The sequence below is a fragment of the Pinus tabuliformis genome, chromosome 9 (assembly GCF_031772625.1).
Source record: "Pinus tabuliformis cultivar Carrire ecotype Pingquan chromosome 9, CPIR1, whole genome shotgun sequence".
Taxonomy (NCBI): Eukaryota; Viridiplantae; Streptophyta; class Pinopsida; order Pinales; family Pinaceae; genus Pinus; species Pinus tabuliformis.
In genome coordinates this window covers 1379517674-1379661852 of record NC_142307.1, presented here as the reverse complement: position 1 = coordinate 1379661852, position 144179 = coordinate 1379517674, and the positions used below count along the sequence as shown (strand labels likewise).

The following is a 144179-nucleotide window of genomic DNA, read 5'->3' as shown; positions in this document are numbered from 1 at the left end:
ATGTAATTATACCAGGAATGGGTCCTAGAAATGTTACCCACTGAACATGCCTCTCCAATTAAGTTCACACTGGAATGCAACATGCATAAGAAATCCATCATTCCCATAGTAGAGATAAATTCAAACATCATTAAATCGAGGCTCCAATGGTTTTTATCTCTCAACAAGTAATGATAAACACATACCATGCTAATGGATTTCACTTAATTACAAGGTAATCATCATTAAATCTATTAAGACATAAGCATATACTATTCATCATGCATTCTCATGGTGAATAAAATTAAGAACTCTTCTCATGAACAACTGGACTATAGCACAGAGAGAGTAAAAATCTTCATACACACATTCCATGCATGTGACATCAATCAAGCTTCACTTATTTTCGAATTGTAATAATCTTAAGTCCAATTCAATTAATGCATATAAGTTCTATGGGTTAGTCATACAACACTAACCAATCTCAACTACCAATCATCTTCATGCATCCATGACAAGACTGAATCCAAAGTTAGTTATGACAATCAAGTCTCACTGCTTGACTCATTGCATGTTTTCAATATCTAAAGGGGTTCTTTTAATGTCCTTTTTAAAACAATTTTTTCATCCTATTCAAGGATGTTCCCCTAATTTATATTCATGCATTGGCTCATTAAGTTTCGTTCATTGTAATTTCAATCTAGTTCAATAAATGCATTATCGTTATTGCCATATGTGCAAAGTAAAAGTTGGTAGTTGATTGTCACTTTCCTCAATGAGTGTTCAATATTGTTCTAGGTGTGACAAAAGTTTCATTGTCTTTTATCCTCATCAGGAATCTAACGTTATGAACGTAGTTATGCAACAACTTATTACGTACTACTTAAGCAGTTATAAACATGAATCACACCTATCATGCCAAAAGTAGTGTACTACATAAATGAATATGTGAATGATTAAACTCGTACCTGAGTTAATTCCAACTGATGGCGTACCTCAATATCCTTTCCGCTTACCAATTCCCAAAGGTGCTAGTACTGCAACCTTTAGCTCTGATACCACTTGTCACATACCCCGGTAACCTCGCATGTAAAAGGTAGGGAGTTAGAATTTTTCATACAAATTACCACAAGTAATTAACCAATTCACAACTCCACAATTCATCATTAACCATTAAATATAATATTCATTAGTGCATCAAGTAAATTGCAATAACAGTCAGTAAGTTACATAACCATTAACCACCACTGTGGTAGTGTAATAATATAATATATCTCATGAATCCTTGCATCTATTTCATGATTTCCACAACCATATTAATTAATCTATTTCATGATTTCCACAACCATATTAATTAATCTCATGCTTGAACATTATAATCATGCCATCAAATAAAGAGCCATCTACATCAAGGATTCAACGTCATCCAACTGACACAAAAAGGCAATCACATCAATCACACCATGGAACACTGATATACCCTGGAAACCCCGTAGGGTGAAAACCAGCAAACGTTTAATTGCTCGTGAGGGTTTTCACCCCTCACTCAATGGCTTATAAGGGATTCCATCCCTTAACCATTGTATTAAAATCTTTACAATGAATTATCATTAAGCTGTCACATAACTAGCTAAAAGCTAATACAATTTTCATGTAATCTTTTATTTACATACCGCCACATGCAACATTTCTTGTGGCAGAATTGTTCTAGCAATGGACAATATTGTAGCTTGAACTCATCTGCATGGACGAATAATCCTTTTCCTTCCAATATTAAACATTACTTTCCTTTGGCACCAACCGCCATCTTTCCTGCCAATGCTGTTGACAACAATCTTGGCAACAAGATTAGTTACAATATCAATAATCCATTAAACAACCTCTAAAAATGATCTTTTATCATCTACTCATCTGCATGAGCAAGCATCACATACTACTAACTAGTACATCTATTCAAGTAAAATCTTATTCTACTTTTCACAATGCTTATTCGCATATCTCTCTCTCAGAGATCTAACCATTAGTTTACAAGTCCATGTTTCTTCCTAAGACATATAACACAATGGTCAAGATTTATCATAGTTTTGCTAACATACAAAGAACACATCTCCCTAACACGATGACTGTTCTTTGAGCCATTAACTTATCCTAATATCCCTTCTTTAGTATATGCAGTGGACATAGTCTTTTAATGATACAAGCATGGACTCATTAAGTACTTCTTTAAACAAGAAAAGAGATAAATCAATCAACCTTTTACCATATACATTACCACATGCATTAACCTATTCTCTTTACAAAGAGAACATATAAAATCAATCATTCTTCTAATGCATGCACTAAAATTCTCTCTATAAGAATGCAGTTACTGAAGATACACTAAAGTTCTCTCTATAAAGAGTGCAGTTACTTATCTTCAGATCTGGGCGTGAGTATTAAGAACTGTTGATCTCTTCATATTCGCTTTCAGATCCACCTTGAAAAAACAAAGGATGAGCCACCAGATTGCTGCAGAAAACAAATTTGTACCGCTCCACTAGATACTGTATTGCGAATATCGGGATCTTCACAAAACTCTTTGACCACGGTTTCGAACAATTTTGCATCGCGACGCCGAATGACGCTCAGTAGCCAATGCAAGTCAGGACTTTCATCAGGTTTAAATTTAATGGCTTTAGCCTTTAACATCTGCCTTAAACTGCTCCAAAATGGCATGTAGGCACGCATCTTTAATAGCTGGTGACGTATTTAACATACAATAGTCAAATACATGTTTCTGCACAGTGCTGCAAAGCTCTTTTTAATGGTAAGCCATCTGCAGCAATTCTTGTAAAGACTCTGTCACCATCTTTAAATGCTCGCAATCTGACTTGCTTTGGCTCATACCAAGTTTAGCAGCTAAATCAGGCAAAGTATTTATGTTCAAAGATGACAACAGGACGCGAAGCTGGGCTTGTTGCTCACGACTCCAGCGCACAGTAGCTAAATATCACATACATGACTCCATGCAATCACGAAACATCATTTCAGAAGCAACTGGTGAAATAGTCAATACTTCATCTACATTGGAGAAATTAAAGCGTTGCTCTGTATCCTAAGAATACATTAGCTGAATGCATTTGATGTAGCTCTCCGGACAGAGAATTCATCCGATCGACGTCCATTCCGAACTTTGCTGGAGGAAAACGTTGTCCCTTTTAGAGAAAACCCACCATTTTTATCCAGCCCCTTCTCCTTGCATCGTTTCCGCCTTTCGTTCCAAAATACCATGAATCAGTTCCGAATCCAAGAAAACAGTTCCGCATATTAACTGTTAACTATTCACAACTGTTGGTTTACGTTGAGTTACTGCGGACCTTCAGTTACAACCAACCCGTAAATGTCTCATACGGTTTATTATGACGCGGTAGGGATGTTACATACTCCCCCCCTTAACAGGAACACCGTCCTCGATGTTCATCTTTCATTGAGAACTTGAGATTTTACTCATGGTACTACCATCGAATCCACACCAAATAGTAATGATATATTCATAAGAAATATCATTAGTTATAAGCATCAATAAACATAAGCATTCGTAATTGCAAAAATATGCAACTTCTAATCGCCACCAGTTGGCCCTTATTCATTCACGATCACAACTCTCTGTGTCAACTTACCATTACTTACCATCTATTTTGAAAACCATGAATACTTTCATGTAAGTATTTTAATAGTGGTTGGAAACTCTTCATTCCTCCACGGTAAGTAATTCCTGTAATATATGACTAACAATTTCAATCACATTAGTCACTATATTTTGAGTCAAATGAGATACTTTTGACTAGCATTCAATTGTGCAACGCTGGATGATTTCTAAATCACAGTACTTTTACAAGTACTTAAAGAGCACTAACACTAATCATCAAATGATAATCACTGCTCACGTGCACACTAAATGAATTCTCACTAAAGACATCCGCAAAGTGCTTCTAGATGCACCAAAAGAGCACCTAGCTCTCTAATCATCAAAATAGTCAATCACTGCATCAAGCAAAAACTGCCTTAGCTCCCACTAAGATGTTCACAAAATTAATAATACAATAAAGGAATTAAAATTTCCAATTACTCCTTATTGAGCACTAAGCTCATTTCTTGTTAAATGTGCATAACATATTTTACACAACTATATGTAAAATTCATTTTTAACATAACATATAGCTGATTAGTTAATTCCTTTAACCATGAGACCACAATGGACTAAAGAATTCCCAACCCATGGGAACTGGTTTCCACAACCAAACCGAGTCATTTTCACATCCAGGCAGTTTCTTTGATAGAGACCTTACCAGGTCTAACATGGAATTCCACTGGCCAACCAGCTCAAGAATTCCAGGGAGAGTAAATCTGGGCAGACAAGTACCATCAACCCCTCCGGGCAGGTAGCTGCCATCAACCCAAGGCATTCCAGCCTTTCACAATCCGGACAGACAAGTACCATCAACCCCTCCGGGCAGGTAACTGTCATCAACCCAAGGCATTCAAGCCTTTCACAATCCGGGCAGACAAGTACCATCAACCCCTCCGGGCAGGTAACTGTCATCAACCCAACTATCCACAACTGTCTCGCATGTTAAATTTCTCTTTTATTACTCTTTCTCAAAGTAATTTACACAATGAACCATATAATCATTATCATTAACAAAATAAACATGCATGTACACCATGCATTTACACTTATCCCTCATCATGGGTCCACAACATCTAGATTGATGGGAAACATATCTATCATACATGTTGTATGCATGCAAATTTCCCAAATAACATAATTCATGCATATCATATAAGATCATTCTTTCTCATTTATGATTGCAATTCTCATTGCAGCAATTTACGTGATGAGTTTTCTTGTTGCAATTAAGCTACCACTGCTTAATCCCATCAGCAACGTTAGTTATAAATATGCATCAGTTAACATGTATTCAATTTCCAAGAATGTGCATGCATACAATATTGTCATGTATAAAAGCATATGCGAATACTCATTAATGTATAAATGTCAACAACAGTTGAGTTAATACTCTCAGCATTCCCAATTTTGCCATAGTCTGTTGTTCCAATTCAAATCATCGTTAATGGAGTATTATCTTACGTTTACTATGGCTAGCTTTAGTCATGCATCGTTAGTGTAATTAAACATAATTTCTCTAACATACAAGAACATAACTCTTATGTCACAATGACTAATCTTTGTGCATACCATTGCTTATCATATAAGCCCTTCTTTAATGTATGCAACACTTATTCCCTTCACTAGAAGACTACCATCATTTCATACAACAAACCACATACCTCTTTCTTAAAGGAAGTCATTTTAACCTCATTCTTCCATCTTCCTATATGAGGGTTTCTCAAGATTCCCTTTCAAGGAATCATTAAAGATATGCATCTTTACGCATAAAAATCAAGATACAAAAACAAGGTTTACTTATCCTTTATGCATCAAAATCAAGCAATCAACACAGCTCATCCAACAAGACAATCTCTCCAAGAGATTATTATTTCCAAGGAAGCTAACATGACCACTTTCTCTAAGTACACACAGACTCATAATTCCAAAGTCACAATAGCTACCAATATGCAACATGTGTTCTCCTAACACAATTACTTTACATCAATGCTCATAGTTCTTTTCATGAAACAAGTAAGGATTTTGTTTCTTGTATGAACACTATTCTATTGTGTCTTTAAAGTAAAGAACCTCTATTTTTATTTTCAAGAAAAATTCTCATAAAATTCTTCATCTTCATACATGAAGTATGCATACTCTTAGGATGAGACTATATTTATGTATATATGTAATATACTCTTTCTTCAAAAAGTTAGAAATGAATATCTATGTGCCTAGAAGCACATCCTTAGCTATCTTTTATCATGCATGTAATGCATAATCTTTTCACTAGAACTAACTAGAATCATAATGCAATTAGCATACATATATTTTCCAAGAACTTTATCAAATAAAAATACATATTTGAATTCAAGAAAACTTGACCACCTTCCATGCTATGTCCTTAGGACATTTATATGCCTCATCCTTTTTTCTCAAGAAGATACTCTGGCTATATTTAGCAAGGATTTTATAGACAAGAGACAAGCATTTCACACACAAGACTTCACGTGGAGTCTTTCTAATATGAACTACCTATTTTTTTTTTTTTTACCAAGGAAACATACCAAATAATCAATTTTTAACTGCATGCCTTAACACATTTCCTTTACCAAGAAAATCTATAAAAGAACCATTCTTTTATTGCATGCATTCAAATACTTTCTCTACTAAGAAATCATATAAAACATTCATACATGTTCTTCAAGAAAGTGAGCAAGATACTTATCTTATCCTTGGTTCAACATGCATAACTAACAAATTAAACCACCCTTACCGGAAGCAATTGCTCTACTTATGCAATTAGAAGCATAATCTCCTAAGTGTCACATATGCACCCGAGTTCCCACTTGATGCTAGATGCAACAACTATCATAACACTACTATGCGACCCTTTTCAGAATAATGACTTCAAGGAGACATTACGAAAATCATTAACATCAACACACTATAGTTATCATTTTCCAACTCTTTAAGCATGGTCAAGGGAATACTCACATGCACATCGAGCGCTTATCTAGTCGTCCCCAGACTTAGAGTTTTCTGCAAGATTCTGATACTCAAAACTTGCTCCATCTGGTCATCACCAGACTTAGCGATTTCTTTCTCCCATCTCCGTCTGTCCCTACAGCACGGTCTTCTTCCCTCTCCTTGCTTCCATTTCCTTTGGAAGCAACTATAGTTGGGGAAGTTAGTTAGAGTTTACTGACAACTGTATTAACACAGGTAGTCTATTCATGAATAATTATCACATGTAATTATACCAGGAATGGGTCCTAGAAATGTTACCCACTGAACATGCCTCTCCAATTAAGTTCACACTGGAATGCAACATGCATAAGAAATCCATCATTCCCATAGTAGAGATAAATTCAACCATCATTAAATCGAGGCTCCAATGGTTTTTATCTCTCAACAAGTAATGATAAACACATACCATGCTAACGGATTTCACTTAATTACAGGGTAATCATCATTAAATCTATTAAGACATAAGCATATACTATTCATCATGCATTCGCATGGTGAATAAAATTAAGAACTCTTCTCATGAACAACTGGACTATAGCACAGAGAGAGTAAAAATCTTCATACACACATTCCATGCATGTGACATCAATCAAGCTTCACTTATTTTCGAATTGTAATAATCTTAAGTCCAATTCAATTAATGCATATAAGTTCTATGGGTTAGTCATACAACACTAACCAATCTCAACTACCAATCGTCTTCATGCATCCATGACAAGGCTGAATCCAAAGTTAGTTATGACAATCAAGTCTCACTGCTTGACTCATTGCATGTTTTCAATATCTAAAGGGGTTCTTTTAATGTCCTTTTTAAAACAATTTTTTCATCCTATTCAAGGATGTTCCCCTAATTTATATTCATGCATTGGCTCATTAAGTTTCGTTCATTGTAATTTCAATCTAGTTCAATAAATGCATTATCGTTATTGCCATATGTGCAAAGTAAAAGTTGGTAGTTGATTGTCACTTTCCTCAATGAGTGTTCAATATTGTTCTAGGTGTGACAAAAGTTTCATTGTCTTTTATCCTCATCAGGAATCTAACGTTATGAACGTAGTTATGCAACAACTTATTACTTACTACTTAAGCAGTTATAAACATGAATCACACCTATCATGACAAAAGTAGTGTACTACATAAATGAATATGTGAATGATTAAACTCGTACCTGAGTTAATGCCAATTGATGGCGTACCTCAATATCCTTTCCGCTTACCAATTCCCAAAGGCGCCAGTACTGCAACCTTTAGCTCTGATACCACTTGTCACATACCCCGGTAACCTCGCATGTAAAAGGTAGGGAGTTAGAATTTTTCATACAAATTACCACAAGTAATTAACCAATTCACAACTCCACAATCCATCATTAACCATTAAATTTAATATTCATTAGTGCATCAAGTAAATTGCAATAACAGTCAGTAAGTTACATAACCATTAACCACCACTGTGGTAGTGTAATAATATAATATATCTCATGAATCCTTGCATCTATTTCATGATTTCCACAACCATATTAATTAATCTATTTCATGATTTCCACAACCATATTAATTAATCTCATGCTTGAACATTATAATCATGTAATCAAATAAAGAGACATCTACATCAAGGATTCAACGTCATCCAACTGACACAAAAAGGCAATCACATCAATCACACCATGGAACACTGATATACCCTAGAAACCCCGTAGGGTGAAAACCAGCAAATGTTTAATCGCTCGTGAGGGTTTTCACCCCTCACTCAATGGCTTATAAGGGATTCCATCCCTTAACCATTGTATTAAAATCTTTACAATGAATTATCATTAAGCTGTCACATAACTAGCTAAAAGCTAATATAATTTTCATGTAATCTTTTATTTACATACCGCCACATGCAACATTCCTTGTGGCATAATTGTTCTAGCAATGGAAAATACTGCAGCTTGAACTCATCTGCATGGACGAATAATCCTTTTCCTGCCAATATTAAACATTACTTTCCTTTGGCACCAACCGCCATCTTTTCCTGTCAATGCTGTTGACAACAATCTTGGCAACAAGATTAGTTACAATATCAATAATCCATTAAACAACCTCTAAAAATGATCTTTTATCATCTACTCATCTGCATGAGCAAGCATCACATACTACTAACTAGTACATCTATTCAAGTAAAATCTTATTCTACTTTTCACAATGCTTATTCGCATATCTCTCTCTCAGAGATCTAACCATTAGTTTACAAGTCCATGTTTCTTCCTAAAACATATAACACAATGGTCAAGATTTATCATAGTTTTGCTAACATACAAAGAACACATCTCCCTAACACGATGACTGTTCTTTGAGCCATTAGCTTATCCTAATATCCCTTCTTTAGTATATGCAATGGACATAGTCTTTTAATGATACAAGCATGGACTCATTAAGTACTTCTTTAAGCAAGAAAAGAGATAAATTAATCAACCTTTTACCATATACATTACCACATGCATTAACCTATTCTCTTTACAAAGAGAACATATAAAATCAATCATTCTTCTAATGCATGCACTAAAATTCTCTCTATAAGAATGCAGTTACTGAAGATACACTAAATTTCTCTCTATAAAGAGTGCAGTTACTTATCTTCAGATCTGGGCGTGAGTATTAAGAACTGTTGATCTCTTCATATTCGCTTTCAGATCCACCTTGAAAAAACAAAGGATGAGCCACCAGATTGCTGCAAAAAACAAATTTGTACCGCTCCACTAGATACTGCATTGCGAATATCGGGATCTTCACAAAACTCTTTGACCACGGTTTCGAACAATTTTGCATCGCGACGCCGAATGACGCTCAGTAGCCAATGCAAGTCAGGACTTTCATCAGGTTTAAATTTAATGGCTTTAGCCTTTAACAGCTGCCTTAAACTGCTCCAAAATGGCATGTAGGCACGCATCTTTAATAGTTGGTGACGTATTTAACGTACAATAGTCAAATACATGTTTCTGTACAGTGCTGCAAAGCTCTTTTTAATGGTAAGCCATCTGCAGCAATTCTTGTAAAGACTTTGTCACCATCTTTAAATGCTCGCAATCTGACTTGCTTTGGCTCATACCAAGTTTAGCAGCTAAATCAGGCAAAGTATTTATGTTCAAAGATGACAACAGGACGCGAAGCTGGGCTTGTTGCTCACGACTCCAGCGCACAGCAGCTAAATATCGCATACATGACTCCATGCAATCACGAAACATCATTTCAGAAGCAACTGGTGAAATAGTCAATACTTCATCTACATTGGAGAAATTAAAGCGTTGCTCTGTATCCTAAGAATACATTAGCTGAATGCATTTGATGTAGCTCTCCGGAGAGAGAATTCATCCGATCGACGTCCATTCCGAACTCTGCTGGAGGAAAACGCTGTCCCTTTCAGAGAAAACCCACCATTTTTATCCAGCCCCTTCTTCGTGCATCGTTTCCGCCTTTCGTTCCAAAATACCATGAATCAGTTCTGAATCCAAGAAAACAGTTCCGCATATTAACTATTAACTATTCACAACTGTTGGTTTACGTTGAGTTACTGCAGACCTTCAGTTACAACCAACCCGTAAATGTCTCATACGGTTTATTATGACGCGGTAGGGATGTTACACCATTTTACTAAATTCCATTATAATTATAATATTCTTAACATACCATTTACAGTTTATCATAATTGTAATATTCTTAACATACCATTTTACTAAATTCCATCATAACTGTAATATTCCTGACATAGAATTTACAGTTTATTATATTATTTTTCAATATAAAATTTTTTATTTACCAAATTCCATCCATCATCATTGTAATAAGTTAATAAGTTTAACTTATCATTTAAAGTTTATTATAAAAAAATTAATATAAAAATTTTATTTAAAAAAAAACGTACCGAATTCCAATTTCCGAATTTACTACCGAATCGAATCATATTGTCGTATTCCAAATTTTTCTGGCCAGTACGACCGAACTTGGTAGCTATGGTTTAACTCACAAGAAAAGAATGAGGGGATCAATTTATTTTCACAGTCCAATGATTTCCGAGCTGGTTCACAGTTTAGTGCTATGTATATATATAATGTTTTGAGTACCAAACAATCTCAAAACAAGACTAGAGTAGATTGTGATAAGTGGAAGGATGGTAGAAGTGGAAAAAAGAATTATAGAAGAGAAGGAAGCTGTAGTGAGTATGAAGGAGTGCGTTGAACACGTTAAAAATATTGGCACTACACTTTTAGCGGATGTGGAAGAACCACTGGTGATTAAGGAGGAGTGGGTGGTACAATTTCAAAAGATGCTTGACGTTAAGAATTACGAGGTTGCTCTTCCGCGTGTGGCCGCAGCTCTAAAAAACGTCAATCCTGAGGCATACATTCCGCGGTTTATATCGCTTGGGCCTTAACACCTTTGGAAGCTCAAGAGGGATATTGCCTCTTCTGCAAGAGGTACGTTTCAGAGTGGCAGTCTCAGGATCTCAATCTCGGAGGCGTACAAAGTCAAGTCCGCGGCTGTACTGTCTCAGAGGCTGCTCAATCATGGCAAAAGTTTCTAGTTCGTAATTGCAGCAATCGAAAGAAAACGGTCGGATATTGAGCGGTTCTATGACTGGAAAATAGAAGAAGACGAGAACTATACGAGCTTCGCTCTGATGATGGCCGTAGATTCAACATTTCTCTTATGTTTCTTGTTCAGCTTGTTTACATCAGGCTATCCTCAGTCGGAGACAGTTCCTGCCCGCAATTCCCGTTCAGATGAGGACATGAATAATTTCAGTGCGCTTCGAGTATGTATAAAGTGCGACATTCTCAAGCTGGAGAATCAGATCCCGTTCTCTCCGTTGAAAGAAGTTTTCGAGAACGTTAAAGAAGCTTTAAGTGATGCAAATCACGAGCGACAATTCCCTTACCTGTTGAAGAAGACGTACACGGTATTGTCTCCTTTTGATGTAACCGACCTAGACAGTTTAGATACTGACCTAATTAATGATGCATTAGCAAAGAAGACGCATTTTCTGGATTGCATGCAGGGAATGGTTTCGCCCTTTGTGGATGTGAAAGCCGGCATAAAGGGCGAGGAGCCAGATCTGCCCCTCTTTCAAAAAATGAAACTCTTTCTTGAAGACATTGTTGCAACAGTTTGTGGTATTTTTATCAGTCACCCAAGCAAGACAGGTCATCATGATTTTCTACATGCGTATAGCGCAGGGCAGTTGGACAGGGCCGGGATTAAGTTCCAGTCCTTTTCTGATCCGCAGCAAGACATCCGATTCGACAAATATTCGGAGACTCTATACCTTCCGCGGATCACAGTATCCCATATCCACACAGAAGTGTTCTTGAAGAACATGGTTGCCCTGGAGTTCAACGACCTTGCTCGTCGCAACTCTGTGACGCGCTACGTTGGGCTCATGGACTGCCTCATCGACACACCCGAGGATGTTAGCCTGCTCAGGGACTCTGATGTGATTCGTCGCCCGAGCCTCATGTTGACGGATGAATATGTGGCCAAGATGTGGGATGGTATATGTCAGCCCTTCTTTACAGGTCACTTGGAGCCTCCCGAGGAGATCAAAGAGACACTTGGTGAACAGTGTTTAAATTTGAACACATCACAGCCCTTCCGAAGCCCTCTAGCACATCAGAGAAGTGTGTTTAGCCAAATTTAGTCGTTAAAAGAAATTTAAATTTTGATTTTTACAAGTTTAAAAATATATATATATATATATATATTATAAAATGCTATATGAAGGGTTGCCCATCCATAGGACATTTCAAAAAATCTCACTTCTCTGACTGATGTAACACTATAAAGTCTGTAGGAGGTTCTAGCAATACTCAAGAAAGTGCAATGGGAGGTAATGCAGGTTGTTCATCCATTCCCGGGCCATCAATCATAATGGAAGCACTGATAGAGTTAGGAGGCATGATATGAGGTTTATGTTTGGATAAGAGAGGTTTCTTTTCGCATTCATTGATAGCAAAGGAGAAGTAGCTACGTATTGGTATCCATGAATAGGGCATATTTGGAAGGTATCAGAGATTTAGAAGAAACAAATGACAAAAGACAGAATTAACGATGACTGAGGTAGATTATTCTGAGCCTGTGAATCTTGCCTGCATTGATTTTTCCAATCCCAACCTTACCGTGAGTGCAGCAGAAGTTCATAAGGTATTTTTAACTCTCAGTTTTAATTTTCAACTTTCATTTCCCTGGCCTTTCATTCAGTTCATTGATTTAGGTGGAACCGATTAAAATTATTATGTATGGAATGGTTGATTGATCTTTATATAGTCATGTGTAGGAATGAGAACCTTCAAGGTTACACTTTGTATCAAGCAGAATCTCTTAATCTTTCCATTCAATTGAAGGTTTGATGTGGATTTGTGTATTCTTATATTTATTTCTGCTTGTAATTACGTCTTACTCTGCTCAACTCTGAAAATCAATCCATTGAAGTATTTCACTTCATATTTTTTCATATATTCGTTTTTCAAGGGATTGGAAAGGGAGTTATGAAGTCTCTAAAGCGCCAATAAAGGAAAGCGATTTTACGGTCCCAATCAATGGCCTTTAAAAAGTATGCAATTTGAAATGATATTTTTCATATTTGTCAAGCGCTTAAAAATAGATTAAAGTGACAGTATTGACATTTTTATATCATAACCACATACTACATTTTCTGTGGTATTTCCATTTTCCTTAATTTGTAAAATTTTATTCTTTCTTGTCAACCCACTATTAACACAAGATTTTTCAATTATGAGATTACCCCATTAGATGGTGATAACTACGCTTACTGATTGACAATTTTTTTTTCATCTTGTAAATAACTACTACCATCTACTACATTTTCAAGGATGCCAAATATATTCGAGTATTGATCATCCTACCGCTATGAAAACATCTTCCATCCTACCTTAATTATGAGGACATATTCATGACATTACTTTGATGTTCCACATATATATCCTGACATAGTATAATAAGGCTAATAGGGTTCCTTACATTTTCCATGAAGACATCATTACTTTGAAACTCTCATGTTCGACATGGAAATCTTGAGATAACATAATAAGATCCATAGGGTTATTTATTTAGGGTTTCTTTTAGAAAACATCGGTACATAGACAGAGTAATCTCTTTATTAATTTGAATTCTTATTTTATAGTAATAAATTAATACATTCTCATTTTATAGTAATAAATGAATAATTTTTCATTTTATAGTAATAAATGAAATAAATTAGTTAAAGATGTAATTTTATCGTGTTTAAAAATAGATTAAAGTGATAATATTGACATTTTTACACCATAACCAAATTTTTTGTTGTATCTTCATTTTCTTTCGTAATTTGTAAAATTTTCTTTCTTTCTTATCAACCAACCATTCACACAAGCTTATTCAATTTTGACAACCATTCAAACAAGATTGTTCAATTATGAAATTACCCATTAGATGGTGGTAACTACGCTTAGTGATTCTAATGTTTTTTATGTTCTTGTAAATAACTACTACCATCTCTTTTCTATTTTTAGATGATTCTGTGAATGACAACCATAATAGTTTCAAAATCCTAGCATTGCTGCCATTTGAACTTACTGTAATCAAGCCTACTATTAAGCCTAGCATTTGTAAAATTAAACTTTATTTAAAACCCCATATTTCTTCTCTTATCTTAAAAAGCCTTTTTCTTTATTAAATCTCTAGTTTTTGAAAACATAGAAATTAATGCTATAAAAAAAATTGAGAAATAATAAGTGTGTTTCCCATAAAATTATGTAGAGTTTTGAACCAGGGAGAAGTGTTAAAATGAAACTCTAGGGCTCTATTAATAACCACACAACTGAAGATTGGTCTGCCTACAGGGCTACAACTTATTTTTCTTTTTCCGGTTGGTCTTCCCAAAAGATATAGAATGCCAATAGCTATCCATACAACTACTATTGTGTCTCCCGCTTCATTCTCTCCATTCAACATCTAGGAAATAAATTGTGCATGTGGGTGTTGTCCATGTAGCTACTGCTGTGAAGGGTTTTTAAGGAGATGTTGAAATCATAGAAAAATTAAACGACATTGTTAATGAAAAGAAACCATATTATTAGAAAAAGACATCAACGAAAAGAAAGGACATTATTAGAAAAAGATATCAACCAAACTTGAATTCATTGTAAGGACCAAATTTGAAAACCATTCTTAAATAAAAAAAGCTACCAACCAAGCCATACAACAACAACACTGCATATGTGTATTACATATTACAATATTTCCCTATTAGATATAGAAAAATTCATTTTAATTACATAAATTTTTGAATCTATAAAGCTTGAAGTTTTTAATGTTGATGAAAGTCTATAGATAGTGTTCTTTGATTGAGCAATGTTAAGAGAAAATTTCAATTCCCTTGGTTGTTGAAGGTATATATTTATTTTTTTGGTTTGCTTTAAATTGTTTCAAGCTCAACAAAACATATAGTATAACTTAGAAACAAATGAAAACTAAAAAAAAAAAATCCATTGTGCAAATAAATTTATATTTTCAATGATGTAAATTCAAATACTTTTGAAGATTATCTAATGAATAGAAGAAACATATGTTTACCTTTTTTTAATAGAATTTGAGAAAAATGTTTGCCTATTTACTAAATTTTATTGAGATTTTATAGTGTTTTAATGTATCCACTTTTTAAATTTTAAAGATTTAGAAAGACACCATTTCATTTTGGCATTTTTTTATAAAAAAATTTATTTAATAAACACTTGTTAATAGAAGTACAATTTTTTTTTATAACTTTTCATCTTTGAAAGGTCAAATAAATATATGCCCTTCCAAATAAAATTAAGACTTCGCCTTCAAATTTGATCACTGGGAAGCGCTGATCAAAAAGTATTATAAGAGCAAAATCAAAAGCATTCTAAGGGAATTCTACGAGGAGTATCTGTCGAGGCCGTGGAAAGTTATAGCTCTTTTCATTGGATTTTGTGTTCTCGTTATTACTGTTTTAGGAGAATATTGTACCTTCACTGAATGGACACGCCAATCAGAAAACGCTAAACGCCTGTGGGGCAGAGCTGCCTAGCCCACCAGAGATTCATCTCGATCTGTTTTTGGTTGTGCAAACTGCCAAGTTCAGCATTTTATATGTTACTTTTTCCTTTATTCCATCACTCACATCATTGCTTTTTTTTGTCGATAGGATGTTTCTTTTTTCCATGAATGAATATGGATATGGATTTGTATTTTATCATGATCATTTTGATTTGCAATTAATTTTTATTTTAATTAATTGTTAATCATGTTTTGAAGGGATTTTTACAAATTTTTAAATTTATTTGGTCAATTTTTTTAATATATTCATTATATATATTTTTAAATATTTTAATATATTCATTATATATAGTTTTAAATAATTTATATATTGTTATAGGAATATGGTTTTTTTATAAACATTTTTAACTTTATATTAAAATAAAAGCAAAATTATTATTATTTTTCCTTTTCTTAAAAAAATAAGTATATATTATTAATGTGATGGATGGTTTAAAAGTTAAAAGATATGTTTTTTCTGTAAGATATTATTATGAAAATTTAGGTGAAATTGTAATTTTTTTATTATTTCAAATACATTTCTAAATATATAAATTAATATAGATCTATGTTAACTTTGGATATACAAGGGAAGAGAGGGATCAAATTTCTCAAGATGCAAACCACTTTTTGAGTGATCTTGAATAAAGATTTGTACCTCAAGAGATTTGATTCCTCTCAACTCTTGGTAGATCTAGATTAAGATATATCTATGCTAGTTTTGAGCAAAACACTAATAAAGTATTTGACCAATAAAAAAATGTTTTATTTTCACTAATTTTATATAATATATACATACTTAGACATTACAATATTTTATTTGTGATTAACATTCTTTACATTAAAATGTTATTAAATATCCCCTCATATTCCTAAGTAGAAAACATATATTCATAGCATAATCTGATCTCTCTCATTCTCTCTCTACATGCAAACATTGAATTATTTTTGATCTTGAAGGTATAATCATATAAGATCAATATATTATTTTTATATGCCATTTGTCAACTCCAGGTTAAGTAGTAAATAATTACACGTATCCCTCATACTAAAAAGCTAATTAATTTTATTTTACTTTTAATTACCTTATCTCTATATAAAGTTGATGTAATATCAAGAAGGAAATTGAAGTATAACATTTATTGTGGACGTGGACATTGATTTTTTTATTATTACTATTTTTTTATTTTTTATTATTTTATTATTTTTAAATGTAAGATAACATAGCTCCAAAACATCTCTTGCTAGAATGAATTACACATTTTCTAATATCAATAATATTATTTTTACATGTGATACTCCATATTAAGTCCATGTTAAGTACTAAAGGAATTACATATCTCCCTCATATTAAAAAGTAAATTAAATTCTTTTAATTTCAACAAATATATCTTTCTAAATAAATTTTATGTAAAATTAACATGAAAATTGAAGTGTTTTATTTGTGCTTGAAATTGATCAATTTTGTCAAATTATTATTATTTTAATTTTTTAATATAAGTATTATTTTATTATACTTTTCAAGCTTCCTTTTTCCTTCAAGTTATCTTGGACATCCATTGAGATAGCTTAATTCCCCTAAAGATGGATCTCAACCTCAACTTCTCCTTATGAAATTTGAACCTCATACCTAGTAAAGATTAAACCCCACATAAACTAACTAAAATACACCTATAAATTACTTGAAATATGTGAATGAATATATAACAAAATATATAGTTTAATGGTTAATAGTTTTATGAATCCAATAGGATTATATCCGATGTAGAGCATCTTAGACTTATGTAATCATGCATCAATCATTCTTAGCTTACAAGGAGTTTATGGTTGTTATGAAAGTGAAGACTGCACATTTCTTTTCTTTAAAGAAACACTTGCTATGTACTACCTTTGGGAATTCATAGAAATTGCATAGTTGAAGGTGAATTTCTTCAAATACTATTGGATTTCTACGTGATTTAAATAGAGAGGAAATACTATAAATTTAGAAATTAGCTAGAAGAGAGTTTGACTGTACAAAAATAGAAAAAAAAAAAACAAAAACAAAAGATACAAACCAAATCTTAATAACCAAATCTTAATTCATGGTTAAAATTTTTTAAGACCATTTGGTTGTCAAACTATTCCATTTTGCAAATAGTACGAATTATGTAAAAACTATGACTTCCATATTGTAATCCAAAGGCCAAAATTGGTGTATTAACCCATAAATAGTTTGATTTTGTCCTTTTCGTTTTGCTTCTTATTGTTTACATGGGTAATTATGTCCATATTTAGTTCTACATATTGTGATTCATATGTATTCTACTTCCATGGTACACGTTGGTAGTGTTGATCAACTTTTGTGGTAATTTTAGGGTCTTGCAAAACCAACGCATGTATCAAGTGGTATTAGAGAAATTTCAACTCCAATTGAGAATTTGTAGAATTATTTAAACCAATAACCTTTTAAAGGGTGGATTCCTTAAGACTAATTCTTATGTAATTATGGTAGAAAAGAGAACTGAGAGAGAATTATTTGAGCTTGGGTCTACTAGGAGAAGAGTGATGGAATTCAATGTTAGAAGAAAAGCTTGTGAATGGTAGTTTAATTGAAGATGATGAAACAAATTTCAAGGATGTCGCTATGAAGAGGATCAAGTCAAGTAGTGGAAGGAATTGGGAAATGGAGGAATTGAGAAGGAGAGATGAATATTTTGAGAATAAAGGTACTGGAGAGTGATGGAGGCAAATTTAAAGTTAAAGAAAATATGAAGAATTAAATTTGATGAAAATGACCTAATCAAGCATTTGAACTCATTTTTAGTGGATAAAGTTAATGCAAGGTTAAAAGTTTCTTGCTATGATGACAGCCTAAAAGTAGATGCTCTCATGGATTAGCTGAAAGATATCGAGAGATAAATTGAGTATGAGAATGTCCGAGAGATAAATTCAGTATGAGAATGTCCGACCCCAATAGGGTTCATTTTTCAACAACAAATTTGAAAGGATGCAGTACAATATAATGAAATGTTGTATAGAAAGAAAAGGTAGAGAAGTAGGAGGAAAAGATACAAACCTAGATGAAATGGTGAGTAAGACAAAGGAGAAGTTCTTGCTCATTAATTATCATTAAATATTATTAAAACAAGTATAAAATTTTAAACAAAAGGAAAATTGTATTTAACATTATACTCAAGAATTCTTCATATTATTACTCATATCAGGGTTTATGCATGGAATTGGGTTACACTTTTTGGTAAAGGGAGGGCACATTTAGGAGAAAAAAGGAGCTTGATCAAGCCACATTAAGCACTCAATCAAGCCTCTTTTAAGCTCTTGGTCGAGCATTTTAAAAAACCCACGATTCAGCTCGTGTTTAACTCTAGATACAAGAGCTCAATCAAGCTTTAGGGCTAGATCAAGCTCTAGGGTTTGATCGAGCTGTTAATTCCTATTAAAATTTGGTTGCCATCTATGCAACCCATTTTTTGCATAGACCGCTAGGAGACACGAGCTTGGCCAAGATATCTAAGGCTCGAATGAGGGATTTAACACTCGACTAAGGGATTTAAAGATCAACAAAGATGGAGGAGCTCGATCCAACTACCCAATGTCTCATAGAGTCAAGCCAAGTTGGGTTTTATATCTTTTTTGTCTCTTTTATTTGATTTTTTTTGGAAAAATAAAATAAATTAATTTGAAATAAAAACATACCATACAAAAAACACAAAAAAAAAACTAAAAAATCACCATGAAAACCACAACAAAAAATTACAAAGAAAACCCTTGAAATCCAGAAACAACTACAAAAAAAACCAAAAAACCACGAATAAAACCCTTGAAAACCACCCAAAAAAACCGATAATTTAGGTTTTTGTTTTTTGTTTTTGTTTTTGTTTTTGTTTTTGTTTTTTTTTTTTTCAATTTATAAGGTTTTCAATAATTGTAATGGGATCATTTTTATTATATTTTTTTCTCATTTTGAATGGTAAAAAAATTATTTTCTAATTATTTTAGATTTTAAAGTTTTTTTAGGAATTTAGTAAAATAAATTTTCAAAAAAGTTGATTTTTTGTTACGGAAATTGCATTATAAATTTGGAACAAATTTGACCAAAAATTTGCCCAAGAAAATTCCAAAACAGAAAACAACCAAACTATAACCAATAAATAAACAAATTAGGAGGTTGAGATTGACATCATAAATATGGTTTTTCAGAGTGAACCTCTATTTATAAAATAAAAATAAAAAATATTTCATTTATTTTTAAATTTAAATTTTACATATTCTCGTAATAATAAAATGTAATAATTTGTTTTAAAAAATTGATTGTACTTAAATAAAATATTAACTAAATTAGAAGCGCAAAACAAGAAATTTTTGTTATATATATATATATATATATATGACATAAAATAACTATATATACATTTATCATAACTCTAGATTAACTACTATGATACATAACTAGATATATATATAATATAACTATATAATTATAACTAGATATAATTATAATATAATTGTATATAATATCAAATATATGTAACATAAATAACTATACTTATATATATTTAACTATAACATCAACATCTCATTTATATATATATATATATATATATAAAACATAATGTGTTTTTCAATTTTATCTTTAAACTGTAATATTTGTAAAATAATTTTAATTTAATGATATAACAATTATATCTCTTATTTCCTACTCTTATTAAATGTATTAGTTGAGTAATGATTTCGTAACTTACACTTCCTATAATAACAATAATTTTGTTTAATTCAACCCTATATCAAAATAATCATGAATAAGGTAATATAACTAATCATGAGCTATAAGTAATTATGGTGAACACTAATAAGACAATTGGAGTAACAATTCCAAAGAAAAAATTGTAATCAAAAGTTATATCCAGTTATGTTAACTAAAGTTTATATATATATATATATATATATATATATATATATAAACATAACTAAAGTTAACAGATATACATATATCTATATATATATATATATATAGGTAAATGGGAAGTGGCATGATATGCACTAGCATTCACAATGCACATTCAGTTTGAGTAGTAAGTAGGTTTCTTGCAAACATGGAGAAGGAACATTAGAATGTTGTTAAGGGGATCTTAAGATATATTTAAGGATCAATTGACTATTGTTTGTGCTTTTAAGGTACTAATACTTTGTTGGAAGGATTCGCATGTGACATGGACTCTAGAAGATCTACAACAAGTTACACCTATACTTTTGTGGTGGTTGTAGTATGATGGGTATCTAGACTGCAAAAGGTTGTGGCTCTTTCTACCACAAAAGATGAGTATATGGTAGCAAATGATGCATGCAAGGTAATTATTTGGAGCTAGAAAAGTATGTATTGAATGGCGATAGCCAAAGTGCACTCCATCTTGCCAAAAACCTTGCTTTTCACTACAAAACAAAGCATATTGATGTTAGATACCATTGGATCCGTGAAGTGTTAGATGATGGGCTACTACAGTTGAAGAAAATACACATAGAGGACAATCCAACTGATATGTTGACAATTTTTTTTGGATAAGCAGGATATTTGTAGAACCTTGGCTGGCTTGTTGCAAAGATGATAAAGGAGGCTTGGGAAAGATCTCTAACTAAGAGATAACAATTTATTTTTGTATAAGTGGGAGAGTGTTGTGTGTGAGACCAAATAAATAAATAAATAAATAAAATAAAAGCATAATGTAATATTATGACTTCTTTAACCTTGTCGAAAAATTTTAGAGCCTTGTGGTTTTGGGTCCGTGGTTTTGGACCAATGGTTTTCATAACACATGGTATTATGCCAATAATATTTCTCTATATTATTCGATGAGAGATTATTTATATGTAATATTGGTTAGGCATTGTGTGGGGGTGAGAAGCAAGAACATTGAAGTTGAGAAAATGGTTATAAGTTTTTATTTAATGGAAAAGTTACATATCTTTAGCCGTGGTTTTTCCTTGTATGGTTTTCCACATAAGTGGTTGTGTGAATGTTTTATATTATTTATTTTAGATCTAAGTTTTTTGAATTAACATTCTTTTATAGATCTATTGCATTATTTACATATTTGAGCAACATTATTCACAGATCTCATATTTATGTTATAGATCTATCTCATTTTACACAAATCAACATTATTCATAGATCTCATATTTATGTTATAAATCTATCTCATTTTACACAGGTCCAATATTTATATTGGTAAATAATTAGTTGGTTGTTTTAACACCTAAAAAAGTCATTTTGGACATAATACCCTTATTTTCCATACAATACCAAAGTGAAGGCCAAAACACTCATCCTTTGAGTAAAAAACCTTATATTGATACCCATATCTAGCTCAAGTGGGGTTGTGTGGTGGTTTAACATTTTATTCATGCACGATGAACCATAAATTCTTATTTTAGAGCTTGATTATCTTGTTTTCCTTCCTAGACCATGTTCAAGGCCCTAAAATACATCCTTGGTGGCACACAACTATATCACACTTGTTAGCAAAATATTTCTTCAAAAATATGTATGTGGTGGTTCAACGCCTACTTCATGTAAGACCCCTAAATGTTCTTGTTTAAAGCTAGTATCCATTTTTCCTCATTTGATCATATCTTATTATCCTATTCATTCTTAACTCTTTTTAGTATTTTTGTTATTTGTTTAATGGACGTTAGCACCATATTTTATTGCTGACCCTATTTTAATTATTAATTATTTTTTTGTATATATATATATATATATATATATATATATATATATAGATATATTCTTTTTGACTTTTATATAGATATATATATATATATAATTTTTCATTAATTGCTTTTTAGTTTATTTTATTTATTTTTCATTAATTATTTTTGTTTTAGTTTATTTTATTTCTATTAATTATTTTTATCTATTAAATATGTTGTTGACTTCCTTTTTGTTTGGAGTTTGACTTTGATTTTTTTGGAGTAATATTTTTTTTAATAATATTTGATTTTGATAAATTAATTTAAATATTATCTTTCAAAAACTAGTGGTTTAATATAAATGTTACTTAATAATATTTTTTTAATATATTAATAAATTAATATCATAATTTAAATATTATTATTCAAATATAACCGTTACTATATTGCTCTCTATTTAAGCCTTTACCATGGCCTGCGTTTTCATCTTGCCTCTTCATCTCGTGTGGTCCTCATGATGAACCACACTTCTTGTTTCGCCTTGGCCAAAAATTTCCATTATATAATTTCTACCAAAAAAAATTATTAATTCGTATCACACTTTTCAACTAAATATTCTTTAATAATTTATACCTCTTCATATATAATCTCTAAACATTCTTTTTCAAATACAATATTCATATTTTTTCTCTTTAATTATAGTCAAATATCCAAAAACTCATCCGTGAAGCATAAAACCACTTAATAGTTTGAACTCTTTTCTAAACCAAATATCCCTCGTAGGAAACATATGCCATTAAGTATATTTCTCGCCCAAGAAATATATATATATATATATATATATATATATATATATATATATATATATATATATATATATATATATATACTATAAACTTATATATATATATATATATATAATATTAACCAATGGAATATGAAATGACTAGAACATTATTTAAAAACATCTTCTTTATCCGTACAAAGAGAAGAATACTTGATTTAATGACATCTTTTCAATCGTTCATGAAGAAAACCGGGAAAAACAGACATAGATTTTGGCGAATCCTTCTCAATAACATAAAAAGTACAAAGAAAATTGATAATGCAGAATAATGCCGACCGATATTAATACAGTCCCCACTTTGGTACTAATTCTCTCTGGCTTTGGATGTTTTTTTGAAAAGGAAAAGCACCACTTTAATTATCTGTTGTGATGCAATATTTTCCGAAAGGGAAAAACAAGCACTCTGGAAATCTCTCTGATATTTTGGCTACCATTTCTATTGCATACTTCACTGGATGTCCTTGAAAAGAAAGATTTGCTCGGTTTCTACTTTACCAATTCTGTTGTTCTACTTCAGTACAGTAAGAATAATAATAAAAGGGAAGGCAATTATCGAGATCCGGCCGGGTCAATTCCAGTTGCATATTTTCTGAAAACAAAATTGGAGATTCTATTCGAATGCTTGTTATGTGCTTGGCAATTCTTCTTTCTTTATTTTAACTCACAAGAAAAGAATGATTAGATCAATTTATTTTCACCGTCGAATGATTAATTCCGAGCTGGTGTCCAGCTTAGTGCTATATATAGTCTTTGAGTACTAAACAATCTGAAAACAAGAGAGTGGATTAATACAGTATCAGTGCAGTAGATTGTAGAAAAGATGGCAGAAGTTGAAAAGAAAATTAAAGTGGAAGAGGAGGAAGCGGTGGTGAGTATGAAGGAGTGCATTGAAGAAGTTAAACAGATTGCCACTACACTGTTGGCAGATGTGGAAGAACCGCTGGTGATTAAGGAGGAATGGGTGTTACAAGTCCAAAAGATGCTTCATGATAAGAACTACGATGTTGCTCTTCCGCGTGTGGCGACAGCGCTCAAGAATGTCAATCCTGAGGCGTACATTCCGCGGTTTATATCGCTGGGGCCTTACCACCATTGGAAGCTCAAGAGAGATATTGCCTCTTCTGCAAGAGGTACTTTTCAGAGTGGCAGTCTCAAGATCTCAACCGCGGAGGCGTACAAAGTCAAGTCCGCGGCTGCACTGTCGCAGAGACTCCTCAATCATGGCAAGAGTTTCCAGTCCATAATTGCAGCGATCGAAAGAAAACGGTTGGACATTGAGCAGTTCTATGACTGGAAAATAAAAGAAGGTGAGAGCTATTCGAACTTTGCTCTGATGATGGCCGTAGATTCAAGCTTTCTGCTATGTTTCTTGTTCAGCTTGTTTAGATCAGAGACCGGGGGTACTTTTCCTTCCGGCAGTTCCCGTCGCAGTTACCGTCCAGATGATGACATGAGCAATTTCAGTGCGCTTCAAGTATGCATAAAATGCGACATTCTGAAGCTGGAGAATCAGGTCCCGTTCTCTGTGCTGAAAGAAATTTTCGAGAACGTTAAAGAAGCTTTAAGTGATGCAGATCACGAGCAACAATTCCCTTACCTGTTGAAGAAGACATATACGGTATTGTCTCCTTTTGATGCAACCGACCTAGACAGTTTAGATACTGACCTAATTAATGATGCAGTAGCAAAGAAAACGCATCTGTTGGATTGCATGCAGGCAATGGTTTCGCCCTTCCTAGATATGAAAGCCGACAGAAAGGGCGAGGATCCAGATCTGCCCCTCTTTCAAAAGATGAAACTCTTTCTTGAAGACATTGCTGCAACAGTTTGTGGTATTTTCATCAGTCATCCAAGCAAGACAGGTCATCATGATTTTCTGAATGCTTATAACGCGGGGCAGTTGGACAAGGCCGGCATTAAATTCCAGTCCTTCTCCGACCCGCAGCAAGACATCCGATTCGACAAATACTCAGAGACCCTGTACCTTCCGCGGATCACTGTATCCCATATCCACACAGAAGTGTTCTTGAGGAACATGATTGCCTTGGAGTTCAACGACCCTGCATGTCGCAACTCCGTGACGCGCTACGTTGGGCTCATGGACTGCCTCATCGACACACCGGATGACGTTAGGCTGCTGAGGGATTCTGATGTTATTCGTCGGCCGAGCCTCATGTTGACGGACGAATATGTGGCCAAGATGTGGAACGGGATGTGCCAGCCTTTCTTCACTGGCCACTTGGAGCCTCCGGAGGAGATCAAAGAGACACTTCGGGAAGTGCTGATCAAGAAGTATTATAAGAGCAAAATCAAAAGCGTTCTGCGGGAATTCTATGAGGAGTATCTGTCGAGGCCATGGAAAGTTATAGCTCTTTTCATTGGAATATGTGTTCTCGTCATTACTGTTCTGGAAGGATACTGTACATTCTATGAATGCACACGCCAATCTGAAAACCCTAAACGCCTATGGGGCAATGCTGCCTAGTCCACCGCAGATTCATACGGTTTTATCTTTAAACTTTTTATATTTTATTCGATGAGTCATCTCAATCTGAAAACCCTAAACGCCTATGGGGCAATGCTGCCTAGTCCACCGCAGATTCATACGGTTTTATCTTTAAACTTTTTATATTTTATTCGATGAGTCATCTCATTGTTCGTCAGGGTTTGATAACTAGGTATCCCACCCCATAGGATGTTTCTTTGGAAACAATAAATGTTCCATCGATGGATATGGATTTATATTTCATCATATTTTGTAAGGTTTTTTTTAATAAACTTTAATTTTAATTAGTCAAAGTTATTGCTCTATTTTGCTCACCATGTTTTGTAGTGATCATATTTCATCTGTAACATAATACGGTTTATTAAAATATTATTCAGTATCTTTATTTTTTAAAATATTATGTTAATTAGTATATTTATTTTGTAGAAAACCTTTTTGATATATCTATTATATATGTTTTTAAATAATTTGTGAGTTTGTCGCTTTTTAAATATTTTCAATTTTATATTAAAATTAAAGTTTTGATTTCTTTTTCTTTAAAAATAAGAATATTATAAATGTGAAGTATGATTTAATAAAAAAATAAATATTTTTTTTTTTATCAAAAATATTCTTATCTAATTTTAATTAAAATTGTAATTATTAATTATTTAAAATATATTTTTAAATATATAAATAAATTTATATCTTAATTTTTTTATAGCAAATTTGTAATTAAATTAAATAAATAAATAAAACTTATAAATTTAAATAAACTTAACATAATATCATGAATGACATGGGTTTGGCGTCTGAGATTTCTTAAATCTCATCTCAACCTGTTATACTTAAACCAGGTCAAAAATTAACATATTATATGAAATCCATAAATTAACTTTACAAGGGAAAGAGATTCCTTGGTAATAAAAAAAATACACTCTATGTCAAGTGAATATATATAATATATCGACTAGCTTGGTTATGTGTTCAAAGATTAAACATCTCATCTGATTCCATGAGATTCATATGGCTTTGTCTTTCACCATTTTATATTTTATTCCATCAATCATTCCATTGTTTGTATGGGTTTGATAACTAGTAATCTCATAGTAATCTAAGGCTCATAGGATGTTTCTTTCGAAACAATAGATGTTTGGATGGATATGATTTATATTTCATCATATTTTTGAAGGTTTTTTTCAATAAAGTTAAAGTAATAATTGCTTTATTTTGTTTACTCTGTTTTGGAATAGTTAAATAAGTTATATTTTAAATAGGTTATGCCATACATGAATATACTGGATTAATATATCATTGATTTTTAAAATCATAGGTTAGTATTATGGGTTATTTTTTAATTCAATTTTAATTTTGTTATTTTTATTTTATTTTTACCAAATTAAAATGTTTTTATTTTATTTTTACCAAATTAAAATGTTTATATTACGTTACATATTTCTAGCATATTATAGGCAATAAATCTTGAGTCAATAAAAGAATTATATATATTTTTCATATTAAAAAGTAATTATTATTTTTTAATTTCAATTATTTTTTTCGTTAGATAAAATTTGATGTAAAATAAAAGTGAAAAGTGAAATATTTTATTTATAGGCCACATTGATTTTTAAAGTAAAGTTTTTATTTATTTTTAAATAACTTCTCTTTCATGTATTGGGCTCTAGAGCACCTTTAGGTACAATAAAATAAAAAATAAAAAATAAATAATTAATTAAACCAACCTAGATCCATCTCAATGCTGAAATTTACCAATTATAGAGAGGGATCAAATTTCTTGAGATCCAAAGCTCTATTAAAGTGAAAACAAAAATTGATTCCTCTACACGTTGAGTAGATCTAAAGTTTAAATGAATCTAGGTTAGTGTAACATTAATACAATGTATTAAAATATTATTTACTGCATTTTTTTTTAAATATTATGTTATTCAGTAATTTATTTTGTTGAAAAACTTTTTGATATATCTATTATATATTCTTAAATAATTTGTGCAATATTAAATGAGTTAAAAAGTAATAACTTTTTAAGAAATTTTCAATTTTGTATTAAATGAGTAAATCACTTTTTAAAGAAATTTTCAATTTTGTATTAAAAGTAAAATTATGATTATTATTATTTTTAAATAAACATATTATAAATATGAAGCATAGTTTAATAACTAAATTTTGATTTTTTTATATAATTTTGAGTAAATTTGTAATTTTAAAATGTATAAATAAATTTATATCTTACAAAATTTTATTAAAATTTTGACGAAATTAATTAAAAAAACAAAAACCTTTAATAATAAGTCTACAAGGCTTAACACCATGATCATCATAGAGATTGAATGGAATGGGCATGGCTTTTGATATTTCTTAAATTTCATCTCCACATGTCATATTAAAAGATAGTTATGATATGAAATTATGTGTTTAAAGATTATACATCTAATATGATTCCATGACTTGCTTGATAACATGCAAAATTTTCTTACATATTTTTCAAGCTTTCCTTTTCCTTCATCTTCTTCGAGTTGAATTTGGTAGGATGTTATCATCAAGATTTTGCTATCACCAAGATATCGATGAAGAGATTGTGATGTTTGGACATCCCCTGGGATAGTTTAATTCGAGCTTGGATATCCCATGGGATAGTTTAATTCCCCCAAATGTGGCTCTCAACCTCATGCCCTCCCTAGGAGGTTTGAACCTCAAACCCAGTGTGGACTAAACCCCATACAAACCAACTAATCTACACCTCATAGAATACTCAAGATATGTGAATGAAGATATAAAAGAATGGATATGTTAATGGTTAATACTTTTATGAATCATATAGAAATATATCAGACGCAAACCATCCTTAGCCTTATGTAATCATGTGTTAATCATTTTTGGTTATGAAAGAAGTGTCTTGTTGTTATAAAAGTGAAGACTAAAAAACTCATTTCCCTTTTTTATGGATCTACATGTTGCTACAAAATTCTTGATAAACCACTCAAAATCTTGTTGGGTTGACAAATTATTGGCCAGGATGAGACACTCAAGTACTAGCTAGTACTGATAAACACTCAATGTAGCCTTGGCACTGATAACACTAGTGCTAGCACCTACTGATAAACTACATGGAGAAGAGGACTGTTTACTCCTATAATGATTAATCCAGTTGATAAACCTGTAATTATACATATAGAATCCTTCTCCTAAAATTAATCTAAAATTCCTTGTTCCTTGCTTGAACCCTTGTTGTTGTTATATACTAGTTTGGGAGTTCCGGACTACAACATAGTTAACCAATGATTGGGAAGAGAGTTGAAGTTCCTTCCTTAGTTGCTAGTAATTAGGTTATATATATAAATGTATCTACTTGTGTTCTATTGTATTATGAATAATTAAATGTTATTGTTATGAGTTATAACAATGTATCCATTAGTATTTCCTATGGAGGAATTATTTTATTCCTGGTTCCTGTGAAGATATTCATGTGTGATCTCTTATGGTTTGGAAAGCGTTGCAGATCCACTGCTGGTAAACTCCTAAATGCATGGTCAATTTATATGAATAGTTAAATTGTTAAGTTGAACTCACTGTCACTCTGTGTGATTTCTACTGTTGGTGCACATAAGAATACGAATACTTGTTATGTATAGGGTAGTGGAAGTCTATGGTTGAGGTGTGTATAATGGAGACGTAGTCTCCATGCGTTAGAGTCACCTAGATTAGAGGAGTGACTTCTACTGTTGGTGCACATAAGAATACGAATACTTGTTATGTAGAGGGTAGTGGAAGTCTATGGTTGAGGTGTGTATAATGGAGACGTAGTCTCCATGCGTTAGAGTCACCTAGATTAGAGGTTAGGCTATTGCCCACAACACAAGGGATAATCCCTTCAGAAATTTGCTAAGTTACTTAAAGTAAATAACGGGAAATACTCCTGTAATTTGGCGGACAAATTTACGTCACCTTGTGCCCTCATAGGGGAGTGCCTTGTTGGTTGGATTGGTACATAACGGGAGGCAAAATGCAGGAAGTTTTCCTGTTATATGATGGAAAATTTTCTGTCACACCATGCCCTATTTGGTGGCGGCCTTTCCCCATGTCCCAGTGCGAAAGTAGGGCACGGTGATGTGGAGGTTTCGTAGGACGGGTCCACGACAAAACATTAAAGAATTTTGCAATGGCAAAAGTGCCACAAAGCACAAAGGGACGAGCCAAATGCAGGACTCATAACTGAGCCCAAGTGGCTAGTGCCATGTGGGTCGAGGTTGGCCATGTGGAATGACACGTGTGTATTGGATGACATGGATTGTTGACATGGAAAGGATGTTAATGTGGCATGTGGTTGGTCCAACACGTGGCAGGCAAAAGTGGCCTTTTTGGGTGATCACGTGGCTTGTTTTCTATATGACATGTCGCACTTTTATAAGGGGCCACGTGGGTGTGTGATGCCAGCATGATTTTAATATAACATCATCGCAAACTGCAGACATTGGAAGGTTTAAATAACAAGTCATGTGGCGTTGGCGGAAGGTGGACGACAAGAATTTGTTCCAGTCACTTGATGGAGAAATTGTTGTCGCGCTGCAGGACTTATTCACAATTAGAGTGGCTTTTTTGATGGAGGTCTAAGCTACGAACAAAAATCTTCACGACACTTAACGTTAAAATTTATTGTCATGTCGCGGGGTCTGTGGGTATTTTCCGAAGGAATGGTGCAAAGGCATGGTGGCGTAGTAACGTGGCGAGAGTCACGATGGAGGTTGTGGGTGATGTGGTAGCACCACATATGCCCTTGGAATTCTACGTAGCAGTGTTTTTAGTGTTTTTACTGATGTGGTAGGGCTAATTGGCCAAAACTCTAAATGGCTATACCATTTGACATATAGTCATATTTTGATAAAACTTATCAAAACTTATATTGTCATAAAAATGTCGACGAGTTGAATGTAATGTTGTAGTCTAAGGTTAATTTCGTTAACTTTGGGAAAAAGAGAAATGCGGTAACCCCATTTCCATAATGAAACTATGGAGGTTGTCAATTTAGAGCAAAGTAACACTTCCACTTCCCATTCAGTTTGGGAAGTTTAAGGGAGGGGAGAGAGTGTTACAATATCCAATTTCTATAAAAAAAAAAATACCTTCAAGTGGGATTGTGTGGTTGTTAAGGTTTTTATTCATGTTTCATGGAAAATACTAGCTAATTTTAGAGCCTAATTCTCTTGTTTTCTTTCCTAGACCATGGTCAAGAACCTAGAAAAAATCCATGGTGGCTCAAAACTTCCTTACCTCATGAGGACTTATGTGGTGGTTGTAGACTTCTTTTATGTGGATTTCTAGATGTTCTTTTCAAAGCTAATGTCCATATTTTTTTTCCCTTTAACCATAATCAAAACTCTAATCACCATCTATGGTGCATAAAACTTCCTAATCATTTTATCTCTTTTATAAACCAAATATCATTTCTAAACAACCTATATGATGGTGTAAAACATTATTTTATTATACAAGTTCCAATTATAATGTTATCTCTATAATGACTTTTGTATTTCCCGTACACCTTTTTTCTTCATGAGATACTTAAAAAGATGGAAATTAAACTATAAAATATAAGATGGGAAATTCATGAAAAATTCATGAAAAAGCTATTTTCCTTTAATGTAAATTACATTCATTGTGCACACTCTAAAATAAAAAATATCATTTTTGACAAAATATCATATACATTTGTTCCATTTCAATTTATAATAATTCAATATATATATTTAATTTATATTTAAAAAGTAATATAATAAAATAATAATATTTTTTTTTGTTAAGATTGGCAGGACCCTTTATATTCTATTTATAAACGGAAAATTTGCACCACATATATGAGCTAGGTGGCCTCAACTTGCCCAATGGGAAACCAAGTCTGTTGGCCACCTATCCTCGTTATAAGCCATCCAAAAAAAATAAAGTTTCAGTGTTTTTAACCAAGATAAATATGTCTCAGTTTCATGAAGAGACGTTATATATCTATCTATAATAAGCATGCATAATGTAAAGTAAATGCTACCCACATAAAGACAAAAAAAAACAGATTAACTACCTATTTATGCTGAGCTTTCGATGCCCATTCCACCGGTGCCAAATCCTTGATAGTTTCCCCAGGCATCTCAGTTAATTCAATGATGTATGGGATGTGCCTTTGAATTCTATCTAGTCGTATGTCCTACTTGTGGAGCTAGAATTGGATTCGTTGCAAATGCTGTTTGTAGTTGGGCATGTCTTGGAGGGACAGAGCCATCCCCACCGATATTTGTTCCATGGCCTTCCCTAACAGGATTTTCATAAGCCAGTAGAGATATAAGGTTTGTTGAATTGGGTTATCCTTCCTTTGGTACTCCCAATATCTCGGACTAATTTCCTTCAGTTCTCTATCTCCTCCTTTCTCTCATTGTTTTTCTTAATTTCTTCCTCCCATTCTTCCAACAGATTATATATTCCTACATTCGTTCCCTCCCGGTATGTCACGACGACTTCACTAATGAGATGTTCAACATACTTCCTTCCTCTTTGCGGTTCCGATGTGCTCGGATCTTTGGCCTTTGTAGGCTCCCTCCCACATCTGTCGCAACCCCTTCCTCTCGCTGGATGAGCCATCTCCACTCTGTTCGAAACTTGTTCATAGAAAAGAGGTGTTAACCTCTCTCTTTAGTTCTTATTGCTGGCGTTCTCCCTATTCCTTGTCCTAACCCAATTAATCTCGAAACAAGTCGCAGGTTGGGTGACAGCCCAGTATAATAAAATAATAATATTGCTCATATATATTAATGGTAATTTCTTTTGTATATCTAAATTATAATAAACAAATTAACTTAATAAAATAATAACATATTATTTATATATATAAAACACCCAAAAGCCTTATAGACGTTTTGTAAGAAGAAATGTGAAAATAATATTAACAAATGAAATATGTATTGACATGAACCTTAGTTAAAGACATATTCTTTATCCATTCCATCTCACACAAAGAAGAATAGTGGAAAATATTGGCTTGAAGATAATGTAAAGCGATGTCTATTTGATTTAATGATATCTTTTCAATCATTCATGAAGAAAGAACCAAAACTTGAAAACATTTTCATTGTCATATATAAATGTTGGTGAATCTTTCTTACTAACATAAAAGACACATGGAATTGATAATGAAAAATAATGCTGACCAATATTCAAACAGTCGCCACTTTGCTAGTAATACTATCACTACTACATAAAGGGGGGTTTTAAGACAATATTTGAGACAATTTTTGGGTAAATTTTCTTAACTTGAGACAAAAAAAAACTTGTGTATTGTCTTAAATATTGTCTTTAAACGGGTGTCTAAAAAATTATTGTCTTACAGATTATTTTCTTAAAAAGTATTGTCTTAAAGATTATTGTCTTAAAAATTGTCTCTATAAAGATAATGTATAACACAAGCATTATTGTCTCTTAGGAGACAATTTCATTTTTGTCTCTCTTGAGATAATTTAATTTTTGTCTCTCTAGATACAACACTGGGATTAGAGACAATGTGTCTTTAATACTAGCTATTGTCTCTCTAGAGACAATAAAATTTTTATTTAAAGATCACTTTTGCCTCTCTAAAGACAATATAAAACAATGAATCTAGAAATATCTCACCATTGAAATTAATCGATATAAAAAACATTGAATTAAAAATAAACTACAAAATCGTTGATTAATTCATGTTATAGCACGGTGGAATCGAACCACCAACCTCCTGCTTGTAAGGCAGACGCTCTTCCATTAAGCTAGCACACTTTAAAGAATTACATGGAGAGTTATGGAAATCCTGAAAATTACATCTATAGCCATTGATTTAAGCAAAAAAACATGATCTATAATCTTTATAAAAACTATAATCATGTAGACCATATTTTTAACTTACTAAAACTAGCAATTGCCCCAAAAGGTGCAAAGAGTGGCAGATTATATCTTTACCAAAAAATTTCAAAATCTTATATTAGTATACAGTTAAATGTTCATGTAGAAACACACAATGGCTAAGTCATCTTTAGACAAATCTGTATGAAATTGGCCACAAGAAACAACAAAATAATGTTTTATATTCATTGCTAAGAGAATTCAGATGTCAAAAATAGGCCTTCTGCTCCTTACCAGTACTCAATGAATTCTCTTAATGACTCATTGCCATAGAAGAAGTTTACAACAACATTTCAAATGAAATCCTATGTGTAGACATCAACCTGAATTTGATGTAAAACAAGTGTGATTGAGCCAATCTTTAACCAATTATTCAAGCGTTGTAGTTCTTAATGAAAAGTGAGATTTCTAACGAGTTGTCTTTGAGTGAGACTTTTTGGAAGCTTTTCTGTTGGGTTTTTCCGATCTAATTTCTCTAAAATCTGGCAGATGGGTAACCCCTACACAATCTAAGTGCCCTAGGGGATTTTCAGGGTGCTGAATCCATATATACAGTCAAAAAACCAGTTTAAATACACAAATCAAGATTTCACCTCAAATTTTTCCAAAGGATTCCAACACTGAAAAGTCCAAAAAGTCTCACTAAAGACAACTCTGATTTCTAAATGCTTTGTTAGCTTTTAAGTTTTAAGCCATCAAACTTGACTAACTTTATTTTTGAATAACTTGTAAGGGGATAGTACAATGGACCTCCTAAGCATCCAAATTCATTTAAAAAATGTAAAAAATGTGTGTGAAGGCTGGTTTGTCTTTTATCAAGAAACTTTAAGTACATTTGATAGTTCTCCAAGACAACCAGTTACCCAACTCTATGTCTTGGAAATATTTCCATGTGAAAAAATGTGGTAGACCTCTTCCCCTGAAAAAAAAAAAAAAGAACACTATCTACCAATTCTGTTGGGGTTACAATATTAAAAATTTCTATAGTTTTTCGCACTGTTTCCTAGACATTTTCAACAGAATTTTGGCACAGACTTCAAGTGCAGATTGTTGTTATTAACAACATAATTCTGCACGAGATTTAAAGTGATTTTTGGCACTTTTATGCACAAAAATCAAGGTTGTTATCTAAAGTTGTTTAAGCATGGAAATTTTGGCAGAAATTTTTTGTCATTCTTGGACAAAATTCAAGACTTATTGTTCTATAATTTTGTTTTCAGATTTCTCTATCAAGACTGAATAAGAAAAACACTCTAGCTGGTTTTTCCCTTCGGGGTTTCCAGGGTACATTCCGTGTCATTTTTGCATGACATGGGGTTCTATTAAATTTCGTTGTAAATCTAGTTAAAGGTTTTGTGTATTTAATTTTCTAAATACATGCATAGGTGAAAACTTAATGAAAATTAAATCAACTGCAAAACCTTCAAGAAATCAACACATAATAGCTTCTGAAGTAAGATCTGTCCAACAAAACTCGATACACGTTAAGAAAATTAATGACAGATTGAATAACGTCATCTAACACTTTCTCCTGTGAGCCACAGTACAAATTTTCAATGCCAAATGGCTCACTCTGATCTATATTAGCTTGGTCTTTTATGGCAAAATAAATGTGATTATTGTTGTGCATCCTTTATGTTCTTGTCCTTGAAGATTTGTTTATGAACTCGTTGTTTATCAAATTTCTGAATCAACAGAAAGATTGTAAGAAAAATATGTTAGTGTCGTGCATATCAACTGATTTTCCTTCTCTTATTTGTATGAGGATTAGGAGAAAAAGACCTGAACAGGAAAGTGAATAAGTCCAACATGACAACCAATAGTGGGATAGATCCATGTAATGGAAGAGGTATAGTCCAAGAACAAGTTGAGAAGAACCAGATTTAGAATCCTATGAATGCCCAACATTGGTTTTCCCAATGTTAATTTGCTTGCCAAAGCCGCTCAACCTTTCCCTCTAAAGCCTCTGCTCCCAATACTCCTGACAGTTGAGAGACACAAAACACATTCATAACTGTTCATATACCAAATTGATATATTATACGTTTAAATATAAATCCACCAAATAGAGATATTTTCCTGTGGAAACAATATATTCCCTTTGCTTTTGTCTTGGGAAGAAGTGAACAATGGGAAAGTTTCTGTGAGTACCTTTTTCTTAATAAAACACTCAAATCTCCTAAACACACAACATCGCCAAAAACCCTCATCTGGAATCAATTCAGGTTTTAGATTGAATGAAAAGGAGAGATAATATATATATTAAAAGATAAAGTGAAGGTACAAGTGAAAAAGTTAATAATAAACACAATTAACCTGCACCAGAATTCTCACATGTCTGCATAGAGGACATTTAGAGTTAGGGTTTGCATTGTACAAACCATCCACAATTGTAACTGCAACAATAGAACAAGCACAACTGAAGCAGAAGATGTGCCCTCATTTCAAAGAGACTGGATCAAACAATGTTTCCTAACCAATGAAAGAGAATGGGAAGAATTTTAGGACACTTCTATAAATCATTTATTGCACTATGCCCACATTTAAGGATTCTACCAATAAAAACACTATGCACTCTAGATTTACTCAAATCTCTGAAGTGAAAATTGTTCATTTTGATGTATAAACATTGGTAATTTGAGTTTGATTTTAAGTTTGAACTTATACCAATAAAAACATGATACTTTCCCAATTTACTCAAATCTCTAAGATTACATGTAGATGTATAAACTTGGATAATTTGATTTTGAGTTTGAGTTTGAATTGATAGGGATTATAGGTAAAACTCTATGCACCTATGTTTTAATTGTGATTTAGGAAAATCTGAAATGGCCTAGTCGATTTAGGAAAATCTGAAATGGCCTAGTCTCTATTGATACAATCTCAAGACCCCAAAGTGGCTACTTGTAAAAACCTGTTGGTGCTTTGTTAGGGGGCAAACTTCCACTCACACCTCTAGGTCTTGGGTCATACACCTATTTCCTTATATTTGAGAAAGATAAGTTCTTTGACAATAAAAAACAATTTATAGTTTTACAAAAAAACCAAAAAGACAGTTTCAACATAGGTAGTATCTACAAATAAACTAGTACCCTTTGTAGATATATATTTAATGGGGTTCCTACATCTAAACTTAGGAAACTTAAAATATTAATGGGTATTAATATAAAACTGGGTGAGAATGTTCTAAATGACATGAGTTAAGCCAAATCTAATCTTAGCCATTGATTAGGGACTTAATATTGGTCGTTGAAGACTCAACAGGAAAAGTATAAGAGGAGGCTTGAGGGTCAGTTGGAGATACACCATATTGATCAATCGGTTTGATTCTCTGGAGCGGGGTTTGCTAAGAGAATATAACCAATGATCTATTGCAGCAAGGAGCAATTCAGCACAAGGCCAGGAATACATAGTAGAGAGGCAGATATAGTGCCAGAGAGACAATGCAAAGCTTGGGAAGGCTGACGTAGAGGAAACTGGGAGTTACACAGAGGCTGAAGAGGCCAGCCTAGGTGACACAGAGGGTCTAAGGGTTGACACAGAGAGCCAAGGGGCTGATGCAAAGGCTTCAGTAGTTGCACAGAGGTTAGTAGAGCTAACATAGGGCCAAGAGGCAATGTTGTGTGATTTTCATGGGGCAGAATGAGTGCTAGGAGATGGGAAGGGTGACGCAGTCCCTGCAAAGTGACAAAGAGCAATAGATAAGCTTGGAGTAGATTTCGTTGTCCAACTAAGGAGTTTCCATTATTGCTTTAAGATCATTAATTTGGTGATTGATTAGTCGGAATAGATGTCTCCGAGGAGAGGTACTACTGCCAAGGGAATTCTCTGTTGGGTGAACCATTTATGGCACCCTATTTGTACTCAGAAACTGCATAATAATAAAACCCTCATATTTGTTGCACCGATTTTCCTGCATTGGGGTTTTCTGGACACAATTTTCCAAAAATAATGGTGTCCCTTATGTGTTTGTCTTAGTTATTTCAGTTGTTGATCTATATATTTGTTAAGGTTGCATTTGTGTTTATTTTCAGTATTTATATTTATAAATAACTTGTTAATGAAAATAACAATTAGGAGAAAATAAACCAGATAATGCTCAGTTTCTTCAGTTGTCGAGGCTTGGGGAGCTGTGGGCAGATTGTGATTGAGAAGTTGGTGGTGTGTTGTTTTTGTCAGTACAAAACAATATCTAAGGAGACAGAACCAAGTAGACGGAGTCACTACCTTGATGGATTTATAGCCAATAAATCTAGATCTGAGTTGTAGTTGCAAGGACGATTGGAGAGGAGCAATTCAACAGTTAGCTAGAGGATTTCCAACAAGGAAATTAGAACTTAGAGGGAGATTTCTAGGAGGGAAGTCGAAACTCAGAGGGAGTCCAGAAGAGGAGTTGAAATGGCAGTGAACAGACTGAGGGATCAGGACAGGTTGGATGGGGCTTCCAACTTTTTCATCTGGAAGACCAGGATCCTAGTAGTCCTGGATCGACATTGCATTAAGGACTTTTCCTTGATAACCATGGCTATCCCAGTTGACCCAGTTGAGAATGAGAAGTATGAGGATGCAATGGCGAGGGCGAAATGCATGATCCTAGATGAGGTCAAAGATCATGTCATACCACATGTTACTAAAAAGAATACAACAAAGGAGATGTGAGATACTTTGAAGACCTTGTATCAAGGCACTTTCGTGCAATGGAAGATACTATTGGAGAATCGGTTGTGATCGTATCAGATGAAGAAGGGAGAACATATAGATCGATTCCTTCTTAGGTTGTAAGAGATTCGCAGCCATCTCACTTCTATGGGGTCTACACCAGATCCAAAATTCATGGTTACGACTGCCCTGAATGCAGTCTCCGAGGAGTGGGAGACATTTGTCCAAAGTATTTTGGGCAGGGATACTCTTCCAGGATGGGAGGAGATGTGGGAAACTCTTTGCCAAGAAGAGATCATATGGATGACCAAGGCAGGGAGTATTGGAAAGGGAGGTCGAATCAAGAAAGAGGAGGATGAGGATGTGGCTCTAGCATCTACGGGACAACAGGGGAAGAGGAAGAAGAAGGACATCTCCAAGGTGAAGTACTTCCATTGTGGGGAGCTAGGACATTAAGGATCCCAGTGTCACAGGAAGAAAAACAAGGTAGAGGCTTTTGATTCTAAGGAAGCTCCAACTAATACGGAGAAAGAGGTCGAGACTCATGATGATTGTGCCATGAGTGCTCATGCACCTCTAGAGAAGAGGTGGGGAGACATCAAGTTGTAGTCATGAGGGCTACATACTAGGGGCATGATCCTTGAGTTACCCAAACTCTTGGATCATATCCAGTTATAGGAGCCCTTAACAAAAGTAGGAGGATGAAAGGGGTTGAGTGGAGCAAAGTGTAGTGGATCAGCAAGGTAGTGCTTGAGTGAAGAAATTTGAGGCACCCGAATGGAGGTTGCAGCAATGCGAGAGGCACAGAGGTGTATGCAGCAGCGCAATGGTAGCATAGGGAGCACAGGAAGCACAGGATAGCAACAAAGGAAAATTCAACATCACGAGGCTTCCTGATTGACCGGGATGTCAGTATTTTGGTAGATCAGTTACTTCTCGGTAACTAAGTTGCAGTGCAGCAGTTAGCAATGGCAGTGTTAGGGGCAACATCGGCAACATATTGAGAGGGAGATGAAGTACAGATGTAGCAGTGGCAGTGGTAGTGTCATGGGCAATAGTACATGAAGCAGTAATGTAGATGATGAAAGGCATCAGGCCAAACATCAACACAGGTACCGGTGCGGAGGATCAATGTGATGTTTCCATGGTGAAGCATTACTAGAGCACATTCCTCGCTAAGAGGGCGTGTTGATTTGTGGTAGCATCGGATATGATCTAGCCATGAAAATTGGTGGAGAGGCTAAGGTATATAAGATCTCCAAGACCCATAAACAGTTTGGGGAAATTCCACCCGGTTGAAGAGATATTAAAATAATTAATATTTTTAATGGGGTTCCTAAGTCTAAACTTAGGAAAATTAAAATATAAATGGGTATTAATATAAATCTGGGTCAGAATGTTCTAAATGACATGGATCAAGCCAAATATAATCGTATCCATTGATTAGGGTCTTAATCTTGGCCGTTGAAGACTCAACAGGAAAAGTATAAGAGGAGGCTTGAGGGTCAGTTGGAGATACACCATATTGATCAGTCAGTTCGATTTTCTGGAGTGGGGTTTACTGAGAGAATCAAACCAATGATCTGTTACAGAGAGGGGAAGTTTGGCACGAGGTCGAGAATACATAGGAGAGACAACGCAGAGCTTGGGAAGGTTGATGCAAAGGCAGCTGGGAGCTATGGAGAGGCTGAAGAGGCCTATGTGGGTGACACAGAGGGTCTAAGGCCTCACAAAGAGAGACAAGGGGCTAACGAAGAGGCTTTAATAGCTACACAGAGGTTAGCAAAGCTGACGCAGGGCCAAGAGGCAATGTTGGGTGATTTTTGTGGGGAAAACTGATTGTTGGTGAGCTGGGAAGGGTGACGTGGTCCCTGCAGAGTGACGCAGTCCCTGCAGAGTGATGCAGAGCAGTAGAGAATCTTGGAGCAACTTTCTTTGTCCAGATAAGGAGCTGCCAGTGTTGCTTTGAGATTGTTCATCCGGTGACTGATCAACTAGAATATCTGTCTCCTAGAAGAGGTACTAATGCCGAGGGAATTCTTTGTTAGGTGAGCCATTTATGGCACACTAGTTGTATTTAGAAACTGCATAATAATAAAACCCTCATATCTGCTGCACCAGCTTTCTCGCATTGGATTTTTCGGGGATGATTGTCCAAAAATAACGGTGTCCCTTGTGTGTTTGTCTTAGTTATTTTAGTTGTTGATCTGTATATTTGTTAAGGTTGAATTTGTGTTTATTTTCAGTATTTGTATTTATAAATAACTTGTTCATGAAAATAACAAGTAGGAGAAAATAAACCAGATAATGCAGTATGGATTTTTAACGTGTCAGACTTAGAAATTTCAACAACATCCGGTAATGCACCCCTCATTATGCTTAGATATGCTTATTTTTCTTAGCTCTGTAAGTAATGTAGCTTGTGACTACACTCATCATAAGTGATTTCTAGTTTGACCCTATCCTATTCATAAACTAAGATGGGTAAGAGAATTTACATTAAACTCAAATGGACAAAAGAATTTACATTTTAAATTCATTCTTAGAAGGCCCAGCTTCACTACCTTTTTAAAAGATATGCTTATATAGTTATTAAGATAGATCCGAGAACCATTTAAAGACATACTCAAAATGATATCTTGGGTTCCTCTAGGGTCGCAACAATTATAAAATAATTCATCGGTAACCTAAGAAATCTGTAGACATTTCATGTAAAAACTATTTATCATAGGGCATTTTAATAGCATTAAAGAAGTGATGTCCAAAGAAAAATGACAAGTTTGTACTGAATGTTAGTTTAGGGAAATTCGAAAGTAGCCTCTCTTAAATCACAGTGCCAATAAAACTATGATTTAAACAAAAAGCAAATGGAAATATGTACTCTATGATGATGATATAACTATTTGGTTTTTTAAATAGTTAATCAATATGTTTTCCAAATGAATCGACATCATAGAATACAATTGAATTAATCTAATTGTAATCACCTTGCAATCACCTTGTCAGTCTTTGTTTTGTTTGAAGTTTCACTCTTGTTTTCTTTGTCAAAAGCCACATAATTTGTGAGGAGTTTTCTTATCCTTACCTATTCAGCTAGATCATTGTCCATAGAGGCCCTTACCTAACTAGGATTTTTCTTACCTATTTTGTGTATAGGGAGTTTTATTTTGGAAAAGACAAAGTTAACTTGCCTTTTCTATTAGGTTTTATCCTTGAAATGTTTGGGTTATGAGTTACATGAACCTGACTTCCAATGGAAATTTGTATGCCATTTCTGTTTAGATATATGACTGATAAGATTTCAACTTTGATATAGATTTATATTTCGTCCAAGTTTATTGCTCCTGTCTAGCATTGTGACTTTGTTCATCTATATTGCAATCAATGTACATGGATTATGTATGATTTCTCCAATTTAGCATATCTCACATTTTATTCTTCCTGGGTTCACCCACAAGGAGTTATGTTGGAGATAATAACATGATCCCTTTTACACAGGGTCAGGAAAAATTCGTTGGACACCTCCCTTTAGAATTATCCCTTGCAATTATATAGAGCGTGTGGCACACAAGATGCATGCATCATCGATGCATCGATTCATTGATTTCCTCCTTCCAAGTAAGTCAAATAAACTTGAATTTAGGATTCCTCTAACTCAACTATTATATTTGAAACATGTTGAGTATAGTTTTTTTGTAAAATTGCTCATCTGTCTATTTCAAAACTGCATCCTCGAATTAGAAGGACTTGAACTTCGTCTAGTCGTTCGGGCTTCGATCGATGATAGAAAGGCTTCCTCCAACCCAACTTGTCAATTAAAATTGATTCATTTTAGATTGAAGCCATATTAGCATGATTTCCTTGTATTCAAATAAGGCCCACATCATCTCTCATTCCCTTGCACTTATTATAGTGTTCAAATTAAAGAAGGGCATCCCTTTCGTTGGTGGTAGCTTATTTACTTTTCTTTGATCCGAGACATTACCCAAATCCTCTTCATGGTCAACTCTATTCCCATCAATCCTCTGGGTATGACCTCCTACTAGAGTATCCTCAGTTTGTTGTTGATGTTCCTCTTCCTCTCTGGTTTTATGCTGAGGACTAGGTCATGAGGTTCGATGGTTCTGCTTAACTAAGAGACTCTTTAGGATCCTCTTCTTCTCGCACATTAATATTTTGTTATATTTTCTTAATAGAACCATTTTAGCTTGTAATTGCTAAACAATTTCAATGAGCATACTTGTTTGGCGTTGTTGTTCTACACCCAACTACACCCACATTTCTAGATTTGCTTCCTAGTTCGGGATCAAACCTACTCCTCCTATTGATCTTGGTGGAAATTGACCTCTTGATCCTCTCCTCATCATAATCGGTCACCTGCTCACTCTCTTACTATGTGCACATTTCAACACACTTATCATTACTACCATTTCCCGATTAAGCCACCATATTGAAACACTGTGTTTTGATACCACTTGTAATAGATATAATACCTGCAAGTAAATTCTCTTGATCCTCTCCTCATCGTAATCGGTCACCTGCTCACTCTCTTACTATGTGCACATTTCAACACACTTATCATTACTACCATTTCCCGATTAAGCCACCATATTGAAACACTGTGTTTTGATACCACTTGTAATAGATATAATACCTGCAAGTAAATTTTTTTTACTTATCTATTATGTAAGTAACACCAAGTTCTAAGACTTATCATCATGCTTGATTTTATCCTATGTTCACAAATGATTTTGGTTAAGATTATACTTTGTATTCGGTTATAATTATGTCATTTACGTTTTCATTGCAATACATATGTGTAACTTATGCTTCTATTACCATATGACCCACATTACACAGTGCTATGGTTTATATGGTTTGATGTGGATTAAGGTATATTTATTGTGTTTTCTCTGCTCAAGGTGTCCTCTCAGACTTTTAATGATGATTATCCCCTTCTAGACCCCCATCTGGAAGCTTCCTCCAACCTTGGGAACCTGGTCTCCTTCACACCATGTGATCAATTAGGTCTTATCCTACGGTTAGGAATCAAGTGGAGTGGTTGAGGTAACTAGCCCCTCTCCCAACTCCTAAGTCGAGGTTCATTTTGCTGTTTTCGCATTAGGGTTTATGGGTTCTGCAACTTTGTGAGTTCGCTATGGTTTCGAAGGTTTACAGCCGTGAGGAACTAAACCATATCCAGGTATAATGTTTACGGTTATTGCCAATATAGATTTTTTTAAACAAGTTACAACAAATGGATATTTTTGTTCCTTTTTGAGTTCTAAATGACTACTTTTTCCGCACAAGTAATCCTCTAGATCTTGGTTTCCCCTCCACTGATAGAGGAAAGTCAATGTTCCATATCACGCCACAGGTAGACCTCAGAAAAAAATTCTTCTTTTATCTTTCCAGTGGTGTCGGGTTGGTTCCGGTGTTAAAGGAATGAGGTTAAACCTAGACTTATTCCAGAGGGTAACACTTTTGACATATGCTACTGTTTGATGTCACCCCAGTTGGCACTCCTTAGGTAGATTCTTCTGTCTCCGCTAGTTGAAGGTTGTATTTCCCTTACTATAAGTCTTATAATCCTCTTCTTGCTTCTACTGGCAGGTTAAAATTTATTCCAAACCTCTCTCCCTTGGGTACATTCAAGTTTTTGCGCTGGCATCTGCTTACTAGATTTTTCTTCATATGAAAGGTTGGTCCTTACTACCGCGGTTTGACTGCCTTTGCTCAAAGGAATTCAATTTCATATGTAAAATGGTTAAGAATGCTTATTATGTTTCTGCTCTGGGTGCCGCTTTAGTGGCTCTCGGTTCTTTAAATCTTCTGTTTAATGTTCCAAGGTTTAGCCTAACTTGGTTGGCCGGAACCATTACATGATTACTCTCCCTTCGGAGAAGTAACTGTGTTTGTTGGAACAAGAAACTTATGGTTGTAATTTTTCCTGAAGGGTTACTTAAATTTTTATACGTTTATGTCAAGATTTGAGTATTATTTTTCCTTGTATAATTTTCCTCTTCTTGCCATTGTAGATTATGTGACTGGTTGTAGTTAAAATGGTAGTAACACAATGAGTTTGATAAATATATATGTATAGGTTTTTCTGGAATTTATGATGTGAATCCTTAGAAAAAGGGCCTTTATTTGGTTGCTAGCTATGACTCCTTAGTCTCAATGCCAGACTCTCTGTGTTAGTTATTTCTTTGTTTTGCAATACATTATTCTAGTATTCTCTATACCGCTGTGATGAAGAAAGATAGGTTTGGAACTTTGTTTTCGTTATCGAGATTCTAATAGTAAATCTTTCTTTAATTCTTATTTTGGTTGTAACATTACGGTGAATGTTATCCTTTTGTTATTTGATACAACTCCTTCGGCATTGTAGTATTCTTTAAAATTAACAAGCCCGCCAGGACTGTTCCCAGGTGGCATGCTTCTCGACCCTGTCTAGGAAGTAACCTAGGTCAGGAAGTCTTTTAGTTAAGCTTCATCCTAAAGAGGTAAACAAAAATTTGACCAAGGAAAGTGTCCCTCCTGTTTTGAGTGTAATAGACATTATTTATTCTGAAATTTATTCCTAAAACATTTTCTTTCAATATTTGCTGGGAAGATTGTTGTCTTGGTACTTTTATTATCACGCTTTTTCACCATTTGTGTAACTTAATGCTTACTGTATTCATATATCTAGAATTACTGCATTACGAAATAATTTATTTCCTGCTCAATCACCGCCAAAATTTAGAATAAAAATACAAGTAAATCATCATCCTTTCATTGTAGTCGAAAGAAAGTATACACGAATAATACATCTGTGAATTGAACACCTCACAATTTTTTTTTTAATTTAACCTAATACTACAAACTTCTATATACTTATACTTATCTGAGATTCAAATCTCAAAAAATCCATGAGGTGACGAGTCCACCCAAGCATGAGAGATGGAAATTACGTCCTTCTCTCTCTCCCCCGAGCATCTTTATACCAGAACAATTTGAAGCATAAGTACCGCAACTGGGTGGCCTTTCAGATATCAAAACCCCCCAAGGTTCGACCTGAAATTAAAAATCAACAAGAATTTTCCACTGGCTCTAAGTTCAGCTTTGGAACTCTTCTGGTAGCGTCCTACCTTTTTCCATAGTCTCCTGTGTGTTTCTTTCCTTGTTTTCTAGGAAAGAGTCCCCTCCCTTCCCCTGAGATAATCGTTCTTATCTCCATTAGAAGAGAATGGTAACTGATCTCCCTTCTCAAAATTTCCAGTAAAAGAGTTATTTTTATCTCCTCCTTTTCTCTCGTGGATTCCAAGTTTCCCTTCACTTGATTTCCTATTAATTTAAAAAAATACACATAACTCACACTTAATTATTCAAGGTTCAAATGAGAGTTCCACTTATCCATTAAGTTTTGTGTTCAAACACACGAAATTAACTACAATTACTTACAAGTTCACAATCACTAGAGGGCGTTACAAATCTGCAACACAACACATATCATGTTGCTATATAATCTTTCTAATAGTAATTTTGATTTTATAATTAAAAAAATATCTATTATAAAATTAAAAATAAAAATAAATTTGAAACCTACTACCTCCACATATTGAATTCCAAAGCAACTTTATGAAGGGATTCATTTAGATGCACCCATGGTAACAGTGGAAATGGAAATCTAGAAAGAAAATGGAATAAAAAAAATAGCAATTGCTCTGTTCCATGAAAATATGATATTTTGAATATGAGCACTTAATCTAATAAAAAAATTATAATTTAAGAATAATATCTTTGGAAAATTACGACTTATGATTTAAGAATAATATCCTTGGATTTGATGTCCTTCATTGCTTTTCTATGCACAAATTTGACTATATTGCCATACGGTAAAATCGTTATCTAAAAATTCCTAATTTGGAAATAACCTTATCCTTAAAACTATATAAAAACTATCGCAATCTGCATTAAATTTTTAATGGATACCATTATTAATAGAGAAGAAAATTACACCTTTAAAAAAACACACACCAAAGAGAAAGCTCTTCCTTTGATTTTGTCTTAAAAATTAAATACGATTTGAAAATTAATAACACAGCTTAGCCATTGAACCCTGAATCACATTGTAAATGGCATATAATACATTTTTATATAAAGAAAACAAAAACTAATGTGTAATTTATATTTTATATAAAAAAAACAAAAAAGAATGTGTAATTTATATTTTATAGTTATATGTGTAAATTTCATATGTTTGTAATGGACCGAGTCCAAGTGTTCAAACTTGTGCTTTTTGCAGGTTATCATTTCATGTTAACCCTTCACAACTCAAAGTGTTCAAACTTGTACTTTGTGCAGGCTATCATTTCATGTTAACGCTTCAAAACTCAAAATGGAGCACTGGCTTACGAAGTGAATATTGAAATTAAAGAGACTTTAAAAAAATGGGTATCTCTCTTTCAATTGTTGTAAGGAAAAATAGGAATCATTTAGGAAGTGAATAATGATTACCAGTATCAAATGATTTTAACTACAATAAGGGATGTTGGACATAACTACCTCAACAAGCCAGATAGTATACATGTTAGCTTCGTTTTTTTGTCATGTTGTATTAAATATATGAACAAAATATTATTATTTTTTATATCTTTAAAAATATTGTATAAAATTGTCTACTAAGGATAAGGCCTTGCATAAATTTTTGGTGGGTAGTAACCACTCCTAAGTTTGCACACTTGCACTTTTACTCTTACATGTTAAAGTGTGGAAGAAAACATAATAAACATAAATAATGGTAACTCCCACTAGGTATATTTATTTCCATCTTGTTCATATTCAATTCTTTTATGCAAATACTTCCTTAAATTATCGCAGGTAGTGATGGTAAATATTTTAATTACGCGAGTATGTGTTTTTGCTATGAAGGTTAAGAATGAACAATCATTGCAGAAATATTTCAAAATTATGGCATAAATATTGCAACTACTTCTAAAAATTATGGCAAAAAGTGTGAGGGAGTTATCCACATGGCACAAAAGCTGCAATAAGACCTTCAACTTATAGAGTTATCCACATGGCACAAAGGCTACATTAAGACCTTCAACTTATTGTCCAAAGGTTGAAAAATAAATAACTATTTTTCAAAGTTAAACATTACAATTTGCATTGGTGAATGATAAAGCAATAATTATCAACCAACAACCAAAAAATTGCTATGACTAATAATTTATAGTTATCGGTTCGAGCGACATTCATGTTGCACAACGATTTACCACAACAAAGTTCGAGTAAAGTACATATGTACATTCGGGCGAGATTCATCGATATGTACATCAAAACTATGTGAGGTTGGAGAACTTTTTCATATGTGCAGCATGCTTTATCTTTTCTTTTTCCTACTCAGAGGAAAAGAATGAACGGGTTCCAATCATTTTCTTCTCAATCATGTATTCTTTGCACAATCCAGTCATTTCTGATTTAATTCCAGCTTAGTGCTATGTATATTTATTTATGTAGGTGCAGGTGGAGTGAGTATTAAACAATCCGAAAACAACAAGCGCTGCTAAATTCGTGTTGATCTTGACCTTCAACGAACAAGAGCTGTCAAGTGGAGTATATCAGTACTGGTATGATAGATTTTGATCACTATATCCAACATCTACACAGAAGTTTGTATAAGTACTGTATCCAATGGAGTATACAGTGATCACAATCTACCACACCAGTACAATGATCACAATCTACCAAAGACAATCGAATTGAAGTTCATCGACCCCGAACGTCGCAACTCCGTGACATGCTACGTTGGGCTGATGTACTGCCTCATCCACACATCTAATGATGTTGGCTGGCCGAGGTTTTGTGGTCATTCGTTGCCCAAATCGCAAGTTAACAGATGAAATGTAGTCTACAGGTGGGACGGTATGTGTCAGCCCTTCATTTCAGGTCACCTCGGGCCTCCGAAGGAGCTTAATTGACACTCCAAGAAGTGCTCATCAAGAATTATTACAAGACCAAAGACACCAATATCACACTCCGACTTCGGTAACTTGTGATATCCAATGTGGATATTCTGACAATCCTGCTTGGAGTTTATGCTCTGATCTTCACCACGATGCAGACAATGTGTAGCTTCTACGATTGCAAGGTCACACCTTAAGACTAAACAGAAGGTAGGGCAAGGTGCCTTGTCAAAGAACGTACGGAAGTATTTATCTCGGCCTTGAATTATTTTATGCAAAATCTCCTCGATCTATACGGATTGAAAACCTCTCAGAATTGTGCGGTCTATGTATTATGTGCGTTCTAGCTAGTTTGAAAAGTTCCTAATGCTCTGGTTTGAGGTATTTGTATATGTATTTATGTTTGTTCTTATTAGTTTGGAAACTTTCTCATGCTTTGGTCTAAGTTATTTGTGTTCGTAATACAATGATACGTTGTCGATATTATCTTGTATATTTGTTATCTTTTCTATTTTACTTTTTAGGTATTTATTTCTGCCTTTTAGTAGCCAAATTATTTGTGACTCATGCATTATGACTTTCATGATCGATGAGACTCAATTTGTAGATATCAATTCAAAAATAGAATTTTCAAACGATTATGTTAAGAAATGAAAAATTATGGAGGAGAGACGGCTTTTTTCAATATTTCCAAATAGTTAAATAGAATTATATAGGAGACATCAACAATAAAAGACGAGAGGGAGACTCAAGTGAACTAAACTAAAATTCACTGTGACACTTGAAAGGACAGTGTGGTTGGAATTAGATTCTCCAACACTCCTCTTTAATTACAACGACATAAAAATTTAATTAAGATGTCTGCTAGTTTATGTCTTAGCTAAGCTTACAATTTAAAAAATTGACTTCAACTACATTTATTTTTCTTCTAGATCTCATAGCCTCTAAATTGTTTCAACTTTTTATTTTTGTTGTATCGTTCAAACCTCAGTTTCTTCATTTGCTAGTAGAAATCTTCGATTGTGCCACGTTGTTCATGCATATAATCTATTCAAAAATATGTTTGTATGTGGATTGTTGCCACATGTCATCTTTTGTAGTGTGTTTTTGATCATCAATCTATTGTAACATAAGATGTGAATAAAATTTTATCTCTTCAAAACTCTAATACCTGAAAATTTCATTGATGTGTTCATCATGCAAGATTTCTTCAACATTTATTTTTGCAGCTTCTATGTAGACCTCATCTACAGATGGTGTTGCAAGCCATGCTTCAACGAAATTTAACTCTTCTTCATAATTGTCTTGTTTACCTGCACATTGGAAATCGACGGTAAGTGTAAAAACATTTGCAGAACCATGTTGGTTCTGTTCCTTTTGCTCTGTAATGAGGCCTTTCTCTTTGCGGGCTTCCTTCTTAGCCTCAGACTTTGTCTCTTCGAATTCTTTACTAATTTGTGTTGTTGCAAATAGGTTGTCTTCCACTTGGTTTTTAGATTCAAGTGGGTTTCTCTCACAGAATAGCATCATGTCAATATGATGTTTATGTTGCATCATCTACAACCATTCATCATTAGCCAACAATTCTTCATCAAAGTTTACATCAACAATATTAATTTTTGGATTCAACATGTCATTAACTTCTCCAGTGGCAGCATCACTGTCATCAACAAGCTCTGTTGTTGAATACATCAAATTTTCATCCACTAGTGGTTGTGCATAGTGGGATTCATGAGCATCTATGTGCTTTTTCTCTGTTTCTTCTGGAAAATATTTACACTTATCATCCATCTGTTGTTGTTTCAACTTTCTCAACAAACAAATATACCTACAAACATAGTTTTTTCTTGTAATTAAAATTTCTCTCTGATGGCCTCTATGTTGCACATCTTCAAACAAATTTAGCGTCAACTCTGACTTTGGCTCTAGCTTGTTAGAACAGAGCATACATAACACACAATAGATTTATACTCAGAGACTTAGACGGAAATAGCAGAAAATAATTCACAGAGACAGACAAATGGAGAAACAACAAGATTACTCAGTCAAAAACATCGGAATAGATAAAACAATCACTGGAGAACAGAAATCACTTAGAATTACATAACAGGCTTGGACCTTGGCTTGCTTTCCTTGGCCAAAGAAATTACAAATTTATAGAGGTTGAAAAAGGATCTAGAATCCTGCATGTGTTTTAGATGGAGATCTAGAAACTAATGATGGTGTAGAAGGATTTAGAATCTTGCTTGTGATTTAGATGGAGATCTAGAAACTAATGGAGGTGTAGAAGGATCTATAATCCTTCATGAATTTGGCTTCACACTTAACATTCTCCCACTTGAAGCCAAATATGAATCAAGTCACTCCGAGTCCTACCATGCCTCTACATAACTCATGTTTATTTTGTGGTAGAATCTTAGTGAGCATATCAAAAGGGTTCCTATCTGTATGGATCTTTTCCAAGGATAGTTCTTCCTCCAACACATCCCGGATCCAATGGTACCTTAATTCAATGTGCTTGGTTTTTTAATGAAATGCTGGGTTTTTCGCCAAGTGAATGACACTCTGACTATCAAAATATAACACATACTTGTCCTGCTTTATTCCTATCTCTCCTAGGAATCGCTGCATCGACAAAATCTCTTTACAAGCTTTTGTTGCAGCTATGTACTCTGCTTCTGTTGTAGAGAGGGCTACTATTTTTCGTAGCCTTGACACTCAAGATACTGCTGCACCTACAAATGTATACAAAAAACCTATAGTGGACTTTCTGGTGTCCATATTTCCATCCATATCTGCATTTGTAAATCCTTCAAGCACAATCTCATCATGAACAAAACATAAACAATAATGACTAGTACCCTTGAGATACCTCAAAATCCATTTTACTGCTTGCCAATGTTGTTTGCCTGGATTGGCAAGGAACCTACTCACTACTCCCACTAAATATGCAATGTCTGGTCGTGTGCATACCATGGCATACATCAAGCTGCCAAATGCTGAAGCATAATGAATCTTGCTCATTTCTTCTTTCTCCTTGTCATCACTAGGACATAATTCAGTTCTCAGCTTGAAGTGGGTTGCAAGGGGTGTACCAACTGGCTTGGCATCCTTCATACTAAACCTGTCAAGCACCTTCTTGATATATTTTTCTTGTGATAGCCACAATCTTTTGTTTTTCCTGTCACGCATAATCTGCATGCCCAATATTTGTTGTGCTGGTCCCAAATCCTTCATTGCAAATTTGCTACCCAAATCTTTCTTCAACCTATTGATCTTATTCTTATCATGCCCAACAATCAACATGTCATCCACATATAACAATAATATGATATACTTTCCTTGATCATACCTCTTGATATAGACACAATGGTTAGCTTTCGACCTCTGAGAACCATGTTCCAACATGAATGAATCAAATTTCTTGTACCATTATCGAGGTTTTTGTTTCAACCCATAGAGACTCTTCTTCAACCTACAAACAAGGCCTTCTTTGCCTTTTTCTATGAAGCCACCTAGCTGCTCCATATAAATTTCTTCCTTCAATTCACCATGAAGGAAAGAAATTTTTACATCTAACTGTTCACATTCTAAGTCTAAAGTAGCAACTAGACCAAGAATGACTCTAATGGATGACATTTTAACAATAGGTGAGAAAATTTCAGTGAATTCAATACCTTCTTTTTGGGCAAAACCTTTCACCACCAGCCTTGCTTTATACCTCTCCTTCTTTTCGTCACCTTCATGCTTAATCCTGTAAACCCATTTGTTTTGTAGAGCCTTTCTACCTTTTGGGAGGTTTACCAATTCCCAAGTTTTATTTTCCAGCAAAGAGTTCATTTATTCTTCCATTGCTTTCTTCCATTCTTTATTGTGCTCAACTTTACAAGCTTCTTGAAAACAATTAGGTTCACCTTCATCAGTAAAAAAAATATAGTTTGAAGGAGGATACCTTTGTGAAGGCTTAGGAGGCCAAGAAGATTTGCAAACCAACTGTGGTGGTGCATTATCAGGTTGAATCTTCTATAAGGGTTCCAACAAGATTCCTTCTTCTTGTTGTTCATTATTTTCCACTTGTTGTTCTTCATGCTCCTAGATTTGCTGTTCATTTTCTTGCATTGGTGGGATGTTTTCTTGTTGCTCTTCAAACCTGTGAATAACCTTCTTGACCTCCAACTCACCTACAGTCGTCTTGAACATTTCTAACTCACTAAATATAACATCCTTTCTTATAATTTTATGTTTGACTGGATCCCATAGACGATAACCAAAATCTTCATCCCCATATCCCAAAAAAATGTGTTTCATAGATTTATCATTTAGCTTAGTTCTATTTTCTTTGGGAATATGTACAAATGCTTCACATCCAAAGATTTTCAAGTGAGAATAATTCAACTTCTTACCAGTCCAAAATTCTTCAGGGATACAGCCATCCAAGGTTGTAGTTGGAGAGCTATTTATGAGGTAGCAAGTAGTATTGACTGCTTCAGCCCAAAAATTATTCTCCAAACCAAAATTGGACAACATACTTCACACCTTTTCCATAATGATGCGATTCATCCTTTCCGCGACACCATTCTGTTGAGGAGTACCAGGCACAGTGTTCTCATGCTTTATGCCAAACCTGTTACAATATTTCTTAAATGCATTTGAGAAATATTCTCCACCATTATATGTTCTTAAACACTTAAGTAATTATTTAGTCTCTCTTTCAACAGAAACATGGAATTTTTTAAATATTCCGAACACTTCACTTTTACTTTTCATAGGATATGTCCAAACCTTCCTGGATGCATCATCTATAAATGTTACAAAATATGATGCTCCTCCTAATGATTTGATGTTAACAGGCCCAAACACATCTGAGTGTACCAATTCTAACACATTTCTCTTTCTATCATGGCCACCTCTAAGGAATGAAACCCTTCTTTGTCTACCATATATATAATGCTCACAAAGATCAAGATTGTAGGATTTCAAACCTAGTAATAAATGTTTACCAACAAAGATTTTTAAGCCTTCTCGCTCATGTGACACAAGCGCTTACGCCACAGATATGTTGAATTTCCTTCTTTTGTGACAGCAGCCAAATCTGATTTTCCTATCAATGTCGTCAATGTGTATAATGTTCTTGTCTTGGGTCCTTTGGCCATGACTAATGCTCCTTTGCTAATTTTCCAACCTCCTTTTCCAAAGCTTGTGGAATAGCCTTCATCATCCAATCGTCCCATAGAGATTAAACTCATGTGCATTTCTGGTACATGCCTGACCTGTTTCAACAATATATCTTGTCCATCTTTCATCTTGATCTGGACATCTCCCACTCCAACAATACTGCAAAAATAATTATTCCCGAAATGCACTCTACCATAATCACCAGGATTATATGAAACAAAACTATCTATGCATGGGGCTACATGGTGAGATGCCCCAGAGTCAAGGATCCAATCAAAGCTACTGCTAAATGTATATACATATGCATCCTCTACTGAAACAGTAAACAACACATCACCATCTGTGGCTACATCAGTAGTCTCACCTTCATTTGTGTTGGATGACTTGTGATTTGTACTAGACGGTCTCTGATCCTTTTTTCCTTTCTTCCAGAATCAACATTCTTTTTTCATGTGCCCGGGTTTGCCACAATGAAAGCAGATGATCCTGCCTCTCCTTGATTTTGATCGGCCTCTCGATCTTGATCGGCCGGCAATCTCGATCTTGATCGCCCTTGCCGGCCTCGATCCATTCTCATACCACGATCACCTAGAGCTAGAGCCTCTCCTCCCTGGTTTTCCGCAATTGACTTGCGTCGTAGCTCCTCATTCATTAAACTGTTGCTGACATCATCAAACTTCAGGGTCCCTGTAGTTGTTGAAGTGCTCATAGCTACAATTAAATTTTCCCAACTGTCTAGCATATAACACATTAAAAAAATGGCTCTAATTTCATCATCTAAAATGATTTAACAGAGGTAAGTTGATTAGTAATAGTATTAAATGCATTCAAGTGCTTAGCAACTGAAGCACCCTCTTTCATCTTGAGATTATAAAGCTTCTTCATCAAGAACACTTTGTTTGATGTTGTGTTCTTCTCATATAGATCATGGAGCTTCTTCCATAATCCTTCCGCCGTTTTTTCTCCGAACAGATTGAAATAAACATTCTTTGCTAAATATTGGCGGATTGTTGCAATCGCCTATCTATCTAGCTTATCCCACTCTTCATTTGTCATCGATGAGGGTTTCTTTGTTGTGCCCTCAATTAGCAAATACTGATCCTTTAAAATCAATATATCCTTAGGGAAAAATTAGCCCCGCTCAACTTCTCCATATCTGTAACTATTGTCTCCATTTTCAATCAAATTCACGCCCCAAAACACAAAAACTCCACTTAAAAATAAAACTGACCTTCCTCCTTTTAAAATACCCTTTTCAAAATTCATGCTCCTTTTAAATATACTTTTCAAAATTTCAACATATAATTATATATGTTTCATAATAAATATAAAAAACATATATAATGTTTTAACCTTTTCACATTTCACACATACATATGTTGGTTTGAGAAAAAAATTGACTTATACATGCAAGCTTGATGTAAAAAATTTACAAACTCCACGTAAAGCACTTATGCACTCCACGTTTTAGGCTTCATGGAACATTTCACCATATGCCCACGGCCTTTTTATTTCTTGCAACAACTATCTTAATGTTCCTCAGTTAGTTCCTCAACTATTTCCTGGACAAATCCTTTTCTTGGACTCCCTTCTTTGCAATGATTTCCGATTTCCTGGATAGATCCTTCAACAACTCCAGGGGTAATAGCCAATGTTTTAACGAATGCTGCCAGAGTAAGGTGATGGCACTAAGCCGCTTTCACAATGGATATTCGACCCTAGCTCTAATACCAGTTGTTAGACCAGAGCATACATAACACACAACAGATTTATACTCAGAGACTTAGATGGCAATAACAGAGAATAATTCACAGAGACAGAGAAATGTAGAAACAACAAAATTACTCAGTCAGAAACAACGGAATAGATAAAACAATCACTGGAGAACATAAATCACTTAGCATTACGTAACAGGCCTGGACCTTGGCTTGCTTTCCTTTGCTAGAGAAATTAAAAATTTATAGAGGTTGAAGAAGGATCTAGAATCCCGCATGTGTTTTAGATGGAGATCTAGAAACTAATGGCGGTGTAGAAGGATCTAGAAGCCTGCGTGTGATTTATATGCAGATCTAGAAACTAATGGCGGTGTAGAAGGATCTAGAATCCTGCATGTGTTTTAGATGGAGATCTAGAAACTAATGGCGATGTAGAAGGATTTAGAACCCTGCATGTGATTTAGATGGAGATCTGGAAACTAATGGCGGTGTAGAAGCATCTAGAATCCTGCATGAATTTGGCTTCACACTTAACATAGCTATGGTGGCTCAAGAATCTCAAATGAATTCTTTTTCAATATATTCTTTATCCAAATTTTTCACAAGAACAACACTTGCAATACCCTTCAAATAAAACCATTTTAAAAATATTACATGAGCCTTAAATAAAATATCACTTTCACAAACCAAAGTTATTTTTTAAAATAAATGGAAAACCCCTTTTATAAAAGTTACAGTCTCAAGATACATTACCTTAGATCTCATAACTTGTTTAGTCCAATAGTCTCCAAGATATAGTACCTCAAGAAGCATGTGATGGTAAAAAGGTAAATGTATCCCACTTTAGAATTTTTGAATCAATAGAATTTTTACATGTTCTTGAACAACTAAGAAATAAGCCCTCAAGAAGCATGTGATGGTAAAAAGGTAAATGTATCCCACTTTAGAATTTTTGAATCAATAGAACTTTTACATGTTCCTGAACAACTAAGAAATAAGCTTGATGATAGGAGTGGAAGATGTATTTTCGTAGGCTATAGTGAGAAGTCAAAGACCTACATACTTTATAATCCAGTTACCAAGAAGCTTATTTTAAGAAGAGTTGCCAATTTTTTTGAAAATAAATCTTGGAGTGATCATATTGATGAAGCTTCAAATGATACTTTTTATCACCACAACCACCAAGATTGCAGGTTTAAGAAGAACCATACCATTTTGAAAATGGTACATCTTCAAGCAGTGAATCCACTAGTGATTCAACATCTTCATAAGACAATCAGAAAACAAGAAGCATCAACGAAATATATGAGCAGTAGGACTCTTCAAACTTTTGTTTCTCTCTCAAAGAGTCTTATGTAGTCTCATCTCTTCTCTTTGGTTCTCTCAAGGAGACTTATGTAGACTCAACTCTCATACCATGTTAAGAAATGAAAAACCGTGGAGCAGAGGTTTCTCTTCTCAATATTCCCAAATAGTTAAATAGAATTACATAGGAGAGATCAACAATAAATGGCGAGAGTGAGACTCAATTGAACTCAAAAGAACTATACTTAACTAAAATTGACTGTGACACTTGGAGGGACAATTATGACACTTCGTAGGTGGTGTAGTTGGAATTAGATTCTCCAACATGTCACTTGCTAACTTCATATAAGAATAAAAAGTCCAATGTCGATATTAACATAATATTTGTGTTATTTGTAATGCTAGAATACAAATAGAGATTCGAAAGCCAAAATAATTTGTAAACTTTTAATTTTATCCCTTAAATTATATATACCATGAAAAATATTTTCACATTTTTATATTTAAATCATAATTTTTTGTTAAATAAAATTTTTGCAAACCAATCTTGTAGACATAAAAGTTTAGCAACTTATTAAAATAAACTTTTTAATGTAAATATAACAACTTATTAGTCCCTGCCTGGACTCTAGCGATTGATACAGCGTTGCCCAGACATTAATTGGTCCTTTGACCAAAAAAATTTGTGCGCTATCAAAATTTAACCAAAGTTTATCCCTGGAAATTTCGGTGTAAGAAACTTATAACCAAACTTGTGAATTCAAGGTTTTATTACAAGCTTCATGTGCCCCAATGTTATTTCAGCCAAGACAAGTTATTTTATCGTAAGTTTTTCAAAACAAATGTTTTGTGCAGGTAAACTATTTTATGCAAAGTTTTTAAGCCTCCACTTCCAGTGGAAAGTGAGCTGCCATCTACCATTTCTTCTGGGCACCTGTCACCTCTTCTACGCTCCTGTCTCCTCTTCATTCCACCACTCTTCTACTTGTCACCTCTTCTATGCTCTCGCCTCCTCTTCATTCCACCATTCTTCTATGCTCCTACCTCCTCTTCATTCCCCCACCCTCCTCCATTCCCCATTTCATTCCAGCCTCCATCCCCATTTCATTCCTACCTCCTCTTCATTCCCCCACCCTCCATTCTCCATTCCCCACACCGTGGATGATCAGATTGGAGGCCAACCTGAACATGAGCATGATTTATGGGAGGAGGAAGGGCCTCGCCCTATGGTATTCTCCATGAAATATTTACCTGGGAAGCCAGGTACCATTGGAGGCCTTGCTCTACGCATTGGCCAGTTACTGTTGCCCTGGCCCTAGCCCTCACTTGTTGCAAGTACAGTACATAGGGATTCATAGGTACAGACTCATATGTAGAAGAAGCACTGGATTTCTACAGACTCACTTGTAAAAGAAGCGCTGAAAGGTTTTTCAAATTCCAAATTTGAGCAATTATTCAATCTATGGTAAAATAGTTACAGTAAAAATAGAAAAAAAACATAAATACAAACCTTGTTTGTGTTATTAAGTTGCCCATATGTCACTTCGAATATCTAGTTTTGTTGTGCCTGATTTGGGCTACTATTGATTTCCATCGGCTTTTCAAGAGGCCCCACAAAAACATTCTTGGCTCTGAAGTTGCAGAGTCTTAATTCAACATGCCTGCATTTAAACAATTAAACGACTCCAATCAGTAACACTTCAAAATTTTAAATCAATAAAACTTTAAACGGTTGTGTAGACTCCTGTAATAAAATTGTAACTTTGTGATATGCTTACCAGCTTTGTGCTATCTCTAGCAGCAAATGCTAGGATATCTGCACAGGAAACAGTGTTTGGGCAGATGGTCTCTAATCTCGATTTTGCCCTGTCAATCACGTCATATCCGTGAAGGCTCGGATTGTTAACAGGACTATCTTTCTCGGCAGTGGAGTCTATGAGAACAGAACCATCGCATCCCTGAAAGCGGACATGATTTCAACATCATTCAAACACACTGTAACATATAATTGCGTTAGAATATGACTCATGAGTTACAGATTGGGAGTAGATGCTGATAATGTATAACGATAAGCAGAAGCACATATATCTAAAGCGGCAGGGATAGAGACAGAGAGGAACACATGTAGTTGTAAGCAGAAAGCATTAGGAAAGGCTGTGAAAACTTGCATTTTTAGCAGAATTTTTGGATGTTGATATGTTTATAAAAATGTAATAATGGAATATTGAAGCCTACCCTGACGAAACAATCATGGAAATGCATCCTTATGAGTCTAGGAGCTACTTCTGAACTGTTTAAGAAGGCATCTCTCACAACCTCGAACACAGTGGTTTCCACTTCTGGAGAATTAAAATTGTAGAAACCGACTTTAAGATCCCCAGCAACTCCTGCTGCACAAAGTAGCAGGACAAGAAGGGCCAAGCACTGATTGGTCTTTGCCATGGTCGTCTCAATACGCTCGAAAAATGCACTATCATGGTTTGAATATGAAGAATTAGTAAGCCGAGTATCAAGGCATGCCAGGGCAACCAGAATTCCAATGGAATTAGCAAGAGTTGATAACATAGAGGCTGGTAAGGCCAAAACAATGAAAACAAATACATCAGAGATCTTACCTTGAAGCAAAACCCTAATGGTTTGAGCTTGCATGCGAAGGAGGAAGGTCGACGGACTGTAACCTGTCAACAACCAAATGCAAGGTGGATTAGAATCCCAAACACAGAAAATGGGAAGAAAATTAGAGAAATAATAACACAATAGACATAAAATGTGCTGCCGCTCACCTGAGGGATGGTCTCCTGTGTTGAAAATCCCTTGGAAAAGTGTAGAGCTGAAGTAGTAGCTCGACAACCGACAATAGCCAACAATGGTGAACATTGGAAGGGTTACAAGCCCTCCATCACTGAGAGTATACTCAGAGAGGAATCTTACTGAAACATACAGTGCAAATGAATTGCGGAAGGTAGGGTTGGATGGAGTGGTTATCGGAAAGGAACCCTCGAGCAAATTTGATTGCGTTTCTTGGGTAACAAATCGACTCTTGAAAGAAGGCTAGATGTAACAAATATACGCTTGAAAGGAGGCTAGATGGCGATGAAATACACCAAAGCCTCGGGCCGGATGGCCATCCATCATTAGACATAGCTTGGTTAATGTGCTCTGAATTTCTTGCATTTTTCTGTCATGAATTTATGTGCCACATTTTTTTCATTTTTTTTTGCATTTCCATGATTCGAAATCAAATAAATCCAAGAAATTTCTGTGATAAAGTTCTTCATTTCTTTCATCTCATCATTTGCATGAAGCGCGATAAATTCATATGCCTGTGGTAAATTTACCCAAAAATAATTAGAATTTAAGTTTTAGGGACTAGTTTTTTACCATAAAAAATGATGGCAAAACAGAGTTCTTAAAGCTAGTTTTCCAAAACAATTTCCGCTCAACAGAAACTCGTAATATAATGAAGTTGGTAATGCTTCCTCGATCTGGCAATGGTTAGCAGTGATGTGACTAGAACTGGTCTAGTTCTCCCATAAAATCCACCTCTAAATGTGGAATATTTTTGGTAAAAACCATGAATCTAGAACCTGCTGCAGAAACATAGTAGGCCAGAATAAAACGTTGGGTTTTCTTTATACAAATACAAAAGAGGCGGGAACAAACCATAATAATGGGAATTTTTGTGGCATGCATCATAATAAATATATCGATGATGCTTGTCCCTCTGTCTTGGCAGGTTTCAGTGTCCCGTTCCCAGGATCCCAGGATTGAGTCATGTGGAACCAAATATTTAAACAATGAAACATGTTGAGAAGCCTCTAGGCTCCTCACAAGGGCATGACCTTATTTTCTAGAACACGAGGGCCACTTGCCTCACGACCCTATTTTCGAGAAATTTCCAAAAAACAACATGTAATACATGGATGAATAGCATGCAATATGTGGATGAATTAGCAACATTCCTTCCAGGTTTTATATAGTTCAAATTGTGTTTAAGAATTTTTTTAGCATTGATCACTCCGTCCCTGGTGCCTGTCTCAGATTCAGCAAGCAATCATCTTTGCGGGCACTATAGCCTTCTCTTCTGCAATAGAGTCCAAAGACCAAACTTTTCCAACATCTGAAGCCAACACTTCCAAGGTGTAAGCAATCTGGCTCTCAAATTTGAAGATTTCATAATTGAAGAAATTGCCGACAATGAGATGACGATGAAATTGATTTTTATTTCTTATTCTGATCGAATTGATTTACTCGACAGAAATTTGAATTTTCTTATATATGCATGCAATGCAAGTGTCCATGCCATGAGGTAATATGAACAAATGTTGAAGTCTGTTCCAAACATGTTGGCGACATCTGGTTACATCTGGTAAACATGCATGTTGATGTATTTCACTATGGATGAGTGGTTGACAGATGGGCCCACTCAAAACATGTTAAAATTACTACCAAAGTCATTGTGGCAACTCAAACAACTGGAGTTTCTCAACCCCGACAGGGACTACCGCTACGACAGTGGCTCCCTTGTTAGATTTTAATGTAAATGTGGATGACATTGTTACTCCATTTAATAGCTTCATACAATCACCCAAGGATGATAAACCTATAGATTCAGTGTTATTAGTTCCTGTTGCAGGAAGGCAGGGACTATAGTAATCGGAATGGTCTCTCTAACATTAGTTTGAGTCGTGAATAGTCTTGAATATCAAAAGTTAACAAACGTTTTTAGGCTCTCGATATATTTTTCATAATGAAATCTCTTTTGCCATATATTTGGTCTCTTCCCGAGGCAGGAAGGACGAAACCATATGTTATATTCCTTTATTACCTTAACCATTTTCATTTATTTCTTGCCATTTTGAATTGGGAAACTAATGCTAGCATTAGTTTTGGAACTTTTAATGTTTAATTCCCAAAAATGACTAATGGAATATATCATATAGAAGACATGGAATGACATATATCATATATAGAAAAAACTTGTCAGTACATATATCATATACAATACACATATATCATACATAGAAGACACATGTCAAGACACTTGTATTCTGGAAAAAAAAACCCTTCTGCTATAAGATTGCTGATACTTTTGCTAAATATACACAACATATTCTTCTATGTACATCCCTTCCTTTCACATCATTTTTTCTTGCTTCCTTTCACATTGTTTTTCCCTGCTTCCTTTCATATTCCCCTTCCAACTGTGTCTTTTTACACTGTTTCCTTTTTTCACTGTTTTTTACACTGTTTCCTTTTTTCACTGTTTTTTACACTGTTTCCTTTTTTCACTGTTTTTTCAGACAGCTTCCTTTCACATTCATTCTTCTTATTCCCCTTCGAGCACAATTTTTTCAAACTGTTTCCTTTTTTTCACTGTTTTTTCAGACTGTTTCCTTTCACATCCATTCCTCTCCATCCTTTCATATTCGTCTTCCACATTCTCCTTCCAGCACACAGTTTCTTTCGGCACACGGTTTCTTCTCTTTCTTGTAGATATATGAACGATAACAATAATGGAGAGGGATTTGTTTCGGGAAAAATACTATCAAAATTATTGATAAGTGAATTATATCACTTGCATTTATGCATTAATACTAGTTTTGTATTAATTGAATTATATCAGTGTTTAGATTACTAATGTCGACAACAAAGTGTGAACTGGTCTTAGTTCAACTTGTTTTACTTCAATTGAGGATACTAATTTTGAGTGCTACCAGACTTAAGATATGCCTTACAGGTCATACATAGACATTGAGTGTCTTAGATTGGCCGAAAAAGAGCTATATGTAAGGCATTCCAACCACAGTCACTAAGTTGGACATTACTTTTGTTAGTGCACGTTTCATTGAGGGATACATAGGTAGAGGATTATTCCTATCTTCCAATTTCCTTCTCTTTTTTTGTAGCTATTTTTCTTTCAGCCTAGCTCATATGCTATCACATCTGTAAATAGTAAAACTAGGATAGGTGTTTTTCTATGATACTGTAATTAATATTTGTGACTAGGATAATGACCTATGACATGCATATGTGGTGATCAATAGATTCTTTACTCGACTCGACTGTTGATGAATAAACTATATCCAAAATTCAAATAAAATAAATTCATAAAATACTTTTAAAAAACAAATGAACCATATTGACAACGTTAAGAATTTCTCAACAAAACATATAGCTAACGCTGCTCTTCCCAAAAAAATTGGAAAATCCATAAAATACTTTAAAAAAAATTGAACCCTATTCACAAGATTAAGAATGTCTCAAGAAAACATATAGCGAACACTGCTCTTTCCAGAAAAATTGGAAAATACATTCCAAACAAAGAGCGAGCGTCCTGGAAATATATATATATATATATATATATATATATATATATATATATATATAACAAATATGCATTAAGGTAGAAAAAAGAAAAATCAGAGGCAAAAAAGAGAAGAGAATCGATTTAGTATATGCCTATTCCAAAATGGCATTAGGTATTCACACAAAAAAATAGTTCCGGATATGCATTTCGAATCATTTTTTGGTTGTTCATAGGAGGCCTGGCCTAGTTTGAAGAAGGAGAATAACTAGAAATTCGTTGTAGGATATGCTGGGCTCGGAGTTTTTTCGATGCTATAAGTAGGAAATTGAAAGAATTTTTTTTTTCTCTAAAGACATACCAGCATAACCAACTTTGATTTGTCCGCTTCCTTGATCCACAACATAACTAACTGTGAGTTATGGGATTCCTTTATCTTTTTCATATATTCTTGGAGGAGGCTCTGGCTTCGATTTGGAAATTGCTTATAGGTATATGCCCAAATATCATCTCCTAGCACATAGACGCCCTCTGGGTGAATCTCCACTGGAACACCATCGCCAGTATTGCAAACACTATTGTAGTTATCCTCCACGTTGATGCCCACCTTCAAAGTCCATGGAGGGATCCCTCTACTTGTTATCTCCAGTGAATCATCTGATTGCCCTCATAAACCCAGAGGGATTGGGTGTGCTTGTCAATTGAGCTAACGTAGGTGTCTAGACGAAGTAGGATGTGCTTCAACTGAGTCTTCTTCTGGTATGTTTCTTTGATGATTTTTCCCTTCATGCCATTGTATTTGGTTTGTTGGATGCTCACACTATTGCTCGGCTACAATGGTTGCTTCTGCTCACTAACCATGTCATAGAGAATCATTTGACATAGAGATTGCATGCAATTTTAATCGTGGTGTGTTGGGTCTAAGGGCTAAGAGGCCATGGGCGTGTAAGAGCTATAGGCTTCCTTTATCTACACCTCCAGGAACTGTTGGGGATTTTTCTGTCAAAATCACAGAACACAGAGACAATGCTCTGTTTCAAACACAGGATCTTTAACACAGCGGAAACAAAAAAAATTATTTGAAGCAGCCAGAGTTTCCACACACCACACATTTCTATTCATTAATAAAAACTGTTGTTACAAACTTCTTCTTCCTCTCTCTCAGAGGGATTCACCGAGAACATTTAAAAAAAATTACTCAGTCTTCTCCTGAGATTTTACACTGCTGTGTGTAAGAATCTCTTCTACATTCACTGCTGTAAAACCAAACTTCTACTACAGAAAAATTACTTTCACTGCTGTGTGGAAATTACACAGATTTTCTTCACGCTGCTGCGTGGGTTACAATGCATCGCACTGCTATGCCTCACTCTTCAATTTCATTACTTCGCACTGCTGTGCATTACCATTCCACTTCTACATACCCAAAAAAAACATTACATATATATGACAACCCAAGAAGAAATTACTACACGTCTTCACTGGCCATGCTTCCGTAAAAGACATAATAAAAATTAAATGCATTTACCAACTATTACTTGAGCCCATACTCCCGCTGAAATAAAATTAAAAACTTGACCAAAACTTACCAACCACAGTAAATTGCATTTACTGTTTTACTGACACTTACTGGCGGTAAAGTAAAACTTTTACTTCACGTAAAATTTCATTTAATGCTGACCCATACTTCACCCATTGACTTTAATTAGATCGCATCGCAAAATCCCATTTGGTCGGAACATAAAATTTGGGGCACACACATATGATGCGATCTGCGATATGTGATCGGATCGCATCACATCATTCCGGAGGACTTAACACACAGAAGTTTGAATTTGCGATCTGCGATGGATCGCATCACAAATAAAATGAAGTTTCAGTTGAAATTACAATTTCAACACTCCCCTTTAATTTCAACTGCTGGGCATTCAATCATACCCAGAAATTTCCTCAAAAATTCAAAGCTCTTCTGATCCAGTGGCTTGGTCAGAATATCCGCAACCTGTTCCTGAGTGCTGCAATGTTGTAAAACAATTTCAACATTGTTCACCAATTCTCTTATGTAGTGAAACCTTGTATCAATGTGTTTCGTTCGCTTGTGAAACACAGAATTCTTGGACAGGGCAATAGCTGAGCTATTGTCACAAAAAATAGCTGTTGCTTTTGCCTACTCTTGGCCTAAGCTTCTCAACATCCTTCTCATCCAAACTGCTTGACATGCTGCTGCTGTAGCTGCCACGTACTCTGCTTCAGCTGTAGACAATGCCACAATTGGTTGTTTCTTGGAAGCCCATGAAATGGCTCCTGAACCCATGTGAAAAACATAACCGGAAGTGCTTTTCCGATCATCCACACTTCCAGCCCAATCGCTATCGGTGTAACCAACTAAATCTAAACTTTCTGAAAAAGTATACAAAATGCCAAATCTTTTTGTACCTTTGACATACCTCAGAATTCTTTTTGCTGCCTGCGAATGTGCCTCTTTTAGCCTCTCCATGAATCTGGAAATCAAACTAACAACAAACATTATATCCGGCCTAGTTGCAGTTAAATACATAAGGCTGCCAACTATGCTCTTGTACAAGCTAGGATCAAAATCCTTGCTGCTGTCCTCTTTGCTGAGTTTTAATCCCATTACTGTGGGAGTGATTGCTGCCTTGCACTCTTGCATGTGGAATCTTTCCAACACTTCATTTACATATCTTGCTTGAGAGATAAAAATTCCATTTTCATTTTGATCTACTTCTATGCCTAAGAAGTATCTCAGCAAACCCATGTCAATCATCTCAAATTCTTCTTTCATGACTGATTTGAAGTTCTCAATGAGGTAGTCATCATTACCTGTAAAAATAACATCATCAACATACAAGACAACAATTAAAATCTTTCCATCCTTTTCTTTGATGTAGACGGTGGGTTCTCCCTCACATTTGTCAAATTCATTTTCCAGTAGATAGGAATCTATCCTACTGTACCACGCTCTTGGCGCTTGCTTCAGCCCATAAAGAGCTTTCTTCAATCTGCACACTTTGTGTTCTTGGCCTTTCTTCTCATAGCCTAAAGGTTGTTCAATGTAAACCTCTTCCTTTAACACTCCATTTAGGAATGCCGACTTCACATCCATTTGATAAACTTTCCATTTGTTTTGTGCTGCTATGGACAACACTGCTCTCACGGTTTCCATTCTTGCAACCGGTGCGAAAGTCTCCTCATAATCTCTCCCATACTGCTGCTTGTATCCCTTAACAACAAGTCTTGCCTTGTGTCTTTCAATTTTGCCTTCAGCATTGCACTTGGTCTTATAGACCCATTTAACTCCAATAACTTCTTTACCTTTTGGTAGCTCAACCAAATCCCATGTCTTGTTTCTTTCTATGGCATTCATCTCCTCATCCATAGCTTCTATCCATTTCTTATCTTTAATAGCATCTTCGAAATGAATAGGATCATCAACATGACAATACAAGGCAAATAAGGAATTCATTCCTTCATTATAAATGTCACTCAAGTTTCTAAACTTCTTACCTCTTTCACTTGGTGTGCAAGTGCTTGAAGATGCACTTGAATTTCCTCCTTGTGGTGTGCTTGGAGAAGCACTCTCATTTCTCCTCAAGGGTGTTCCTTGTTGTCCTTGTGTTGGCGCTGCTGTTTGGGGATGCATTTCAGTCATGTCCTCATCATCTTCATCATGAGGCAAACAGTTTTTAACATTAACTGTTTTCTCTATGCTTCCATCCCAAGCTTCCTCCTCAATAAACTGAACATCTCTGCTCACAAAGAATTTCTTGGTGGATGGGATATACAGCCTGTAAGCTTTGAATTCTTCACTATATCCGATGAAGATACATTTCTCCCCTTTGCTGTCCAACTTCCTCCTTAGCTGATCTGGAATGTGTGCATAGGCCACACATCCAAAAACTCTCATGTGGGTGACTCCTTGCTTTCTCCCACTCCATGCCTCTTCCGGCACTTTGTTCAACACTGCTTTTGTAGGACACCTGTTCAAAATATACACTGCACAGTTTACAGCTTCAACCCACTAATCATTTGGCAAATGCTTTGCCTTCAACATGCTCCTCGCCATATCCATAATGGTCCTGTTCTTCCTTTCAGCAACTCCATTTTGCTGTGGAGTGTACCTTGCTGTAAATTGCTTGTGAATTCCATTTTCTCTACAAAAACATAAAAATTCTTTGGAGATATACTCACCTCCTCTGTCTGTTCTCAAAACTTTGATGCGCAACCCACTCTGATTTTCAACAAGTGCTTTGAAATTTCGGAATTTTTCAAACACTTCCGATTTGTTCTTCAAGAAATAAACCCAAGTCTTTCTTGTAAAATCATCAATGAATGTTAGAAAATATTGGCTGCCTGCTAAAGATTGATTTTGCATCGGTCCACATAAGTCTGAGTGGACAATTTCTAAGGGTGCTTTTTCCCTTATGCTTTTCCCGCTTGGAAAACTTTCTCTGTGTTGTTTTCCCAATATGCAGCCTTCACAAGGGCTGTCCGGTTTCTCTATCAATGGTAATCCCCTTACCATTCCTTTTCTGCTCAACAAGTTAAGACCTCCAAAGTTGAGATGTCCAAATCTCAAGTGCCACAACCAATTTTCATCCTTTGGCACACTTTGGAGAGCCTCTTGGGTAACTGCTGCCATTGCATCTTTGTTTTTCAAATTTTCCCTTATTCTGAGAGGGAACATTCTATTCCTCGTCATCCTCACTTCAGCAATGCATCGCTTGCTGGGTGGAATATCCATGATGGTGCATACATCATTTTGAAAGAAAACATTGTAACCCTTTTGAACAAGTTGTCCAATACTCAAAAGGTTACATCTCATTCCAGGAACATAATAGACATCTGCTATGGTTTTCTTTTCTCCTTGCTTTGTAAATATTTTAACTTCTCCTTTACCCATAACATAAATTTTGCTATCAGTCCCAAGTGTGACTTGTGACTTCACACTTTGATCTAAAGCAGAAAACAAAGCTATGTTTCCTGTCATATGGTTGCTGCAACCGGAGTCTAGAAACCATATATCTTCACTATTTGTTTCAGCCATATTACAAGCTAACAAAACATTATCTTGGCTGACATTTTCTCTAGCAATATTTGCACTAGAGCTATTACTCACATCATGCTGCTTCTTTCTACATTCACTGGCATAATGCCCATATCTTTTACAATAATAACATTGCACATTGGGTTTTTCATACCTTTGTCCTTGAGCATGATGTTGTCTTCCTTGTTGGCTGCTGCCTTGACCTTGGTTCTGATTTGGATTGTTGCCTCTTCCTTGAGCATTCGTTGGACTGTTCCTTCCTCCTCTGTTCTGGCTTCTGCCTCTTCCTCTCTTGTTTCCTCTGCCTTGACCTCTTCCTCTTCCAAAGGACATCTGGGTCTTGAAGGCTTGCTCTAGAGATGAGTTTTCATTTCTACTCAACCTCTGCTCATGTGTGATCAATGATGCATGAAGTTCATCAACTGAAAAGTTTGAGAGATCCTTTGTCTCTTCTATGGTGGTGACAATCACATGAAACCTTGAGGGCAGGCACCTCAATAGTTTCTCCACAATCCTCCTTTCTTCAAGTATCTCTCCATGAGATCTTATTTGTGTGACCAGGCCAATTACTTGAGTGAAGAATGAGTCAATATTGTCTGACTCCTTCATGCACAGATTCTCAAAATCCTTCCTCAGCAATTGTAGTTTTGCTGTCTTCACTCTCTCCATGCCTTGATAGGCTGTCTTAAGAGTTTGCCATGCATCCTTGGATGCCTTAGCTGCTGCTAACCTTGTAAACACGCTTCCATGCACTGCTTGATACAAGAAGAAAAGGGCTTTTGAGTCCTTCTTCTTGCAGCTCTTTAACAAATCTTTCTCTCCTTGAGTTAATGCATTAAACTCATTTTCATCTGCTGGTTGTTCAAAACCATCTTCAACTATTTCCCATAAGTCTTGGGAAGCAAACAAGGCTTTCATTGTTATTGCCCAATAGTCATAGTTTTTGCCATCAAATAGTGGGAGCTACATACCCATGCTATTGCTGGTGCTGGTGCCAACCATTTTTGCAATACTTGACTATGTATTAAAAATCACTGAAAAATACCTTGGATTCTTTTGCCTGAGTCTTCACACTGCTGGAGAAGTTGCTGCAATAAGAATCCTTCCTTCAGCTTCTTTGAACCCTTCAAAGAGCCTGGATCAGCTCTGATACCACTGTTGGGGATTTTTCTGTCAAAATCCCAAAAACAAAATCACAGAACACAGAGACAATGCTCTGTTTCAAACACAGGATCTTTAACACAGCGGAAACAAAAAAATTTATTTGCAGCAGACAGAGTTTTCACACACCACACATTTCTATTCATTAATAAAAATTGTTGTTACAAACTTCTTCTTCCTCTCTCTCAGAGGGATTCACCGAGAACATTTAAAAAAAATTACTCAGTCTTCTCCTGAGATTTTACACTGCTGTGTGTAAGAATCTCTTCTACATTCACTGCTGTAAAAACAGACTTCAACTACAGAAAAATTACTTTCACTGCTGTGTGGAAATTACACAGATTTTCTTCACGCTGCTGCGTGGGTTACAATACATCGCACTGTTGTGCCTCACTCTTCAATTTCATTACTTCGCACTGCTGTGCATTACCATTCCTCTTCTACATACCCAAAAAAAACATTACATATATATGACAACCCAAGAAGAAATTACTACACGTCTTCACTGGCCATGCTTCCGTAAAAGACATAATAAAAATTAAATGCATTTACCAACTATTACTTGAGCCCATACTCCCGCTGAAATAAAATTAAAAACTTCACCAAAACTTACCAACCACAGTAAATTGCATTTACTGTTTTACTGACACTTACTGGTGGTAAAGTAAAACTTTTACTTCACGTAAAATTTCATTTAATGCTGGCCCATACTTCACCCATTGACTTTAATTAGATCGCATCGCAAAATCCCATTTGGTCGGAACACAAAATTTGGGGCACACACATATGATGCGATCTGCGATATGCGATCGGATCGCATCGCATCATTCCGGAGGACTTAACACACAGAAGTTTGAATTTGCGATCTGCGATGGATCGCATCACAAATAAAATGAAGTTTCAGTTGAAATTACAATTTCAACAGGAACCCCAATTTCCTCGACTTCATAGAATTCTTAAAACCTGTCGTCACTTGGACAACTTCGTGTCACTGAGAGCCATTGAGAGAAAATTCATGGAAACGACCAGATTTTGATCCTGTGTTGAAACGTTGGACATTATCCTGACTTGCGTAAATTAATGGAAACGAACAGATTTTGATCCTCTGTTATGGCCACATCTAAGGTAGCAGAAGTCTCGGCAATTTACCACCCAGCAGACTACGCCGATTATGGCTCACTTCCCTGTTTCAGTCCTGATTGCTTGTCATATTGGCTCTCATTGCCAGGAGGATGTCAATGCTCATAGCAGCTCGCTGAATCTAAAATAGGCACCAGTCACAGAGTGGTTGATCCCAAAAACCTTCTTAAATGCAATTTCAACTGTGTAAAACCTAAATGGGATGTTGCTAAATCAACTTTAATGGCTTCTACTCGATCGACCGAGACTAAATCTACTTGTGGATTATTTCAAAATGAATATGACATTCATCCACTTATTACATGCTATGTTATGGAAAATAAGGTCACGAGGCAAGTGGCCCTCCTAACAAGCCCACATGGTCTCAGCTAATCCCAGGTGTCAATATGTATCTCTTTGCAAGCAAAAATTCCAAATGACAAACTTTACATTAATATATGATTTTTTTTTATTAGGTCTGAGAAATAAACATACAAATTTATGAAATGTTTTCATCAACATATACAACGTTATCATCTTTCATTTAGTTCATTTACCCAACCAAGTTATCATCATTAAAATGTGTTACAAAAACTATAAAGAATTCCCTTTAACCCTTAGTATAAAGAAATTATAAAAATTACGAAAGTATCGTAAAACATGCAGGAGGTGAACTATGATATTTTATTTTTAAAAATTATATAAAATAATGTACATTCGAATATACTTCTATGTTATTTTATAATAAAATAATCTCATACACTTTCATGATGGCTTTCAAGTTTTCATTGCCTCCATGGTTTTCAGGTTTCCATTGCCTCTTGTTCTATTGGCTTGTTTCTTAATTAGTTCCCAGCAATAAACATACAAATTCATGAAATATTTTTATGAACATACACAACGTTATCATCTTTCATTTAATTCATGTACGTAATCAAGTGATCATTATTAAAATGCGCTTTAAAGACTTTAAAGAATTCCCTTTAACCCTTTGTATGAGGAAATTATATATTGAGTTCATTGTATACTGTGCCATGCAGAATCAATTATAAACACCATTTCCAAATATTCAATAACTTCAAAAATCCGAGTGCACTTGAATCTGTATTCTGTGTTGATGATAAGCTCTTCAATCTAGCTTTAATCCGTATATAATACCCCAGTAAAATAAAATATTAATATAATCAATTCCAACTACAGATCTGAATTCAATTACAGCAGGTTCAAATATGGAAAGGATTGTGTGCATAGGGATGAAGAAGGATCTTGGCTTTCAGGAATCATGATGCCGACCAGTCTTGAAGAGAACAACACTAATGCAGAGGAAATGGATACTAAAATGCCCATGGAGTATCCAATTAAATAGAAACAGAAGTACACCATACATTTCCCTGGTGCAGTGAAGAGGAGCACCTATTAATTTCATCAGCAAGCCATAGTTGTGGAAACGAATGAGATGAACTAAGCTACATAATAAGTCGACCAGGTAGAGAATCCTTCCTCTGGGGTGCGCTCTATTACCTTTTATCACTTAGTTACAGGTAATATGAAAACGGTGTATTGATATCTGAATCATACTTACTTCTATTACAATGACATTACATGTCTATTCATTCAATTACATGTCTGTTTCATTATTATTGAGAGCTTATTTTTACCATATATATTTGAATCACGTTGATACTATAAGCAACAGGTAAGAGTAATCGATATCGAGATCAAGATCAAACAAAGTTAGCCTCATCATCCGCGAAATCAGAAGAAGAAGGTAGCAGGAGAATCAAAAGCAATTGCAACTTCGCTTGACTTCATGGAAACTGGGCAATCAGACAAAGTCAGCACCGGGTGGCAGGATCATCCAACTTATTAGGAAGAAGCTGCACCCCTCTAATTGGACTTCCTAGAACTTTGGCTTCTTACTTTTTTAGAGGAAGTATCAACCTTGCATGAACGGATAAGCAGTAGGCACTGGGTGTTTACCCCTATTTGTGTACGACACTACAGGAAATCAATTCGATATGAATACCGCACGCCGGCAATCTCCCATTAATCCCTTCAACTGCAAGTATCAACCTTGCATGAACGAATAAGCAGTAGGCACTGGGTGTTTACCCCTATTTGTGTACGACACTACAGGAAATCAATTCGATATGAATACCGCACGCCGGCAATCTCCCATTAATCCCTTCAACTGCTCCTCCTGGCTTGTCACTATTACCTTCTCCCTGGATAACCAATGTTTCCTTGATCAAAGAGAATCTTAAAGGCCTCTTGAAGGTAGGTTAAAGGAGCCGGGGGCAGGGGCTCCTTGTATCGTGGAATTCTTATTAGTTCACTTGATAACTAATTAAAAGGAGTTCAATCTATTTACTAGGTTCACACCAGCTTCTATTTCCTAATCCTACTTCCTATTTTGGCAGGGACTTGCTACTCCGCAACCATCCCTGTTTTTTTTAAATTTCAGTGTGTGTTCCATTTTCTCTTCATTTGGAGCAAAATCATGGATAGACCTATTGTAGTTGAGTAGCATAAATGGAGAACCAAGAATTATTCATTCATTTTAGATTGAAATTTTAACACTCACGCAGTGCTTTATATTTGATAATATTTTTTCGGCAATAAAATTTGTAACATTAAAAAGCTTGTGTTATATCTTTAACTGTTATGCATAAATAGATAGTCTCATATTGGGAATTGTTTGGTAGCTCAATTTCTTGTCACAGAGTATTCTTCAAACCGTGGAAAAGCATGTTGAGCTTCTTACATGTTCACTATAGTTTTTAGAGTTATATATTATTGGAAAGAAACGCAACTAAAGCTTCTCCATATTGGTGGATGTAATTTCTAGCAAACTAGTCAATAGAGATTAGTGGGTTTCACTCCAGGGGATTTGAATTGGCATTTATCAACACAAAATTAGATAAATTTTGAACAATATTAACAATAGATGATTGAGCTAACTCTTCTTTTTGTAAACTCATGGCTCTTTTTGTAAACTCATGGATATTTTTATGTGGTCAGTTCAACACATTAGACCTTGCAAGATAATACTACCCAACTTCGGCATGTTAGCTGCAATGGAAATATGGGAAACAAAATTATAATCACATAAAAAAGAATTGTTAGAGGTACTTACTTAACCTTTTAGGGCATGGTGTAAAATAAAGAAATATAGACAATCAAAATTTATACTTAAATATATGACTTTTATTTTTAAAAATTTAATATATTTAAAAATAAATAAAAGAAAGGTGTTATCTAAGATTGGTATGCTATTTTTTCTATAAAACATAATCTATATGTTTACATTAGGCCTTATGTTTGGCATGTAAGTGATGTATTTTTTTGGAACAAATTTGTATGGTTATAGATAATAGAACATTCTTATGCAACGTTATCTTTCTATAGTTTTAAATGTTTATTTTATAGTTTTTGAAATTAAAAAAATCTTAACATAATCATAATTTTTAATTTTACTATGTGGGTATTAGCTTGTATTACTAGTGATTATTTTTATTTTTATTTTATTTATTTCAAAATAACTCAACCAATCAAATGTTATAGAAAAAAAGTAAAAGACTTATATCTTTTAGAAATTTAATATCTGTTCCAAAATAAATAAATAAATAAAATTAATTTTCTAAAAATATATATATTCAGAATTTGTGCATAAATCTCTATAAATGTGTGTAGTTCCATTAGCAATGAAGACATGGAACATATACTAAAACATGGTTTAAAATTAGGAAGTTGTAAAAATGGATGTGTTTTTACTTTATGCAAACCAAATCAGGGGGTTTGTCAATCTAAAACTAAAACCAAAGATCCCCCAACTCAATTGGAAAAAGGTGATCCTCCCAATTTTGATTGAATTTAGTAACACATTCCTTTTTAAAGAAAGTGCACCCATTTTTTTCTCCATCTCTCACCATTCTTCTCTCTCTCTCTATATATATACCCCCCTCTCTTTCCATAAGCCTCCATGTCTCTCTATCGACTAGGTCTTCATGGTAATGATGATCACCATAATCAACAATAGCTCAACATGGTCACCATGGTCAACTAGGTGAACATAGTCAAGCAAGGTCAGAGTAGTCCAACATGGTCAATAATGTTCATATAATTTATCACAAAAAACTATGGTAAACCGTGGTCAAATTTGGCAAACCATGTTCAACCATAGCCATGGTAAACCATTGTTAATAATGATCAAACATGGACAACCATGGTTAACCATAGCAACCATAGTTAATCATAATCTATCATACCTATAGTGAAATGTGGACAACCATGATCATAAATAGTCAACTATATGTTGACTATAATAAACCCTTGTAAACCATAACTTAACATATTTATCCATAATCGATCATAGTCAACAATACTCTATTAATCCTCTAAACACTAACCTTAAACTAACACAACCACATTACAAAATATAATGGATATAAGTAATTTCCAATTTTTATATACCAATCATCTTATCAAAATCAATCCAACTTATATCATCCACAATCATTGATATAAGTAATTTTCAATTTGTATATACCATTCATCTTATCAAAATCAATCCAACTTATATCATCCACAATCATTAATTAAGGTAATGTGTTACTATATGCATACCAATGTGATTGTGCTAGCCTATTTCGTAAATGAAAATTTATAAAATCAAATAAAGGAAAAATAGTTGTAGGCCACTCTTTATGTCTTGTTTAAACTGATTTACTATTATATGGTTTATGTTTTTTCCTACCTATTAAGAATGAAGGAAAAGGAAAATGAAAATTGGAGAGCTCAGGTAAGGCGAATTTCCCGCTGCAAACTGCTTTAACACAAAGTCGACTGATTTAACAGAAAGTTATAGAACTTATTCATAATGTACATCATGATATGCTTTGACAGCTCCCTTTAAAGAATGAACCGTTTCCAATTATTTTCTTCTCTATCATATACTCTCTTCAGCAATCCAGTCAGTCCCCAGAGGGGTATATATATAGAGAGACATATTAAACAATCCAAAAACAAGAAGCGCTGCTAAATTCCTATTGGTCTCGGCCTTCAAAGATCTGTTTAGTGGAACAATACTAGTGCAGTAGATTGTGATCACTAGGCAGATGGAAAAGAAGGAAGTGGAAGAGGAAGAACCGCTAAAAGAAGTGAAAGTGGAAGAGGAAGAACCGCTAGTGAAGAGGACTGAGTATGTTGAACCAGTTATGTTGAATGGGGAAGAACGGCTAGAGATTACGAAGGAGTGGGCAGGAAAAGTTAAAAATATGCTTTATCTTGATCACAGTTCTCCTCCAAGCGAGGTAACACTTCCGCGCGTGGCAATGGCTCTCATGAATGTAAATCCCGTGGCTTACATTCCTCAATTTATTTCCCTACGGCCGTACCACCACTGGAAGATAGTGCTTCTTCTGCGAGAGGTACTTATCAGGGTTGTATTCTTCAGATCTCAACTGCGGAGGAGTAAAAAGTGAAGTCCACGGCGAGAGTATCGCAGACACTATCTGAACATGGTCAGAGTTTCATTTCCATGGTTAAAACAATCGAAGGGATGAAGTCAGATATCGAGCGGTTCTATGACTGGAAAATAGGAGATGGTTAGTGCTCTGAGAACTTCGCTTTGATGATGGTGGTGGACTCAGCCTTTCTGTTATGGTTCTTATTCAGCCTCTTTAGAGTTCATCCACGGCCTGCGTATACAGCTCCCGCCCATCAGGCGGAGCCTTCTGGCAGCCGCCATGTGCAAGCACAACCGGTGACATCTTCTTCGGACCCTCATAAGCCACGGCCCGTGGGTACTCCTTCTCCCATTGGCTTCGCTTCACACGATGCCGGCGTTAATTTAAGTGTGCTTCAAGTCTGCATAAAGTGCGACATGCTGAAACTAGAAAATCAGATCCCGCTGTTGGTCCTGAAACAAGTTTTTGAAAAGGGGAAAAATGTGTTGGCATACGAACACGAACGAGAGTTCTCTTACCTGTTGAAGAAGGCGTATACAGTGTTGTCTCCTTTCAAAGTAGGCAAGGCAGATAAAAAGCTAAAAATTGATGATACGAAGTCACATTTGCTGGATTGTATGCAGGCAATCGTTTCTCCCTTCCTACAGATGACAGCCGACGAGGAGGACAACTGGCCAGATCTGCCTATATTTCAAAAGGCGAAATAAGCTCTCGCAGACTTTTTTGCAGTGGTATGTGGTATTTTTATCACTCATCCATTCAACAGAGGCCACACTGATTTGTTGGGAATTTTTCTGTTAAAATTCGAAAAACAAAATCACATAACAGAGAACAATGCTCTGTTCTGCACAGGGAGGCCACAAAAAAATTGTTTGCTGGAGAGTAGAGTTTCACCACACACATAAAAGATTTCTATTCATTAATAAAACTGTTGATACAAAAATATATTCTTCCTCTTCCTGAGGGATTACACCAAGAACATTTTTTTTTTTAACAATAAAAAAAATTACTCTGTCTCCTCCTGAGATTTTACACTGCTGTGTGTAAAAATCTCTTTTACATTCACTGCTGTAAAGACAGACTTCAATTACAGAGAATTACATTCACTGCTGTAAAAACAAAATAAAAACGCTGTCTCTCAAAGATTCAATGGTGTGTAAATTCTTTTTCATTTACGTTGCTGCATTCTTTCCCTTTTTTCATCACACTGCTGTGCATTTCATTGCTTCCATTACATACACTGAACTACATAAAAATTATGTATTGTTTTACTTATGCCCTAAGACAAAATCCTGTGAAAATAAAAAACTATAAAATTAAAATCCTTATCAAAACTTACCAACCCACAGTAAATTACATTTACTGTTTTACTGACAAAACTGGCGGTAAATGAAACTTTTACTTCACGTCAAATTCATTTTGCAGGTCTGTACTTCAACCATTGAAATATGCGATTTGCGATTTGATCGCATCGTGAAATCGCATTCGGCGGAAGAGAAAAATGAAGCATTAACATTTGGGTGCGATCTGCGATATGCGATCGGATCGCATCGCACCATCGCAATCGAAGAAATCAAGTGAACAGACGGAGGCTCCAAGCATGCATGCGATTTGCGATCTGCGATCTCATCGCATCGCAAAGGTAAAGAAAAACAGTTTGTTGTAGTTGAAATTATATTTCAACACTCCCCTTTAAACTGCTGGGTTATCAATCATTCCCAGACGTTTCCTTAAAAAATCAAAACTTTTCTGGTCCAATGGCTTGGTCAGAATATCTGCAACCTGTTCCTGAGTCCTGCAATGCTGTAAAACGATTTCTCCATTGCTTACCAATTCCCTGATGTAATGGAACCTTGTATCAATGTGTTTCGTTCGTTTGTGAAACACAGAATTCTTGGACAGGGCAATAGCTGAGCTATTGTCACAAAAAATAACCGTTGCTTTTGCTTGCTCTTGGCATAGGCTCCTTAGCATCCTTCTCATCCAAACCACTTGACACGCTGCTGCTGTAGCTGCCACGTACTCTGCTTCTGCTGTAGACAACGCCACAATTGGCTATTTCTTGGAAGCCCATGAAATGGCTCCTGAACCCATGTGAAAGAGATAACCGGATGTGCTTTTCCGATCATCCACACTTCCAGCCCAATCACTATCGATGTAGCCAACTAAATCTGAACTTTCTGAAAAGTATATAAAATGCCAAATCCTTTTGTACCTTTGACATACCTCAGAATTTTTTTTGCTGCCTGCCAATGTGCTTCTTTTGGCCTCTCCATGAATCTGGAAATTAAGCTAACCGCAAACATTATGTCCGGCCTAGTTGCAGTTAAATACATAAGGCTACCAACTATGCTCTTGTACACGCTAGGATCAAAATCTTTCCTGCTGTCCTCTTTGTTGAGTTTTAATCCTATCACTGTGGAAGTGATTGCTGCCTTGCTGTCCTACATATTAAATCTTTCCAATACTTCATTAACATATTTTGCCTATGAGATAAAAATCCCATTTTCATTTTGATCTACTTCTATTCCTAAGAAGTATCTCAGCAAACCCATGTCAGTCATTTCAAATTATTCCTTCATGACTGATTTGAAATTTTTAATGAGGTACTCATCATTACCTGTAAAAATCACATCATCAACATACAATACTGCAATTAAAATTTTACCATCCTTTTCTTTTGATGTAGATGGTGGGTTCTCCCTCACACTTCTCAAATTCATTTTCCAGTAGATAGGAGTCTATCTTACTGTACCACGCTGTTGGCACTTGCTTCAGCCCGTAAAGAGCTTTCTTCAATCTGCACACTTTGTGCTGTTGGCCTTTCTTCTCATAGTCTGGAGGTTGTTCAATGTAAACCTCTTCCTTTAACACTCCATTTAGGAATGCTGACTTTACGTCCATTTGGTAAACTTTCCACTTGTTTTGTGCTGCTATGGATAGCACTGCTCTTACGGTTTCCATTCTAGCAACCGGTGCGAAAGTCTCCTCATAATCTTTCCCATACTGCTGCTTGTATCCCTTGACAACTAGTCTTGCCTTGTGCCTTTCTATCTTGCCTTCAGCATTACTCTTGGTCTTATAGACCCATTTAACTCCAATGACTTCTTTACCTTTTGGTAGCTCAACCAACTCCCGTGTCTTGTTTCTTTCTATGGCATTCATCTCCTCATCCATAGCTTCTATCCATTTCTTATCTTTAATTGCATCTTTGAAATGAATAGGGTCATCAACATGACAATACAAAGCAAATATAGAATTCATTCCTTCATCATAAATATCACTTAAATTTCTGAATTTCTTACCTCTTTCATTTGGTGTGCAAGTGCTTGAGGACGCACTTGAATTTCCTCCTTGTGGTGTGCTTGGAGAAGCACTCTCATTTCTCCTCAAGGGTGTCTCTTGCTGTCCTTGTGTTGGCGCTGCTGTTTGGGTATGTGTTTCAGCCAACTCTTCATCATCTTCATTTTGAGACAAATAGTTTTTAACATTAACTGTTTTCTCTATGCTTCCATCCCAAGCTTCCTCCTCAATAAATTGAATATCTATGCTCACAAAAAACTTCTTGGTAGATGGGATATACAACATATAAGCTTTGGACTTCTCATTGTATCCAATGAAAATACATTTCTCCCCTTTGCTGTCCAACTTCTTCCTTAGCTGATCTGGAATGTGTGCATAAGCCACACATCCAAAAACTTTCATGTGGGTGACTCCTTGCTTTCTCCCATTCCATGCTTCTTCCGGCATTTTGTTCATCACTGCTTTGGTAGGACACCTATTCAAAATATATACTGCACAGTGTACAACTTCAGCCCAATAATCATTTGGCAAATGCTTTGCCTTCAACATGCTCCTCGCCATATCCATGATTGTTCTATTCTTCCTTTCAGCAACTCCATTTTGCTGCGGAGTGTACCTTGCTGTAAATTTCTTGTGAATTCCATTTTCTCTACAAAAACGTAAAAATTCTTTGGAGATATACTCACCTCCTCTGTCAGTTCTTAGAATTTTGATATGCAGCCCGCTTTGATTTTCTACAAGTGCTTTGAAATTTCGAAATTTTTCAAACACTTCACTTTTGTTCTTTAAAAAATAAGCCCAAGTCTTTCTGGTAAAATCATCAATGAACGTTAGAAAATATTGGCTGCCTGTTAGTGATGGGGTTTGCATCAGTCCACATAAATCTGAGCGGACAATTTCTAAGGGTGTCTTTGTCCTTATGCTTTTCCCTGATGGAAAACTTTCTCTGTGTTGTTTCCCCAAGATACAACCTTCACAAAGGTTGTCTGGTTTCTCTACCAATGGTAATCCTCTTACCATTCCTTTTCTGCTCAGCAAGTTAAGACCTCCAAAGTTGAGATGTCCAAATCTGAAGTGCCACAACCAATTTTCATTCTTTGGTACACTTTGGAGAGCCTCTTGGATAACTGCTGCAATTACTTCTTTGTTTTTCAAATCTGCCCTTATTCTGAGAGGGAACATCCTGTTCCTCTTTATCTTCACTTCAGCAATGCATCTTTTGCTGGGTGCTCTATCCATGATGATTCATACATTATTTACAAAGAAAACATTGTAACCCTTTTGAACAAGCTGTCCAATACTCAAGAGGTTACATCTCATTCCTGGAACATAATAGACATCTGCTATGGTTTTCTTTTCAACTTGCTTTGTAAATATTTTAACTTCTCCTTTACCCAGAACAGAAATTTTGCTATCAGTCCCAAGTGTGACTTGTGACTGCACACTTTGATCTAAGACAGAAAAGAGGGCTATGTTTCCTATCATATGGTTGCTACAACCGGAATCTAGAAACCATTTATCTTCACTGTTTGTTTCAGCCAAATTACAAGCTAACAATACATTATCTTGGCTGATATTTTCTCTAGTGATATTTGCACTAGATCTATTGTTCATATCACGCTGTTTCTTCTTACATTCATTTGCATAATGTCCATATTTTTTACAGTAATAACATTGGACATTGGATTTTTCATACCTTTGTCCTTGAGCATGATGATGTCCACTTTGTTAACTGCTGCCTTGGCCTTGGTTCTGATTTGGATTGTTGCCTCTTCCTTGAGCATTTGCTGGACTGTTCCTTCCACCTCTGTTTTGACTTCTGCCTCTTCCTCTCTTGCTTCCTCTGCCTTGACTTCTTCCTCTTCCAAAGGACATCTGGGTCTTGAAGTCTTGCTCTAGAGATGAGTTTTCATTTCTACTCAACCTCTGCTCATGTGTTATCAGTGATGCGTGAAGTTCATCAACTGAAAAGTTTGAGAGATCCTTTGTCTCTTCTATGGTGGTGACAATCACATCAAACTTTGAGGGTAAGATCCTCAACAGTTTCTCCGCAATCCTCATTTCTTCAAGAATTTCTCCATGAGTCCTTATTTGTGTGACTAGACCAATCACATGTGTGAAGAATTAGTCAATATTGTATGACTCCTTCATGCACAGATTCTCAAAATCTCTCCTCAGCAACTGTACTTTTGTTGTCTTCACTTTTTCCATGCCTTGATAGGCTGTCTTGAGAGTTTGCCATGCTTCTTTGGATGTTTTGACTGCTGCTATCCTTGGAAACACACTCTCATGCACTGCTTGATATAAGAATACGAGGGCTTTTGAATCCTTCTTCTTGTAGCTCTTCAACAGATCTTTCTCTGCCTAAGTTAGATTATTAAACTCATTTTCATCTGTTGGTTCTTTAAAACCATCTTCAACTATTTCCAATAAGTCTTGTGAGACAAACATGGCTCTCATGGTTATTGCCCAATAGTCATAGTTTTTTCCATTAAACTGTGGGAACTAAGTATTAAAAATACCCATGCTAGTGTTGGCACTGGTGCTGACCATTCTTGCACTCTAAACTATGCTTCAAATATGCAGTCAGGTATTTAAATAACTGGCTTGAGGAATAACTTGGATTTTTTACTGAGTCTTCAGTTTGCTGGAGAAGCTGCTGCAACAAGAAACCTTCCTTCAGCTTCTTTGACACCTTCAAATATCCTGGACAAGCTCTGATACCACTGTTGGGAATTTTTCTGTTAAAATTCCAAAAACAAAATCAGAGAACAGAGAACAATGCTCTGTTCTGCACAGGGAAGCCACAAAAAAAATTATTTGCTAGAGAGCAGAGTTTTACCACACACATAAAAGATTTCTATTCATTAATAAAACTGCTGATAGAAAAATATATTATTCCTCTTCCTGAGGGATTACACCAAGAACAATTTTTTTTGAGATTTTACACTGCTGTGTGTAAAAATCTCTTTTAAATTCGCTGCTAAAACAGACTTCAACTACACATAATTACATTCACTGCTGTAAAAACAAAATAAAAACTCTGTCTCTCAAAGATTCAATGGTGTGTAATTTTTTTTCATTTATGCTGGTGCGTTCTTTCCCTTTTTTTATCGCATTGCTGTGCATTTCATTGCTTCCATTACATACACTGAACTACATAAAAATTACATATTGTTTTACTTATGCCCTAAGACAAAACTCTCGTGAAAATAAAAAACTATAAAATTAAAATCCTTACCAAAACTTACCAACCCACAGTAAATGTAAACTTTTACTTCAGGTCAAATTCATTTTGCAGGTCTGTACTTTAACTATTGAAATATGCTATTTGCTATTTGATCGCATCTCGAAATCACATTCGACGGAAAAGAAAAAATGAAGCATTAACATTTGGGTGTGGGCTGAAGAGAAAAAAATGAAGCATTAACATTTGGGTGCGATCTGCCATATGCGATCAGATCGCATCCCATCATCGCAATGGGAGAAATCAAGTAAATAGACGGAGGCTCCAAGCATGCGATTTGTGATCTCATCGCATGACAAAGGTAAAGAAAAACAATTTGTTGCAATTGAAATTATATTTCAACATGATTTTCTCACGGCATACAACGCAAAGCAGTTAGACGGGGCCAGATCCGATTCGATAAATACTTGGGCACATTCTACCTTCCGCGGATCATTGTATCCCACACCCACACCGAGGTGTTCTTGAGGAACATGATGGCCTTGGAGTTCAACGAGCCCGCTCGTCTAAACTCCGTGACGTGCTATGTTGGGCTCATGGACTGCCTCATCGACACGCCCAGGGAGGTTCGTCTGCTCATGGATTGTGATGTTATTCGTCGTACAAGCCTTATGTTAACTGACGAGTATGTCGCCAAAATGTGGGACGGCATGTGTCAGCCGTTCTTTACAGGGCATCTGGAGCCTCCCGAGGAGCTCAAAGAGGCACTTCAGGACGAGCTGATCAAGAAGTTTTACCAGAGTAGAATCAAACGCGCGCTTCAAGAATTTCATGGGGAATATCTGTCAAGGCCATGGAAGGTTATCACGCTGCTGATTGGGTGCCGTGTTCTGACTATCACCGTTATACAGGGATACTGTAGCTTCTCTGAATGTACCGACAAATCTGACGTCAAGAGCTCCACCCAGAAGTAGAGCCATGGTGTTTAGTGGAACAAAGGGAAATACGACAGGACAATGTACTTTTTTTTTTCGCATATATTTTCTTTGATATTGTTGAATTTCTAGAGTCTATGTATTTAAGTTTTTTGGATGTAAATTCATTTATAGAAGCGAAATGTATTTTAAATAAAAAATAAAAATCCAACCAATTCAAAATTTTCATTTTTATTTATTTTATTGTTTCAACAAGATTTACAACACTGCAATAACTTCTATTTATGTTGGAGACTACCTAGAGTACAACAATAAGATATTATGGGCGATATTATAATTTTTAATATGTAAAATATCATTATATTTTTATAAAAATATTTATATTTATAAATTTTTATATTATTTTTTACCATAGTAAAAAATTTTATTTTTTGAAATTTGGGTTTTTAAATGAAAGAAAATTACTCACTTGTGAATATTAGTTCTTAAAATTTTTCATGTCAGTTATTATAGCTCTATTTTAGCAATGACAAAATTTAAATTTGTGATTTGTCATGAAAAAAAATCAAATTAATTATATGGTGCATGAGTCAGAAGTTTTTAGCTTTAAGTACTGGACATAAGATATAAAATATGGGAAATTTTTTGGGAGAAAATCTAGCTGGAAAATGAACCCACTTAGCTATTTTTCTCTACTTGGAAAATAAGACTACAGGTACAAAGAATTAATGTTTATGACCCATAAACTGTCACATTACACATATATTTTATGTATGCTCTACCTCCTATCTGTCCTTACTATATTGGTGTAACTATGGAACAAAATTATATTTCTATATTTCTTAATATCACTAAATGCCTAAATTTTAACAATTTGGAAAGGTATGTATTCAGGTAATATATACTTTCTGGTATATTAATAGAGTTCTAGTTCCAGCAATATTGGTTGCCCTTAGAAAGACAACTCTTGCCGAAGAGACAATATCATCTTGAGTTTCCAATGGTGGTAAGACAACAATTTGTAGAGATATGTACTTAGGTAATATATACTGCCTGATAACATTAATAAAGTTATATTTCCAGAAATATTGGATGCCATTAGAAAGTCACCTCTTGCAGGAGAGGCAACGTCATCTTGAGCTTCCAATGCTGGTAAGACCCAAGCGATATAAATTACGCAATGTACGCCCCAGGATTGACATTCTTGAGCGCTGTCCCCATACGCGGAAGAGCAACCTCGTAATTCTTATCATCAAACATTTTGCAAACTTATACAGCCAACAGTGTAGTGGCAATCTTTTTAACATGTTCAACTCACTCCTTCACACTCAGTAGCGCTTCCTCCTCTTCCATTTGAATTTTCTTTTCCACTTGCGTCATCCTTACAGTGTTGACAATCTACTGCACTGTTACGAGTCCGCTCTCTTATTTTTAGATTGTCTAGTACTCAAAAGACTCGCACTAAGCTGGGAACCAGTTCGAAAATCACTGGACTGTGAAAATAAATTGATCTAATCATTTTTTTTCTTCTGAGTTTAACCAAAGAAATAAGAATTGCCAAGCACATGAGTAGCAATTAAAAGTCTCCAGCACTGTTTTCAAAATTTTGCAATTTGAATTGACACGCCCGGAAGTCTGTAATTGCCTTGCTTTAATTATTATTCTTATTGTACCAAAGTAGAGCGACAGAATTGGTAAAGTAGAAACCGAGCGCTTGCTTTTCCTTTCTGGAAGAATTTCCACCGCAACAGAATCATGGGCACAGTGCTTTTGCTCTTCAGAAAAACATTCAAAGCAACAGAAAATTAATAGCAGAGTGGGGACTTCTTTGTATTATTCTACATTATCAATTTTCTTTGTGCTTTTTAATAGGATTCGCCAAAATCTATAACTGACAATGTCTTCAAGTTTTCGTTCTTTCTGGATGGATGATTGAAAATATGTCATTAAACCAGGGAGGCTGCATTGCAGTTAGTCCCTGTAGTTCCTGTTTTGAGCAGGGAGCCGCAGAATTTGACAAACTCGGATAGCCCAGTCATATAATAAACACCAAGATAGTCATCCGAAGCCAGATCTAGACTATAACAAAATAGTCAACCTAGATCTAGACTATAACTCACTCTGTTTTGTGAAGACAAAGTCAAAATCTGCAGAGGGTCGCTATGATTCCTGCTTGTTAAGGCAGGTCTCATTTGAATTATGGAAAATTCATTAGCCCAACCCTTTGGGCCAAACTCCCAGCTTCTAGGAAATGTGCAACTGCATCTTCTACATAATTATTTGCTTGTTTCACTGTCATATGTTCCCCAAACTCAGAGTAGTTTATAGGCATGTCATCCCCAATCAACTGTGCAACAAGTATAACAAGCTCCTCTTTCATAGATTAGAGAGGTGAAGAACTATATGTTAATACGAAACAAATTATCCCCTTGTAGAGTGATTTGACAACTAATTCATGAGATTAAAACAAGATGGTTTAGGAGGTATCAAGATATTTAGAAAAAACATATTTCCTTTCAGACATGAGTTTTTAGGTGATTGGTTTTTAGTAATAGTTTAGCAGTTAAAAACAGGTTCCATCACTCTAATCTCACCAATGGTGCTTAAAAATGGCAACTCAATGGTTCCATCACTCTAATCTTACCAATGGTGCTTAAAAATGGCAACTCAATTTTTGGATACTCAATTTTTGGTTGCTGTTAAGTGATGAGAGAAACATTATTTTACAGAGGTATGGTGCAAGGCTATAGCAAAGGGATCATGAAATCCTTGAATGAATCTTAAAGGTAAATACTATATATTTCATTTGTCCATCACTGTCATCCTTATTGAAAACCACAACTATTACACCTATCCTGTAGGTGAAATGCAATGATAGTGGACATTACACAATATAGTTGTTTTGAGACCCTTGAATGTTTTGTGATTCTTGAGAGGAATTAACACTAATAGAAAAGGGTGATCAAAGTTGGGCAAACAATGTAAAAGACAAGTTATAAGTAGAGTTTCACCAGAAATTCGGGGAAAACACATTTCTATAATTCAAAAACTCATGTATAATCTCAGACAACTGGAAGAAAACAAGGCCTGCTGCAAACAAGCAAATGGGTGGTAAAACGCTATAATATCAGACAATTGGAAGCAAACAAGGCCTGCAATAGACAAGAGAATGGGCGGTAAAACACTATCTTTGACATAAATAATCATTGTTTACAACTTTCCTCGTGACAACATAGTTAGATCTTCTGGGAGTTGTATGACAGTCTAACGATTTTACATATCCAGGACAAAAATGACATACATCTAAAATATTGATTAGAAATAAATTTATTGTTTTGACTGGTCGATTATCGGAAGAGTACACAAACTCAATTTTGTTTTGTCATTTGTTTCAACACTCCGCATCTGAGATTTTCTTCTTCCCCAAAGCACGATTCTCAGCATTAAATGCACATATTTTTCGAGTTTCACTAAGTGCTAAATCTTCGCCATACACCATGTATCTTCGCAATTATCGAAGTAAATTATTGCCCATTGTTACCTTAACTTCATGGTCAAATCTCTTCCATAGCTAAGGCTTCATTGCTAGCACACGGTCTAACAAATAGAAATACTGCTAGTGCTACAAACTAAAGTCACTACGAGTCACATGGGAGCTTCAAAGGATCATCGACCCACAATTTCCATGGGTGAGAGCAACTCCTCTATTAAGCCTCTGTGCAAATTTGACGACTACCATTAATAAGTACAATAGTGAATTTTAGCTTGGAAAAGAGTTGGAATGGCAATGATCAATACGCTGTGTCTTTGAGAAAGAATTTGTTGTTTGGTTGAGCTTAGGAACTGACCTATTTCATCGTATCCCTCGATGATTACGAAGCATATTAACACATAATTTTGATGGAACAATGGCGATGCATTTGAGACTTAGAAGTAAGCATGCAGGCTAATTCTCAAATACCCTACATATGCACATTTAGGAATCTGCCGAGCTAGTTTTAGCTAAGCCCTTTGCCAAATTTTCATAGCCATATCCTTGAAATATGTATGAAACAATTGTGGGCAATTAGAGACAGGGACACTGACCTTAAAATTGATTCTTTTTTATGTCCCCTCCCCAAGTCTGCCTTTAGTTCAAAACTGAAATCAATGCCAGCAGGAACCCCTCCAAACACCTACTGAACTTGTTGAAATCTAATTCTAATGAAATGAAGAAATGTGTTTTTTGTTTGAAATGCAGGAAAGAAGGTAACCTATGGCTCCAAAAAGAAGTAGATAGAGGAAACATAAACTAGTTGTTGGGTAATCACCAGGGCCATAACAACAACCATGAGACCAACATTTAGGGACACAACAACCAATTTGAGGATTAAAAAGCTTCTCTGGTTGGGGAGAAATATACAAAATATTTCAAGACGAAGATGACCCACATGTGGTTCCTCCAGCTGACCCCGATGACAGAGAGATTGATGAAAATGTATTTCCTAATATCATAGCAGTACACTTGCCCTGCTAAAAAAGAATTGAATGGATTCTTAATCATCCTGATACAGATGTTACGACCATAGTGAATGACCAAGGAAGAACCATAGCCTCTTTTCAATATGTTCACTTATAGAAGTAGTACAAGTTCTATAGGCCATATGTCTTCATGGCCATTTCTTGGGTGCAATATTTTAATAAGACAAGAGAGACTCTAAAAACACTGAGTAAGTGGTGGGCAGAAGGCGGAAAGTTTCAAGGAAGAAATGATGGTGTCTGCCCTTCCATTCATCTTCGAGTTCCATACATCTATGCAGTTTCCATGGTAAGCAGGATCTATGGAGAACCAGATGCAATGCATGTTAAAGAATCTTGGGTGCCTTTGATATATACCATAGTGGAAGAGGGACTAGTTTGAAACTGGGCAGCCATCCTCTCTCATATCTTGAGACATGCAATCATCATAGTAAAATAGCATAGCCCTTACTCCCTTTGTGCTCACAATCCTTTTCCAAGAATGTCATGGGCATGGAGTATATCCAACATTCCTATATACATGTACTATATAGACCTCAGAGAAAAGAAGTATAAGATGAAATATTCACTCATCTATGATTCCTTCTTCGCCCAAGTATTTCTCTAATTTTTTGCAAGCCTAGAAGTTCTGAGTAACATAGGGGATTGGTACATTGAAAGGGATTTCACGTATATCGAAATATATGGAGCCACAAAATCCCCACACCTACTCCCCAAGTTCGTGCCTGATAGCTTGGTGCTCAGGGAAATAGCCTACCAAACAATACTACATGGTTTCAATGCCTATCTAGTTAAGGAGAAGCTGAAAATATTTATAAGCTATTCAATGTGCATTGGCCATTATGGCCTCTTAAAATTTGTGTTTGCAAGGATGGAGGCTCATGCTATGTTGGAGTATGGATTAGTAGATGGATTATTTGGAAGGCATGATCCACACGGATTGGTAGTTCAACATGCTGCCTAAGAAACAATCTTATGGCCATATTCCCATGACTCTTGGGAAGATGAGGAAATTGAGAAAAGAGCCACATCCTGGGAAGGGGTCCAGGTTAGGATCAAATAAATGGATCAGTTGTTAACACATCAATAGAGAATTCTATTAGAAGAGCAAAGGAAGAAAAGAATATTTATGGTGTAGAACATGAACTCAGTTACATTATTGCTTTCATGCTAGATAACACTGAATCATCCTGTACAAGAATCTCAACAAATGCATTTTTGAAAAGGGGAAAAAGTGGAAAGGGAACCTTTCAAGATCTTTCCAATGGAAAATCAATCATGAAAGCATTCCAACTCGGAAAGAAAGAAAAATAGTTGTAGCCATTTGACAAAAATTAGAGTCAGTCTTGATGTCATTGTGTTTATATCATTGCACCGAGCTAACCATTTCAATTACTTTAAAATATTGTTGTAACATTTATAATAGGGAAAATAAAAATTAAATGTCCCTTGTCTACTGCTTAAAAAATAGAAAACGAGGGGAAAAAACCCACCTAAATCCATTTTCACCAGATCTTTTAAATGATAGGTTTGAATTTGATGCTATTATATCCCTCTCAATGGTTGATAAATTGAGAGTGGGCTTAAGATAGGTCCATTATAGTTGTTAACTAAGAAACCACACATATAGTTGCAGATAAGAATATTCAACACTATATAGAACATGCAAAACTTATGAATTGAAAACGATATGTACAATCAATTTCGGAAAAAGATGAATTGGAAAATTATCTTGCTTTTATGCACTACCAATCTTGGAAAAAGATAGACCTAGCAAGTCAACTTTCTTTGATACATATATCTGAAAACCACAAGCTTAGAGAATAAGGAAACTGTTTCATAAGAATAACAAAGGAGATTGGGACCAACAAAATTCCAAGCAAGAGAACATGAAAACCAATTCTTACAGCTTGTAGATTAAGTACAAATGTTCCAGCATTTTCATCCCATATGTAGCGAAAAGTGATGAGTCCAAATCCTTGAAGGTTGTGTAGTTTGGGAGTTGTTAGGCTCGCTAGAATGTCTTTTGTAACAATTGAATTCCTGAGATGCTTTGCTGACATTCTAGATCTCATTCTTTCAACACCTCTAGTCAAATTTCAACATTAATTAATTAAAACCTTCAGATTTAAAATACGTTTGGATAATTGAATTTCTAGCTCACCTATCTAATTCAATGAGAGTGTTGATTCCTGCAAGTTACTCCAATGAGCTGACAACTGCTGCTGCTAATGTTTTCTTTCTATGTGACTATGTTGTCAAAATTCAACTGCAACTAGAACAAAACCTTCTGCATAAATAGATTCTCTGCTAGACTATTAGATTCTCATGTCTAAATATAACACGCAAAGGGAAGAAACAAATACCAATTAGATAACGCCACTAATACATATAAACTACTCAGAATATTAAAGAGCAAGAAAAACTAGGAATGAAAACATTATTGAATCTCTCTCTGTATATAACAAAATAGTTGGCCAAAGGCCAAGCAACATTCAGACCAATGCGGCTTCACTGGATGAATGCACCCAAAGTATGTCTGTACGATTGATGAAGCCCTAACCGAGAGTTTTGATTCTATATCGAATGTTTGGAGCATAACACATATTGTAGGAATAGTTTAGGGATGGTTGCAATCAATCCTATGGATATTAGAAGATAACCAAGCTACATCCAATCAAAATGGCAATGTTGGATTGATTGATTATAGACAGCCATAAATGACATTGTTGGGTTGATTGATTATTGTTATGTAACCAGCTCAAGAAAAAGATAGCAAAGATAGATCAACGCCTTAGAATTCAGCCTCTTCGAGGAGGCAACCTCCTTTACATTACATAAATGAACAATTCTTAGATGATTCAAATGACAAAACCTCCTTTCTATATATAGGAGTCTAAGGAGTCACAATATAACCCAGCCGACCTAACAATAATAATATAAAGCCACAAAAATAACAATAGAGGGATTCTATGGGGCACAATAATAACAATATGGGGACAATAGGGGCACAACAATATTAATAAGGGGTACAACTACAATAGTAATGGGGTAATCACTAGTATTATAGGGACCCAACATGCCCCTCTCCTTCAAAAAAGTGTTGTCCTCAACGCTTGAGTAGTTCTGGATGCTTCTGTATAAAATTCTCATCCTCCCATGTGGAATCTTCAGCAAATAAGTTCTTCCACTTGATAAGATACTCTGAAATTGATCGATTTCGTAGCTGTCGAGTTCTTGTTTCTGTGACTGCTTCTGGTTCCAATATAATTTTTCCTTCCTTGTCAAGTTCTGGAAATATTGTTTGAACTGGGAGCTTGTCGCCTATAACCTTCTTTAAACATGAAACATGGAAAACTGGGTGCAATCGAGAAGCTGCAGGAAGCTCCAATTTGTATGCCATAGTACCAATCTTTTGCAACACCTTGTACGGACCATAATACTTTGGTGATAATTTATTATCCTTCTTAGCTTGCTTGAGGGACATTTGCTTATATGGTTGTAGCCGTAGGAATACCCAATCACCTACATCAAAACTTCTTTCACTGCGATGTTGATCTGCCTGTTGTTTCATTCTATTTTGTGCCAACACGAGGTTATCCTTTAAGAGTTGGAGGACTTGTTGTTGATGTTCGATGTGATGTTCCACTGCTTGAACCTTAGAATTTTCTCTTAAATATGATGTGATGGATGGTGGTTGATACCCATAAAGTGCCATAAATGGGGTCATTTTTGTTGTTGTATGGAAGGAAGTGTTATACCACCATTCAGCCAGAGGCAACCATTTGACCCATTGTGTCTGTTTATCAGATACAAAGCAACGAAGATATCCTTCCAAACATTTGTTTACTATCTCAGTTTGCCCATCAGATTGAGGATGATAAGATGAGCTATGAGCTAACTGAGTACCAAGACAAGAAAATAATTCTGTCCAAAAATTTCCAGTGAAAATGGGATCTCTGTCACTTACAATAATCTTTGGGTTTCCATGTAGCTTTTGAATTGTTTCCATAAATGCAGTAGAAACTGTACTGGCTTTAAATGGATGTGATAATGCACAAAAGTGTGCATACTTGGTAAGTCTGTCAACTACCACCATGATGACACTCTTTCCCTCAGACTTGGGTAAACCTGTGATAAAATCCATTGAAACCTCCTCCCAACGTTGGCTTGGAATGGATAAAGGTTGTAATAGACCCGGTGTCTTAATTGTTTCAACTTTATTTTGTTGGCAAACCAAACATTCCGCCACAAAATTTTGAATATCTGATTTAAGGCCATCCCAAAAAATTCCTTCTTAACCCTGTGGTAAGTTTTTAAAAATCCTGAGTGCCCTCCTAAGGGAGAAGTGTGCAATTCCATAAGAATCTTTTGTTTTAGCTGGGAATTCTTACAGAGGTATAAGCGATCTTTGTACCATAACGAATCATTTTGCCAGCTAAATGTATCAGACGTACTGGAATCTTGTTGTAACTTTCGAATAAGTGCCCACACTTCTTCGTCATTCTTCCATTCCTCCCTTGCTTTGTTTATCCAATCTGGTTGGATAATAGAAATGGCGCACAACAATGCTTCCACATCCTCATCCTTTCTTGAGAGTGCATCTGCCACCACATTTTGCTTCCCTTTTTTGTAGATGATTTCAAAGTCATAACCCAACATCTTTGTGACCCACTTTTGTTGCTCTTCAGAGGATAATCTTTGTTCTAAAAAGTATTTAAGGCTATCATGATCCGTTTTTACCTTGAAGTGTCTTCCCATTAGGTAGGGTCGCCATTTCTTAAGTGCATGGAGTATTGCCAACATTTCCTTCTCATAAATAGCTTTGTGTAAAAACTTTCCCTTGATTGGACGACTTTCAAAAGCAATGGGTCTTTCATCTTGCATTAGAACAGCACCAATTCCATTTCCTGAAGCATCACATTCCACAATAAAGGTTTTTGTGAAGTCCGGTGTAGCTAAGACCGGTGCTTGGCACATTGCCTCTTTAAGATGTTCAAAGGCCTTTGTTGCTTCCGGAGTCCATGAAAATGCATCTTTCTTCAATAATGTTGTTAGAGGTGCTGCTATTCTCCCATAATTCTTAACAAACTTGCGATAATACCCTGTCAACCCAAGAAATCCTCGCAGATGCTTTATGGATGTGGGGATTTTCCATTCCTTAATGGCTTTAATTTTGCTAGGGTCTACCTTAACTCCTTCATGAGATACAATATGACCCAGATATTCCACCTCTTGGACTCCAAAGAAACATTTGGATCTTTTTGCATATAATTGTTTCTCCTCCAATAGTTGTAGCACCCTGTCAACATGTTCAACATGATCCTTCCAAGACTTGCTGTAGATTAGTATATCATCAAAAAATACTAACACAAATTTTCTAAGGAATGGTTTGAAAATTGAATTCATCAAACCTTGAAATGTTGAAGGTGCATTGGTAAGGCCAAAAGGCATGACCAAAAATTCATAATGACCCTCATGAGTTCTAAATGTTGTTTTCGGAATGTCTTCAATCTTCATTCTGATTTGATGATATCCTGAACGAAGATCCAACTTGGTGAAGTAAATTGATCCATGCAATTCATCCAGTAATTCATCAATGACAGGAATGGGAAACTTATCTTTAATAGTGAGCTTGTTGAGCTCCCTATAATCCGGACACATGCGCCATGATCCATCCTTCTTGTGCACCAATACTACTGGAGCAGAGAAAGAACTTTGACTCGGTTGAATTATACCAGCCTCTAGCATTTCTGCAACCATACGTTCAATTTCACTCTTTTGGGCATAGGGATATCTGTACGGCCTGATGTTTGGAGGAACACTTCCTGGAATCAGATGAATAGCATGATCATGATCACGCATAGGTGGGAGACCTTTGGGAGTCTCAAATACCTTGGAATGATTGTCCAGGACTTTTTGGAGATCTGGAGAAATAGATGATTCCGATGTGGAAACATCTAGCGAACATAATTGTGCAATTACACCTCTTTGTTCCTTTTTTAGAAGCTTTGTCATACCATTAGAGCTGATTATCTTTCCTGGTTTCCCTGCAATACCCCTTAATTCAACTTCCTTTCCTTCCGTAGAAAATTTGATGAAAAGTTCTTGAAAATTAAAAGCTATTGTACCCAAGGATTGTAGCCATTGGACTCCTAGTACAACATCAGCACCTCCCATTGGAATGGAAAGCATTGGGCTAGTCAATACATATTCTCCCATGGATAGCTTGATATTATGGCACTTTCCAGAGAAATTTATTGTTCCTCCATTTGCAATCATCACTTGACACTCTGGTGCTGGATATAGGAAGCAATTCAATTCTTTTGCTACCTTACAATGAATAAAATTGTGGGTGCTTCCTGAATCAATCAACACTATTACCTTTTTCTTCTTGATTTGTCCTTCTATCTTGATGGTTTGAGGAGTGGTAATTCCAGCCAATGCATTACAAGATATGGTCGGATTCATTTCTTCTTTATCTAGGCTTTGTTCCTGGAGTATATCCTCTTCTTTTGACCTTTCTTGCTCCTTTTCTTCTTCCTCTTCACAATCTATGTAGAATAATTTCTTCTCAGCACACTTATGACCTTTAGTGTATTTGCTATCACAACTGTAACAAAGCCCTTTTGCTCTTTTTTCTTCCAATTGTTGTGGTGTCAACCTTATAGGTTGTGGAAGACTAGGGGCAACAACACTTTCGTCTTTATAGTTGTGAGTGGTATGCTTCCTAGTTGCCATAATTTTGCTTTCCATTTTTCTTGCTAACCTGAATGCCTTCTCTAATGAATCAGGTTCCCAAAGGCGAACATCATGTTGGATATTATCCTTTAAAGACCCTATGAACACATCAATCCTATGCTCCTCTGGAATATCTTTTACCCTTATGTTCAATTTTTGGAACTCCTCAATGTGCTCCATTATTGAACCCTTTTGTTTGAGACTTATCAATTGGCTAAAAAAAGTGTTGCTTTTTGTATCCTCATAATGTGCTATCAATTCTTCCGTAAAAATTTCCCAAGTGATAAATTGTTTACGAGAGCAAAGCCATTGATACCATACAAACTGATTTGGTTCCAAATATAAAGTTGTAGTATGTACCTTTTGTGTGTTTTGCACATTATTGAGATCGAAAAATTGCTCCATCTGTAATATCCATGTTGCGGGATCCTTGCCATCAAACTTCCTCATATCGATTTTTGGAATATGGTGGGTATTTGATCCAACATTAGAGTCTATGGAATCATGATTAACATTTCTTTTGTTCTCATCATGAGTTTCCTTTACTACCCTTTCACCATTAGTGACCATTTCTTGTAGCAACTTATTCATATTTATCTTCAATTCGTCCATGTCTGTCTTCAAATTTATCTTTGAATCGTCCATCTTAGCTTCTACGCCTTTCTTTAAACCATCCATCTTAGCTTCTACATATTTCTTTAAACCATCCATCTTAGATTCTGTTCCTTTTTGTGCAAGTGACAATTGTTGCACTTGGTCTCGTAATTTTGATATATCATGTTGCATTTCTTCCTCTTCTTCATGGGTCATGCTAGAGCTTTCAGGTTGCCTACTAGGTGTTTGCATTTTCTTTCCTCGGGGCATCAATTACCAATAATAATGCTTTACTATGCCCTTTGAATTCCTTCAAACTAATTTTTCAAACCAATCTTATGCAAAAATTTTAAAAAAACTACACACCTTTTTTCACTTTGTAGGAGCCTGATATTGAATCTGATGTATCTCTGTAATTTCGGATCATCCAGTTCTAAAATTGCGATCTGTGGTAGCCCTCTATGTCCTCTTTCCAATGCCACCAGTCTGATCCAAATTGGATTCTCCAAGGAAGAGTTATGTGAAATCTCCCACAGTGACCAGATTATAGACTAGTTCAGTAGAGCGAACTTGTACGACATGCCACGAGTCACTGTTTCGAATTTTAGCTCTGAAAATTATATAGAAGAAACTACAGTCCGTCCTCTTTCTGTACCTTCTTACGAAATTTCAATCCAATTCTCAGAGAAAAAGTTATGACGATTTTCCCCAGGTCACCTGTTTGGAATGTAATTCAGGAGTCTGCAAAAAGCCCAACTTCCTCAGATCATATCTCCACAAATATAGTGCAAAAAGCTCTGAAATTCGGACCTGATATTTAACGCGATGTCTTCTCAAATGGTTTTTTTTTTCAACTTCTGAAACATCACAGAAACAAAGTTATAGCGAAAATTCCATGATGACCTATTTGGAGCAGCGGAACCCTAGAATCCAAAGCTCTGATACCAAATGTTATGTAACCAGCTCAAGAAAAATATAGCAAAGATAGATCAATGCCTTAGAATTCAGCCTCTGCGAGGGGGCAACCTCCTTTACATTACATAAATGAACAATTCTTGGATGATTCAAATGAAAAAACCTCCTTTCTATATATAGGAGTCTAAGGAGTCACAATATAACCCAGCCGACCTAACAATAATAATATAAAGCCACAAAAATAACAATAGAGGGATTCTATGGGGCACAGTAATAACAATATGGGGACAATAGGGGCACAACAATATTAATAAGGGGTACAACTACAATAGTAATGGGGTAATCACTAGTATTATAGGGACCCAACAATTATAGACAACCATATCTTATGAGATCACATCAAATTATTAGGTTTTCTACTTGATGGAATAAATATAAGACAGGAAAGAAATACAAGGTCCCACCTCTCCCACACCAGAGAAGCTTGGTATTTCAAAATACTTGTTGAGCATTTATGAATCAATGAACCACTACAAATGATTTGGCATACCTTTGAGAAAAATGTACATGATTCATTGAGTTGAGAAGAATGCATCTGTGCAGGAGTAAATGGTGGTCCTGCCTTCCTACTTGTTAAGGCAGGTATCATTTGAATGATGGTAGATTCATTGGCCCAACCTTTAGGGTTAAGCTCCCTACTTTTAAGAAATGTGAAGCTACATCTTCTACGTAATTATTTTCTTGTTTCACTGTCATATGCTTCTCGAACTCATACTATCATATGTTCCTTAAACTCAGAATAGTTTTTGAGCATGTCATCCTCAACTATTATGAGTATGTCATCCCCAATCAACTGTGCAACAAATATAACAAGCTCCTCCTGAAACTCTAAAATCTCATTTTCTTCGTTTGTTACAGTAGGCCTCAATGTCTTCATTTGTTACAACAGACCTCAATGACTTTATTGGATCCAAAAGTGTTTTTGCACAAATTGATTACTATTGTTAGCTCTTCTATGGTATATATATAAGGGAATCAAATTTCTCCAAGAACCAAAGAAAATAGTTAATCAAGCCATCAACATTCTCAAGACAGACAACATACCTTCACTATGCCATCAACATTCTCAAGACAGGCAGCATACCTTCACCAGTTAACTAGTCATGAAAATGAGGAGTGAGGGGAATAATCCCTTCAAGTTCCTTTGGACAACCCAACCCTTTTGTCCATCCCCTTTTCTTTCGTGGTGAGGCACATGTAGTCCATGCAAACTTTAAACTTTATAAATTATAATTGATCATCTTTTTATTAGTAAGTAACCATTGTCTACATAACACAATGAGACCTAGCATGAGGGCATGTGTCTCATCATTTTGATGCACTGGAACATACTATGGGTCATCTCAAAACTCATCCCTCCTTATCCTCAGCTGCATTTGTGCATCCACATTTTTTTTTGACATGGAGTTCCTATCTCTGCAACTAAGCATGGGACTTGTCGCTACTTTCCGTGAAATCATATCCAAATCGTTTGGTTGACATTTTTTATTTTTGCAGTGAAATAAACCATACATGGATATTGGGAAAAATATTGGGGCACAACCATAAAGGGAGAGCATATGCCCAGCAAAACTGGAGGTAAGGTTCTCTATTTCTGGCGTCAAACTCATTTAAGTTCCAATCTGAACCCCGTGTAGTATGCAGGAGAAAAACATGAGAAAAAGGTAGTGTAAAAGAATTTTTGGCACTTCAAGTGCCTATCATGGTCGAAGAAGTCCATGAGGAAGACATGGTCTAGATGTAGCATTACATAGATCTGAAGAAAATGGATTTACCTTTCACTGAATGCTAGCACAATACATGATGGAGGTTTATAGCTGAGGGATGCAAACATGACACATACATTATTTCCTTATAGGAGGCCACACGAGGCAAAAAGCAAATATCGGGTCACCATGAAAGAATAAATGAGGCTTGAGGTTGCCCAAGACATCGAAATGGAATAGAACGACATAGAAATGGAACAAAGCAAATATGGGGTCACCATGAAAGAAGAAATGAGGCTTGAGGATGCCCAAGACATCAAAATGGAACAGAACGACATAGAAATGGAACAAAAAAGAAAATTGGCAAGCCGGTCTCACACCAGCCAATTAGCCCACAACGAGAATGTTAAAAGGGCCGCCATGAAAGTAGTTGAAGCTACCTACATCTACATCTTCCTACATCAACGGAGAACTCAGTAGCCCTTTCTCATCAACGTAGAACTGAGTAGCCCTTTCTCATCCCTACAACGCATCACTAAAATTGTGAAGTTACTGATTAGCCGACAATGAGAATGCTAACAGGGGCCGCCATGAAACTAGTTGAAATCTTCCTACATCAATGAAGAACTAAAATGAATGGGGAACTAAATTGAGGAGCCATTTCTCATCCCTTGCAACTCAATGCCAAAATGGTGAAGTTACCGATTATCCACCTGAAGAAGCCTGAAGAAGCCTATCCACTTGAAGAATCCTGAAGAAGTATCCACCAAAGAAGCCTATCCACTTGGAGAAGCCTGAAGAACAGGAAAAGTGAAAGTCATTGAACATTAGGTGAAACTAGAACTATATGTGGAAATGCATGGTGTGCAGGTGGCAGTTATAAGGGAAAGTCAAGTTATAAGGCATAGCCAATTACCCAAACAAGTATAACATATAACGTACCATTTAACACTACAAACTAATGTTAGTATTAGTGTACGTTGTGAACTTATACGATTAATAAAACATCTTTAAAGCGCATAATATATATGGTTCGCCTCTGTTTGCCTCGGGAAGAGGCCAAATAAGATGGTGAAACCATATGTGCTTAAAAACTTTTCTTATAAGTGATCAAGAAAGCTAATAAACAAGTAAATTAATATTTAACATCATGATATTGATTACAAAGTCGTAGCCGAACCTGCGACAAGGACTAATAAAGCCAATATTTTCCACTATTCTTCTATGTCTAAGGAATGGTCTTCTAAATAATATTCCAATCAATTCATATACCATTATTTAATATTATTTTGAGAATTTCTTATTTCAAAACTTTTATAGGCCTTTAAATGTTATAGATATATATTTGAGCATTTCCGATTTCAAAGCTTTTATAGGACTTTTGACTTTTATATATATATATATATATATATATATATATATATATATTATTTTATTATATTAATTTTTTATTATAAATGGTACACAAAATACATTATCCTAAATTGAAATTTTAGAGATGTAATTTACATTACTCTCTAACACATAAACTTTTAATTTTAAAGTGCACACAACGAATGTACCTTATGCGGAAAGAAAATACTCTTCCATAAACTTCACATGTTATATTTCATTGGATTAATTTGCTTGTACTTAATGATTTGATTTATTTATTTATTTTAATGAAAAATAAATATAAAAATTATAATTGAAATGTGTATGATAAAATAAACTTTTATTCCATATATGTTTTTTAGGAAGGAAAATTTAATTCATCGAAGTATAAAATTATTAGGAAGTTTTATCTATCAAGATGGTCTTTGGGGTTTTTATTATAGTTAAAGAACAAAATATGGACTTAGCTTTGAAAAAGAACTTCTAAGGATATTATTTGAAAGAGGTTTAGAACCAACATATAAATCCACTTAATGGAATATTTGACTACCAAGTGGGATGTAGATTTCATTAGCAAGTTTTTTTGCCACCAACGATGTATTTAAGGGCCTTGACCATGCTCTATTAAAGAAAACAAGAGAATTAGGATTCAAAATAATTTTTTTATGATCAATGGGGTATGACTAACAATCTAAACCACCACACAAGCACACTTGAAGATATCTTTGTGATTTGAATTTGGCTATCGCTACAAGGTTTTTACACCAATGAAGAGTTTTGGGGACTTGATTATGTTGTTACATGGAGAATAAATATCTTATCCCATAAATTGTATTTTAGGACTTTTCAATTAATCATAAAAAGGATCTATTCAATGAAAATAATGAAACTTTTTCTCAAAAGACTTGAAAGAGATGAGGTTGATACAAGATGTTGAATCACCATACAAGTTCTTTAAAGGGGATGTTGAGTCACCAAGTTCTTTCTAGTGACCATGAAATTGAATTATTTATGATAATCCTTGCATTTAGTTTTAAAAACCTCTTTCCAATCTATTCACAATCCTTTGTAGTTTTCATTTTAGGTTTAAGAAACACCATTCATAACAAAAAAAAAATTCACCATGTTCACATGCTGAAGTACTACAACATTGACTTCCACAACTAATGCCACATATATTTGTGTGACATGAGGTTTCACATCATTCCTTCTTCCTTGATTATGATTCTCTAGGAATTGAAATGATTTATGCCATTATACTCCACACTTGTAGCAGGTAATGATGTATTTACCCTTGGCTCTTCCAAACTCTTTTCCATCACCAATGCAGTTATATCATTTGGTAATTTGACTACTAATCAATTAATCTTGTTTCCATTTTCCTAACAGTCCTCTTGTAGCTTTCACACTTCTCTACCTTTAAGATCCCTTCTGTTGCAATTCACCTTTCACTTCCTATTCAACTTTTCCATGAACTATAAAGAAGTTTGACATGCTTCATCCATGCTTCAAAAATGATGGGTACTCATCCCATCTTGAATCTAGAATTTCAATACATTCACATACCATTTGAGCAACAATTTGAAGAATTCATGAGTATAATGCTAGACAAATGTATCATTTTGTTGGAAAATATATGCTTGTTTTAATAGGATTTTTTGGTAATACTAGGTATGAACTACTCCTTGGTCTTGATTGATTCACAATTATACTAAGAGCGGGATGAATTAATATAACGACAATTTTTACTTATTTAAACGTTTAAACATCATAAAACATCAATCTCATAAAATAAACTAGTAACACAAGATATATGTGGAAAAAATTATAGGAAAAAACCACAATTTCTTTTATATGGGAGAACATGTAGAAACCAACCTATTATTACATTAATTTATAGGCACCAACCTATAGGAGACACCAATCCCTTATGCTACTCTATAGGAACCAACCTTAAGGAGATAAAAATCCCCTATGCAACTTTGAAGGCACCAACCTACAAATGAAACCAACCCCCTCCTCTACTTTGTATGCACCAACCTACAAGAGCCTACAATCCCCTCTGTTTCTTTGTAGGAACCAACTTATAAGAGACACCGAAATCCTTTGCGGCTTTATAGGAACCACCCTATAGGAAACACCAATTCCCTTTGTTTCTTTGTAGGCATCAACCTTCAAGGGGCACCAATCCTCTTTTCTACTTTGTAGGTACTAATCTCCTTTACTAATTCTGATTCTTTGCGATGTTATTTAGTTTCTTCTATTTTCACCAAATCTCTTTGTTTATTTTTCTATGTAGGAATCACCTATAAGAGACTCTAATCTCCTCATCTACTTTGTAGGCACTAATATCCTTCATTAATGTTTCTTATTTACAATATTTTTTAGTTTCTTCTTCTTTCACCAATTCTTCTTTTTTCTTTTTCCTTCATCAGGTCTACTTGTTTCTTCTTCTTTCACCATGTGTACTTCTACCAAAATGTGTCTCTTTTGGATTCTTCCCACGAACAAAATTGCACAACATGCCACATATTCCATTTTACAAATATGGTTCTAAAATTTTTACCATAGGTACCTATAGGTATATTCTCTATCTCCTCTACATTTCATAGTTTAAAACATCTTTAAAAGATTTTTATAGAAAAAATTTCAATCTAGCCTGTTTGAATCATGTTTCATGAGCATTCAGGAACACTAACATTCTCAGATCATATCTCTTAAACTATAGCAAAACAAGATATGAAATATATACCATATGTATATTCAAATATATTCTTTGTCTCCTCCATATTTCGCTATCTAAAATCTCACAAAAAAAGGTTATAAAAAAAATACCAAGTTGACCTGTTGGAAGCATATTACAGAAGCATTCGAGAAGCCTAAATTCCTTGGATCATTTCTCCCAAATTATAGAAAACAAAGGTATTCTCTTTTAACCATATGGCCATGAGTATATTATATCTATATCCTCCAAGTTTCATAATCTAAAACATACTACACAAAATATTACAACAAGAATTCCAAGCTAACCTATTTGAAGTAGATTTCAGGAGTATTCAAGAATCCTAACTTCCTTAGAGCATATCTATGAAGTTATAGAAAACCAAGGTCTAAATTTTGAAACACAAATACATAATGGTATGCTCCTCGGATCCACCAGGTTTAATGGTCTAAAACATTCTAGAAGAAAATCTATAGCGAAATTCTAAGTTAAATTGTTTGTAGCATATTTCAGGAGCATTCAAGATGCCCAACTTCCTCATAGCACACCCCTAAAATTATAGCAAATCAAGGTCTAAATTTTTAACCACGGGTATATGAAGATCTGATATCTATCTCACACAAGTTTCATTGTTTGAAACATCCTATAAGAAAAGTTATAGCGAAAATTCCACAATGTCTCATTCACCCAATATATCACATTTTTGGTTCCACCTTTAAACTCCAAGAATCACCCGAAAAATATTTTTCAGTGCCTCTTGCAAACCTTAAATCTCCTCTTACTTATGTACACATCAAATTTACTTACCCATCCTTTATTTATAGTGTTTATACGTTCACATATGAATCCAACTTGTTACATTGGTTGGGTTAGGTTGCTTGTACTTTGTAGTTGTGCCATCAAATGCTTGACTGAGTCTCTTTCATAAACATTCCATTCTTTCTCCATCTTGTCTTATAACTTTTAATATGGTATAACACCATCATCTCTAATACCTCTATTCTCTAACTCTTCATCTTTCCTTTTTAATTCCTACATTTAGCAATTCCTTTTACGTACTTGATTTTCTCCTCCTCATAGTGGCATCCTCGGAAATAGTGTCATCACCCTCAACTAGACTACTATTTGGAAGCCTTTCTTCTAGAATTGATTCAACCAAGATAAAATGATTCTCTCTCAAGTCTTCTTGATGCCATAGTTGCATAGGAACTAGTCTCATGAAATCAATTTCTTAAGAGATTATTAGTTTTGATAATTATACAAAATCTAAGCTAGAGTTGAACGTTGTTTCAGTACAATTTGATGTATGAGTTGATTCCTCAAGTCCCTAAGACAACCATAGAACTTGATTGGCACTAACAAAGTGTACTAGATATAGAAGTAGCATAATTATGAATCACAATATGTATACACTATAAAACAAAATATGTTGATAACTAACAATGTAAATAATAGGAAACAAAAGAAAAGGGACAAAATCAAAATTTTATTGAATTACACACCAATTTGGTCCTTTGGATTATAATATGCAAGTCTTAATCTCTACACAATTCATCTATTTGAAAAATGGAATAATTTTCCTTCCAAATGCTCTTATATTTCCCTAAGCATGAATTGATATTCGCCCCTTGATATTTTTTTTTATGATTAGTTTTTGCTATGCTAATAACAATTACAGATTTCTAAACATGTGCTTGCTTATTGCTTCTTGTATTGGGGTTTCCTTAGTTGTTTATGCATGTAAATAGGTAAATTTCCTTAAGTTTAAAATGAAATTCATGAGAAAAATAGCTTCAAAAAAAATTACTAAATATAAGACATTCAAAGTATAGCAAACGATCAAAGAGACACTTTAACATAGCTTTTTGATGAAGGAGTTCACCCCTATTGGGCTACATCTCATTGGTCCAGCTTCCATGGCTTGGGCCTTTATATTATATCAATATGGAAAAATGTTGTTTTACAAAGATCTATGGCTCCTGATACCTGCACCAATGTGTTTAGAATGTCCAAATTAGCCAAGAACACCTGTTCTTGAGCTCAATTTTGTCAAAAATTGTCTTCTCCATGACTCAGTTAGTCTTTTCCTAGAAAAGTTCCACTAAATTTGGAATGACTCCAGTTAGTGCGCTAAATTTGGAGGTAGTCCAGAATTTGGGGGCACCGCCAAAATTTTTGCCAGAATAAATTGATAGTTAATTAATGTTAAGTCGAGTTTAAGTTATGGTTTAGCGCTAATCACATAGATTAGGCTAACCGTAACCTTAACTACCGCCGGAACTGGACACATGCTAACCGTTTGAAGTTTTTAGAGCTGTCGGATTAGCTGACTGTTTGGTGTAACATACGTTATGTTCACATTGCAAGTACTTAACAGTCGCAGTGTTGGTGAATTGTCCGTCGTATAAACCGTTTGACGTTACAACTATCGCGTTCACATGTGATTGTTGCAGCGTTGTTAGGTTGGAGCTATCGGATAACATAATTGTAATCGGAAGAGTTTGCAATGTTGCGATCACATGCGGAGGGCTGGCCTGCGGGCTGGCCCTCCTAACCGCCAACCCCAACATTAATAAACTTTAAATATCTGTGTAAATCTTATGGGGTAAGCATCAAAAGGTAGTGGAGGCGATTAAGGTATGTGGACAGTATGCTAGAGGTCGCGAGTTTGACCCCGACCTCCACCATAAAATTTTGCTCCTATGTCAATATTGTCAAGGCCTTTGGGAGGTGCCACGTGATGGCGTTTAGGCTTTCCACATGGCATTATTTAATTGGTCCAAAAATAAAACAATCAGATTGCGCCAAAACACCACCTGTATAACCCAATCAAATGATGCCACTTGTCCATCTGTGATTCATCGTTGACCATCTTTGACCATGCATAGTCACTGTCACTTTCCACATCAGTAGTACAGACTATTGACTATGCAGTGACTGGGAATTTTTTTTTTAAATTTCGCCTGTTTAGAAAAGCTATTAGAACACAATCACTTTCTCATACAAACTTGGTTTTTGACAAAGAAAGTTGCGTTAGGATCGTTTTCCCGAGACAGATGCAGTCATTTAGGTTTCGGGCCATTCTAAGATCTTTGATTTTTGAGCTAAATACTGAGCACCATATCATTCCTCCCCACTAGAAGCTTTTTGGACTGCAAAAGTGATGAGCCTAGGTATTTCAACAAGATTGCTGCAACTCCCAAGGCTACCAGCTTTACTTATCAACCCGAGGTTCGTACAAACTTGGAGGTGACATCGCTATATGCACAAGTAGAAGTGAAGGTCTTGCCTGTTCTCATTGCTCATCTAGCAAGAGACCCCAAGGGTTCCAAGCCAAACTTCTATAGGGTCAAAAGAAGCTTAATTCTTTGATGGAAGAAGAGCAAATATATTCTGAGAGAGAGCTACTCTACTGTAGTAATGAAGAAAACATCATGTAATGCTTAACCACACCATAACTTAACTAACCATCTAAATAGCTATGCTAAACATAATTGCTAAATCAACACTAACCTAATGCTGCTATCTAAGTTGCAGAGGTAAAGAGAATTAAACTATACTAAGGTGTAAGCAAAGGAACTAAACTAAATCTGTTTTCAAGCAGAAGAGTAGCCGGAGATCGAAATTGGTGAAAGGAGGACATAAGGACACAATAGTACATAAGGACCATTGGATTGGTCAACGAACAGAAGATGTACGGTGGAGATCTTATCGTGGGGGCTTAATTGAATAGATGGATGAACAAGATTAACAAACAGGATGAACAATGGAGATCTTATCGCGGGCGATTTAGTGAATAGGTGAAGGAACAGGGTAACGAAGTAGATGAATGATGAATATCTTATCATGAGGAATTTAGTGAATGGATGGACGAAAAATGTAATGAAGTAGATGTATGGTGGAGATCTTATCGCGAAAGAAACATGGGGAAATGATGGAGCGGGTTTTCAGATGTGATAAGCAGTTTCTTACACGCCCTCAAAGCTGTAAGCTGTATTTTGAAATTTCATGCGATAGGCCTAACCTACTGACACATAGCATGGGAAAACCACTTTTCTTGCGTGCTCTCAGGCCGACAATGGTCGTGCAAGAATTACGCGAGATTGCGCGATAGCCATCAGATCAGGCTAGACAGATCGATGGTGGAGATTGGCCAAGCTAGTTGGCGAGCGGGTGACGCGATAGCCGTCGGATCAGGCTAGATAGATCGATGGTGGAGATTGGGGCGCATAAAGTATTGAGGTGACGTGATAGCCATTGGATCAAGAGACAGATCTACGGTGGAGATTAGAGAGCATAAAGTAGGTGGAAGACTTCACGCATGATGTCGGTGATTGGTGAGGTTTTTTGTGGATCGGACGATGAGGAAATGATGCATGAAGAACGTGCTGAAGGAGGTTTCAGATGAAAATGACAGAAAATCCAGTGAGGGTGCAGGTGGACCGAGAGTGAGGGAAAACGATGATAATGAAATGAAACAAGTAACTACATCAAACAACAAACTTCAAAGCTCATGCAAGAACTAGAAACCTGTGTTTTTGGGATTGTTGAAGGGTATCTTCCTCAAGTCATGGTCCCAGAGGGAGGAGCAGAGGCCAAGAAACCTACGCACAACCTTATGGTGATCTTCTTCTCCTAGCTAACCTGCTAATTGAAAAAGACACAAATGGAAGTAAACTAGAGCACAATCGATCTTCTCTACACTACTGTAATGGGAATGCAACTACTTAAGAAAATGAACAGAAAACCAAGAAGATATGCTATACTACTGTAATGGAAATGAAGCTACTTAAGCGAATGAACAAAAAACTAGGAAGCTACTCAAGTAAATGAATAGAACCAGAAATATATGCTAGCATACATGTACAATAAAGAGTGGCTTTGGCTGCTCAGGTTGGGCCCTAACCCAGGAGCTTTAGCCCTCTCAGTTAAATTAGTGCTGGCTCAAAATAGAACTCATCTTTATTATAAAAACCATGGATTACATAACAAACTATCACAAGTCTTGCAACTCAGAAATAAAGTAGAGTTTTACAATAAGAATCTGAATCCTACTGAGGTAATAAGCCTCTCTACTTATACATCTGAAGTCTCCAACGACTTCCTTCCCATTAGGGAGGCTTGGCTCCCCACTCAAGATAAACTGGTTCCTGTCACTTTCACTTGCTTGGCTGTCTTTTAGTCCTCATGATTGTGTTGTTTGCACTCTGAACTGATGGATGAATATTCAAATGGAGGGGTAGTAAATGAGGAGGATTTACCTCCTATAATTACTCTTCCTTGTCCTATTCGAGTTTTGACCAAGGTCTTTGCCACAGTTCCTTGATTTTATCCTTTATTCCTGCATTACATGCACATTAGACCATAAAGCAAAATATCCAACTCTAACTCATCTCATAAACAAAATATAATCAAAATTATGCAATAAGTTGTGAGAATAGCTGGTTTGACTAAGCTAGGAGGTGAATTAAGGCCAATTAAGGCCCATATAATTACCCAATGATGAGGCTCATCATCACCCCCCTACTGAAAGTGTTTCTCATCCTCTGAGAAACTTAGTCAATGTCCATGTCCTTCATGGCTCTGGTAGCTTCTCTGACATCCCATGCTTCTATTGTGGTCTCTTATTCTTGTTTATAGAAGCCCGCTTTCCTTTCTACTTCTTCCCACTGCCTCTTTTCCTCTTCTTCTTTTCTCTCTTCTAGCATCCCTAGGAGTAGTGGTGGACTGAGTTTTAGGCCTATCCAATTGACCTTCAACCTTTGCATTGATTGCTTATACATAAGTGTCTTGTTGAGTGCATCTCTCAACCTTTGAGGGGAGTGATATTCTTTGATCTTCAAGCTGTGTGGCAGTGTTTTCCATATCCTTTAGCATGCATGTATATTATCGTCTCTTAGTAGTCTAAACATATCCTCAAATTATGAAATTTCTTGCTCTTGGGAAGCAAGATATATAGGTAACGGTTGAGGATCATTTGAAATTAGATTATGGGTGCTGATTAGGGCCATGGGATTTGATTGTTCAACTTTGATGAAAAGAGGTTCATTTTGCTCTCTAGCCAATATTATTTTCATCTCTGTAGACCTTGACTTCTCATGGTTCATCGATGATGCCAAAGCCATTAATTGTAGATCTCCAGCTCTGCATTAGGATCCCAAATATTCAAGTCTGTGAGGGCCATGTTGTGTAAGTAAAACTCAGCCATTTTGGCCCTCTCCTCTAGTGCACTTTGATCACAAAGATCAATAAACATCCTACAGTCCTGAAATGGCATGGCACCCCTTTGTGCTAGTGTTTTAATATGAAATTGCATCCATTGTTCTATGAGGTAAAGAGCATAGGATTTAGTTGTCATCCTACACTGGATGGCCTCCAAGGAGAGGCTAGCCATACATGCTAGTTGGTTTTCCTTTTCCTGTAGTTGTTCTCTCAAGGGCCTCTAGAGACACCCTAGGTGACTCCTCCTTATGTTCTTCCCCTTCTATTTCAATGCATTCTTCCTCTCTGACAAAAGGACTAACATCATAGATGAGGGTTTTGATGTCATCCTCTGCTGGTAAGTCTCTGAAGACTAACCATTTTATAGGGATCTTGAGGTTTTGGAGGGTATCCTCAATGAGGATTCTGATTAAACCATGGTGAGCCAACTCTTGGGAATTCCCTTCCTTTACTTTGTTTCTGGAGTCTATGAGTGATTGCATCAAGAAATAGGGTATGCTGAGTCTTTGGTGAACTGGTGTTTCTACCCCAAGTCTTAATTCTTCAAGCATTCTAAAATGGTTTCCATAATAACACTGCATCTATGGAACGACAGATGAGGTGACAGGGTATGGTGAATGAGGTGGACGATAATGAATGAGGGTGGAAAATGACGTGGAGGAGATGAGATGGAGTGGAGTGATGGTGGTGGCTTGCTGTAGTTGTAGGGAGTGTACAAGATGGTCATCAAGCTTGAACCCCTGCAGCAATCTCAGGTCATAGATCTCAGTCAAACACTGTGATGTCATGGTCAACTATGGGGGGTTGAGCTTGAGTTATAACTTTTTCTTGTTGCTCCCCCATAGAGCACTTTATCTACCTCTCGAACCCATGTTTACTTAAATCTTGTGCTACCGCTTAAAAAATAGAAAACGAAGGGAAAAAAACCCACATAAATCCATCTTCACCATGTCTTTTAAACAACAGGTTTGAATTTGATGTTTTTATATCCCTCTCAATGCTTGATAAATTGAGAGTGGGGTTAAGATAGGTCCATTATAGTTGTTAACTAAGAAACCACACATATAGTTGCAGATAAGAATATTCAACACTATATAGAATATGCAATAACTTACGCATTGAAAATGATATGTACAATCAATTTCGGCAAAAGATGAATTGGAAAATTATCTTTCTTTTATGCACTACCAATTTTGGCAAAAGATAGAACTAGCAAGTCAGCTTTCTTTGAAAACCACAAGCTTGGAGAATAAGGAAACTGTTTCATAAGAATAACGAAGGAGATTGGGACCAACAAAATTCCAAGCTAGAGAACATGCAAACCAATTCTTGCAGCTCGTAGATTAAGTACAAATGTTCCAGCATTTGCATCCCATATGTAGCGAAAAGTGATGAGTCCAAACCCTTGAAGGTCATGCAGTTTGGGAGCTGTTAGGCTCACTAGAATGTCTTTTGTACCAATTGAATTCCCCAAATGCTTTGCTGGCATTCTAGATCTCATTCTTTCAACACCTCTAGTCAAATTTCAACATTAATTAATTAAAACCTTTAGATTTAAAATATGTTCAAGGATAATTGAATTTCTAGCTCACCTATCTAATTCAATGAGAGTGTTGATTCTTGCAAGTCACTCCAATGAGATGACAATTGTTGCTGCTAATGTTTTCTTTCTATGTGGCTATGTTGTCAAAATTCAACTGCAACTAGAACAAAACCTTCTACATAAATAGATTCTCTGCTAGACTATTAGATTCTCGTGTCTAAATATAACATGCAAAGGGAATAAACAAATACCAATTAGATAACCTCACTAATACATATAAACTACTCAGAAGATTAAACATCAAGAAAAACTAGGAATGAAAACATTATTGAGTCTCTCTCTGTATATAACAAAATAGTTGGCCAAAGGCCAAGCAACAGTCAGACCAATGCAACTTTAGTGGATGAACGCACCCTAAGTATGTTCGTACAATTGATGAAGCCTTGACCTGGGGTTTTGATTCTATTTCATATGTTTGGAGCATAACACATATTGTAGGAATGGTTTAGGGATGGTTGCAATCAATCCTATGGATATTAGAAGATAACCAAGCTACGTCCAATCTAAATGGTAATGTTGGATTGATTGATTATAGACAACCATAAATGGCACTGTCAAATTGATTGATTATAGACAACCATAACTTATGAGATCACATCAGATTATTGGGTTTTCTACTTGAGGGAATAAATATAAGACGAGAAATAAATACAAGGGCCCACCTCTCCCACACCAGAGAAGCTTGGTATTTCAAAATACTTGTTTAGTATTTATGAAACAATGAACCACTACAAATGCTTTGGCATACCTTTGAGAAAAATGTACATGATTCATTGAGTTGAGAAGACTGCATTTGTGCAGGAGTAAATGGTGGTCATGCCTTCCTGCTTGTTAAGGCAGGTCTCATTTGAATGATGGCATATTCATTGGCCCAACCTTTAGGGCCAAACTCCCAACTTCTAAGAAATGTGCAACTGCATCTTCTACATAATTATTTTCTTGTTTCACTGTCATATGTTTCCCAAACTCACACTATCATATGTTCCCCAAACTCAGAATAGTTTCTGAGCATGTCATCCCCAATCAACTGTGCAACAAATATAACAAGCTCCTCCTGAAACTCTGAAATATCCTTGTCTTCATTTGTTACAGTAGGCCTCAATGACTTCATTTGTTACAGTAGGCCTCAATGACTTTATTGGATCCAGAAGTGTTTCTGCACAAAGTGGTTGCTATTGTTAGCTCTTCTATGGTATATATAGGGGAATCCAACAAATTTCTCCAAGAACCAAAGAAAAGAGTCAATCATGCCATCAACATTCTCAAGACAGACAACATACCTTCACCAGTTAACTAGTCATGAAAATGAGGAGTCAGGGAAACAATCCCTTCAAGTTCCTTTGGATAGCCCAACCCTTTTCTCCATCTCTACTTAACCCTTTTCTCCATCCCCTTTGCTTTTGCAGTGAGGTACGTGTAGTCCATGCAAACTTTAAACTTTATACATTATAATTGACCATCTTTTTATTAGTAAGTAACCATTGTCGACATAAAAAATAAATTTGAAACATAACACAATGGGACCTAGCATGAGGGCATGTGCCTCATCATTTCATGCATTACAACATACTATGGGTCATCTCGAAACTTTTCCCTCCTTACTCTTAGCCGCATCTATGCATCCACATTCATTTCGACATGGAGTTCCTATCTCTACAACTAAGCATGGGATCTGTCACTACTTTCTGTGAAATCATATCCAAAGCATTTGGTTGACATTTTTTATTTTTGCAGTGAAATAAACCATACATGGATATTGGGAAAAAGACTGGGGCACAACAGTAAAGGGAGAGAATATGCCCAACAAAACTAGAGGTAAGGTTCTCTATTTCTGGCCTCAAACTCATTTATTCCCCTCAAACAGTTCCAATCCGCACCTTGTGTAGTCTGCAGGAGAAAAACAAGAGAAAAAGGTAGTGTACAAGAAGTTGGGGCACTTCAAGTGCCTATCATGGTAGAAGAAGTCCATGAGGAAGACATGGTCTAGATGTAGCATTACATAGATCTGAGGAAGATGGATTTACCTTTCACCGAAAGCTAGCACGGTACATGATGGAGGTTTCCAGCTGAGGGATGCAAAAATGACACATAAATTATTTCCTTACAGGAGGCCACACGAGGAAGAAAGAAAATATGGGGTCGCCATGAAAGAATAAATGAGGCTTGAGGCTACCCAAGACATCGAATGGAACAGAACAACATAGGAATGGAACAAAGAAAATATGGGGTCCCCATGAAAGAATAAATGAGGCTTGAGGTTGCCCAAGACATCAAAATGAAACAAAACGACATAGAAATGGAACGGAACAGAGAATTTCCAAGCCAGTCTCACGCCAGCCAATTAGGCCACAATGAGAATGTTAAAAGGGCCACCATGAAAGTAGTTGAAGCTTCCTACATCTACATATGCCTACATCAATCGAGAACTGAGTAACCCTTTCTCATCCCTACAACGCAACGCCAAAATGGTGAAGCTACTGATTAGTCCACAATGAGAATGCTAACGCAGGCCGCAATGAAAGTAGCTATAAGCTTCCTACATCAATAAAGAACTAAATTAAATGGAGAACTGAACTGAGGATCCCTTTCGCATCCCTTGCAACCCAACACTCTCATCCCTTGCAGTGCAATGCCAAAATTGTGAAGTTATTGATTATCCACCTCAAGAAGCCTTAAATATTAATATATTAATGGGTATTAATATATAACAGGGTGAGAATGTTCTAAATGACATCGATCAAGCCAAATATAATCTTAGTCGTTGATTAGGGGCTTAATCGCGATTGTTGAGAACTCAACAGGAAAAGTATACGAGAAGGCTTGAGGGTTAGTTGGGGATACAACATATTGATCAATCGGTTTGATTTTCTGGAGTGGGGTTTGTTGAGAGAATCAAACCAGTGATCTGTTGCAGCGAGGGGTAGTTCGACACGAGGTTGAGAATAGATAGCAGAGATGCAAAGATAGTGCCAGAGAGATGACACAAAGCCTAGGAAGGTTGATGCAGAGGCAGCTGGGAGCTACGCAGAGGCTAAAGAGGCTAGCATGGGTGACGCAGAGGTTCTAAGGGCTAACGAAGAGAGCTAAGGGGCTAACGTAGAGGCTTCAGTAGCTGCACAGTGGCTAGCAGAGCTGACACAGGGCCAAGAGGCAATGCTAGGTGATTTTCGTGGGGTAGACTGAGTGCTGGTGAGCTGGGGAGGGTGACGAGGTCCCTGCAGAGTGACGCAGAGTAATAGAGAAGCTTGGAGAAGCTTTTGTTGTCCAACTAAGAAGTTGCCATTGTTTTTTGGGATTGTTCATCCGATGACTGATCAGCCGAAATATTTGTCTCCGAGGAGGGGTACTACTACCAAGGGAATTCTCTATTGGTTGAGCCATTTATGGCACCCTAGATGTATTTAGAAACTACATAATAATAAAACCCTTATATCTGTTGCGCTAGTTTTCCAGCATTAGGTTTTTCCAGGGACGATTGTCCTAAAATAACGGTGTCCCTTGTGTGTTTGTCTTAGTTATTTTAGTTGTTGATCTATATATTTTTTAAGGTTGAATTTTTGTTTATTTTCAATATTTATATTTATAAATAACTTGTTCATGAAAATAACAAGTAGGAGAAAATAAACCAGATAATGCAGTAGGGATTTTTGACGTGTCAGACTTAGAAATTTCAACAACATCTGGTAATGCGCCCCTCATTATGCTTGAATATTCTTAGTTTCTTAGCTGCGTAAGGAACGTAGCTTATGACTACACTTATCACAAATGATTTCAGTTTGACCCTATCCTATTCATAAACTGAGATGGGTAAGAGAATTTACATTAAATTGAGATGGACAAAAGAATTTACATTTTTAAATCATTCTTATAAGGCCTAGCTTTACTACCTCCATAAAATCTATGCTTATATAGTAATTAATATGGATCCGAGAGCCATATAAAAACATACTCAGAAGGCTATATTGGGTTCCTCTAGGGTAGAAATAGTTATAAAATAATTCATTGGTAACCTAATAAATCTGTAGACATTTCATGCAAAAACTATTTATCCCAGGCCGTTTTAATAACATTAAAGAAGTGATGTCCAAAGAAAAATGACAAGTTTGCACTGATTATTAGTTTAGGGAAATTGGAAAATAGCCTCTCTTAAATCACAGTAACAATAAAAATATGATTTAAACAAAAATTAGATGGAAATATGTACTCTATGATGACGATGTAAATATTTGGAGTTTTTAAATAGGTAATCAATATGTTTTCCAAATGAATTGACATCATAGAATACAATTGAATTAATTTAATTGTAATCACCTTGTAATCATCTTGCCAGTCTTTGTTTTGTTTGAAGTTTCACCCTTGTTTTCTTTGTCAAAAGCTACACATTTTATGAGGAGTTTTCTTATCCTTACCTATTTAGCTAGATCATTCTCCATAGAGGCCCTTACCTAACTAGGATTTTTCTTACCTATTTTGTGTATATGGAGTTTTATTTTGGAAAAGACAAAGTTAACTTTCCTTTGCTATTAGGTTTTATCCTTAAAATGTTTGGGTTGTGATTTAAATGAACCTTAATTCCCGTGGAAACTTGTATGCCATTTCTCTTTAAGTATCTGATTGATAAGATTTCAACTTTGATGCATATTTATATTTTGTCCAAGTCTATTGGTCTTGTCTAGCATTGTGACTTTGTTCATTTATATTGCAATAAATGTACGTGGATTATGTATGATTTCTCCAATTTAGCTTATCTCACATTTTATGCTTCCTGGGTTCACCCACAAGGAGTTATGTTGGAGATAATAACATGACCCCTTTTACACAGGGTCAGGTAGAATTCATTGGACACCTCCCTTTAGAATTACCCCTTGTAATTATATAGAGCACATGTTCATACAAGATACATGAATCATTGATGCATCGATGCATCGATTCATTGATTTCCTCCTTCCAATTAATTCATATAAACTTGAATTTAGGATTCCTCTACCTCGACTATTATATTTGAAACATTTTGAGTAGAGTTTTTTGTAAAACTGCTCGTCTCTCTATTTCAAAATTACATCCTAGAATTAGAAGGACTTGAACTTCATCTGGTCATTCGAGATTCGATTGATATAAAGGCTTCCTCCAACCCAACTTGTCAATTAAAATTTATCCATTTTATATTGAAGCCATATTAGCACGATTTCCATATATTCAAATAAGGCCTAGGTCAACTCTCCTTCCCTTACACTTATTATAGTGTTCAAATTAAAGAAGGGCATCCCTTTCGTCGATGGTAAATTATTTACATTCCTTTGATGCGAGACATTACCCGACTCCTCTTCATGGTCAACTCTATTCCCATCAATCCTATAGGTATGACTTCCTTCCAGAGTATCCTCAGTTAGTTGTTGATGTTCCTCTTCCTCTCTGGTTTGATGCTGAGGACTAGATCGTGAGGTTTGATGGTTCTGGTTAACTAAGAGACTCTTTGGGATCCTCTTCTGCTCACACATTAGTCTTTTGTTATATTTTCTTAATAGAACCATTTCAGCTTGTAATTGCTAAACAATTTCAATTAGCATACTTGTTTGGTGTTGTTTTTCTACACCCAACTGCATCCACATTTCTGGATTTGCTTCGAACCTGCTCCTCCTATTGATCTTGGTGGAAATTTACCTCCTGATCCTCTCCTCATCGTAATCGGTTACTTTCTCACTCTCTTACTATGTGCACATTTCAACACACTTATCATTACTAACATTTCCCGATCAAGACACCATATATTGAAACATTGTGGTTTGATACTACTTGTAATAGATATAATACATCTAAGTAAATTTTTTTACTTATCTATTATGTATCTACACCAAGTTCTAAGACTTATCATCATGCTTGATTTTATCCTATGTTCACAAATGATTTTTATTAAGATGATACTTTGTATTCTATTATAATTATGTCATTTAGGTTTTCATTTCAATTCATATGCGTAACTTATGCTTTTATTACCATATGACCCACATTACATAGCGCTATGGTTTATATGGTTTGATGTGGTTTAAGGTATATTTATTATGATTTCTTTGCTCGAGGTGTCCGACTTTTAATGATGCTTATCCCCTTAAAGACCCCATTTGAAAGCTTCCTCCAACCTTGGGCACCTGGTCTCCTTCACACCGTGCGATCGATCAGGTCTTATCTTATGGTTAGAGTGGTTGAGGTAACTAACCCCTCTCCCAACTCCTAAGTTGAGGTTCATTATTTTTTTTTCGAATTAGGGTTAAAGGGTTCTGCAACTTTGCGAGTTCGCTATGGTTTCGAAGGTTTACAACCATGAGGAAATAAACCATATCCAGGTATAGTGTTTACGATTATTGCCAATATATATATATTTTTTAAACAAGTTACACCAACTGGAGACTTTTGTTCCTTTTCGAGTTCTAAATGACTACCTTTTCCGCGCAGGAAATCCTCTAGATCTTGGTTTCTCCTCCACCAGCAGAGGAAAGTCAATGTTCCAAATCACTCCACAGATAGAACTTAGAACAAAATTCCTTTTTTTATCTTTCCAGTGGTGTTGCTTTGGTTCCAATGTGAAAGGAATGAGGTGAAACCTAGACTTATTCCAGAGGGTAACGCTTTTTATAGATGCTACTGTTCAATGCCACCCGCGTTGGCACTCCTATATTGAAAATGTAATTTGCAACTGCCGCTTCATTATTCCAGAAAACCACCAGTTTCCCATCGGACTGCTTTTGCTGAGGCAGCGGTATTCCCTCAAACGCCCCCGATGCAATCAAAATTTGACGCGTGTTCATAGTACGGTTTCAAAACCACTTTTTATCGGGACATAATGTTCGGGTGACTTGATCGAGCGATGATCGTTCGATTAAAGTGAAGGTTTGAAGCCGTTGATTGAAACAAAGATGCGTACAGGCCTGCAGCAAATAAATATTGCGTGAAGTGAAAGTTTTTGACCGCCAGGTTTAATAGTAAAATTATTAATGAATTTACTTCGGTCAGTAAGGGTTGGTAAAACTTTAATTTTACTATTTGTTTAATTCACTGGAAGTATGGGCATAGGTAATGTAATTCTTGTTTTACGGGACAAGAAAAGGTAAAAGCCATAAGTTTTTGTTTTGTTGTTTTAACATATGCAACGTAATTTTTTTTTGGTTCTGGAGTAGCCATAAGTTTTTGTTTTGTTGTTTTAACATATGCAATGTAATTTTTTTTGGTTCTGGAGTTTGGAATACGCAGCAGCCCGTATGCAAAAGAAAACAGGGGCAACGTGTGAGTGAAAACAAAAGGGAACAACGCACAACAGTGTGAATGACTATGAATTTCTTTTGGTTAAAATGTATGTAACAGTGGGGCATATGTAATGAAATTTTTCACAGTAGTAAATGAAAAATTTTACACACACAACAATGTAATTTTGTGCAAGAAGAAACAGAGTATTTTTGTTGAAATGTTCTTGGTGAATCCGTATGAGAGAGAAGAAGAAATTTGTAACTGAAGTTGTCTTTGATTAATGAATACAAGTTTTATTTTGTACAAGGAAAAACTCTGTCTGCTCAGATTTTTTTTTTTTAAAGCTTCCCTATGCTAAGATCCTGTGGAGATAAACAGAGCATGGTCTCTGTGTTCAGTTAATTTGTTTTTGGAATTTTACTAGAAAAATTCCCGACAGTGGTATCAGAGCTTGTCCAGGCTCTTTGAAGGTATCAAAGAAGCTGAAGGGAAGGATTTTCTTGCTGAATTAGCTTCTCCAGCAGAGTGAAGACTCAGTCAAGAAAGGATCCAGGTATTTCTCAAAGTTTTTTTTGTGTTGTTGTTGAGAACAGTCAGTGACTTTTACATACACAGTGATAGTTTAGAGTGCAAGGAATGGCTGGCTCCAACACCAGCACTAGCATGGGTATCTTTAATACCCAGCTCCCACAGTTTAATGGGAAAAACTATGACTACTGGGTAATAACTATGAGAGCCCTGTTTGCTTCTCAAGATTTATGGGAATTAGTTGAAGATGGATTTGAAGAACCAGCAGATGAAGAAGAGTTTAATAACTTAACTCAAGCAGAGAAAGATCTATTGAAGAGCTATAAGAAGAAAGACTCAAAATCCCTCATATTTTTGTATCAAGCAGTGCATGAGAGTGTGTTTCCAAGGATAGCAGTAGCCAAGACATCCAAAGAAGCATGGAAAACTCTCAAGACAGCCTATCAAGGCATGGAGAAAGTGAAGACAACAAAACTACAGTTGTTGAGGAGAGATTTTGAGAATCTATGCATGAAGGAGTCAGACAATATTGACTCATTCTTCACACAAGTGATTGGTCTGGTCACACAGATGAGGTCTCATGGAGAGAGTCTTGAAGAAAGGAGGATTGTGGAGAAACTATTGAGGGTCCTACCCTCAAAGTTCGATGTGATTGTCACCACCATAGAAGAGACAAAAGATCTCACAAACTTTTCAGTTGATGAACTTCATGCATCACTGATAACACATGAGTAGAGGTTGATTAGAAATGAAAACTCATCTCTAAAGCAAGCCTTCAAGACCCAGATGTCCTTTGGAAGAGGAAGAGGTCAAGGCAGAGAAAACAAAAGAGGAAGAGGCAGAAGCCAAAACAGAGGTGGAAGAAACAATCCAGCAAATGTTCAAGGAAGAGGCAACAATCCAAATCAGAACCAAGGCCAAGGCAGCAGTTAGCAAAGTGGACAACATCATGCTCAAGGAAAAAGGTATGAAAAATCCAATGTCCAATGTTATTGTTGTAAAAAATATGGGCATTATGCAAGTGAATGTAGGAAAAAGCAGCATGATATGAATAATAGATCTAGTGCAAATATCACTAGAGAAAATATCAGCCAAGATAATGTGCTTTTAGCTTGTAACATGGCTGAAACAAACAGTGAAGATATATGGTTTCTAGACTCCGGTTGCAGCAACCATATGACAGGAAACATAACCCTGTTTTCTACTTTAGATCAGAGTGTGAAGTCACAAGTCACACTTGGAACTGATAGTAAAGTTTCTGTTATGGGAAAAGGAGAAGTAAAAATATTTACAAAGAAAGGTGAAAAGAAAACCATAGCAGATGTCTATTATGTTCCTGGAATGAAATGTAACCTCTTGAGTATTGGACAACTTGTTCAAAAGGGTTACAATGTTTTCTTTGAGAATGATGTATGCACCATCATGAATAGAGCACCCAGCAAACAATGTATTGCTGAAGTGAAGATGACGAGGAACAGGATGTTCCCTCTCAGAATAAGAGCAGATTTGAAAAACAAAGAAGTAATTGCAGCAGTTACCCAAGAGGCTTTCCAAAGCGTACCAAAGGATGAAAATTGGTTGTGGCACTTGAGATTTGGACATCTCAACTTTGGAGGTCTTAACTTGTTGAGTAAAAAAGGAATGGTAAGGGGATTACCATTGATAGAGAAACCAGACAGCCTTTGTGAAGGTTGTATCTTGGGGAAACAACATAGAGAAAGTTTTCCATCAGGGAAAAGCATAAGGGCAAAGGCACCCTTAGAGATTGTCCACTCAGATTTATGTGGACCGATGCAAACTCTATCACTAGCAGGCAACCAATATTTTCTAACATTCATTGATGATTACACTAGAAAAACTTGGGTTTATTTCCTGAAGAACAAAAGTGATGTGTTTGAAAAATTTCGAAATTTCAAAGTACTTGCAGAAAAGCAAAGCGGGCTGCATATCAAAGTTTTAAGAACTGACAGAGGAGGTGAATATATCTCCAAATAATTTCTGCGTTTTTGTAGAGAAAATGGAATTCATAAGCAATTTACAGCTAGGTACACCCCGCAGCAAAATGGAGTAGCTGAAAGGAAGAATAGGACAATCATGGATATGGTGAGGAGTATGCTAAAGGAAAAGCATTTGGCAAATGATTATTGGGTTGAAGCTATAAACTGTGCAGTATATGTTTTGAATAGATGCCCTACAAAAGTAGTCATGAACAGAGTGCCGGAAGAAGCATGGAGTGGGAGAAAGCAAGGAGTCACCCACATGAAAGTTTTTGGTTGTGTGGCTTATGCACACATTCCAGATCAACTGAGAAAGAAGTTGGACATCAAATGGGAGAAATGTATTTTCATTGGATATAGTGAGGAATCCAAAGCTTACAGGTTGTATATCCCATCTACCAAGAAGTTTTTTGTGAGCAGAGATGTTCAATTCATTGAGGAGGAAGCTTGGGATAGAAGCATAGAGAAAACAGTGAATGTTAAAAACGGTTTGTCTCATGATGAAGATGATGAGGAGATAGCTAAAATACATCCCCAAAAAGCAGCACCAACATAAGGATAGCGAGTGACACCCTTGAGGAGAAATGAAAGTGCTTCTACGAGCACGCGGCAAGGAGGAAACTCAAGTGCTTCTTCAAACACTTGCACACCAAATGAAAGAGGTAAGAAGTTTAGAAATTTAAGTGACTTTTATGATGAAGGTATGAATTCTCTGTTTGCATTATATTGTCATGTTGATGACCCTATTCATTTTGAAGAAGCAATTAAGGATAGGAAATGGATAGAAGTTATGGATGAGAAGATCAATGCCATAGAAAGAAACAAAACATGGTATCTAGTTGAATTACCAAAAGGAAAAGAAGTCATTGGAGTCGAATGGGTTTACAAGACCAAAAGTAATGCTGAAGGCAAGATAGAAAGGCACAAGGCAAGACTTGTTGTCAAAGGATACAAGTAGCAATATGGGAGAGACTATGAGGAAACTTTTGCACCGGTTGCTAGAATGGAAAGCGTGAGAACAGTGCTGTCCATAGCAGTTCAAAACAAGTGGAAAGTTTACCAAATGGACGTGAAGTCAACATTCCTAAATGCAGTGTTAATGGAAGAGGTTTACATTGAACAACCTCTAGGCTATGAAAAGAAAGGCCAAGAGCACAAAGTGTGCAGATTGAAGAAAGCTCTTTATGGGCTGAAGCAAGCACCAAGAGCATGGTACAGTAGGATAGATTCCTATCTACAGGAAAATGGATTTGAGAAGTGTGAGGGAGAACCCACCCTCTACATCAAAGAGAAGGATGGTAAATTACTAATTGTTGTGTTATATTTTGATGATGTTATTTTCACAGGTAATGATGATCATCTCATTGAGAACTTCAAAACAGTCATGAAAGAAGAGTTTGAGATGACTGACATGGGTTTGCTGAGATACTTCTTAGGAATAGAAGTAGATAAAAATAAAAATGGAATTTTTATCTCAAAAGCAAAATATGTTAATGAAGTATTGGAGAGATTCAATATGCAGGACAGCAAGGCAGCGATCACTCGCACAGTGATGGGATTAAAACTCAGCAAAGAGGACAACAACAAGGATTTGATCCTAGTTTGTACAAGAGCATAGTTGGCAGCCTAATGTATTTGACTGCAACTAGGCCAGAGATAATGCATGCTGTTAGTTTAATTTCCAGATTCATGTAGAGGCCAAAACAAGCACATTGGGAGGTAGCAAAAAGAATTCTGAGGTATGTTAAAGGTACTAAAAGATTTGGCATTTTATACACTGTGTCAGAATGTTTAGATTTAGTTGGATACACTGATAGTGATTGGGTTGGAAGTGTAGATGATCGGAAAAGCACATCCGGTTATATTTTTCACATGGGTTCAGGAGCCATTTCATGGGCTTCTAAGAAACATCTTATTGTAGCATTGTCTACAGCAGAGGCAGAATATGTGGCAGCTACAGCAGCAGCATGTCAAGCAGTTTGGATGAGAAGAATGTTAAGGAGCTTAGGCCAAGAGCAGGCAAAAGGAACGGTGAGTTTTTGTAACAATAGCTCTGCTATTGCATAATCCAAGAATTCGGTGTTTCATAAGAGAACGAAACACATTGACACAAGGTTTCATTACATCAGGGAATTGGTAAGCAATGGAGAAATTGTTTTAAAACATTGCAGGACTCAAGAGCAGGTTGCAGACATTCTGACAAAGCCATTGGACCAGAAAAGATTTGAATTTTTGAGTAAGTGTTTGGGTATGACTGATAACCCAACAGTTGAAATTAAAGGGGAGTGTTGAAAATGTAATTTGCAACCGCCGCTTCATTATTCCAGAAAACCGCTAGTTTCCCATTGGACTGTTTTTGCTGAGGCAGCAGTATTCCCTCAAACACCCCCGATGCAATCAAAATTTGATGCGTGTTCATAGTACGGTTTCAAAACCACTTTTTATCGGGACATAAATTTCGGGTGACTTGATCCAGCAATGATCGTTCGATTAAAGTGAAGGTTTGAAGCCATTGATTGAAACAAAGATGCGTACAGGCCTGCAACAAATAAATATTGCGTGAAGTGAAAGTTTTTGACCGCCAGGTTTAACAGTAAAATTATTAATGAATTTACTCTGGTCAGCACAGAGGTAATTCTTGTTTTACGGGACAAGATGGTAAATGTTTTTAATTTTAATGTTTTTTTTTGCACAGACGTAATTCTTGTTTTACGGGACAAGAAAAGGTAAAAGCCATAAGTTTTTGTTTTGTTGTTTTAACATATGCAACGTAATGTTTTTTTTGGTTCTGGAGTTTGGAATATGCAGTAGCGCGTATGCAAAAGAAAACAGGGGCAGCTTGTGAGTGAAAACAAAAGGGAAGAACGCACAACAGTGTGAATGATTGTATGAATTTCTTTTGGTTAAAATGTATGTAACAGCAGGGCATATGTAATGAAATTTTTCAGAGCAGTAAATGAAAATTTTTACACACATAGCAGTGTAATTTTGTGCAAGAAGAAACAGAGTATTTTTGTTGAAATGTTCTTGGTGAATCCCTATGAGAGAGAGGAAGAAATTTGTAACTGAAGTTGTCTTTGATTAATGAATACAAGTTTTATTTTTTACAAGTTTTATTTTGTTTTTGGAATTTTACCAGAAAAATTCCCAACATCCTCAAGTAGATTCCTCTGTCTCCGCTAGTTGAAGGTTGTATTTCCCTTAATGGAAGTCTTCTAACCCTATTTTTGCTTCTACTGGCAGGTTAAAATTTATTCCAAACCTCTCTCCCTTCGGTACATTCTAGCTTTTGCGCTGACATTTGCTTACTAGAATATTCTTCATATGAAAGATTGGTCCTTACTACCGCAGTTTTACTGCCTTTGCTAAAAGTGATGCAGGGCTAGACCTGCAAATACCATGATCTTAAACATCTGTTGCATTTCAACTTAATTCATAGCTTTTTCCCCAAATCAAAATCCTCAATACTTGGCAAATTCACACTTTGCACATATGTTCTCAAAACCCATATTCTAATAAGCGGGAATTAATAACATGTCATCATAATTTCTCTATTTGCTTTGAAACTCATACAAGGTTCTATGATGAAGCCCAACTCAAATCTTCATATAAAACTTCCAGAGCAATTAAACCAGTCAATTTATAAGAGTTTTCTTATTTCAAAAGACCATCGATATCCCATCAAGATAAACCATACCTGTGTTAAACACGATGTCCATTAAAAGGCTGTCTCTATCATACCCCTTTAGGATTACTGTTAATCTTTTGCAACTGCTGCACTTCAACGAAATTGCCAGATTTGACTTTCCACAATTCTTCAGCGCCTTTTAATCTCAATCATTTCTCATTTTATTATTAAAATCGACTCACCATTTTGTTCTTGATTCTGGTTACTCGCCTCCATAGATCAATTTCAAACCTACGCCCCACGCTGGCCCACGCAATTCTTTACAAACCTGCATCTTACAACTTCTTTACAAATACTGCGTCTTCAACACTTATGATACTCCGGCAAACTGCGTCTTGTCCATGCTTCTGGCATGTTATTTCTGCATTAAAATGTTGTTTCCACTCCAGCAGAAAACGTTGTTCCTCTCCAGCAGAATTCTGATGATCGATTTCATTTAAGATTCCATTAATAACACAGGTTCTCACGCTCCCAATTCGTCTTCTGTATTTGTTGTGGAACTCTGTCAAGCACAATTTACCCACGCTGGAATTGTCACCACAGATTTCTGCACCCTTTCTCTCAATTCACGACTTCTGGCATATTAGAAATGAACTTCAGCAACCTTCAACAGATACAAATCACCACACCTGCGTTCTTCAATTAAACCATTAAATCGATTTCCACCTCTGCAATAACATGCGTCCTTCAATTTAAAACATTCAATCAATTTCTTCAGGTAAAGCTGAAACCCAATAATTAAATTCGTTTTAAGTTAACCAGTAACTGAAAAACGCATTACGTTTTCTTCATTTTAACTGAAACACAAATCTGAAGTCGAATTCTTCTATTCAACTGAGTCTGCGTTATGGATTAACCCCTCCATTGAATTTAGAACCCTCATGTTCAGCATTCATTCTTGCAATTAGAATTCAATGCTGTATACACCATAATTTCAACTCATTCACACATATTCATATCCAGTTCAACGTTTTCCATAAAAATCGATTTTCCAATTGGATATGCTGAAGCCACTCATTTACCACGCTGTTAAAACTATGCCAATGCTATTTGAAACATAACAATTTTCAATTGAATTCTGACAGAGTTTCAGAACATAGTTCTGCGCACTACTATATTCAATTTTCAATTTCCACTGTACCTCATATTAACCAATCTGAATTTTATATCGACTTTCAACAGAAATCTTTACTTAGAATGGCGCCCTTTGCAAACAGAGATTTTAATGCCATTTACCCTTAGTGATTTGCATGGTTTTCACACAAATAAATGTGATTTCAACCCCATTGATCATTAATTTAACAATGCTATGAACTTCAAGAAACAAATATACAATTTCCCAATCACCCAATGTGTATAAACTGAAACAAACAATGACTTACAACTTTTTTTTACTGGCCAGATGTTCAATGTCGTGGCCCTTACAATTGCTGAAGGCTTACAGCCTTGCTGCTCAAGCCTACTCTCAATCTCACACTTCTCTCACAATCTCAATGTCCTTTTCTCACAAAAAGCCCTCCTATTTATACAATTTAAAAAAATCATTTAATTAAATGCTCAATCTCTTAAAATCCTCAACAAACCCCTAAATTTCTCAACATCCCTAAAGGATAGGTTTTTATCCCTAAAATCCTTCAATTTATTAAATTTCCTCATATCCTTTTATTAATAAAAAAATATTTACATAAATCCTCACCTTCTCCTATTTAATTCAAATTAATTAATAAAATATTAAAAATCATCACACCCCATATTTACAAATTAATATTATCACACCCCATATTTACAAATGGAAAAAAAGGTCTTGATGCTCCTGCATCAAAAAGTAATTCAATTTCATATGTAAAATGGTTAAGAATGCTTAGTTATGTTTCTCTGCTGGGTGCGGCCTTACTGGCACTCGGTTCTTTCAAGCTTTTGTTTAATGTTCCAAGGTTTAGCCTAACCTGGTTGGCTGGAACCATTACATGATTACTCTTCCTTAGGAGAAGTAACTGTGTTGGTTGGAACAAGAAACTTATGGTTGTAATTTTTTCTGAAGGGTTACTTAAATATGTATGCGTTTATGTCAAGATTTGAGTATTAATTTTCCTTTTATAATTTTCCTCTTCTTGCACTTGTAGATTATGTGACTGGTTGTAGTTAATGTGGTAGTAACATGACACGTTTGATAAATATATATGTATAGGTTTTTCTGGAATTTATGATGTGGATCGAAAAAGGGTCTTTGTTTGGTTGCTAGCCGTGGCTCCTTAGTCTCGATGCCAGACTCTGTGTGTTAGTATTTCTTTGTTTTGCAGTACATTGTTCTAATATTCTCTGTACCGCTGTGATGAAGAAAGATAGGGTTTGGAACTTCGTTTTTCGTTATCGAGATTCTAATAGTAAATCTTTCTCTAATTTTTATTTTGGTTGTAACATTACGATGAATGTTATCCTTTTGTTATTTGATACAACTCCTTCAACGTTATAGTATTCTTTAAATTAACAAGCTCGCCTCCCAGGTGACATCCTACTCGGCCCTGCCTGGGAACTAACGTAGGCCTGGAAGTCTTTCAGTTAAACTTCCTCCTGAATTGGTAAACAAAAATTTGACCAAGGAAAGTGTCCCTCCTGTTTTGAGTGTAATAGATAATTATTTATTCTGAAATTTATTCCTACAACAATTTCTTTAAATATTTGCTGGGAAGATTGTTGTCTTGGTACTTTGATTATCAAGCTTTTTCACAATTTGTGTAACTTAATGCGTACTGTATTCATATATCTAGGATTACTGCATTATGAAATAATTTATTTCCTGCTGAGTCACATCCATAATTTAGAATAAAAATACAAGTAAATCATCATCCTTTCATTGCAGTCAAAAGAAAGTATACACGAATAATACATCTATGAACTGAAAACCTCACAATTTTTTTTTAATTTAACCTGATACTTCAAACTTCTATATACTTATCTGAGATTCAGATCTCAAGAAATCCACGAGGTGACCAGTCCACCCAACCGCGAGAGATGGCAATTACGTCCTTCTCTCTCCCCCGAGCATCTCTATACCAGAACAATTTGAAGCATCAGTACCCCAATGATCCAGGTGGATATTGGTGGCCACCTGCCAAGTCCACCTGGACCCCCACCATTGTCTTTCTCAGCATTTTCAGTTTCCTTAATTGTAGCACAACTTACTATTTTTAGCAGTTTTTCGGGTCCTGAACTTCCGGAGCCGTTTTGAGGCCCTAAACGACGTTTTTTGGGGAATCCGGGGGCAACACGAGTCCATGGAATGGACTGGTGTTGCCCGTTCCAACAATGATAGTGCTCGGATAGATCTTTCTAATGAGCTATTGTACGCGTCAAACGGAGATCATATGCCAAAGTTACGACCCCGGGAAGTTGATGTACCAACTTACCCCCAAACGGGGCCCACAGTTTGGTGTTTCATCTCCTAGGGTTAGGTTTTGGAATGTTAAGGGTTTTTCCATTGTTTCTCAACAATAAATAGGCCTTCGAGCCTCATTGTAACATAGCTCAGAGGCATGTAGCCATCACATCTCTTCTCAGAGATAAGCTACCATCGCCCTAGCTAGTTTATTGCCATTTCTGTTTGTAAGCATATTTCAGTATTTTCCATTAATGAAATGAAGTATTATTTCCACTGCATCTTTGTGTATATGGTTATCTCTGTAATTTGTTGCGTTCCTATTTAAATCCGGATCAGTGGTATCAGAGTGGTCTGCTTTTTCTCTGTTTTTCTTTGCATGTCCCCAACAAGGTCGGGATATAAGGAGTTAGGGCTTGAACTGGTTGAACCTTTGCAAGACCAGCCTCGCAAATCCCGACAGCCTCCCATGGCGGACGAGAAGAAAGACGAGGGGGCAGGAGATCCCATCAAAATCTTGCTCGAAGAAGCGCTCGAGCGACAACGGAACGCGATGATGGACAGCTTTGCGCAGATCCTTCAGCGACTACCCAGAAGCGGCGCATTGGCTTCCAGCAGCTCCTCTGGAAACGCCACACCCTTTAAGGTACAAGTTAATTTTGAAATCCCCATATTCGAGGGTCAGATAGACGCCGATGCCATAGATAAATGGTTAAATCTGCTAGAGGGTTATTTTTCTGTTCATGAATTTTCGAGTCGGGAAAAGATTGTTTTTTCTCTTCTCAAAGCAGCCCCCCACGTCAAGGACTGGTGGGAAACCTACTGCGAGCAGAAGGATGAAAGTACTGGCTCACTATTTTCAGTCGCACCCACCTGGGATTCGTTCCGGGATGCCATCAAGGAGCAGTACTACCCTGTCAGAAGCTATGAGGATGAATACATAAAGTGGACCACACTGCGGCAGGGAAGGGACCAAGACGTGCCGGAGTTTACCAATCTTTTCCATACCCTTCGCACAAAGTTGGTATCAAGGATTCAGAGCAACATTTGATACTCAAATACCGTGGCTGCCTGCACAAGTACATCCAGGAAGAAATACAGTTCCTAAACATCCCCTCGCTCGGCGCAGCATACCGGTATGCCGTCAAGGTCGAGCAGAAGTTTAAACAAAAGAAGCGAGACTTTGGATCTGCAAATCCAAAGCAGGGGAAAGGTGCCCCTAAACCACAGAACAAAGGACAAAGCCAAGGCGGGACAGCCCAAGACAACCAGCCGAAGCTGCAAGCAAAGAGCAACGCCGCGAAGCCGAGAAAGGACACTGGAAAATGGTGCGAGTTCCATAAGAGCTCCACTCACAACACAAGTGAGTGTCGGGCCAAGCAGTCACTGGTGGCTGAGCTAAAGGTTTCAGAATCAGATGCATGTTCCGACTCTGAGTCAGAACTCGATAAGGGGTATGAAAAAGGGAAGCAGATCATTGATGCGGATCCCAGCGCCACTGTTGCTACCGCAAAGATCCAGAAAAATGAACCCGAAGATCCAGAGGAGGAGGAGCGTCTCTTCCACTCCCAGATGTGGGTAAAGGGCTCCCCGATACAGTTCATTGTTGATAGCGGGAGTCAAAAGAACCTCATTTCGGCAGAGGTCGTGAAGCGGTTGGGCTTACCGACCACAGCACATCCACAACCATACACCATTGGGGGGCTTCACCAAGGGCGAGATCTTCGCGTGAGCCAGCAGTGTCGCCTTCCATACAACATCAAGCCCTTCACGGATGAGGTATTGTGTGACATTGCTCCCCTTGAAGTTTGTGATGTATTACTAGGACAACCATACTTGTGGAAGCGACATGCTGTGTATGAATCAAGGCCCCGTGCTGTTATTATTACATTAGGAAATAAGTTGTTCAGGATACCAGAGGTAGCACCACCTGCCGCCATCTCTTTGATTACTGCAAAACAATGCAGTAAGATCATTTCCAAAACCAGGAAATTTGTTTTCCTGATGATACGCCCTCAAGGGAAGAAGAAGACAGTGACCGTGGCCTCCAAACGGGGTCCCTCTGCACGGTAGCTACAGATGGACAAGATTGTGGAGGAGTACGAAGACATCTTCACCTCCCCGGCAGGGGTTCCTCTGCACTGTCAAGTCAAGCACTCCATCGATCTGACCCCAGGTGCGCCGCTACCCAATGGACCAATTTATCGGCGCTCCGTTCTGGAGAATAATGAAATCAAGAGGCAGATTCAGGAGCTCCTGCAGAAAGGTCACATCCGTCCGAGTTCTTCGCCCTGTGGGAGCCCGATAGTGTTGGTACAGAAGAAGGATGGGACGTGGAGACTCTGTATTGACTATCGGGCACTGAACAAGATCACTGTCCGTAATAGGTACCCGATTCCGCGGATTGATGACCTCCTAGACCAACTAAAGGGGGCGAAATATTTCAGCAAGATCGATCTGAAGTCAGGATATCACCAGGTACCAATTGAACCCTCAGATGTGTGGAAGACTGCCTTCAAATCCAAGGAGGGCCTCTTCGAATGGTTGGTCATGCCTTTCGGATTGACGAATGCTCCTGCAACCTTTATGAGGCTAATGGATGACATCTTGCGGCCATTCACCAACTCCTTTGTAGTAGTATACTTGGATGACATTCTGATCTTCAGCCAGAGTTGGGAAGAGCACCTCCACCACATCCGACAGGTTCTCCAAACACTGCGGCAACACAAGCTATGTGCCAATTTGGAGAAATGCACTTTTGGCATGACCGAGGTTCAGTATCTGGGATACATCATTGATGAACAGGGGGTGCATGTCGATCCAGCCAAGGTCCAAGTCATTCGGGATTGGCCCTCTCCAACCACTCTAACAGAGCTCCGCAGCTTTCTAGGTCTTGCCAACTTCTACCGCAGGTTTGTGTTGGGATTTTCTCATATTTCTTGGCCCTTGAGTCAAGTCACCAAGGGCGGGGCGAAAGCAAAATTCTTTTGGTCTGAATCTCAACAGAAGGCATTCAGGGAGTTGAAGGATCGCCTCTGCACGGCACCAGTGCTCGCATTACCAGATTTACAACAACCATTTGAGGTCGAGACAGATGCCTCTGACTATGCTATTGGGGCAGTCCTTACTCAACATGGACATCCAGTGGCATATCACAGTGAAACACTTTCAGACACAGTTCGGAAGTACCCCACTTATGATAAAGAGATGTATTCCATTGTACAGGCCTGCCGACAATGGAAGCATTACATTTTGGGGAAGGAAACGGTCATCCACACAGACCACCGACCTCTGCAGTTCATACAGACCCAAGGGAAATTGCAGAATGATCGCCATCAGAAGTGGTCTACATACCTGCAACAGTTTCACTTGAATATCAAGTATAAAAAGGGCAGCACCAATAATGTTGCAGATTGCCTCAGTCGACCACCGATCATGGCGCTAACCACCGTGCTCAACTCTTGCGGGCACGAGACTTCTGATTGGCCACTTCTCTACAAAAGCGACCCAGAATTCGGCCACACATACCAGACACTCTTGGAGGGTCGGCAGGTTGCAGATTTTCACCTCCAGGATGCCCTATTATGCCACCTCGGTCACCTCTGTGTTCCTTCAAGCGAGCGTGCCAAGATGATTTGGGAAGCACACTACAGTCGGGATGCTGGGCATTTCGGGGTCGAGAAAACAGTGGCAGTACTGCAAAACTATTTCTATTGGCCGAATCTTCGATAGGATGTTGGGAAGTACATCCGATCATGTACTGCCTGTGCCATTGCCAAACCGACCATTAAGAAGCAAGGCCTCTATACCCTGTTGCCTACCCCTAGTCGACCTTGGGAATCCATCTCCATGGATTACATGTCAGGCCTTCCTTCCACTAAGCATGGAAATGACTGTGTTTTTGTGGTCGTCGACAGGTTCTCAAAGATGGCCATTATGATGGCCTGCAAGAAGAATATCACAGCAGAAGCCACTGCTAAACTCTTCTTTGAACGAGTGTGGTTGCACTTTGGGATCCCACAGTCTATCATCTCAGATCGGGACAGTCGATTTCTCAGCACCTTTTGGTCCAGTCTCTGGTCAATGCTGGACACCAAACTCACGAAGTCCACAGCCTTCCATCCTCAAACTGATGGCCAGACAGAGGTTGTCAATAGGATGATTGTGCACATTCTGCGCATGTATAACTCAAAGCATCCACGCACATGGGACGAGAGCCTCCCCTACGTTCAGCACAGCTACAACCGAGCTCTTCACAGCTCCACTGGCCATAGCCCTTTTCAGGTGGGTTTGGGATTCCAGCCACTATGCCCCATTGATGTGGCCATGCCACTTGCAGCTACTCACATGAATTCAGCTCATGTCCAGTCCAAAACAGATAAGGCCACCAGCTTCATTGAGCGCATCCAACATATTCGCCAGCAAGTCCATGACATTCTTGAGAAATCAAATGCCAAGTACAAGCAGCGACATGATCAACATCGGGTGCCACACAAGTTTCAGGTGGGCGACAAAGTCTGGTTGCATTTGCAAAAGGAACGCCTTACTGGAGCCTATCGGAAATTGAGACCACTCCGATATGGTCCTTACACCATTACTAAGGCTATGGGAGACAATGCATTTGAGCTCAGCATTCCCCCATTCCTTGGCCTGCACCCAGTATTTAATGTGGATCGCCTTCGGCCATACTTTCCACCATTGCTAGACACATCCGACATTGCAGAACAGCTCAAACCCACAGAATTAAATCCAGATTGCATGGAACAAGCTTCAACTGATCGGATCATGGACACACAGATCAAGAACACTCGCCAACAGAATATCCAACTGTATCGAGTTGTCAAAGCGGGCCAACTCCTTCAGCAGGGCAAGTGGCTCACCAGGGAACAAGTTCAGCAAAAGTTTCCTCATCTCATGGAGGAGCTCAACGCAATGGGGACCATTGCTTCCTAAGGGGGGAGGAATGATCCAGGTGGATATTGGTGGCCACCTGCCAAGTCCACCTGGACCCCCACCATTGTCTTTCTCAGCATTTTCAGTTTCCTTAATTGTAGCACAACTTACTATTTTTAGCAGTTTTTCGGGTCCTGAACTTCCGGAGCCGTTTTGAGACCCTAAACGACGTTTTTGGGGGAATCCGGGGGCAACACAAGTCCATGAAATGGACTAGTGTTTCCCGTTCCAACAATGATAGTGCTCGGATAGATCTTTCTAATGAGCTATTGTACGCGTCAAACGGAGATCATATGCCAAAGTTACGACCCCGAGAAGTTGATGTACCAACTTACCCCCAAACGGGGCCCACAGTTTGGCGTTTCATCTCCTAGGGTTAGGTTTTGGAATGTTAAGGGTTTTTCCATTGTTTCTCAACAATAAATAGGCCTTCGAGCCTCATTGTAACACAGCTCAGAGGCATGTAGCCATCACATCTCTTCTCAGAGATAAGCTACCATCGCCCTAGCTAGTTTATTGCCATTTCTGTTTGTAAGCATATTTCAGTATTTTCCATTAATGAAATGAAGTATTATTTCCGCTGCATCTTTGTGTATATGGTTATCTCTGTAATTTGTTGCGTTCCTGTTTAAATCCGGATCACCCAACCGGGTGGCCTTTCACATATCAAAACCCCCAAAGATTCGACCTTTTATAAATATATGTGTTAATTCCATATGTTTGTAATGGCCCCAGTCCAAGTGTTTAAACTTGTGCTTTGTGCGGGCTATCATTTCATGTTAACCCTTCAAAACTCAAAGTGTTCATACGTGTGCTTTGTACACACTATCGTTTCATGTTAACGCTTCAAAACTCAAAATGGAGCAGTGACTTACGAAGTGAATATTGAAATCGAAGAGATTTTAAAAAATGGGTATAAGGAAAAATATGAATCATCGAGGAAGTGAATGATGATTGAAGTAAATATTGAAATTGAAGAGATTTTTAAAAATGGATAACTCTCTTTCAATTGTTGTAAGGAAAAATAAGAAGTGAATGACGATTACGAGTAGCAAATGATTTTAATTACAATTTCACAGTTTGGAAATGGAAGGACAAAACTAAAAAGAAAATCTACATCCAAATGGTTAGGCAAAACCATTTAGATTCTAAAATTGTAAGATGAGGGATGTTGGACGTAACTATCTCAATGAGCCATGTAGTATACATGTTGAATTTATTTGTTTGGGGGAGCGTCTTTTGTTTGTCATGTTGTATTAAATATATGAACAAAATATTATTGTTTTTTATATCTTTAAAAACATTGTATAATATTGTCTACTAAAGGATAAGACCTTGCATAAATTTTTGGTGGGTAGTAACCACTCCTTAGTTTTCACATTTACACTTTTACTCTTACACGTTAAAGTGTGGAAGAAAACATAAATAAACATCAATAATGGTAACTCCCACTAGGTATATTTATTTCCATCTTGTTACTATTCATTTTTTTTTGCAAATGCTTCCTAAATTATGGCAGGTAGTGATGGTAAATAGTTTATTTACATGAGGTAAATAATGAAAAATCATTGCACAAATATTTGAAAATTATGGCATAAATATTGCAACTACATCTAAAAATTATGGCAAAAAAATATGGAGTCATCCACATGGCACAAAGGCTGCAATAAGACCTTCAACTTATGGAGTTATCCACATGGGACAAAAGATGCATTAAGACCTTCAACTTAATATTGAATGAGATGTTTCAAAAACTATTTTTTCAATAATTTTGAAAAATAAATAACTATTTTTCGAAACTATTTTTTCAATAATATTAAAAAATAAATAACTATTTTTCGAAGTTAAACATTACAATTTGCATTGGTCAATAGTAAACAAACAATTATTATAATTCTATCTTACCAATCACTAATATATAGTTTAATATATTTAGTTTAATATATATATATATATATATATATATATATATATATATATATATATATATATATATATATATATATATATATATAAGAATAATGGATATGCCATTAAAGATATTGGGTTGAGCCAGATTCATGTTGCACAACGATTTACCACAACAAAGTTCGAGTAAAGTACATATGTACATTCGGGTGAGATTCATCCATATGTACATCAAAACTATGTAAAGTTGGAGAACATTTTCATACGTGGAATATGCTTTGTATTTTCATTTTCTTCCTACTTAGAGGAAAAGAATGAACGGGTTCCAATCATTTTCTTCTTATGTATTTTTTGTATAATCTATTTATTTCCTATTTAATTATAGTTTAGTGTTAGCTCCAAGGGTTAACTCAATTGGTCAAATCAGTGCCTTGTAGATCGGGAGGTTACAGGTTCAATTCTCCACGAAGCCCTTGGGGTTAGGCCTAGTTATTGGTGGCGGGAATCTTCCTTTGGGGTTGATCAGCTCAAATATTTCCTATATTTTGATCACTATATCCAATTTCTAGATAGAAGTCTATATAAGTACTGTATCCAATGGATTATACAGTTATCACAATCTACCACACCAGTACCATGATCACAATCTACCAAAGACAATCCAATTGAAGTTCAATGATCTCGATGTTAGATCAGAGCATACATCACACACAGCAAATTTTTACTCAGAGACTTAGAAGACAATAGCAAATAATAATTTTAGAGACAGACAAATGGAGAAACAACAAGATTACTCAATCACAAACAACGGAATAGATAAAACAATCACTGGAGAACAGAAATCACTTTGCATTACATAACAAGCTTGGGCCTTGGCTTGCTTTCCTTGGCCAGAGTAATTACAAATTTATAGAGGCAGAAGAAGGATCTAGAATCCTATATGTGATTCAGATGGAGATGTGGAATGATCTAGAAACTAATGGCAGTGTAGAAAGTTCTAGAATCATGGAGATCTAGAAGGATGTAGAATCTTGCATGAATTATGGCTTCACACTTAACATTCTCCCACTTGAAGCCAAATATGAATCAAGTCACACTGAGTCCTACCATGCCTCTACATAACTCATGTTTATTTCGTGGTAGAATCTTAGTGAGCATATCAACAGGGTTCCTATCTGTATGGATCTTTTCCAAGGATAACTGTTCTTCCTCCAACACATGCCAGATCCAATGGTACCTTAAGTCAATGAGTTTGGTTTTTGAATGAAATTCCAGGTTCTTCGCCAAGTGAATGGCACTCTGACTATCACAATATAACACATACTTGTCATGCTTTATTCCTATCTCTCCTAAGAATCACTACATCCACAACATCTCTTTACAAGCTTCTGTTGCAGCTATGTACTCTCATTCTGTTGTAGAGAGGGTTACTATTCTTTGTAGCCTTGACACCCAAGATACTACTGCACCTGCAAATGTATACAAATAACCTGTAGTGGACTTTCTGGTATCCATATCTCCAGCCATATCTGCATCTGTAAATCCTTCAAGCACGGTCTCATCATGACCAAAACATAAACAATAATGACTATTACCCTTGAGATACCTCAAAACCCATTTTACTGCTTGCCAATGTTGTTTGCCTGGATTGGAAAGGAACCTACTCACTACTCCCACTGAATATGCATTGTCTGGTCATGTGCATACCATGGCATACGTCAAACTGCCAACTACTGAAGTATAAGGAGTCTTGCTCATTTCTTCTTTCTCTTTGTCAGTACTAGGACATAATTTAGTACTCAGCTTGAAGTGGGCTACAAGGGGTGTAGCAACTGGCTTGGCATCCTTCATATTAAACCTGTCAAGCACCTTCTTGATATATTTTTCTTATGACAACCACAACCTTTTGTTTTTCCTATCACGCATAATCTGCATGACCAATATCTATTGTGCTAGTCCCAAATCCTTCATTGCAAATTTGCTACCCAAATATTTCTTCAACCTATTGATCTTATTCTTATCATGCCCAACAATCAATATGTCACCCACATATAACAATAATATGATATACTTTCCTTGATCATACCTCTTGATATAGACACAATGGTCAACTTCCAACCTCTGAAAACCATGTTCCAAAATGAATGAATCAAATTTCTTGTACCATTGTCGAGGTGCCTATTTCAACCCATAGAGACTCTTCTTCAACCTACAAGCAAGGCCTTCTTAGCCTTTTTCTATGAAGCCTTTTGGCTGCTCCATATAAATTTCTTCCTTCAATTCACCATGAAGGAAAGCAGTTTTTACATCTAACTGTTCACATTCTAATTCTAAAGCAACAACTAGACCAAGAATGACTCTATTGGATGACATTTTAACAACAGGTGAGAAAATTTCAGTGAAGTCAATACTTTCATTTTGGGCAAAACATTTCACCACCAGCCTTGCTTTATACCTATCCTTCTTTTCATCACCTTCATGCTTAATCCTGTACACCCATTTGTTTTGTAGAGCCTTTCTACCTTTTGTGAGGTTTACCAACTCCCAAGTTTTATTTTCCTGCAAAGATTTCATTTCTTCTTCCATTGCTTTCTTCCATTCTTTACTGTGCTCGACTTTACAAGCTTCTTGAAAACAATTAGGCTCACCTTCATCAGACAACAAAATATAGTTTGAAGGAGGATACATTTGTGAAGGCTTATGAGGCCTAGAAGATCTGCGAACCAACTGTGGTGGTGCATTATCAGGTTGAATCTCCTGTAAAGGTTCCTGCAAGAGTCCTTATTCTTTTTGTTCATCATTTTCCACTTGTTGTTCTTCATGCTCTTGAATTTTTTGTTCATTTTCTTGTATTGGTGGTGTGTTTTCCTGTTGCTCTTCAAACCTGTGAATAACCTGCTTCACCTCCAACTCACCTACATTCCTCTTGAACATTTCTGACTCATTAAATATAACATCCTTGCTTCTAATAATTTTATGTTTGACTGGATCCCATAAACGATAACCAAAATATTCATCTGCATATCCCAAAAAAATGCATTTCATAGATTTATCATCTAGCTTAGTTCTATTTTCTTTGGGAATATGTATGAATGCTTCACATCCAATGATTTTCAAGTGAGAATAAGTCAATTTCTTTCCAGTCCAAACTTCTTCAGAGATACCACCATCCAAGGCTGTAGTTGGAGATCTATTTATGAGGTAGCAAGCAGTCCTGACTGCTTCAGCCCAAAAATTCTTCTCCAAACCGGAATTGGACAACATACTTCTCACATTTCCATAATGGTGTGATTCATCCTTTCTGTGACACCATTCTATTGAGGAGTACTAGGCAAAATATTCTCATGCTTTATGCCAAACTTGTTACAATATTCCCTAAATGCATTTGAGCAATATTCTTCACCATTATCTGTTCTCAAAAACTTCAGCAATTTGTTAGTCTCTCTTTCAACAAAAACATGGAATTTTTGAAATATTCCAAACACTTCACTTTTATTTTTCATAGGATATGCCCAAACCTTCATGGATGCATCATCTATAAATGTTACAAAATATGATGTTGCTCCTAATGATTTGATGTTAACAGTCCCAAACACATATGAGTGTACCAATTCTAACACATTTTTCTTTCTGTCATGGGCACCTTTAAGGAATGAAACCCTTCTTTGTCTACCATATATACAATGCTCACAAAGGTCAAGATTGTAGGATTTCAAACCTGGCAATAATTTTTACCAATAAGGATTTTTAAGCCCTTCTCACTCATGTGACCCAAATGCTTATGCCACAGATCTATTGAATTTCTTTCTTTTGTAACAGCAGCCAAATCTGATTTTCCTATCAGTGTCTTCAACGTGTATAATGTTCCTATCTTGGGTCCTTTGGCCACGACTAATGCACCTTTGCTAATTTTCCAGCCTCCTTTTTCAAAGTTTGTCGAATAGCCTTCATCATCCAGTCATCCCATAGAGAGTAAACTCATGCGCATTTCTGGTACATGCATGACATGTTTCAACAATATATCTTGTCCATCTTTCATCTTGATCTAGACATCTCCCACTCCAACAATACTGCAAAAATGATTATTCCCCAAATGCACTCTTCCATAATCACCAGGATTATATGAAACAAAACTATCTTTGCATGGGGTTACACGGTGAGATGCCCCAGAGTCAAGGATCCAATCAAAGCTATTGCTAGATGTGTATACACATGCTTCCTCTACTAAAACAGTAAACAACACATCACCAACTGTGGCTATAACAGTAGTCTCACCTTCATTTGTGTTGGGTGACTTGTGATTTGTACTAGACGGTCTCTGATCCTTTTGTCTTTTCTTCCAGAATAGGCATTCTTTCTTCATGTGCCTGGGTTTGCCACAATGAAAGCAGATGATTCTGCCTCTCCTTGATTTTGATCGGCCTCTTGATCTTGATCGCCCTTGTCAGCCTCGATCCATTCTCCTACCATGATCAGCTAGAGCTAGAGCCTCTCCTCCCTAGTTTTCTGCAATTGACTTGTGTCGCAGCTCCTCATTCATTAAACTGTTGCTGACATCATCAAACTTCAGGGTCCCTGTAGTTGCTGAAGTGCTCATAGCTACAATTAAATTTTCCCAACTATCTGGCATAGAACACATCAACAATATGGCTCTAATTTCATCATCTAAAATGATTTTAACATAGGCAAGTTGATTAGTACTAATATTAAATGCATTCAAGTGCTCATCAATTGAAGCACCCTCCTTCCTTTTGAGATTATAAAGCTTCTTCATCAAGAACACTTTGTTTGATGCTGTGTTATTCTCATATAGATCATGGAGCTTCTTCCATAATCCTTCTACCGTCTTTTCTCCAGACACATTGAAATAAACATTCTTTGCTAAATATTGGTGGATTGTTGCAATCGCCTTTCTATCTAGCTTATTCCACTCTTCATTTGTCATCGATGAGGGTTTCTTTGTTGTGCCCTCAATCGGAAAATATTGATCCTTTAAAATCAGTATATCCTCCATCTGTGCTTTCCATAGGACAAAATTAGCCCCACTCAACTTCTCCATATCTATAACTGTTGTCTCCATTTTCAACCAAATTCACGCCCCAAAACAAAAAAAAACTCCACTTAAAAATAAAACTTTAATTATTACTCTTTAAAATTTAGTAATAATGACCTTCCTCCTTTTAAAATACCATTTTCAAAATTCCTGCTCCTTTTTTAATATACTTTTCAAAATTCCAACATATAATTATATATGTTTCATAATAAATATAAAAAACATATATAATGTTTTAACCTTTTCACATTTCACACATACATATGTTGGTTTGAGAAAAACCTTGATGTATACGTGCAAGCTTGATGTAAAAAAAAACTTACGAACACCATGTTTCAACTCCAATCTCCACGGATCTCCACGTTTCAAACTCTAGCAACACTTTTCAACATAGGTCCACGACCTTGTTTTTCTTGCAGCAACTGTCTTTTAGTTCCAATGTTCCTCAACTATTTCCTGGACAGATCCTTTCCTGGACTCTCTTCTTTGTAGGGATTTCTGATTTTCTAGACAGATCCTTCAACAACTCTAGAGGTAACAACCAATGTTTTAACGAGCACCGCCAGAGCAAGGAGATGGCACTAAGCGGCTGGCACAGTGGATATTTGACCCTAGCTCGGATACCAGTTATTAGATCATAGCATACATCACACACAACAGATTTTTACTCAGAGACATAGATGGAAATAACAGAGAATAATTCACAAAGACAGACAAATGGAGAAACAACAAGATTACTCAATCAGAAACAACAGAATAGATAAAACAATCGCTGGAGAATAGAAATCACTTTGCGTTACATAACAGGCTTGGGCCTTGGCTTGATTTCCTTGGCTAGAGAAATTACAAATTTATAGTGGCAGAAGAAGGATCTAGAATCCTGTATGTGATTCAGATGGAGATCTAGAATGATCTAGAAACTAATGGCGGTGTAGAAAGATCTAGAATCCTGGAGATCTAGAAAGATCTGATCTAGAAGGATCTAGAATCCTGAATTAATTTTGGCTTCACACTTAACACTCGAACTTCATGGTACCTTGTAAAAGAACGTACTTATGTATTTATCTCGGCCTTGAATTATTTTATGCAAACTAGCCTCGATCGATAAGGATTGAAAACCTCTCATAATTATTTGGTCTATGTATTTTTATGCAAACTCACCTCGATAGATAAGGATTGAAAACCTCTCAGAATTGTGTGGTCTATGTATTATGTGTGTTCTAGCTAGTTTGAAAAATTCCTAATGCGCTGGTTTGAGGTATTTGCATATGTACTTGTGTTTGTTCTGATTAGTTTGAGAACTTTCTCATGCTTTGGTCTAAGTTATTTGTGTTCGTAATACAATGATATGTTGTCGATATTATCTTGTATATTTTTTATCTATGCTATTTTTCTTTTTAGTAGCCAAATTATTTGTGACATGCTTTTCTCTAGGTTCTTTGTGTTCGTAATACATTGATACATTGTTGATATTATCTTGTATATTTGTTATCTTTGCTATTTTCCTTTTTAGACGTTTATTTCTGCTTTTTAGTAGCCAAATTATTTGTGACTCCTCGATGATGATTTTCATGATGGATGAGACTCAATTTATAAATATCAAATCAAAAATAAAAATTTCAAACTATCATGTTAAGAAATGAAAAATTGTGGAGGAGAGATTGCTTTTCTCAATATTCTCAAATAGTTAAATAGAATTATATAGGAGACATCAACAATAAAGGACTAGAGTGAGACTCGAGTGAACTCAACAGAACTAGACTACACTAAAATTGATTGTGACACTTGGAGGGACAGTTATGACACTTAGTAAGTGGTGTGGTGTCTCATAAGCTTACAATTTAAAAAATTGACTTCAACTACATTTACTTTTCTTCTTTTTTTCTTCCAGATCCTATAGCCCCTAAATTGTTTCAACTTTTTATTTTGTTGCATCGTTCAAACCTCAGTTTCTTCATTTGCTTGTAGAAGGCTTCGATTGTGCCACGTCGTGCATGCATATCATATATCTCTTCAAAAATATGTTTGTATGTGGATTGTTGCCACATGTAATTTTTTGTAGTGTGTTTTTGGTCATCAATCTATTGCAACATAAGATGTGAATAAGATTTTATCTCTTCAAAACTGCAATACCTCAAAATTTCATTGATGTGTTCATCATGCATGCTTTCTTCAACATTCATTTCTGTAGCTTCTATGTAGACCTCATCTACACATGGTGTTGCAAGCCATGGTTCAACGAAATTTAGCTCTTCTTCATAATCGTCTTGTTTACCTGCACATTGGAAATCGATGGTAAGTGTAGAAACATTTGCAGAACCATGTTGGTTCTATTCCTTCTGCTCTGTAATGAGAACTTTCTCTTTGTGGGCTTCCTTCTCAACCTCGACCTTTGTCTTTTCAACTTCTTTACTAACTTGTGTTGCTGCAAACAGGTTATCTTCCACTTGGTTTTCAGATTTAAGTGGGCTTCACTCACTGAATAGCATCATGTCAATATGATATTTCTATTGCATCATCTGCAACCATTCATCATTAGCCAACAATTCTTCATCAAAGTTTACATTAGCAATATTAATTTTTGGATTCAACATAGCATTAACTTCTCCAGTGGTAGCTTCACTGTCATTAGCAAGCTCTGTTGTTGGATACATCAAATTGTCATCCACTTGTGGTTGTGCACAACGGGATTCATGAGCATTTGTGTGCTTTTTCTCTGCTTCTTCTGCAAATTATTCACACTTATCATCCATCTGTTGTTGTTTCAACTTTCTCAACAAACAAATAGACCTACAAACATAGTTTTTGCTTGTAATAAAAATGTCTCTGTGGTGGCTTCTATATTGTGCATCTTCAAACAAATTCAGCTTCAACTCTAGCTCTGGCTTTGGCTTTGTCTCTAGGTATGGTGGCTTAAGAATCTCAAATGAATTATCTTTCAATATATTCTTTATCCAAAAATTTCACAAGAGCAACACTTGCAATACGCTTCAAGTAAAACCCTTTTAAAAAGATCACATGAGCCTTAAATAAAAGATCACTTTCACAAACCAAAGTTGTTTTTTAAAATAAATGGAAAACCCCTTTTATAAAAGTTACAGTCTCCAAGATACAGTACCTCAGATCTCATAACTGGTTCAGCCCAATAGTTTCCAAGATACAGTACCTCAAGAAGCATGTTATGGTAAAAATGTAAATGTATCCCACTTTAGAATTTTTGAGTCAATAGAATTTTTACATGTTCCTGAACAACTGAGAAATAAGTTTGATGATAGGCGTGAAAGATGCATTTTCGTAGGCTATAGTGAGCAGTCAAAGACCTACATAATTTTTAATCCAGATGCCAAGATGTTTATTTTAAGCAGAGATGTTAAATTTTTTAAAAATAAATCTTGGTGTGATCATATTGATGAAGCTCCAAATGATACTTTTTATCACCACAACCACCAAGATTGCAAGTTCAAGAAGAACCATACCATTCTGAAAAAGGTACATCTTCAAGCAGTGAATCCACTAGTGATTCAACATCTTCACAAGACAGTCAGAAAACAAGAAGCATCAATGAAATATATGAGCAAGAGGCTTCTCCAAACTTTTGTTTCTCTCTCAAAGAGTCTTATGCAGTCTCATCTCTTTTCTTTGGTGCTCTCAAGGAGACTTATGCCGAGTCAACTCTCATACCATGTTAAGAAATGAAAAATTGTGGAGCAGAGATTTCTCTTCTCAATATTCCCAAATAGTTAAATAGAATTACATAGGAGACATCAACAATAAATGACTAGAGTGAGACTCAAGTGAACTCAACAAAACTAGTCTTAACTAAAATTGATTGTGACACTTGGAGGGATAATTATGACACTTTGTAGGTGGTGTGGTTGGAATTAGATTCTCCAACATATCATTTGCTAACTTCATATCAGAATAAAAAGTCTAATATCAATATTAACATAATATTTGTGTTATTTGTAATGCTAGATAAAAATAAAGATTAGAAAGCCAAAATAATTTGTAAACTTTTAATTTTATCCTTTAAATTATATATACCATAAAAAAATATTTTCACATTATTAAATTTAAACCATAATTTTTTTCAAATAAAATTTTTGAAAACCAATCATGTAAACATAAAAATTTAGCAACTTATTAAAATAAGCTTTTTAATGTAAATCTAACCATTTATTCAAATAAGATTTTAATGTATATGTGGATGACATTGTTACTCCGTTTAATAGCTTCATACAATCACCCTAGGATGATAAACCTGTCGATTCAGTGTTATTTAGTCTTATTGAAAATTCCTAATTAAATGAATACGTATTTTTTTATCTTCTTAAAAACTTAAAATTAATTAATGCGATTAATATTATCCTTTGATGTCATAGACTGCATCAAAGTTTTCCGTGGAATAAGGTTTTAGGGTTTGATAATCTAAATGACAGAACGCTAATAAAGTTTCAAGCTTCCCCGCTTAGTGCCCTCTATGAGCTACAATGATGTTCCCAAGTCCATGTCTTATTTGTTGCATTGACACACAAACACATAACCTTGTTGATTTCAAGAATCACGTTAGAGGAAATAAAGTCACTGCACGTCCCGAATGATCTGATGTTCTTATTTTTTTTTTTATTTCAGCGAGTTTTCCATTTTCTCTTCATTTGGAGCAAAAATCATTGATAGGCCTATTGTAGTTGAGTCGTTGAGTAGCATAAATGGAGAACCGAGAATCATTCATTCATTTTAGATTGAAATTTTAACACTCACGCAGTGCTTGATATTTGATAATATTTTTTTGGCAATAAAATTTGTAAAATTAAAATGCTTGTGTTATATCTTTACCAGTTATACATAAATAGATAGCCTCATATTGGGAATTGTTTGGTAGCTCAATTTCTTGTTACAGAGTATTCTTCAAACCGTAGAAAAGCATGTTGAGCTTCTTACATGTTCACTATAGTTTTTAGAGTTATATATTATTTCAAGGAAACGCAGCTAAAGCTTCTCCATATCGGTGGATGTAATTTTTAGCAAACTGGTCAATGGAGACCAGTGAGATTAGTGGGTGGGTATTAACTAAGGGGATTTGAAGTGGTATTTATCATCATAAAATTAGATAAATTTTGAACCATATTAGCAATAGATGATTGAGCTAACTTCTTCTTTTGTAAACTCATGGATATTTTTATGTGGTCAGTTCAACACATTAGACCTTACAAGGTGGTGCAAGATAATACTACCCAATTTTGGCATGTTACTTGCAATGGAAATATGGGGAAACAAAATTATAATCACATAAAAAAGAATGGTCAGAAGTACTTACCTAACCTTTTAGGGCATGATGTAAAAGAAAGAAATATAGGCAATCAAAATTTCTTCCTAATTATATAACTTTAATTTTTAAAAAATTAATATATTTAAAAATAAATAAAAGAAAGGTGTTATTTAAGATTGGTATGCTATTTTTTTTCTAAAACATAATCTCTATGTTTGCATTAGGCTTTATGTTTGGTATGTAAGCGATGCATTTTTTTGAACAAATTTGTATGGTTATAGATAATAGAATATTCTTATGCAATCTTATTTTTCCATAGTTTTAAATGTTTATTTTATAGTTTTTGAAATTAAAAAAATACAGAGGTTGAGCATTAGGTCTTGTTATAAAGATCTTAACATATATCATAATTTAATTTTACTGTGTGGGTCTTAGCTTGTAATACTAGTGATTATTTTTTTATTTCAAAATAACTCAACCAATCAAATGTTGTAGAAAAAAGTAAAAGACCTATATCTTTTAGAAATTTAATATCTCTTCCAAAATAAATAAATAAATAAATAAAATTAATTTTCCAAAAATGTATATATTCAGAATTTGTGCATAAATCTCTATAAATGTGTGTAGTTCCATTAGCAAGGAAGACATGGAACATACACT

General features: G+C 35.9%; 2 protein-coding genes and 1 long non-coding RNA gene across 3 annotated transcripts; all 3 read left to right on the top strand.

Moving 5' to 3' along the window:
- Nucleotides 1–10804: 10804 nt before the first annotated feature.
- On the top strand, nucleotides 10805–12331 carry LOC149153621 (putative UPF0481 protein At3g02645). The gene is made up of 2 exons (XM_089443878.1): nucleotides 10805–11046; nucleotides 11242–12331. The coding sequence occupies exons 1-2, from the start codon at nucleotides 10805–10807 to the stop codon at nucleotides 12329–12331; spliced, it is 1332 nt and encodes a 443-aa protein (XP_089300004.1).
- An 11773-nt stretch (nucleotides 12332–24104) lies between these two features.
- LOC149153620 (putative UPF0481 protein At3g02645) lies at nucleotides 24105–25769 on the top strand. Its single transcript, XM_089443877.1, has one exon. The coding sequence runs from the start codon at nucleotides 24105–24107 to the stop codon at nucleotides 25767–25769; it is 1665 nt and encodes a 554-aa protein (XP_089300003.1).
- Nucleotides 25770–43357: 17588 nt separating this feature from the next.
- Nucleotides 43358–122639, top strand: LOC149153619 (uncharacterized). The gene is made up of 3 exons (XR_016263668.1): nucleotides 43358–43563; nucleotides 43974–44061; nucleotides 122516–122639. It is a non-coding gene; the product is annotated as an uncharacterized LOC149153619 (long non-coding RNA).
- Nucleotides 122640–144179: the final 21540 nt, after the last annotated feature.

What these genes read in the sequence shown, in the direction of transcription:
- LOC149153621 (XM_089443878.1), top strand. Translation starts at nt 10,805, where the DNA reads ATGGTAGAAGTGGAAAAAAGAATTATAGAAGAGAAGGAAGCTGTAGTG. An exon ending in CCTGAGGCATACATTCCGCG is followed by an intron (nt 11,047 to 11,241) that starts GTTTATATCGCT and finishes AGCAATCGAAAG; the next exon opens with AAAACGGTCGGATATTGAGC.
- LOC149153620 (XM_089443877.1), top strand. Translation starts at nt 24,105, where the DNA reads ATGGCAGAAGTTGAAAAGAAAATTAAAGTGGAAGAGGAGGAAGCGGTG.